The sequence below is a fragment of the Agelaius phoeniceus genome, chromosome 6, assembly GCF_051311805.1.
Source record: "Agelaius phoeniceus isolate bAgePho1 chromosome 6, bAgePho1.hap1, whole genome shotgun sequence".
NCBI lineage: Eukaryota > Metazoa > Chordata > Aves > Passeriformes > Icteridae > Agelaius > Agelaius phoeniceus.
The window spans coordinates 47,689,143-47,795,422 of NC_135270.1; the positions used below are offsets into that span (position 1 = coordinate 47,689,143).

The 106,280-nt window shown below is 40.9% G+C and overlaps 1 protein-coding gene across 3 annotated transcripts; it reads right to left on the reverse strand.

Moving 5' to 3' along the window:
* Positions 1-1,538: 1,538 nt before the first annotated feature.
* CCDC88C (coiled-coil and HOOK domain protein 88C) lies at positions 1,539-98,620 on the reverse strand. Of its 3 annotated transcripts, XM_054635327.2 has the most exons (31): positions 97,958-98,620; positions 97,754-97,854; positions 90,421-90,529; positions 60,210-60,279; positions 50,998-51,056; positions 49,308-49,391; positions 47,893-48,033; positions 47,012-47,196; positions 46,396-46,477; positions 45,773-45,931; positions 39,369-39,515; positions 36,831-36,975; positions 33,974-34,155; positions 30,782-30,919; positions 28,282-29,352; positions 26,139-26,266; positions 25,123-25,264; positions 24,327-24,515; positions 23,780-23,941; positions 22,361-22,638; positions 16,831-16,974; positions 15,320-15,506; positions 14,941-15,086; positions 13,680-13,769; positions 12,664-12,905; positions 8,525-8,710; positions 8,095-8,163; positions 7,249-7,317; positions 6,165-6,466; positions 5,001-5,216; positions 1,539-3,809 (listed from the first exon to the last, which is right to left on the reverse strand). In XM_054635327.2, the coding sequence occupies exons 1-31, from the start codon at positions 98,015-98,017 to the stop codon at positions 2,796-2,798; spliced, it is 6,297 nt and encodes a 2,098-aa protein (XP_054491302.2). In that variant the 5' UTR covers positions 98,018-98,620; the 3' UTR covers positions 1,539-2,795. The 3 variants fall into 3 exon arrangements, with proteins under 3 accessions (XP_054491302.2, XP_077036739.1, XP_077036740.1); XM_077180624.1 differs by lacking the exon at positions 7,249-7,317; XM_077180625.1 differs by lacking the exon at positions 5,001-5,216.
* Between the last annotated feature and the right edge of the window lie 7,660 nt (positions 98,621-106,280).

Below are 106,280 nucleotides of genomic sequence, written 5' to 3' on the forward strand. Positions count from 1 at the left end.
CCTCCTTTAATAAAAACTCCATCTCGAGAATTAACCACTGAACGGCTTGAAGCGTTGAATCCAGAACCATTCGCGGCAGCACTTAGCACACAATTAGCAACCTTCGGAGAGCACACCCTTCCCTCCTGTCAGGAAACCTCAGCAAAGCCAGCGTGCCGCAGCCTGTGGCGCCTGCAGATCCTTTCCCGCTGTCCAAGAGGCGGCGGCGGCCTCAGGCAGCTCGCTGTGCCCCTCCCGCAGCCGGGCCGGGCCGCACAAGCTGCAGACTGAAACTGCTGCCATTGCATCCGCACTTCATGGGAGGCATCGAGCCAGGGTCGCGCAGCTCCGCGCCATCCTTTACCCCCCAGAACACCTCTCCCCACAGTTCCGCCACCTCACGCAAGCTGGTGCCTCACGGCACCTCCACCCGCACAACTCCGGAGGGTTTGCCGATCTGTGTCTCTCTAAACACAATCGCTTTCTCCCCCTCAGGCACCAAAGCGCGTTTTATGCCACTCTGGGCGCCTGAGGAGGCCGAAGCGCAGCAGCCCCGGGGCTGAGGGCAGGCCCGGGAACAGCTGAGCATCGATGAATCGAGCAGATGGCAAAATCACCGCACCTGCCACGGCAGGGCAGGCACCGCTACCAAAACCAACCTCAACGTCCCCAGAGAGGCCCGAGGGCCACAGACAGCACTGTGTGCTTCAACAGCTGTTCCATGGGATAACCTCTGTATTTGGAATTATCCCACATCTGAATGGTACTGCAAAGGTATTCAGTACTTTTTAATTCAAGCTCAGTAGAACTGAGAAATAATTGTAAATAACTCAGAAACTGTCAACTAAGGTGCGCCACTGGGCAGGTATTTATAGCAAAAGCAGATCTACAGTAACTAACACGTCACCGATCACTTCCTCAGCAGGTGTCCTCCAAAAAGGAGCTGAAACAAGGGAGAAACACCAGTCTCAAACCTTTAGTGGTCTGGCCAAGAATCCATTTTGAGGTAAAATTTATAGAAGAATTTCAGTTTACTAAGAACATTCACTATGTTCTAAAATTGCCATATAGCACCCATTAATTTTAAATTTGTTGCAAAACTATAGTTTGCAATTAAAATAGTAGAGAAGGCAGAAAGGGGTTTTTGCCATTCTCTCCATGTTGAAAGATGAATAATTTCTCATTTTCATATGGCATCCTGAGAGTTAAGTACCAAACAGACTATATAAGATGCAAGCTTGGTCAAAATTGACAGCATGTTTGCCCTTGTCCAAAGTGGTTGGAGAAGCATAAAAATCAAACAGTCCAATTCTAGAGTGAATTGTAACTCACTTATTATTGTATGTTCAACCCTCCTGTAGTCTTCAGTAAGAAGGTGACAATCAAACAAAAAGACTCCTGGTACACCTTGTATGTTATATAAACAAACCCAACTTCACCACATAGACATGAAAATCAATACTAAGGCTTGTGAAGAGCTGTTGCAGACAGACCTCCAGCACAGTCAATCACATTTTTGGGGGTTTTTATTTTTCCAAGGACAAAAAGTAGAACATCAATCTGTTTTATTTTAGTCTTTATTATAAACAATTCTGTAGTTTTCAGAATGGGATTGCTACATATTAGATAACAAAAACATCAAATGAATCAGTTTTATCTTTTACTAAATTAAATCAGAATCAGCAAAAGAAGTATTTTTTTAAGGATTTAGTCTATTGCAAGAACAGCTTTACAAACATGGAATTAAAGATACACATTTGATCATATATACATAAGCAGCTGATGACACTCTGGACAGAAACATACAAAGAACTTCTTTGCACATAAATAGATTTTTTAAAGAATATTTCTTTCACATGTGTACAAAATTATTTTGCTTCTATACTGAGAAAAGTTCTTGGAGACAAACAAGGACTTCTAAGAGACAAAAGCCCACACAGGATGTGGGCTGTCATGCACAAAAGAATGTAATAATACAATTTACACAGCATTCTTATACAGTACTTGAGCTTCTTATATACATACTTACAAGACACTTTTGTACATGAGATGCCACCTTTGCAATTGGAATGGCACCTCCCCTGAAAGGCTGCATTAGTTCCAGTGTTTGTATAAAAGATAAAACAAGTTTCAAAAGGCAGCACCACTCTGCAGAGTAAAGGATCCACTGAGCTGCAGCTATAGTGAAGGCAGTGGGTTAATTCTGCTGGCTTCTGTGTTTACACAGCCCAAGTGGGAAAGGTTGAGATATGACCCTTGAAGTATATACAATACCTTCTACAAAATGTGTCTGTGGCTAGAAAAACAGATTTTACCAGATCCATGGCTAAAGCCACACACTTTTGCTCTTCATCTGTTCTATGCTACTTAAGTAGCTTCTATCTTTGGGGGAGAAGTCTGGCTTTCATATGATCTTTTCAGTATGGTTATTTATCAATGGTGGGGCTGAGTTTAGCACACACAGGACCTGTGAAACTTTTCTTTAATGCATGCAGAAAGGGTGCACAGTGCAGCAATGACATGAGACCCTGCTAAGTTTCTGCTGGACTGGGGAATGCTTAGAACCTGTGAGAATCAGGTGCCAAGTTTGCTGTGAGATTAGGTCAGGCTTCCACTTTGTTTTAGGCACAACAGTGTCAGAAGGATGGCGGTTTTGCTCCTTGATTCTCTTCATCACACTTTGTCCAACCAGGAAACAGTACCCAGAGAAAACTCAGAGCAACCTACAGGTGATGCCTTTTAAGACCTGACTGTCTAGATAAATGGTACCTGGACATCAGCCATACCAAACACACACTTTACAGCTACACTGTGGCTCACACACAGCCATACTCATACCAAACTGTCTGCTGATCCCCCTGGGGGTCAGGAGACCCAGGAGTGCTGTTGGAGCTGTTTCCTCTCACAGGCTCCTCCACAGCCCCAGAGCTGCTTTCCAACAGCTTACCCCGGCACTTGGTAAGTAGGGCATCACCCTGGCCTTGTCCTGGGGAAGTATTTGCCTCAGTGCTGCTGCAAACAGCTCTGGCAGGGGCCACTGTGGCCACCTCCTCAGTACAAGGTGCTGACTTGGGTTTGACTTTGGAGGGAGTATGGGATGCAGAGGAGTAGTGTTGCCCAGCGTTCACACGCTCTTGCTGCTGGACATTCAGACTGCTGCTGGATGCAGTGGGTGAGGCAGAGAACTGATGGAAGGAGAGTGGCCTCTCATCTTTTGGTGGGAGCAGGGAAAGGCGCCTCGCTTCGAGCTGCCGACAGCGGGAATCGACAGCTTGCACGGAACCTGCCACCTTTGCGGACTGCGGCCTCTCCCTTAGGGGTGCCTGGGAGCTCGTTGGCACAGAGGCCCTGGTGCTCTGGCAGACAGTGTCCTTGCCCCCGTGCATCTCTGCTCCTGACTTCTGAGGGCTCTCCTGCCTGTAGGCCTCTGGGCCAGCAGCCCTGAGGAGGTCTGCAGAGGCCAAGCTGAATGCCCTGTTCAGTGACGTGCTCCTCCTGCTGGCGGTTCCAGGCTGCTGAGGCTGTGCCATTTGCCGCACCCCGCTGGCACACTGCTGATGCGCCGGGTGAGGGAGCTTAAGGGACCCTTGGGGGTTTGCCAGAGCATCAGGTTCAACTTGTCTGAGGTTTGGCTTCATGTAATTGTCAGGCTTAGCCGCTCTTCCTTCTTCACCAGCCACAGCCATCTTCACAGTTGGAGCAACAAGACTAGTGGGCATCTTAGCAGCCTCCTTTCTGGATGGCTGAACCAGCAAGTTTCCAGCAGCTGAAGGCTCATTTGCTTTCCTAAAATAATCACCAAGCAAGTCATCTCTGTTTGTGGAGGTGTCCTGGTGTGAGAAAATATGCATGTCACATTAAAAACAACACATTTTGTTTAAAGAATCATGCAGAACACTGTATTCACAAAATCTTCCTTCCCACTTAATTTAAACCAAACACAATAATAAATTTTTACACAGTGGAAACAGAAGAATGTTTAAAATGGGTATAAATCTAACTCAAGGAATAATGTGCTTATTGTAATTAGATTGTGACAACTTGCTTGCCAGGTTAATTGTCATAATTTTAAAATAATTTTGGTTGCAACCTGGACAGCAGCTCTTTTGCTTCCTTTCACATCAGCCACTGTCACTTTAACATCAATATCATATTGATGACATCAGACATTGGTATCAGCAGATATCAATTATATCTGTCATATTCCAGAATACAGTTCATCTGGATAACTCTACTGTAACTTCAGGAATGTAACAGAAGTCAATACCTTGGGGAGATGTGCTAGCATTACAAAAAAATTTCATTCCTTCTTCATTGATTCTCTTCTCCTCTCCCATTCAATATACAATGTATGTTAAGAGCTGCATGTACCATACAATGAAATAAACAAAAATCATTACAAAAATTGTTTGCCTACAATGAACTTACAAATTTCAAGTCAGACAATTAACCTGGCAGTAAAAGAGTATTTCATGGGGATGGTCCATGCAATCAAAAAATGGTGATGTTTGAACAGCTGCCACTGTACTATTAGTAAAAGACATGCTCAGAACAGTTAAGGGACATGCTCTCATTACAAACAACAATGATAAACAAGCTAATGAAATTTACTTCTTTACTCTTCTCTAGGGAGCATGTTTAAAGCTTAATACACTCATTTCACTAGTGTTCCAAATATTTCTTCCAGTCAAAAAACTCATTTTCCATAAGCAAATACCATCAATGGCAATAGTGCAGTGTGAAAATTTCTAAGCTCAACTAAGTGTTAAAGTGTTAAAGTTATTTTTAACTTTATTTAAACAGCTGTTACGGACATTAGCATTGCAGAATGACGAGTCCTCCGAAAGCACGCATGTGTAAGAACAAACGCTGCAAATACTTCATGAGCAATTAATGCAAGTGAACTGGCAGCCTTTAAAGTAACAACTAGGAGTTACAGTATGCTTCTGTAGGTATTAATATGCTAGCAAAAGCTGTGGTAAGTCAGGAGCTGTTGCCTTCATAATAAGAACAATGGATACCCTGGGGATATAGAATGAAGCAGATCTCCTATTTCCCCTGCCTGTTCTGTGCCTCATGCTGCTGGGATATGAAACACTGAGGACCGATTCGAGAGACTGCGAATGTTCCTGATGAATGGAAGGACATAGGGAGTAGCAAGAGGGATACAGTGCATCAGCTTCTAACAGAAACTGGTGTAATGAAATCATTTCACTCTCATTTAAACTGCGCCGATGCTGGAAAGGAACAGGATGACAGAAAGAATGAAAATGGACATGGTCAGGTAGTTACAGACACACAAAAGTAATAATTTTAAACATCTCTACAAGCTAAGAATTGTACTTAGGGTAATGAGGGAGTAGGAGGTATATTTCAACATTACTGTGAAAATTCAAGGACCAGAATTTACTGATGCCACAAAATGGCACAGCTCTGCTGATTTCAATTCTTTTTACCAAGGCATTCATAAACCAGAAATCTCCATTCACTTACACTATCAATGAACTGTTTTTAAGATACTAACCTGTTCAATAGTGCACTGCCTCACTATTGTACAGCATGTCTGAGTAGTGAAAGACAAATGCCATCTTGAAAACAAACATTTAGTTCTTGAAAAAAGCACTTCAATGAGTGACAAATTCTTGCAGTCATTGAACCAACAGGGCAGTGTCAGTCAACACACAAACATGGTGAAAGTATCAAAAACTTCCTTCTGCTAGAAGAGCCCTTCTCAAACACACTGATATTTTCAGATTATGAGATGGTTTTAACAACTGCGTATTTCGCACTTTAACTGAAAATTATTCTAGGTTTCATTCCCAATTTTAGATTTAGCAGCTGAAAATTACACAGAAAACGTACCAGTTTATAAATAAAGATACCTGGAGCTGAGAACTGATGATACGAGACTTGACCACAATTATTTGCTAGCAAAAGTACTTGCAGAGAATTATCTGATTTGCCATAGCTGATAAACAAAAATAAATTAGCAGAGTGCTATATGAAAGCTAATTTTACCTTAGTTATTGAAACTGTCTCATTTGTTTTGCAAGATTTGATAGTACTTATGTATATGAACAAGGATCATCTTGTCTCTCTCTGTTTCCCTATGCCCTCATCCTCCTAAATCAGCTTTGAACAGTTTTTTGACATCTGAAATGGGCTATCGAGCTCTATTTACTTACAGTTGGTAGAGACAGCCTGTTGCTCTCTTCCAAGAACTCTTCCAAAGTTACCATCTCACTGCCAGGCGAGGCAGATCGCTGCCTGCCTGTGTGAGACTGGGATGGATTGCTCCTCTGTGGTGTATCACAGGACATCAAACCATTCCTGTGGGAGGAGGACTCATGCCTGCTGCCAGGGCTTAAGAAAGCAGCAGCAGAGTGAAGGGAATACGTATCTCGGAGCAAGACTGGTGCCTCTCTGCTTGGCACCATATCTTCACTGCTGAGGCTCTCAGTTCTACCATGGATATGGTCTAAGGAACCTGAGGAGAAGCATAAATACCATTAATGACACTGCTCTGACATAATTTCAGTAGATTTCACACTCAGGTGGGAACTTATCATCCAGGGCTGTTTCCACACAGACTGGGTAGCATTTTTTACCTTCATTTTTTCTCCTACAGAAGCTCAAAGCAATCAGAGCTTTGAAAAATCCAGGACTACTAAATATCTTACAGCACCTTAAACAAGCACAATTACTTCACCAGAAAATAAAAATAGCACTGGGAATAGAATAAAAGCCTATTAGTAAGATAATGTTGGGGTGCCTCTTTACAAGCTGTGTGTCATTGAACCATCTCTCAGTCTTGGCTGTGTGATCTGAGAGTTAGAACCTGACAGTGGAAAAGCAGAAAGCGGATTTTTCCCCAGTATCAGGTCTCTTGGCATCCTTGAAGGATGCCCAGTTTGCAAAAGCAAATCTCGAGAGCACCCTGATTCCATGCACAAGCTGTGTGCAGAGTAAGAACCACAGAGATCTCTTGTTAGAGTCTAAGAGTGGCCTGATATTTCCCACAATATGATGCCAGTCAGACTGAAGCAAAACTCGACTGTCTGCCTTAAAAGCCACCCCTTGCCAGAATCAATCTTAGAAAAGCACTTCTTGCCAGCAGTTTTGATTCCCAAGACAGCCATGTCCAGACTGCATAATCATTACCATTTCAAAACAAGTCTTCAAAATTAATTGGAAGGAAAATGGCATTTTACACACAGTTTCATGGAATTTCACTTCCTGTTTGTCACAACTCAGCTGTAAAAGCTTTACCTTTCAAATTGAGAGGTGAACTACTGCTGGAAGCGTTCCTACTGCTCTCTAAACTGTTTGGCCTGGACACTGAAAAACACAAATCAAGCATTGAACAAACAGATCTTAAGTTCCTTTGATTCTCTAAAAGACTTGGCTACAGTCTCCCTTCTGAAAATAGGACCTGTGCAACTAAGTCACTTTGAAAACATTAACAACATAATAAACACAGGATGCCAAGATCAGGACAGAGTAGAAAACATCTTCATTTTTCAAGTTGTTTAGGATCCATCTTGTTTATCTCATTTTTTGCACAAAGAAACACATTCTGGGTTTTTACAGTAACTATAAATAATGCAGATATTGAAGAAGTTCAACATTAAGTTGCTGTCTCTTTTTCAGTTTTCTTTGGAAGGAGCTGGTGGCCAGCTTGCAAATTCAGTTTTCTGCAAATTCAGTTTTCTCTAAGCAGGCAGTGCTGTTGCTTCAACAGCATTCCCACTGTGCATCCACAAGCCCCACACCAAATTTCTCTTACTGCTGATTCACTCCCTTAAGGAATTAAACATTCTCCAGAAAAATCAACAACTAACCTGTAGGACATGCATTAAAAAGTCTGTTGGTGGTGGAAGGCAACTTGCCTCAATGCCAGCATTGCTTTGAAAATTCATTTTGGCAGAATATCCACAAAAAGCTTCAACAGAAAACCAGAAGCAGTTAGAATCCCATTCCCAAAATGGTGCTGAATTACTACACCTCCTTCTGTAATATAAATGCAACTAAACCACTCCAGGACAGCTCATGTGGATGCAATGAAACAAGTCTTAATGCAGATGTTTGGAGCACTCACACATGTTACAAGCTTACCGTGCCGTCTGGTGCTTGCAAACTCCACCTCTGGGGACTGCTCACACAGGTTATCTTCTGAATTATAGCCTGGAAAAGAACATAAAACTTAAAAGGCCAATTGAACATAGATAGGTTAATCCTTCAGGTCTGTCCCAACACATTCTAGCTGTGTAGAAGACTGAGGTGATCAAGAGGGTTTTATAGGCCCATCTTCTAAGCACCATGCAGGGAACCACTGAAGAACTGACTCTCAAATATGCTCTGCCAAGTTGATGACACTACAGGAGTGAGTAAACCCCACACCTCATCAATTAAACCATTCAGCAGATAAAGCAGGAGTGAAAATATCAGTGCTCTGCTCTTGTACTTGAATGCCACTAGTAGCCTGGCAGGAGCTGTGAAGCAGCCTGCCTGGCACTACCAGCTGCTGTACCAAATGCACACACACCTTTTGGCCTGCTCTGGAGCCGGGAGATGGGGGTGGAAGTGTGCACATGAATGGCTGAGGTTGAGTAAGTCCTGGCACCCATTTCCACACAGCTGGCTTTTGCTGCAGAGTCTGCTGATATTTCTGCAGCATTATCATTGCTGCCTCCATGATGGGAATTCCTTTTTTGCTTTAGGTCCATTAGCACTGGTGGGAAGAGAAGTAAATGAATAAGACTCAATGAAAAATAGCATTAGGGGATTTGTATTTATCTGCCCATACAAACATGACAAACAGGCACAAAGAAACTGCACAACAAAGGCGCTAATTTGGCAAGCTTTTCCATAAACAGTGCAATAGTGGATAGGAAATTTCTGCCACCAGCTTGTCAATCATGTGTGCTCTCTGTAAAGTGTGGGAGTGACAAGGGCTGCTTAGTGCCAGTGGGAGGGTTGATATTATACATGCAACAATTACTGTGAAAGGAGGAAGAAAAGGAGTAAAGACATGAATTCAGAAAAGATAAGTGAGGTGTGAAATTCCCATAACATTATTTCTCGTAGGTGCATTTCATAAGAACTTACTTCAGTAATAAAATAGAATAGGGAAAGAATGACAGTAGTCATGCTCTTACTCAAAGAAAAATAATGCTGATTTGAAAATTATCTATCATGATCCGAGCACTAAGCTAACTGCTTTCAGGTTTATATCTTTGCTGTGGATAAGAGCTCAGTCTTTACAAGGTTGAAACTGCTCTTACAATGTCCTGGTGAAATGATTTTTAAGTGAAGTTCCTGGGATCTTAGCAGGAGAACAAAAAAAACTCTGCTAGAATATCATTTAGATTAAGAATCTGAAAAATTATTTTCTACTGATAAAGCAGGGTAATTAATTTCTTGTAATGTCAATGTAATGCTTCAAGGCACACACAGAACAAAATTTAAAACGATTTACTGCAGAAAACACACCTAATGAGATCCAAGATTCTAGATTTTATACATTTCTATGGAATACTTGATTAAATAAGAGAAACTAAATGTTGAAAATGCAGCAGAGTGCAGCAGTCAAAATAAGCAACTTGCAGAGACAATGGACAGACAGTTCAAAGCACAGAGCAACTGTGAAGTGGTATTAGAGAAATGGACCAATGTGCTGTCATCTTAGGGGGCCCCTGGAAGCTGACTTCATTCAGGAACAGTATTTTCTCCGTAGGTCTGTATGGGCTCCACAGACTGGGCCAGCACTTGCTCTCAGAATTGAAACATATGCCAGGCCTGCAGGGGCAACTACTGGCTAAAGGTTCACATGCAGATCTGTATTTCTATTTGACTTCCTAGATACACTTAACACCTTTCATGGATGCCAAAAAAATTAATTGCCCTGGAGACTAAGATTCTCCACAAATCCCCAGATGGGCAACAAAAACCAGGCTGCTCTGCCAGAGTCCCTGATTGTGCCACTGGGGACAGTTCTCAGAGTGAGAAGGGAAACAAGATCTTCTGGCCTCTCTGCTGAGCCCCCAGTAGCACACTGCCCGTGCTGCATCCAATTCTCTAACAGGTGGGGACTGGACCTGCACATTCATTTCAGAAGCCACTAGGTCATGAATATTAGGCAACAAGAATTCTGGGCAATGGATTAATGAAGGTTATTCCCAGCCTTAAGAGAACAAATCTACATTCTTCCAAAAAAATCTGTTGAAACTGAAGCAGAAGAAACTGAAACGTCAGCTCAATTTAAGATGAATTTTCTGAATTAGAAGTACAAAACCTTGCTAAATATCAGGTCTGAATGTGAGCATCAAGACACTTGGCTGAGAATAATTTTTCCAGTAGCTTCCATTCAAAGCTAGACTACTCAAAAGCAGAAAAAGGTGTTACAAAACCTTCCTTTTTAAAATAATTTAGTAGCACAGACTATTGGAAAAATCTCTGGAGCTTGAGACTGTATTTTCATTTTAGTAGGACTACCACACTATAGAAAGCATAGCAACAGCAAACCAGTTCAACACTTTAACTGGACACAATGCAAGTACACGACTGCAAGAAAATACTGAAGCGAAGAGCAACTTCACTTACTGACAACATGCACCACAGCCAATATACATACGCAAACTGCATGCCATGGGGTCCCCTAAAGTGTGCTGCATTGAAGAAATGATCCACAGTGTGCAATAGTGATTCATCTTCTACAGGAAAAATTAAGTCCATGTTCACTAATCTTTGCTTGTATTTAGAGTATTGTATAGACATGCTGAGTGTCTCTATCAATGTGCGTGTTCTTTTATGGCATGTGGGATTTTTTTTTAATTTTTTTTTTTTTAAATATTTGTCAGAAATAAATGAAGATAAATGTCACAGAGAAGGTGTTAGAAAACTCCCAGTTCCGGGAAAGAAAGAATTTCATTAGGAGAGGATGGGATGTCGGAAGAAGACCAGAACCGGAGCCGATTAGAGAAAGACTGATGATTCGATGGAGACTTAGGAGACTTTTCTTTATCCTTGCTTTTGCTTCTCAAAAAGGCAATCTTTTTGCGCTGTGCAGCTAAATTGTTATCACCCAGGTATCCCGAAAAGAAGAAGAAAAAAAAAAAGTAAAAAAAAAAAGCCTTATAAATAAAACTTAAAATGACTTAACACAGATTAAAGACTACACAACCAGTAAAAACAGAAAAGGCTAAAACAATGACTAGCACCTATAATGGAGGACTGATGAATGCATGAATGCATAGCTAAACACATCTAATCTGACTCAGATTAATGTATAGATTAACACATACACATAATATTTAAGCAAGTCCACTGAGAAATTACTGTTAGATCATTCAAAATGTTTTTGCTTTGTAATATAAAATTAAATTGGTGTACATGTTACTCAGTGATAACACTCTCAAATTTCCTATATGTCTCCTAGGCTTTAGTACTGGTGAGCCTCATCTCCACTTAAGTGTGTTTCATGTATCATGAAAATGAATGAAGCCCCAGAGACCTTCTGTTGTCTCTAGCACTCTACAAGGGCCTTGTTCCGTGGCAACCCAAGCCCAACTTCCCATGCTGAACTTGGCATGCATGTTTAACACCTAGAACCATATGGATAATCTTATTCCACAAAACATCTCTTTTTACTTTAAGTGAATAAATGACCTCAAAGAATTAGAGTAGAGAAAGGGTTTTACTCAATCAAAACAAAAGCTTCAGACAGACAGATACTTGCAGTAGTTTATAAGAGTTCTTTTCTCAGCTACTCCCCTTCTGTCTCCCACCCCTCACAGGTGGAAGACAGGAATTATTATTCAAATTTCAATTTCAAGATTGCTTCTTGGAAAGTATTTCTGGAGTATAAAAATCTATATATAGAAGCTGACAGAAATTATCTCAATGGAATAAACAGATCTTGGGACATAATATATTACCTTTAATAAGGGTGAAGAGTATTTATTTTGAGAAACTTTCGTTTAAATTTCCCTTAATTAGGAACATCTGATTTACTGTATAAACTAACTTAACAGAAAATCATTCCATCTTCCTTACATATTCCTTAGTGTTAAAAAAATAATTTCATCATTTTACATGAAAAAATTCCTAGTTTAATTCTAAATCAAAACATCGTATTGTCTCCATAATTACCACATTATGATGAATTGGTTATTTACAATAAATGGGTTATTTGTTCTGCACGTGCACCACCTGCTGGCAGTGGCTGTCAGCCAGCTCATACCCCTCAAAGAGTCTGAACCACACACTATTCCATAATCCAGCTTTAAACGCTTTGCTGCAAAACCCCAGTAAATGAGGTATTAGAACAAACTTATTCAGTAACAATGTATTATGCAATACATCTGGGCAAACAGAGGCTGAAGGGGAGAAGTAGTAGATAAAAGGAAGAAAGCAAACTAAAACAAAAACAAACCTATGATCTTCTAGAAATTTACTCAAATTTCTAGCTTAGGGTATTATGCATACTAAAACTTCTATTGTACTAAAAAAAAATCCAAACAAACAACCCGAAACCAACTAACCAAGAAAAAAACCACCAAAAAAACCCTAAAACAAACAAAAAAAGGACATGAAATATAATGTGATTGGGCATTAACATATCCTATATATTAAATATTTTTTTTAAAAAATTCAGCTCATGAATTTAGGCTGGACATTCCTTACCTTTGTTTGAAGAACACCCAGGGCTCTCTCTCTCTTCTACAGGGTTTGACCCTTGAGAGGTATTATCCTGAGCCTCATGTTGATGTTTCAATTTTTGGGAGGCAGATGGAGAGTTTACCATCTCTGGAGATTCAGAATGCCATGTGGAGCTTTCTGCTGCTGGTTTCAACCGCTCCCTTGGGGTCTCCTTCTTTGGCTTGATAAATTTGACTAAGGCTCTGGCTCCAATCCAGGGGTTTTTCCTGATAAAACAGGTTTTGTGAATGGATTTCAGAAACTGCTACAAGAAATACTCCCCTAAGAAATTTACAGCTGTGCTAAAGCCATCAAGCCATCCTACATTTTTTGTTTACTGTCATGAACTGGTTCAAAAAATGCACCATGAATTTCACAGCACTTGAGATCCATTTCCCTACTGAAGTCAAAATTACTTTTACAGAAATATTTCTTCAGCATGAGAAATGTGAGAAAGACAACTGTTCTCTCTGCTAGAAATCTAAACTACACAGATGGGCCACATAAGACATTCTTACAGCGTGACAAACTCCACTACAGGAACAGACTGAAGAAGAAAAATGAAAGCTGCTTTGAAGCCTCTTTGCTAAGGTTATCAGTCAGAACTATGTATAGTGGAATTAATTTGGCTCTTTTTTGTTGTTTTTAGTATAATTTTTAAGTCCTTCTGTCTAACAGACTGGTTATCCCTTGCTTTGAAAGAGCAGCTCTGAAAGCTCCTAGTGCTGATTAGTCACCATACTGGGAGCAAAGTGGTTCTTTCCCAATTATTTTGGGAGTTTCAGATTCTTGTATTAATACAGAGGGCCCCACATGAGGCCCTGTACTCTACATTAACTAACCTGCTGCTTCAGGGAGTATCTTGCAGAGTGAGAGGGAAGAGACAAGTGGAGATGACACCATCCATAATTCAGATGAATTTTCTGTTATCCCCAGTTATGGAAAGCCCTTTCTTGCCCTAACTGATCTGTGCAGCAGAACTGAATCCATGTGGAACTTACTTTTTTGGAGCAGGATCATAGAACTTGTACTGGTCCATTATCTTCTCTTCAAGTTTTTCCTTATGTCTTCTTAAGGCATTCAATTTATCACTGCGAGGGGGGAAAACATATTCTGAGTCATCTGTATGAAATTAAGCATAATGGAAAAACTGAAGACCAGAAGCCACCAAGAGAAGGAGACTGAAATATATTCCTATCCTGAACCTTCAGGATTCACAGTCTGTTTGGAGAGGGCCAATGCAAAAGCCTACCAACCATGCTGATGGGTGATTTTTGTGCAATAAAGCATGAAAGGTGAAAGAACAACAGTAGATGGTGGTACAAGATTAACTAATATCTCAGGCAGATTTTGTTTGGTGGGTGTTAAGACTAACTGTGGTTTTTATTGAGTGTTTTGTTACCCTACACAGGGAAATTGGCAAATCTTATTTTCATTCAAGTAGTAAGGCAAATGCGCCTCCATCATAGAACAGGCAGACACCAGGATAAACTGATCAGAGAACATCTGAACTGTATTCAACCTATTTCAGCAATTTCTAACACTTCAACCATATAAGCCAGTACTGCTATAAAACTCAACTCAGTAACTCCCACATCATCCTCATGTGTCTAAACTAAAATTCTTGGGATTAAGAACATTTTTCTTCCTTCTTTCATACCTATAAGAGGAATTCACTGCAGTGAAAACAGGATTCTTTGTAAACACATAGTATCTTTAAACAGGGTATTTCACTTCAATGTGTCAACCTGGGCATGAAGGATACAGCAATGTATGTTGATGTCTGTATCCTTAAAAACAACATCAAAGCAGGTATTTCTTGAAATGCAAATGAAAAAAGCAAGAGGAGTATGAATATTTACTATTCTTCAGGAACCTAAACACAAAATAACTCTCATAAGACTATATTTTTGTTGCAACTTGGCTGTTTTCCAAAACCTTAAAACCCTTTCCCAACCTCCTCTTCTTTGAGAAGTACCACTGGGTTTAGCATTCCATCTTTTCTGACTGTATTCTCCACATAGGTTCATCTGTATTATTTGAAAAGAGCTGTGTTCGCCCAGGTGTTTTGTGAACAACCCTTTGCAGTAAGGCAATGTAGAAACATTTTGTGCTTTCTCCTATTACACTTATCCCCTACCAAACAGCTATCAACAAGAATTATCATTTCACTGCCTGCTCTTCTAGTCCTGATGGATTATTTGTATTCTGCATTTGTCTAGATTACTTAAGGTTTCACAATTCAAATCTCTTTTTTCTTACATGTACTGTTTCTGTTCTTCATGATACTGCTCCTTGCTCTCCATGTTCTGCTCCAATAACATCTGATTCTGCTGGCTCAGCATCTGAATCTGGCTCAGGAGATGATGGTTTTCTTCTTCCAGATTTCCCTTTAGACGGGACAGGAGCTATTAAACAAGACAAATTAATCTTTCCTCTTCATCTGGCTTCTCTGGAGTGCACCATAATCAAGATAACACAACAGCATGGTAACCTAAGATAAAAACTATACACTTCAAACTATGTGGGGGTGTTGTTTCATAGTTTAACCTTCTATATACAGCATGTCCAAAGCTTCACACCATGTATGGCAGCTCTCTAACCCAAAAGCAGCAGTAGCTGGGTATTCACAGCTACTCACCTCACAGTGGTTATCCAGCTTGGTCAGAGAGATATCCATGGATTGGTGCTGTTCTTTCAGCTCATCATAGCGAGCTTGCCAACGATTCAACTCCAGCTGAGAGTTGTTCAAGGAAGTTTTCAGCTCTTTAGTGTGTGAATGGAGCCCTTCATACTCTGCCTTTAGCTGGTTGTGCAAGAAATTCACCCTAAACAGGAAGAAGAGAGCATGCTTATGACAGACACTTCACAGAAAGGACCTCACATTAAAAGACCACACCATCAGTTCACAGCTCTCACTAAATCAAACATAGTTCCAAAGAGTAACTCCTAAGGACATTTTTATTCTAAGCATTTCATAGAATTTTAAGAAGCAGTGGTAATATTACAAAAAATTTCAAATTATAAAATAACTGAAAGGAAAATACATGAAAAATAAAACTGCTATTTCTTCAATACGTAAGAAACACACCACAAATTTCTGAGGCACAATGTATTTAAGAGCATTGGGATATAAAGGCAGATCTATTTGGCACAAATAAAGAAAACTCACATGTTGTTTTTTTATCCTAATGCATGAAATATGAACATTTAAGTGTGAAACACTGTGGTGTTTTAAGAAGATACTGTGGCATTCTTTTACACTTTTAGGTAAATCCAAAAATGTCTACAAATCAGGAAGGCACAACATTAAATAACTAGATGAACAGATTAAGTTCTGTATCTGCTGACAGATAACCCTGGTTCTGCCAGCCCTGCAATCAACATTATGCAACATCTTTGCCCCTAAGAAAATGAATTAGGAACAGCAAACTTGAGAAAACCTCTCAAGAGCTCTGTACTGCTCTAAAGTACACTCATACAATTGTAGCTCAACTTAAAATGTGATTTTTAAATATGATTCAACCTGACATTGCTTTAACTTGATGTGGTCTTGGCCCGTCATTTGCACCAAACAGATTCTCAGAACACCTTTGTAGTATGAACAAGGCTACAGGGAGGTTTGTGGCTCTCAAAAGGGGCTCTGCCCTAAGTTAACAGCTACCCACTGATCAACAGTCTCTAAGACTGCTTCTAATAACAGGAATGGCAATCTTCTCTGGGCAGCAGAAAATAAACAGTGGTAACTCCTAGAGCTAAAATCATATTATATAAAAACCACAGATCAGTACTCCTCAAGGGGAAAAAAGCCAGTATAATTTGGGGCCTTGGCATTTGTAGTTCTGCCTAAAGGCAAGTGCTTGGAAACAATTCATTGCAGAAAATGCTTTTGAACTGAACCAACCACATGTGGACGTTTATCTTCTATGAGCAAAGCTCCCAGGGCTGAAGCACCAAATAACAGTATCAGTTGACAGTATTCATGAAGCTGACAATCTTTAACAAGTAAAAATTACCAAATTAACAATACAAAATAGAGAAAAAAGAACAGACACATTATATGAAGGTACTTCAGAGCTAAAGCAACACATCCATGTTTTGCCTAATTGACTTTTAATTGATATATTTAACAATTTAGCAAAGGAACCATACCTATCCAGTTCCTCCCTCAGCTTCTGATTTTCCCCAGTGGTTATTGCATTTGATCTTCTCTCTTGTTGCAGAACCTCTCTCTCATTTTTTAAAACTAATTCCAACTCTTCCAATTCTGCTTTGTGTTTCGTTAAACTATTGTATCTGCAAAAGGAAGAATAGCATACACTCAGCTTTCATTGAAACATTTTTCTTCCTCTGGGTTAATATTTTTAATAGGTAATACCACAACGATTAGAAAGCATTTTTTTCTGGCTTTATTTCTTTCATCCACATTTATGTGGTTGAACTTCTACCAAAGCTGAAAAATTCAACACTATGCATGAAAATTCAACTTAGTATACAAGTCAGCAGAGAAGACTTTAGGAAAAGAGAAAGAAAAAGCAAAACATTTTTTAAGGAAACAGGAACACAACTGCCAGGATTTTACTTCAATTTCAGATTCTGGTCATTTAGTAAAAGCATGAGATTCTGCAGAATGAGTGGAAACTGCACCACTAAACCGGAATCCCAGTCACAAATAATTGAGAGTGGCAAGAGTTAAAAACCTGACTAGAAAGTAGCTCCCAAAAAGCAAAAGAAAAACAATGCAATGAGGAAGAGTTTGTTAGGGAGCCACCTAATCCATATTAAGTTATATGCATAGGTAATAGCATCCTGCACATCTACTAATCTCCTGCATATTCCAGACAGATGATGAGGTATCAGTGAAATAGCAAAACACCTTTAAGCAGAGGCTGACTCACCTGCTTGAGTTTTCATCAGTGAAAAAACCAAGAGCAAAACCAGTGTAGTATATGGTAGAGATAATTCCTGCTATATATGTGTATAAAATATTGTAGAATCTAAGATATGTCTGTGACCACCCTGGCTGGGAGCAGAGTCTTATGTTTATTCAATTAGTTCCTGGACAACATTGAGATAATATCAAGTCTGTTAACATATGAAAGAAACCTTCCTGGGCCATGACTGTCAGTTTCCTTGGAATGTCTAAATCACTCACGGGGACCTGCACCTGGGAAGATTGCATCTACCACTGGGGGACCTGCACCTGGGAAGACTGCATCTACCGTTCTCAAGAACCTCAAGAACCGGTATCACTCTGCTACATACAAATACAGACTCTGCCATCACTCTGCTACATACAAATACAGACTCTGCCATCACTCTGCTACATACAAATACAGACTCTGCCGTGCTCAGACATCCCATCCGTCTGGACACCTGGACCTACCTTTGTCTATTCCTGCACATGTATGGCCCCAGTTCTACATGTGAAGAGACACAAAGGAACGTGCCGATCATCCCTGCCTCAGGCAGAATAAACTGTACATAAGCTGACTGCTTGAGGCATTCGGGGTGAGCCACTGGGGAAACGCTGGCACTTTGTCAGTCGGGGATGTTGGTTCACCCAGCGCCTGCACCCAGGGCTGACGCTGTCTTGGCTGTGGTGGTTTTTCGAAATTCTATTTTTTGTTATTGATCTAATAAATCTTTGTTAAATTTTTATTATAAATTTGGCTGCCGATTTGATCATTTATAACACCAGTGTTCACATCCAGGCTTCCACTATTATTTGGTTTGTATAATTTGTGCATAAACCATTCAGGGCAGGGAGATGGGGAGAGAGAGAGGGCTGACGGCATCTCTTTAATTTTGATCTCTGGAATGCTAAAGTAACCGAGGTGTGGAACAACTTCCCTGATATTTGGCACATGGATTAGGCAGGCTCAGCCTCCCTGAGGTGCTACACCACCTGCATCCAGAAAACTGAGAAGAACGGGGTGGACTGACATCACTTCACAAGGCAGCAAGCTGTTCCCAGATCTTTTTTCCCCTCTGGTGGATTCTGTCAGAATCTGTGGCCACACAACACCAGCAGAGGCCACTGGGGCCATTGGTGCAGTCAATGTCAAAAGTCATCAGCACAATTTTGGTCACTGTAATAAAAGGGTATTGCCCCAAACTATCACATACATCTGTGTCAAAAATGGAGAAACACTCTTCCAAGCACTTTTAAAAGAGAATCTAAGTGGAAGATGCAGCATTGCTTAAAAAGCCAAAGAGAACAAGCATCTTTCTGTGACTCTCATGCCAGCAGAGATGAATGCAGAGCACAGTTACTCTGCAGTCATGAAAACTTCAAAACAAAACCAAAACCAGCAGACAGCACCAAAGAGTGACTCCTGCCAACTTGTTTTTCTTTCAGGCTACCATTCCATTCATCCCAGGGTCAAATTACAGCCTGTCCCAAATTCCAGTCCATTGAAGGGCCACACAGGAAAGTACCTGTCTCCCAGACAAAAGCTGCTTTATACTACTCATTCCCAGTAACAGCAGTAGAGTTTAATTAACCTTATTTATTTGTTTTCTTGCTCCATTCAGCTCTGGGACATTTCAAATTCAATGTCCATACAACAAATGGAAGAACCTGAAAGCAGAGGAAGGTTTCACATCTAGCTCCAAGAAGCATTTTAGACAAACTGTGTGCCAATGCAGAGTCTGAGAACACAAACTCCAGTCAGTCCTTTGGCTGTCTCTGCAGAAATTGCACTGTAAATTCTTTTGCTGTCTCCGCATGATAGGGCTACTCTGTTCATTTTTATCCATGCCCTCTATGTTTTAAAGAGGGCTCCTTAAAAGAGAAGCAGGATACTGGTCCAGCATTACCAGCCAGGCACAGCACCACAGGCTGCCACATTGAGCCTGAGGCAGGCCACAGCTGCTCCCCTAGTTGTTAGGTGAAAGGTAAGAAAGAGGAGAGAGACTGTCTGCAAAAATGGAAATGATTGTTCATGTCCGGAGCCCTAATGAAATCCTCAGGCAAAATCTTCTTGTAGTAGAGATTCAGCCTGGAGTCTACAATTTGAGCACAATCTGTGCAACCTGACAAGCTCTACCACCAGGGACCAGGTTACCCTTCCTGGAGACTATTCAACACTCATGTTCATTTCACTTTTTAAAGCATCAGGCTCTTAGAAGAGTTTCAAAAAGATTTTCTCATACGTGCATATAGAATTCATTTTGGCTCTGACATAATCTATTCCTGGGACTGAGTAAATGTAGTCCTCTTTACTCCTTTTGGCTTTTATTCTTTTATTCTTTCTGCTGCTTTTTGAGGAGAAATACTATGGGTAGATATTTGTGAATGAGACAATTTTGAAAACGCTCAGCTATGATAAAAAGTGTGACAAAAGGAACCCAGAAAAATAACTACCAGGCAGCACTGGTAACATAATAATACAACTGCCTGCTATATGTAACCCTACAAAGCAGGGATTCTTTTCCCAGTGTCTCTGCAGGATTAGACTTCTCCAACCTAAGCCACAAAGAAATGCTCAGGAATCTGTTAATCATCTGTAGCTACAAAATTATTACCTTCCCTTAGTAATATGCAATATGTAAAGCAGTTTCAAAAATACAGAAGAAGCCAGCCTGTGTGTTCACTAAGACCATCAGACAGACACCTCAAAGTCAAAAAACTGCTATTAATGGTCAATGACCCTAACATATTAATTCTCTTCTCGCTGAGCCAAACCCACACAACTGTGGTTTCCTGGGCTATGACAGGCCATTTCACTGCAGTTACAAACAACCCATTATTAAATCCCCACTGCAGTGTTAATATGTGCAGAAAGAACCAAAAGCGGTTTAATTAAGTTTGCTTAGGTGCAGAAAATATCCTGTGGTTAGAATGCTGCAGAGTGAACTACACAAACCTTTGGGACCATGGCTGTACATGTTGTTGGATGTGCACAAGCTAACTGAAGTTGCTGTGGATCTTCCTAGACCAGCTGCAATCATAGGTTTGTGTGGAAGTGTAATCCTGCCTTAAGCAACAGAATTCTGATTACAGTGCTGCCAACAGCTGAGGAAAACCAATCACCTTGGAGTTGTGACATGCAAAGCCCATCTCCTAAACACCACAAAGAAAACTTCTTGGTTGCACTGAGCTGCTCTGGGGAAAACTTAGCAGGTGGTGCATTCTAGCTGAACTTGAAAGTGAAATATCCCATCTTAGCAGTCACAGACCTTAGTTAATAAGAAGAGGTGTAAGAAAACTCTTTTTATGCTACTCTTTCTCCCTTCTGCTCCCTTAGCAGCACATGATGGAGGGAGAACAAAATATGCACTAAAAAAGTAGCTTGTGGCTTTTTTCCTGACAGCCAAATGGAGTCCTTGGACAAATCACCTTGATAAGTATCTTTTAAGACTGATCTGCTGAGGAGGATACTGCACACTTAGTACTGCCAAACTCAACTTGTTTTGAGTATAGAGAAGGCCACCATCTGCTCCCCTGCAACACCTCTCACTGGGAGTCACATCTCAGAAAGAGTCCAAACTGTTAATGATTACAGTGGTGACCCTCTATAGATAACCTATTCTTTGAAAAACACTTTTTCCTTAGGCTAGAGCTGCTTAGTGTTTGGTACTCATCAAGCAAAGAAAGAACACAGCAAATTGCCTTAACACACTGCAGTGTAGTAATCTCAAGCAAAGCCTGAATCAATGAGAGCCATTAATCAGTCTGAGAAAGACTTGGTAAGCAGGAACAGTGTCTGTGTAATCACTTACAGCTCATTTAGTTGATAGCCAAGCAGCTGTCCTGTCACACAGCCCCAGTGGATATTTTAATCACAATAGTTTACTCCTGTACTTCATAAAAATCTACCCCACATTGTATTTGCCAGCTCCTTAGTCTTTTGGGAAGAAAAGTTTAGCACCAGTTTGCAGTCCACCATCAAGGATCACCACTAAGCTGCTCTGAACCCAACTCATGATCTTGCACAGAAATTAAATCTAAATAAAAGTATTTTGAGGAAAATCTCTGAAAAATATAAGAGACGTCTGAGAGGTAGGCAGAGCAGCATTTTTGTAGTAGTACATTATGTGTATTGTTGAATCCATGCACAATTGTCAGAAAATGACAGTGACTGAAGACTAAACAATTAACATTTTACTGATTTCCTAATTCAACTGAAGGGCCTGAAGCAAAAACTTTAGATCATGAGAACTACAAGAAAATTATTAATACATCATTATCTTATAGTTAGGTCAATATAGCTTCCTTCAGAGAGTCTCCTTTGACATGACACAGATGCCACAAGGTTCAATGATTGAAATTTCTCAAGATACACACTACTCATATATAGGTGACCTGCAGACTTTATGGTTTGAAAAGAGCTCCGCACAGTAGAATTGGAGAATGTTTTTAAGGCTGGATGATGTTATACCACAAATCCTTAAATGCAGTAGAAGCATTTAAGTTACATCTGACAAAGCATCCAAGATCCAAGCCTATGTTTGCTGAGTATCACCAGAGTCACCTCTGTTCTGCCACCTTTAGAGATCTAAAATCTAGAGCTTTGCAAATATTTTCATCTAATGTCCCAATGACAATAGGAATGACTAGGCACTTTTTCAGGGCAACAACTTTGTAATTTCTGTTTGTAATTGGAGACAACACTTGAAGCTAAAATTGTAACATAGACACATTCTCACTACACAATACCCCGAGCAGTGAGCGTACCTCTCACGCAGACCTTTGTGCTCCAGATCCAGGGTTTTGTGTAATGTTTTCAGGCAGCTGTGCTGATTTATCAGCCTTTCATACTCTGCAGACTGTCGATCATGCAGTGAAGCAAGGTGTTCATGGTCCTGAAGCAATGACTCATATTCAGCTTTCAGCTGCTCCTTCTGTTTCAGTAGATTTTCATTCTCGTTCTCCTTGGCTGTCTGCTGATTTTGCAGTAAAGCATTCTGGGCTGTCAGTGAAGCACTCTGGGAGCTGAGAGTTGAATTTTCTACCTAAAGTTTTGCAAGTAAAAAGTAAATATTACTTATCCACATCTACTGGTACATACAACAACATTTTGTAGCAGCTTACATCCATATAAAGTTAGTCAAGAATGCCTACGCTTCCTTGTTGACTTAAGACATCTATGTACAATTTGGCATCATTTTGGGATTACTGCTGGCAGTATGCATCACATAAAGCTATGCTGTCAGCAGTAAGAAAACTATCACAATAACCTCTAAACTGAAAATACACTGCTCTACCAGAAGCTCTCATCAAAGACCAAGATGATCTGGAACACTCACAACTCAACTGCATCTCTGACAATCATGATCAGAGTTAAAAGTTACCCTGTATTTGTGTATAAGTAATGAAACTCAAGTTCACCAAAACTCAGAAACATTAACTGCACCAGTGTATGTGAACAACACTCCTAACACTGTGTATGTGAGCAGTTCTCCTAACAAGTCTGGTTTCAGTAGAGGATGGTGCACTGATTTTATGTAAATCAATTAGGGATGGGAAACAATTAATGAGAACAAAGAAACCCATCTCTCCATCTCAGAACATGCAAGAGGAAGACCTTGAAAAGCAAAAGTCAAGAAAAATAGAGTTAATCCAATGTTGTCCTTTGAAACTGGCCTTCTTCTCAAAGTAAGTTTTTTTTTTAAATCAAGTAATTTTTAAGAGTATCTTTTCCACTGGCAACTTTGACATTTTGTCTGAAAGTCTGAAAGCTGTGATTGGAGCTCATTGCTACAACATCTAAGGGAAGCTGACTTGTGTCCTCTTTCCATTTCTGCTGAGCTCTTTCACAGGCACAGCATTAACACAAAAAAGAAAAGCTTTTTTTTATTTCAGAAGTGTAGCTTCTGGAATAACACATCTGGATTTTGCTGTATTAATTTTAATTTATTCTTTCTAAATAACCACCTTATTGCTGAAGGTAGCTACCAGACATTAGCTACAGACCCAATTTCCCTTCTAGCTTGGAGAAATTCAGACCCCAAACGAAGCTCCACCTCCTAGGCTTCATCTTTCCATCATTACATCAGCCTATCAACACAAACGTTTCATTATTGGCTGTCATCTCCTCCACAGTACTGTAATCAAATCCAACCTCCTGGCACAGAGGCAGAAGGATGTTCTGACCTGGAGTTTGGCTGTCTGTGTCTGCAGGGCAGTGTTATGCTCTTGAAGGAAGACATTTTGCTTCTGTAGTGTCAGGATCTGATTGTTGAAGGAGACATTCTGTGTTTCCAAATGCTTTAGCTGTTCCTTAAGCAGCTGCTTCTCAGTATGCAGGGCTGCATTCTGAAAGAGAGATGGCATTGAAGGGTTGACAGGAAGAAAAGAAACAGCTGTCCCAATTATCTGGAGTCTGATCACAGATGAGAACCAATTAGTGATGATCATTCTGCAACAAAGGCATAAAAGAAACCTCTTTGCAGCATTAAACGAAGGTAGGACAGATGTTAACACACAGGATCAATCCCTGCAAAGATGGGACAAGATGGACACAAGACACATGAAGCACTTAAGTCCCACACAGTCCTAAGAGACACCCAAGGAATCTGGTAGACTTGGGTGCCCCAGAAAACCTATCAGATTCCTTTAAGCTCAAAAATCCAGTTTCCACCAACCCACTCAAGAGCACAAGAGAAGTCTATGAGCTAAGAGGAAACAGGAGAAGGCTTACATTCCTTTCCAGTTCAATGGCCCTGTCCTTCAGTTTCAGCAGCTCTGTGGTGGCCTCTTGGTGCCCTGCTTCCAATTTCTCATTCATTTGCTGGTTGGCAATGAGCTTCTCTGCTGAATTCCTCAGTGACTTCTGAGCATACTGCCCATCCTGCTGAGTCTGCTTGAGTGCATCAAAGTCCTTCTTCACCTACACAATCAACAAGCAACAATCCTTCAACACTGAAGGAACTGGAATAATGCATTAATAATGATGGGATATGTCACTCCTCTCTTGCACTGACTTTCAGAGATTCAACAACCATTACCCCACTTCACAGACAGGGAAGCTGAGACACAGACAGGTGGAAGAATCCACATCTCTTGCCCTCATGTCAGGTGCCTTTATACTCAAGCTCACTGTCACCTAACAAACAGGCTATTCTTGGGGGATATGTTTCAACTGCAGTTTTCCTCAGCCCATGTTTCCACTAAACAAGGCAGAAAAACACAGCTATGCTAATGAAAAAAACCATGGGAAAACAGATCTACAAAGAGCAGTTATCCAAGAAAACCCCTCCTGATGTGCTCCTAGCCCAAATTTTTTTTATTAATTTTGTGTCATTACAAAGGGAAAAAAAAAGGCAGTCTAGTGAAAAAAAGGTTTCTTAGAAAGGATGTGTATAGGAAGGGGCAACGAGAAGAACAAACCTGCTCTTCAATAAAAAAAAAAAATCTAACCTCAAACCAAAAAATCCCCAAACATGTGAATGTGCAGAACTGCAATGTGAAAAATTAAAACTCACTTAAGGTCTTACCATATTTAGATCATTCTGTAACTGCTGGTTCAAGTTCAGAAAGTCTTTCACTTGAGCTTCCAGCATTGCAATCTTCTCCTCTTTCACAGCTAGAGTTGATTTTAGTGCTGATTCAGTTTTGCTTTCCAGAACCTTGTATTTTCTGAAAAATATGGTAATAGCTTTCTGATGTCTGCCACTAGGATGTGAGCCACCATCTAAACAGCAGACTTCACCTTCACCTGTTCCCAATCTCACTACATCTTAAATTATACATGCCTGCTTCTTCAGGAAAATTATTTCCTCTACTGCTGCAGATTACTACTGATATATTATAGCTAGGGAATTCACTTGTGGAAAATCCAATCAATTTTAATAGAGATTAACTCCAGCATGGTTCTACAGAAATATCAAAGAGTTACATAACTTGAAAGAAAATAAGTTTCTCTCTTTTCCCCAATAATTACACTACAGAAAACTCTTCATATGGCTCTTTTGTAGATTTTTAACAAGGAGGAAGATCCACAGTTTAAAGATTCCTACAAGATGGGGAGGTTTCTCTAAGTAGGTCTAACCAAGAAGCCAATATACACACAGGTTGTTGGGATTGTCTGCTCATTACTATAGGACTCACAAAGGAAATCCTTGCCATCAGATATTTCTTAGGCAACATCTATGTTTATATAAACAGGTATCTAGACCACCAATTACATGAAGTAATGACAGACACTGTTTAACAGACATTCTACATGAAGAGAAATACACACTGAAATAGCTACTCAGCTACTCTGCTGGGGAGTACAGAGGAACTGCAGTAACACTGCTAGCATGGGGACAAAGTAGCATTTCTTCCTTCCACCCAAGAAAATGTTTTGCAAAACTTACAGTATCCTGCCAAGCTTGCCTCATAAAAATGTGGTTTATGTCCAAAACTGTTAAGGGTAATGGCAAGGAGGCAGATGAGAACCAAAAAGAAAGGCAAAGGGCTTCAGTTAGGCTGAGTCAAAAGAAGGACTGGAAGAGCTCAGTTTCCTTACGTGTCATCATTGCCATTATCATCCTCCAGCAGCAGCTCTTTGCTCAATCCCATCTTTTCCAGTTCCTGGCTCAGTTTGTCCAGCTCACTAGACAACTTTTGACTCTTCAGCTTCTCCAGGACCAAATCCTGAAACAGCATTAACACAATTACTTGCTATGCAAAGGGTGGTGGTAATTATCCAGCGCTATACATGTTTTTAAGTGTACTGAAAAATTCATTGGATAAAATCCTAGTTTCAGGTAGGTCAGTTAAAATTTTTCCTCAGTGACAGCTGAGTGCAGAATTAAACTGATTGGTTTTATTTATAGGTCACTTGAAATAAATCTGCAGAATGCTTCTTTTGGCCTTTGTTTCACTCACTGTACTGAACTACTTCTGCCAACACTGGCTTTGTGCCTGCCTGCTGAAGGAGGGGATGTGCAGGCCAGGAGACACCACCCCGTCTGTGTGCCACACAAGGATTGTGCAGGGCAGGGGACACCAGCAGGGGGAGTTTCCATCTCTCAGCTAGGACAAAAAGCCCTGCCAGCACTGGTACACACTCAGGAGCAACAGGACTTTAGTATGGGAGCCTCCTGAGGTATTGTAGCTATGTTATTACCAAGGGACTTGGTAATAGGGTCAGCAGTGAATAGTGCACTGAGTTTCTCACATACGGTAAATGCTTTGCTGTTGTGCCAGTGAAGTGGTCTGTGTGGAAATGGCCTGGGTAGATGTAGTGCCACCTGCACTTCTAAAAATGACAGATTATTTTTGGTGCATAGCTAAGTGTGAAGATCCCTACCATTCAAAATTCTCTGAAATACAAATGCACCATAGAGATCTACATTGCTTGTGTTTCTGCTAAAAGTTTTCTTAAACAACACATGAAGAAAGAACAAAAAAGCTACTGAAGAACTTTAAATTAAGAAAAATTATCCTGAATGTCAAACAGAACCAAGAATAAAATTTTATAAAAATACTTTGTCAAACTGTAGGTATTCAATAGTCCTCTGACATCACAAATTTAGCCATGAATTCATTCACACGGCAAGGTAAAAATATGGTTAAGGTCAGTGCCAGTCCAGTGATCTGTAAAGAGGTCCCTTTAACATCCATTAACTCCTTCTGCAGGATCTATGGAAAATACTAAAGAAAAGAAGATGGGCTATTATATGGGTGTGCACCACTGGAAATCTGCAAAATCTGAGAATGGAAAGATTATAGAGGAGCCTTCTCAGAAATTATATTGTTTTAATAATTTTTAAGGAAAGTTGGATAGAAACATAACTTGGGACTGTGTCAAGTGTTTCTGACAGACTTTATTTCTCCTCCTCAAAATTACTCTAATGCTTCAAAATTGAAATAAAACTAAACCTTGAAGTAAGCAATTGCTTACTATATTAATCTTGCTAAACTTATCTATTTCACTGAGCTACTGCAGCACAACCCTTTTTCATTTTAATAGTCCTTCACAGGAAACCTGGTGCTGGCAGGACAACAGCAGCCAGGACAGGCAATGAAAGCAAGATGCAATAATCTGAATCTGCTCATAGGCCACTTGTAAGAATGTCAGGCTATAGCACACACATCCTCAGATTGCCCATGTCCTAATGCCTGGCACAGGGAGAGATCGCCGCTGCTTAGCACGCTCTCATCCAGCAGGGAAACATTTGGGGAAAGATGCTGTAAAGCAAGATCTTGGTGCAGCTGGTTTAGGTTGCTCATTTGGGATGGTTTTGTCTCAGAAGAGGGATGTCTATGTGTCCTCAACAAGTGCTAGACATTTCTAAGCCTGAGAGTCAATCTCCCCCACTGGAGCTCTCAAGTTAGCAAAAAATTTTGTAGCCACGGTTAGAGGAAAGTATCAAAGTCTTTGGTTAACAGGCACCACATAAGAGCTGTTGTAAAATTTTATTCTGCATGAAAAAAAGATGTAATTTAGAGACTGTATTGTGGACACAAAGTGGACACTGCACAACTGCACCAAGTGCAGTTCTTGGCCTGTTCCACTTTCCAAGGCAACACTTTCAAATGACTGTGAAGGCTGCGTTAAGGCTGTGAAGATCTCCTGTGGGACAGAGATATATCCCTTTAGTAGTTCACTGAGCTGAGAAAACAAAAAATAGAAGCATAGAACCCAGTAGAATTAACTTGCTTACCTCTCTCAGTGTAGCTAGTGTTCTCTTATCAATTGTAACTTGCTTTAGGAGGTCTTTATTGTCCTTTTCAAACTCTTTCAGTTTACAAGATGACTCTCTGAATCGAGCAATTTCCTTTTCTAGTGTCTTGTTTTCCTTCTCAGCGACTGCTAGCTTTACTGTACTGTCATCCAAAATAGCATCTTTCAGCTCCACTTGCTGCCAAAGCCGTTTGGTTTCTTTCTCTAGCATTTTTTTGTCTTTTTCTAGCTGAGACATTCCTTGTTCTAGGGCTTTATTTTCCTTTTCTAAGCTCTCTAGCCGTTTGGCAGAAACCTTTAGCTCTTCAAGGTTCCTCTGGAGGACCTGATTTTCACTCTCCATTCCTTGAATTTCTTTTTCTAATTCCTGGATCTTTTTACTGCTGTTCTCCACAATTTGCTGAAGTCTCTGGTTTTCAGAACTGATACTCTGATAGCTTAGCTCCAGCCTCTCTGATTTCTTGTTCATTGCTTTTAACATTTCCACATTCTTTCTTAAGTCCTCTTTCTCCCTCTCCAAATCTTTATTTTCTGCTTCTATTTGTGCCATTTTTGTGCTAGTAAATCTCATGGTCTCTACCACTCTTCTAAGCTCCAGATTTTCTTCATCCAATTGCTTGTTGTCCCTTTCCAGGTCACTAAGACGGATGGAAATATTTTGTAATGTGTCCAAGGATTTTCTTAATTTCCTATTTTCCACTTCCAGATCACCATTCTCTTGCTCAAGAACTTCCACTTTTTCTGTCACTATTTTCATCACTGCTGCCTTTTTTGTGAGCTGTTCATTTTCCCTCTCCAGCCGGTGGAGCTCTTTTTCCATTTCTTCCACTCTTTCCACTTTTTCTCTAACCTGGTCAAAATCTTTTTGCAATTGTTTCTTCTCAAATTCCAGCTTGCTCAGTTTGCTACTTGTCTCAGTTACTGTTTCATGAAGGATTTTGTTCTCTTTTTCAATATCTTTCACTCTTGCCTCACTGCTCACTTGTGATCTTTGTCTCAGGGATAGGACAACTTGATTAAGGTGATCATTTTCTTGTTTAAGGTCCTTTATCTACATAAACAGTTGTGCAAATGTTATTCATCTACTTACAAGTGCGGTACAAATTAGTCCTAAAGCAGAGAGATGACTGTTAACAAATCATATCATATCAAAATCAATTTAATCCAAGACAAATTTCTCAGCAAATTATTGACTTGGTAACCAAGAACCCAAACTCTTAAAAAATTTATTTTAATAAATTAAAAACTGTGCTACATTCCTGCTACCATCCAAGAAGGCAGGGGCAGAAGGAGAAAGCAGACAGAGAACCTTCAGACAACACCTTGGAGAATATGCTTTGTTACAAATCATTCTTAATAGAGGGTATCTTTCAATCTAGGTTTACCTTCATCTTGGGGACCTGATGACTGAAATTATCTCTGGTAATGTGCCAGGAACCTCACAATACTTGAAAATGTAGAGCAGTTACAGATGTCATTAAAGACACACTTCCTGTAAGGACAGTACACTTACCCCACTGGTCAAATTTCAGCTGATGCAATTGTAATTTAGACTGCAATTTGCATTTGATTTTTATACTAGACAACATGCACACAAATCAGGCCTAGACCTGAAAAAACCACAAACGACTCTTTTTTAACAACTGGGAATATTTCCGGTTTCACTTCCTGCCCTACTTTCAAACCATCTATTAATTCCTGCCACAAAGAGTCTGTATTTGTTCTAACTAAAATATAAGACTTTGTTGGTAAAGTGCATTTTCCTAGGGAGAAGTCTGGGTAAAAATTCTTCAAGATGAAAAGAACTACACAAATTAGACATTTTGCTATTTAATTTTCACCTCACAAAAACTTAAGAGTAGATTTTAATACAGATTGAGAATATTCAGACCAGTCTCTAATGATCTGTGTCTGTATTTTTTTAATTTGTCAAATCAGTGCAGATGATACTTGCACAAACCTGTAATAGGAGAGTTTTCAAGCATTGCACATGAACTGCAGCACAGTGGTTAAAGCTGAAGGGCAACTAAAACGTCAATCCAGAAAATATAAATACTTTCTCAGCATCTCTTTTAAATAGAGCAAAAAGGCTGAGTGGCTAAATAACCTCAACCAAACCAATCATGCCATACAGGTGGTAGAAGATCAACCTTCAGCAACAAAATGGGGATTTATTTGCACATCCTAAAACCAGTTGGTATTCCATTTAGTAAGAGCCAAGGGCTTTTTTCACTCAAGGGGGAATGTCTGTTCATATAATAGCCTAAAGATCCCCTTATGGTAACAAGAGCAGGAATCAGCAGAGCATGCTGGGCTTTTACACTTGCAGAAGATTTTAACCTAGATTTGAACAAGTTCAACCTGCACTTAATAGCTCTCAAATTGCCTTATCTCCCTGAGAGAACCAGAGGCTGTACATGGCATCACTGAATTACCATTACTGAGCACATGTTGTTATATTACATTTGAGAAATTCGCACCTGTCTGTCTTTGTCAGCTTTTAGAGTCTCCATGACAACTTGCAGCTGCTCTTTATCTTTTATCAGCTCTTCACTCAAGGTTTCCAAATCTTGATTGCTTTGCTTCTCTTTTTCAATTTGATTTTGCAACTTCTCAATCTGTGTGAAGAGAACACACCAAAACACGTCAACCACAGCTGGACACAAGGACTGTCTGCACTTTAAGTCATTTTGAAGACCTGAGAGAAATGAGATGGGGACTATGGCTAAAAGATTAAATCCCTCTCTCCTGCAGTTACCAGTCTCAGAGGAGAAAATGGACTGTTTTCTCTTGTCTTGTTTTTCTCACAGTGCTAAGAATCTTCTTCATGCCTTTAAAGATCAGAGCATATAAGGCACGGCAGTAAGAAATGTTTAGTTCACCTGCCCACTGAATGCCCTGTTGTGCCCCTGTCAACAGGAATTAAGTTTCTGGTGTTCCCCTTCCTGAGGAACTTGCCTCCTCCCAGCCTCTCCATCACTGATGGTCTTACTCTACCAGTTAATGCAGGCAGTTATTAAGACACTTCAGTGAGCAACAGCACTAAAAGACCAAAACTCCAACCTAAAACAGGAAGAGAGGAAAAACACTAAAGCACTGGGGTGACCAAGTTCATGCTCCCACTCCCTGTGTTCTGTTCTGTGTTCCCTCTTCCCCAGCAGGTGAAAATACTCCATTTGAAAGATTTGTGAATAAGGCTCCAGTCCTACAACAAACAAAGTTTTCTTATTATTCATTTTGAAAGCTGTACTTGTAATGCATGAGAAGCAGAAAAGCAGTAGCTCTTCAGTACTTAGAACCAAGAGGTTCTGGGAACTGTACTCCCCAAGCCAGGAAATAATTCCTTTTTAAACTTGCAAAGTACTGTGAGCACCTACAGCTCTGCACAAGTATCAGCTCATTTTTGTTTTGGTATTATCAACTCTGCCAACAGTGAAAATGTCAATGAAAGGGGTATTAAACCTAATTCTTCCAAGTGGGAAATAGCTGGAGGCTGGGCTCTGCCTATGTCAACATGCCCCTCATTACAGGAAGTGTTTAAACAAGCAGGGGCTGCCCAGATTGGAGATAAGGAGGGCTCAGCAGCCAGAAATGTAACCATGTGGAGGTTCATTGGTCTGAAAGGAGCTGTTCACAGAAAGCTGCAACAAACTCAGTAGCTCAGCAATAGCTGATCTTCATCTGCACTTCCCAGAAAACTGGAGGCAAGTAAGACATTACAATTTACAGCTCTTTTCAGTAAGTCAGAAAGGCAGAGACAAAAGACAGGTACTTTGACTGCTAATACTTGAGTGTGCCTGAAAGGAGGGTTTTCTACTACCAGCTCCTCTAAAAACCTTGTAAAAAAAGGAAAAAAAATGTACATAACTACTTTTTATAGCATCTCCTCTGGTACTACTAGAATAATCTTGTTTCAGCTACATGATCCCACCAACCACTAGATCAGCAGATAAACAAGCATAATCAAACAACAATTTTTGAAAGTCTCAGACAGTGGATGAAATCTCAGCTCAGTTAAACAACTTTAGGGAGACAGGATTTTACTATGGATATCTCAGGAAATTTACCAAAAGAACCCCAAAGACATAAAACATTTGAGAAAAATTCTTCTTCATCTCTTGCCCTCTGACTTACACATGCTTGACTTTAACACTCCTCCAGAGCTCTTGCACTCTCCCCTGCCCATTGTAGCAAACATTTTGCAACAAATCTGAGACTTGGCCTATTATTTCCCCTGGCACACCTCACTGTATTCTAATTGAAGGGAATCACAACTGTTGGCACCAATACAGTGCCATAACAGGAGGTGCCCACAGGAATTTGCCTGGGACAAAGCCAGAGGCTGATCACAGTTGTTCAAGTGATTTAAATTGCAGTACACCACAGGTATCTGCTGAGTGCTTTCTATGCCTCCATCTCCAGTTTTAGGCATGTAAATTAGAGCTGGATTGAATTACTCATACAGAACAGGTCATAAATAAAAGTGTGGAAGGAAAATTAGAGTAAACAGAATCTTTGCAGTATTCCTTTTCCACAAAAGAAAGAAAAAACCAGAACCAATCTCAGCTTAGAAAATGCATCTCTGCAAAAGATGGAATGATCCAGTGCTGGAAAGTGCTCTCCCTAGCAGAGAAATGGGCTTGTTACAATCTAGGAATCCACAAGCAGTATTTCATATGTAGGTGCTTCCCTCCCTTGTTCTTTAAGGGATTCAGCTAGCTCACAGGCAAGCCAAACAGAATTGAAATCATTGCTTCAATGTCTCACACACACAGGTTACAGAAGTAATGGAAAAAGGAGAAATGAGCCTTATATTGTGGATAATTTATGAATGGTAGGAATGTGGAAAAATCCAACATGAAAATGTTTTATACTGTAGAGTAGGAAGCATCCTTTTTTTCCCAGCAGCATTTGGCTCAATTCATCAGAACTGAGGAATCAAGTAACTAGTCAGACAAAAATAAGGCTGGTAGTTGGAGGTGAACTGGAGCAGTGTATTTCACAAGGACAAGGACTGAGGTGGCATTTGACCTAAATGTAATCAAAGTTAATAACAGAGTGCAACACATGTACATGTAAGTAAAATTAAAAAATGATGACCTACATGCTTGTTACAAAGATGGAAAGAGCTGAGGTCTTTACAGACAGAGAGAAACACTAACGAATTTGTAACAGCTAAGAGGACAAGAAAAAGAAAAAGCAGGCCCAGGACTCTGGACAGCAAGAAAGACATTTAAAATATACTAACCTGAATTCACCTGTATAATTGATTTGATTTACAGGTAAAAATTATTTAACTTTGAAAAAACAAAAATAGTTCAATGTGACCATGGCTTCCTTTCTGTGAGACAACAGAGAGGGACACAATCAACAGTACAATCTGACAGGGGCAAACAGGCACTAAAAACCAGTTTTTATTTAACAGGAACAGTCACTTTTTCTTACTATGACACACATAAGCAGGCAGTGAAGTAGAAGGCATTAAATAAAATTATTAGAATTTAATTGCATTAGAATGCAATTAAATAGACAGGACCAAAATCATGGTCAGTCTTATGGGGATCACGAGTGAACTCCCTGAAAACTCTCATCATTCAGGAATGCTGCACAGCCCTTTGTGCACTGTGTTTAAAAAAATCTGAGAGCTCCATTTGCTCCTGTGAGCAAATTACCTTTTTGCTAAGCTGCTGATTTTCCTTTTCCAGTTCCACAAACTTTAGGCTGCTCTCTCTGGAGGTCAAGGAGGCATCTCTCAACTCTTGGATTGTGTTCTGCAAGCTCTGATTATCTTTCTCCAGCTTCAGTATTCGACTTGAAGCACATTCATTCAACTCAAACACAAAGGACTTTCTGGCTGTTGAAACATGAGAAGCAGAAGGTGGCACTAATCAATTCACCAATGTCTCCTTCTGAGGTGCACAAGATCCACTTGGATGAAGATTATTGCTGTCAGTCTTACAATTTCAGCTTGACTGCTAAGTAAATACTTGGTTAAAAACAGAACTCATTTTCACAGACAATCATTAACAACTTCAATAAATAGAGTACTATCTGAACAGCCAGCCATCTAAAAAGTTGCTTACTTTCTTAATTCATCTTAAATTTGCTTTAGTCATGTAGGGAGCATGTCTAATATTAGTAACAAAATATACTGTGCTACTATCTCATACTTTCATCATAGAAATAAATTGAGGCAGAAAGTAAACCCCTGCTAAGTTTTTGCTAAAATAGCAAGGTGGTGCACTTACAAGAGCTAGTGAAAACTCAGGTATTCAATCACATTCAGTTATAGAAAAGATTCTTACAAAAGAGAATTCCAGTGCTTATCTTTATAGCTTCTTCATCAAGAGTATGCTGAAGCACAGAGAATAATTTACTACTAGGTATCCAGGCACGGGATACCCATCATAATGCTGATCTGAGAAGTGTCTGAAGTTGAAATCTCAGAACTAAATGTATTCAAGTCTTACAACAGAGTTGTTGTTTTACTCAATGCTTGTAGATCAAAAGTCTCACTACCTCTCAGCCTCAAATCCACCACCTGAGCCTCACTGCTCTCTTAATTTCTCTGCCCAGCATTTGAATAATTATAAGAGCAACCTTCTTGTACACATGAAATAATTGCTACCCATCACCTCAAAATCACATTTCATATGAAATTGACTTAAACACTGTCTTTAAACAAAAGAAAATTAGTAACTCCTTCTAAATAAGCACTACAGCATACTGAGTACTTTAAGCTGGCAACTTTCTGAGATTGGTAAAATTCTGTTTGTCTCTTTTGCAGAGCATCACCTGGAAAGCTTTGGTCAAGTGAAGACTCAAATACTTAACATTTACTAACTAAATACTCCAGTTGAGTTCTGTTCTGAAGTCCACCTAAATTACTTTTTCTCATGCTTATTTTTAAAATTATTTTTAATAAAAAATACCAAACTAGCTGGTAAAATCTTCTATCCGCCACCTTTGCAGACTCTACTTGATAGCCAGGAATGGGAGATTTTCCAGAAGAGTTTTGCAGTCTGACTCTATTTGTACAAAAAAGCTGCATTCAGAACAGCAACATGGATTGAAATAAAACTTCTTACAGATAATTATTGTAAAGTCAGAACAGCACTTCCATTAAATAAAAGTCCAAATTTACATGTTCTTAAAAGAAAAAAAAATCCACTTCCTTCACCATTTTATTTTCCTACTGAATACAAATTTATGGATGTTCTCAGTTCCTCATTCTTTTTCTTTGGTTAATCAGAGAGCTTCTGAAGCTCCAGTGCTAAAATGCTACACATCAATGCAGTGCTAAATCACTCAAGCAAATTTTTAAAGTTATGTTTGATAGAAATTAGTTAATAAGAGGTAACTAGCATTCCTCCTTTGATTACATCAACAGTGAAAGCAAATCAGGAAGGGAACAAAACTTGGTATTTTAAACGGGCCATAAAATTTAGATATTTTTCTATTTTCCTGAAATACTCTTGATCAAAAGTTTTAAGTTTGGAGAGAACTGTGTTTTTCCCCCCACTAACACAATGAGCAATGTTGTTGATTACACAGAAGGAGTAATAGAGTGACATTCATTTCTCATGCTAACATAACCTGCTTTGCAAGATTATTATTTAGAAGTAACAATTAACTAGTCATTAATCTTAGTGAAGAGAACTCAGATCTTAGGCAGCAAGAAGATTTCACAATTGGTGTAAGCCACACACGCAGCTGTTTTACAAAACAAAGCTATTCTAGATAGTTTCACTGAAAACTTAACATCTGCTCACTCTAATTTCTTCCTTTGTTTTCAAGTTCAACTGTTCCTGGCTCACAAAGCCAAATATGCAAATCTTAGCAAAATAAGGTGAATACTCAATACTCAAAGCTGCATGTTGAATTAAAAGAAATAGCTTATATTTCCCAAGTTCCACTTAGAATTGTTATTTAGGCTGCTGTAATAGACAGAAGAAATGCTAAACACAGGAACCAATGCTAAAACCTGTCCAGTGAAGAAAGAATAAGCTATGTTTGTGATAGCTACGGAAATCAAATCAACCACTCCAAGAAAAAAAATCAGCCAGTTATTTTAACTGCACACATTTTTCAGTATCTTGTAAAAATAAATGACTTCAGCATACATTACTTCCTGGGACTTAAAAGACCACATAACTGTCTGTATTAACTGTACTAAAGAATACTAAAGATCACAGACTTCACCCAACCATTCAGTTAGAAATATTCAATGTGACATTTCTGCTGTGTCGTTTGCAAAGCTTTCTTTATTTTTTAATTTTTATTTAAGTGTAATACTTAAAAGTCATTCTCTCAGTGATGAACATAACAAAAGGAAAACATTTTGATGCTTTCAAAAGAGAGTGAAAGGAAGAGGAATACATTTTAGAAGTTCAAAAAAAGGAAGGTCAAAGTCAAGTGGATGAATGAGAGAAGCTTTCCAATCTTGGATTCAACTTCTGTTACCAGTGAACCAATCTGTTTATTCTGAAACAGATCACAAACACCACAGCTACCACAGGTGGTACTCACTATCTGCAAGATCAGTGCTTTTTGACAGCTGTTCTAGTTCCCAGCCTAGGTGTGCAGACTCGTTCATGCTCTGTTTCTGTGCAATCTCCAAGACCATGTTCTCCTCCAGCAGCTCCTCAATTCTCTTCTTGTCTGTGTCCCGGTCCTGTGCAAGACACATGTGAATGAAAGTGAGATCTCTAACACTGCAGGCTGAGCTGCTGCAAGCACAGTGTATGCTGAGGGTAGAAGAATCTCCTTAAACACTGGGGTTTTATCATGAAATACATCTTCAGCACTACATGTCTGCAGTGGGCTACCTGTATGAGCCACAGAAAGCAAAGCCCAACTGGCCCTGTTTAGCACCAGCTCTGGTCCATGATACACTTGGAGAGAGGGGAATGGCAGTGAGAACTCACTGGGTGATGACAGGGCCACTGCAAGCCAGGACTAGTATGGCAGACCGGATTCAGGATGTCTCCAGAGCTAAGCTCCTCAAAAACATGCATCATCATGCTCTGACACACTGAAGTTCTTCAGATAGAACCTTGAATTCTGCAGAGCTTCAACTCATCACATCAAACTTGGACACAGTCATATGGATAAGCAAGTAACACCTGCCTCATAATTTGAATCCTAACTCCTGAAAACAGACCTGGAGAATGAATCTACTGTTGCTTCTTGTGACTATTTGGGCCATTTGCTTTTGTGGGAACTGAAATGCTGCCTCAGTGGTTCTCAGCTTTTCAGAAACCAAAACTCAAAAATTCATCAAGTCACCAGAAAAGTATGCAAAATCTCCAGCGACTTTGGAGAAGCTGAGCATTACATGATCTTTATAATATCCTGAATCATAGAATCATAAAATGGTTTGGGATGGAAGGGACACTAAAGGTCATGCAGTTCTTACCAAGGGAAGGGACACTTCCCACTAGATCAGGTTGTTCAAAGCCCCATCCAACCTGGCCTTTAACACTTCTAGAAATGAAGCACCCACAACTTCTCCGGGAAACCTCTTTCAGTGCCTCAACACCCTCAGTAAAGAATTTCTTCTTCCTATTATCTAATCTAAACCTACTCTCTCTTAGTTTGAAGCCATTCTCTCTTGTCCTATCACCACATGCCCCTGTAAAATGTCTTCCACCATCCTGCTTTTAGGCTCCTTCCAGGAGCCTTGCAAGGCAGCAATTAGGTCACCCTGGAGCCCCCTCTTCTCCAGGCTGCAAAATCCCAATTCTCTCCGCCTTTCCTCACAGGACAGGTGCCCCATCCCTCTGATCATCTTGGAGACCCTCCTCTGGACTTGTTCCAATAGGTCCATGTCCTTCCTGTGCTGGGACCCCAGAGCTGGATGCAGCACTCCAGGTGGAGTCTCAACAGAGCAGAATGGAGGGGCAGAATCCCCTCCCTCACCCTGCTGATCATGCTGCTTTGGATGCAGCCCAGGACACATTTGGCTCTTTGGGCTGCGAGTGCCCATGGCTGGGTCATGACCAACCTCTCACCCAGCAGCACCCCCAAGTCCTTATCAGCAGAGCTGTTCCAATCTGTTCATCCCCCAGCCTGTGTTGATACCGGGGGTTTCCAGATCCAGGTGCTGCACCTTGAACTAGATCTTGTTCAACCAACCACATGAGATCCCCACAGGCCCACTGCTTGAGCTTGTCCAGGTCCCTCTGGATGGCCATCCCATCCTTCAGGTGTGTCAACCACACCACTCTGCTTGGTGTCACCTGCAAATCCACTGACAGTGCACTTGACCGCTTTGACAATGTCATAAATGACAGAGATATTAGGTAACACTGGTCCCAGTATGGATCCCTGAGGGACACCCCTTGTCACTGATGTACATCAAGATTTAGTCATCCCATATGGCATCCTCCACATTTTTATTTCCAACAGAACCAGTTGAAAATCCTCTACAGATAAACTACAAGAATTCAAATCATGATGGGATAAGAGGAGGACTGTTAAGTAAAATACAAGAGATAAAAGAGTACTTATTATTTCTAGTGGGTTATGAAGTCCAATGTTGCTTTTTGTTTGTAGGCAACAGTCTCCCACTTACTACCTTTCCTTATTTATGAAGCAATAAAACGTATCTCTGATTTACACATAAAGCAATTCTAGAATTTTGTGTCTTTTACACTGGTAATGGATTCTTAAAGACTCTGCAGTGGCTGGGGATTTTGTTTCCAACAAGAAAGACTATTAACTAGAGTAGATATAATTTCCTAATCTAAGAGACTTCTACTTAAACAGATTTTAATATCTCCACTGGCAAAATGTGTGAAAGCAGACCTTACTATAAAATTGTGATATACCTTCTGCATAAAAAACCTTCAGTCTCATACAATGTAGCATTGGCAATAACTACACTGTTAACATTGCACTATTTCAAGAATTCATGTGCAGAAAGTTCAATCTAAAAACCTCTTCAAAAGCACTATTGATTTATTTGCCTGCATCTACCAGTTTCTGTGACTTGATTTTGTAATGGTTTTGTAATGATAAAAACGGAAGTTTAAAAATTAGCATAATGAAAAAGAAAGTGCATACCAGCTCTACATCATGAAGTTTGGATTTCAACTGCAGATTTTCCTTCTCTAATTCATGCAGCTTATCACCACGAGCTCTTGCCATGGTTAGCTGTTCTTCTAGCATGGCTTTTGTTTCAATTAATACAATGTTGTCTTCTCTTAATTCCTAGGGAAAAAAGTAGCATTATTAATTTCTTACTGACTTTTCATAGACCAAGTGATTTTAATGAAGTGACATTGCAAAAAAACAAGAAGGAAATCTGACATGTTTGTTTCGTAGAAAGACTTTTACTTAATATTTTAATGAGAGATGATAGTATTTTTTATTACCTTTGAGTCACTATACAAGTAAATCTAATATTTCTTAGAGTTTTTTCCTGAATTTTACAAGCTTGACAGTTTCTTTGCTTTATATGAGGCTAGATCAAAAGGTGCACAGAAAAGAGAAACTGTTCAATTCCACTGTTATAATTCCTTTGCCAATTCATCATAGTTCCTTGTTTTCCCAGCTTCAAAACAGATTATTTACTTTCAAGGGATGGGGTACAGTATCCATCAATACATTCAAGATCCACATTCCTGTTTCAGTACACTCATGTGCAAATGTCTGCTAAATAAAGTTTATCTCTCTCTCTCATGAACAGAATTTTAATTCACTTGAACAGCAGAAGTTGTTTATACTTAACACTTTATCACTTAACACTCCCTGCCACTTCTCCACTAAACACATGAGCATGAACTGCACAAGCCATGTCACTTACTCATTACAGCTTCTGGATCTGGTTTTACTGAGTAGAAGTTTAATTTATTCTTTTGTTGTAGCCACAGCATTAGAAACAGGTGAATTATACTGCACTTCAACTGCTCCTTGCAAACAGCAAATCAAATGAAACTCTGCTCATTCAAGTATCTTATTCTGGAAACATGAAATATCCAAAGCACGAAATCTGGCCATGAAATGTTGGTCAAGTTTTAAACACATTTATCAAAAATGTCTCATTTTAAGCTATAATACCTCACTGCTAGCTTTTACTTTAGTTGATCCCCAGATAAGTCTTGAGTCCAAGACCTATGTTCTATGGCAGGAATTCATCAGCATTTCAAGATTAAATGGATATGGTAAGGAATTTTCCCCAGATGAGTTACAACTGGGCATGAAGCAGACTGAATCTCTACAGAAACTTCATCATTCTCTCCCCATCCACTCTGCTGTTCCAATGAAATATACAAAACCAGAAAATGTGCAAACAGGACAAACTGCTAGACAAGTTTATTCCTGGATAACTGACTTCAAATGTGATGTCTCTGCTGACACAGTGTTCATGTCTGGTCTCTCAGACCACAAACATCCAAACCAAGTAGATTCCTGAAAGATCACGAGGCATGAGCAAATCACTTTCACAACTTAATCAGTTACTATCTTCTCATTTTCGGGGTGTAATCAGCCTTAAGAAGCCTTATATAAGCTCTTTTATTTAAAAAGCAAACAGAAAAGAAGGAAAAAAAGACAGACAGATGTAAAGAATGAGTTAAGAGTGTCTGATGACAGCCACTCCCCCTGCCTTTTGGTACTACAGGGGGCCATCATTTAAAGACCTTTCATAATCATAGTTGTTTGTTGCAGCTTGACTCTATATGGCATAATATGGAAAGTCTACCTTATGCAGTACCATACTGCCCTTGATGTCTCAGTGGGTCAAGCTACCAACTTGCAAATCATGAGAGAAAAAATTTCCCTACTATAGTAGCATTAAAAGGACAAGTATGTCAGTGTTTGTGAAGAGGTTCATCTTCAATTAAAATGTCTGAGTATGCTAGTAACTAAAATAACAATACTGAAACACTGAGGTTACAGAACCTGCATTTTGGGCCAAGTCTGATCTAACAGGGTCACTTCAGGGTGGGCAAACTTAAAAGGTTGACACTGAACAGATGACAGACCAGAAGAAGTACATGGCACAAAAACTGCTGGGTGTTATGGAAGCTGCCAGAATATCTGTAATGAAACAGCAATGTGCCAAGAGTTTACTTTGCTAGATCACCACACTCAATCTGGACCACAGCCCTAAGAACTGAAGTGGTGTCTGACCTCAAAGACATGACCTCACAACTATCCTTAAAATTGCCTACCAAGCAAGAACTAGTTATTTTAGTGTCTCATCAAGAGCCAAACTACGTGCCAAGCGCATACACATATGCAGGCTCTGGTACAAACCACAAACCAGTGGAAGCTGCACTATATGGAAAACTGAAGCACTTTCCATTGAGCACCCAGGATGGGCAGTCATGCCAGTTCAAAGTAGTTCTGATGAAATATTAAATTAATAACCAGGTGGAAATGCCTGCTGTGATGAGGTAGACATTGCTCACTCTCAGATCTGAGGTTGTCTTAATACTGAAAAGTTCATATAATTTAAGTAATTAGTCCATGGAAGCTTTCCATGGGAAGAAAAGCTGTCCTAACTAACACATGTCAGCACTAACATCTCCCAGAAGTTGCTGGAATAACACAGCTGACCTAAAAATCTAACTGGCCACAAATCACACTTGTTAGACAGTCAGCAGGTGGTGGTCATGGGGTGGTGCTGCTTCCACTGGAACTGAAGGTCATTTTTAATCAAATTAACAAATTCAAATACAAAAATAACCAAATATATAATTCAAATATAAAAAACAACCAACATTATTTTAAAACTATAAGGTTAATTTAAAATCAGCAACAAAAACATTTGGCTGTGGATTTTTTTTTTGTTGAATACACTGGGTATAATTCAGCTTTTGCACTTTCTAAAATGAATTACATATTGTGGTCTGATGCCCTATCAACTGTAACTTGAAATAGCTTTAACAATGTGCACTGTGCATTCAGATGGTTACAATTAACTCTGCAGATAAGTGATTGCACGATCAGGGTGTGTTGTCACTGGGAAACATTTTCAGAAACTAAATTAGCAATGAGATTGTTTAAATCTGAAAAAAAAAAGAATTTTCACATGCATCTGGCCCAATTCAAACCCTTGCCTTCAGGCAGTTCAGAAGCTGTTGCTGCTGAGCCATAACAGTTAACATCTTGTGACAATCAAACATTGAACACTTATATGACAACATACAAGACACAAGACATGCTTTTGCCTTTTTTTTTTTTTTTAATTGACAAGAGACTTCTCCCATCATCCTGCATAGAAATTTGATTATGATGAGAAGAAGAAAAACTGGGCAAGGCATACTGCTTGGCCGTAGAAAATAATCTCATCTCGTGGAACAACAAAAGGTTCAGTGGAGATGATCCTGGAAGGGAGCTCTGCACTGCAGAGAAGCAACTCCATGGAGGAAACCCAGCACTGAGCTGCTCCTTCACATTCACAGTTGTGACCTCGTTAAGCAACCCCAGCAGGAAGGCTCCAGAGGACATTCATGTTCCTTGAATGATTGTTCAATTAAAATGTCACTCCTGAATAATTTGCCAAGACATAGAGAGAAGGAGAACACCACACAAGCCTTAAATGTGTTACATTGGCATACAGATTTCAACCTTTTGCACTCCTCCTGCAATAGCAGGAAGGAAAAGATTTTTAAGGGCTCATTTAATAGCTTTCTGCATTGATGCACAACATTAAATCCTCTTTTTCTTCTCACCTACCAATCTGGCACTGCTTATTAACAACCCTGCCAAGACCCTATGAGCCCTAAGGTATCACATTACCACAGAAAAGCAGCTGATGCTGAACACACCTACATTTTCACTGTGTGCTCTGGATGATTTGTTCAGGTCTTAAGGGTTAGAGCTTAGCAAGCCATTGGCAACCAGTAAATGCCATGAAATGAATAATCACTGTACTGTCTAGAGGTAAAAATCTCTACCATGTTATATCCCTGAACAAATCTAAGCTGAGACTATACTGACCCCAGATATTAATTGTTCTTTCAGAGGGGCAGAGGACTTGAGTCAGATTTGACAGAAAACTGAGGCCCCGTGGAAAGCTGGATACTGGCTAGTATGAACAGTCTTTATGCTAGTCTGTGACCATAAAAATACACAACAGGACCCTGTGGAATCCTCTGAATGCACCAGCCTGAGACCAGTGGAGTTTGCCTGCTGCTCAATGCTGTCAGTCCATGGTTGGATTCAAAACTTGATCAATGATGCCAGAGGGAGTGGTGAGAATGTGAAACTTGATGTCTATTCTAAACCACACAGCACCCTGCACACAACTGTGCAATCCCGTTGCCTGTTAGAAAAGCTCAGCTCCTACAAAAGTGACTTTTGCTAAAGGCCACACTGTGGCTCCAAATTAGACATGTGCTGGATCAATGGGAAATACTCCTGGTCTCACTACTGTATTTGTGCTGGTTTTGGCTGGGGTAGGCCAAATGGCAACTATGGGGCTGTGTTTTACATTTGGCTGAAGACAGTGTTAATTGAGATGTTTTTGTCATTGCTGAGTAGAGCTCACACAGAGCAAAGGCCTCTTTTGCTTTCTGTGCTGCCATGATGGCAAGGCAGTTGGGGGTGCATGGGAAACTGGGAGGAGACACAGCCAGGACAGGTGACTCAAACTGACCAAAGGGATATTCCAGACCATATGGCATCATGCATCAGTATATGAAGTGGGAAGAAGGAAGGGGAGGACATTTGGAGTAATTGTGTTTCACTTTCCAAGTCACCATTACATGTGATCGGGCTCTGCTCTCCTGGAGATGGCTGAACACTTGTCTGCCCGTGGGAAGCAGTGAATTAATTCCTTGGTGTGCTTTTTGCTTTCCCTACCAAACCATCTTTATCTAAACCCATGAGTTCTCCAGCATTTACCCTTCCAAGTCACCCTCTGATCTCACTGGTGGGGAGTGAGTTAGTGGCTGCAAGGGGCTTGGCTGCTGGCTGGCATTAAACCATGACAGTAATGCAGGGAGGTACGTATCCCTGGAAAGCCAGCACTAATCTCTGACATTCTGCAGTTCCACCAAAAACTGACAGGATGGAAGAGAGAGCAAGGAGAGTTAGAAGAAATTTGAAACTAATGTGAAGGTCTCTTAACTGAATGCTATGTTAAGCAAGATTAGCAGTGCAGGACATGAACACGGCAGTCCAGGAAACTGCTGGCTCTGGGACAATCAGGAAAGCTACTCCCTTGATCTCAAATGAGGGGACACAACATCTCCTGTCCGAGCTCCAGGTAAATGATCTGAGCAGCAGGCACAGCTAAGCACCTCCAGTGCACAGCCAGAAGGGGAACACCAGGATGGCTCACTGATAGCCAGTGTGCCAGGGCAGAGCATGACTGATTTGCCAGCCTGAGGGAGGAAAACAGAGAGAGGCAGAGCTTCACTCTTCCTAATGCAAACTGGGAATTACTGAGAGGCAGGACAGGCTTTTGTAGTCTATTACTACATTTAATAACCATCCATTTTAGTGAACCTATTCATAAGAAGCAGCAGCTAGTTGCCCCCTTAGGTTAAAGAAGGGGAAAAAAATAACCTACAAAGTAGAGTATATAGAGCAGAAAAATAAGGTCTGTGCTCTCAGCCAGAGGCCTGGCAACATCACTCTTTACCTCAGACATGGAATTTTATCTAATTATGGTGAGGCTGTCAATTACTGAACCTCCATTTGGTTCAGCAGCCTGGACATTTATTTGACCTTGGTTGAAGTGTTTTGTATGTGGATTACTGGGAGTGTTGGTGTGAATTCCTCAAAGAACTGAAAGAACAGAAAGTAAGAGCAATCCTACCTAAATTTAACATCAGCCATGCTGAGCCAATGAGTTTGGCCAGATGATCTCCAAGGTCTTTTGCAACCTAATTCAATTAATAATTCCAGGATGGGCATAGCTGCAGGTGACTAAGCAACTGACATTACTACTGGAACAAAACCACACACTTCTCATTGACATACCCCACTTATGACACTAAGGAGGATCCAAATTTTTTCTCCTTTCTACTACAAGTAACAGTTGCAAAAAGGGGTTGCTAGAATTTGTCATCTGAGGTCATCCTTAAAAATCTTAACAGTTGCATCTGCTCCAAAACCCTAAGGAAAAACACCCAGACATTCACTTAACTAACTTAGAAATGCTATTTAAAATGTTTGTCCAAGGAACAACTTTGAAACAGAGAGAATTTACCTAGAGCTAAACTAAAGATCTGGACTCCAGAAAAGGTCTGTCCTGTTTAGCCACATAATGCTGAACTAAGCAGAGTTCTTTAAAACTAAGGGCATTTATTTTGTGTGCACCAAGTACTTCCTCTACTGAAAGAAGTTTTAATAATGCTCAGTCAATAGCTACAACGTGTGTTAAGAAACTTCTACTTGCTCTGATGTTCTGCTACAGTCAGCTCAATGACAAATGACACATGAACCAGTAAGACAACAAAAACCAAACATTAAGGATTACTCCGCAAATCTTTCTCCGAATTTTCACTTGCCTCCATACGGGCTTTGTAGAACTCCACATCGTGAAGTTTCTCTTTGCACCGAACCAGCTCCATCTCCAGTCTCTCCACACGGTTTGCCCTCTCTCTCAGGGAATCCAGCTCATCCCTGTAGGCTCGGGCAGAGCGAGCATCTGAGGCAAGGTGCATGTTCTGGGAGGGATAAGCAGGGAGAAAAATCTAAATACTTTTAAGCGTGTACTTGGAACGTTATTTTTTGTATTTACTTACTGATTGTAAGCATAAACAAATAGTATTCCTCTGGTTAAGGAGTAAGAATTCTCCTAGTAGCCAGTAAATTCTTTACAAGACAGAGAGGTTCTTCAGCATGTTGGACCTCTGACATTACTATGCCTGATGCAGCATGCCTGATGCTGCATAAGCTTCAGGCACTACTAGGCTATTTGCAAGCTGAACAGATGAGACTGCTCTCACCAGTTAAGTGGGAAGCATAGCACTGCTATGCCACAACCATACTCTTTAAACAGCTTGCTGGACTAAGTTGATTTCCTCATTACAAAACAGGCATAGTAGTTAGTAATTTTAGCCTCACATTGAAACAGGCTTTTTTTTTTTTAAATAGGGAAAATTGTCACAATAAAAAGAGCCCATCTCACCTCTTGCTTTATTTTTTGCAGCTCTAGGGTGAGCTGCTCAACTTCATGTTTAGAATCTGCAAGCTGCTCAGACTTCTCTTCCCTGAAAAGGATTAGAAAAATCTTAGTAATTTTTTTTTCTTTCCTAAAACAATATTGATTATATGGACACTGCCAGGAATCTGTAAAGGAAGAGAAAAATCTCCCAGCATATTCTTTGTTATGACAGCTTCATCATTTTCTCATGATACTATACACATATCATGGATCCGAATTTGCAACCCTGTTTTTAGACTAAGTTTCTGTGTTCAAATCTCATTGGTACACAGGCTGTCATAGATAGCTTCCACTTCAAGTTAAAAAGCAGAGCTAGCAGCTGGTATTTTGAAGGGGGGAAGAGAGAGATGAGACACAAAAAGAAGAATGGAAATAGCCTTTGCTCTACATTTAAAGACCAATTATGAAAGAAGAAAAGATGGAACACACTACTAGTTTCCTACTGCTCTGATTTGAAAGGTGTGATTCTGAGAGCTCCTATGGAAGCCAGTGTATTGGAGCCAACAAGCTCCTGCACTTTCAGGATATACAAGATTTAATATGCAAGTCTCTCTAGAAGCACAAAATAATGGTGACTTACAGCTCCTGACGGATTCTTCTCAATTTAGCCTTTGTGTCTGCCAGCTCAACTGCAAGGTGCTGCTTTTCTTCATTAGAAAGAGGGTTTGCAGGGTTTGGTGAAGAATCTGGACTTGGTACTTTCAGAGGGCTTGGTGGTTGCTGAGACTGCAGATAATCTCTTTCTTGAGTGAGATCTACAATGACCTGGAAATACAGAAGACTATGTTGTTCCAAGAGATAAATGGTGTATTTATACATTGTTTTAAAAATACCTAAAAATTATTTGGGAAATTACTCATCTGGCATGATACAGAATTCAAGAGACAGCCAGGAGTAAAGGTTTCACAGAAGAGGAAAGGAATCTCCACTATGCTCCAACCACTAAAACATTCCCCTTCCAATGCTCAAAATAAGTAGTCTGTTTCCCTTGAAGAATTCATACAAACCTGTAACAACTAACAGTTTTAACTAACACAATTGCAGTCAAAAGCATGACAGAAGATTAACAGCCTAAAGAAGAGGAGAAGGTTTCTCCAGAGATCTGAAGGGAAAGGAATTGATGAATCACAAAACCTAGAGAAGACAATGGAGCCCAATGGCTAGATGCCAATGGAGAGACTAGCAAGCACTGCCTGAATGACTGGACAGACATGCAGAGACATTTGGTCTCCACTTCATGGAGACACTGCTCAACTGCTCTTTACCAATCATTTCACCACATCTTAGTGCTTACACAACAATCAATGGAAAAGTCAAAATCTTTCTGCAAATTTTCAGAGGTGTAGTAGAAAGGTCCAGAAGAAATAGAAACCTAGTGCACAAACAAGACACAAGAGAAGGAATGGAGCCCACAACTGTTGCTTCTCATGAGCTCTATATGGGAGAGATATGTCCTCATACTTCTGTGCATTCATCTCTCTCATCAATGAGCCTCCTGAGGTGGAAAACCATATTCCTGGAGAGAGACTCTAGTTCTTCTGGGGCCATATCTGGGAGCTCCAGCCACTGCAAGTCAAAGACATTCTCCTGATTGTGAGTCACCTAGGAGTAGGAACAAAAAAGTATGTCTTTCCACTGGTTGAGTTGAAAATTTGTTCACCGTATCTGCATCATCCCCCCATTTCTTCTACCCATAAATTGAAAAACATATTCATTTTACCAAATCCAGGCTGCAAATAATAAATGCAACTACTGTAACTCTAGCACTACCCAGAAATTTTTGGTATTTGCATTTTTTATAATTATTATGTCTGATTTTTGAAAGATAAATATTATGATCAATAGTATGTGCACTCACATATTAGAAGTGTGCAGCTGTCTTACTGACCCAGAGGTGATTTCCACACAGAGGGGACTAATCCCACACTGAGCATTACCGAGAAGAACCCCTGATATCAATGAATTTGCAATTTGCAGCTGACACAGCTGGGAGGAGCTATATCAGCTGCAGAAAAACCTCTGGTTGCTGCCAGCAGTGTATCTTTCAACTGCTACCCTACCTAAATTGATTTAATCTGAATCGTTTAGCAGAAACATCAGGCACATCTCTCAAGCTCAGTTAATGACTGTTCCAGCTTTTGTTACAACCATGTGCTTAACTCATCACGATTTTTTTTCTTTCCTAAAAAATGAACTATTTTTTAAATGTTAAGAAAAAAGTTCCTGTCTTAAGACTTTCCCTATTTGTTCCTCAAATTTGAGTGTACCAGGCTTTCTACACCTGCATGCACTGACACCTGGGAACAGTCAGCATACATTCCCAGTGAGGGGCACTTCCACTTGGTTCACCAAAATAAGAAACTTTCTGTATTCTTTAGTAAGTCATTCCTTCCTCTGAAGCCTTGGAAACCCAAGAATGTTTGTCATTGGATCAAACACCTTTTTAAACAGAGCATATGTCCAATTTCACCTCTTCAAGACCATCTAGCTCAGAGGCCACTGTCTGAAGCAAGTCACTAGGCAGGCTGTGTCACCTCCCACAGAGCTTGGGGAATGTGCAGCTTTCTAAGACACACATAGATTTTGTCACTATTGCACATGGATCCTTACAACAACTCCTTCTGCATAACCTATAAGTAGCAAGCAAGGCATTTACCACTGCATCTCTTTAAAAAACCACTGAGCCAAGCAATGATCCCAACACTAATAATTTTCATCTTACAGTTTGAGTGCAGCAGCATATTTAATTTTCTTTTTTGGGAAGTTTATGTATCCATTGTGAAACTCCAAGTATTAACATTTTATAGCAAAAAAATCCTGTTAAGTCAAGGGAGAGAGAGATACAATACCAAAATAGACAATACTAAGAATCCTACCTCTTGAATGTGTGACACAATGGCAGCTTGGGTTTCAATATCCAGTTGTTTTATTCTGTCAATAAACTCTTCTTTTCTTTCACACTGTTAAAAGAAAGCATACCCTGAAAAAAGCTACATACCCTAAAACTTACTGCTTCATTTTTCATTTAAATTTTAAAAAAACACCGAACTCAAAACAACCTACACTGCCAATAAAAAACTGTTCAAGATCTACACTTTGTCACACTAGAAGGTATAACACTTCACTGCTCCATATGGAACATGAACCAAATTATGCATTAAATTATTTAAACTTTTTAGTCAGTACAAGCAAGGCTATGTTAAATGGCTGATTTTGCTCTTAAAAACAAGTTCAACATGCCATGTGATCAAGAGGTGGGGAAACAGCCAGAGGAAATCATCACAGCTTCATTAATGGAGCTGCACAAATGTAAACCTTCATTTACACTGCATCATTTAACCTGTCTGCCTTGTTGTTTGCATTTTGTTTGATTTTGGCAATGAAAAGAGATGCATCACTTTAGATACTATTTACATCAACATTCAGCTTTGTTTGTTGGAATAAATTAACATATGCTTTAGATAAACAACAAGAAACATTCTGGGTAAAAATGAGTGACATTTCAGACAAACAGATTTTAGTAAATCTTTTACTTAAGGCTTTAGAAGAGGCAGACATCTGCTATCTCTCTATCTGTGATTGTGCACTAAGAACGTTATTGCCTCCTAGTAACAACACTGCACTGTGAAGAACTTAAGCAGTATTTTAAAGGGTGTTTTTAAACTCATTTACAGTGTCCTTCTGGGCCTGCTTCTGAGACTCAACCATTTATTTCCTTGGGAAGAACCTCAGACCAGCAAATGAGGACTGAGGATGCTCAGCAGCCAAAACAATTCTTTGTGCTGCAATGCAACACTAACATAGTTCAGAGCAGCAAGACATAGACAGCTTTACCCTGACATAATTGAGCTGACATAGCTGAGCAGGGTAAGTGTCCCAAGGCAGGGCAAACCCACAAGGCAGATCTACAAACAAGGTCAATTATCAGCAAAGGCCTGCCTGCAACAAGGCCATTGTTTACTGCCTCAGAGGTTTGGTGGGCAGAACACTGATTTCTTTATCTGGTAACTGCTGTGCATTTCTCCGGAGTTTGCCATATACATTGTCTCTCTATTTATTTAAACAAATGTCACATCAAGATCCCCACACTAATATACAAAGTATCTATTAATCTGGTATTTTCAACACTTAATATTAAATCAAAATATTGTGCAAATAAAATTATGATTCATTAAACAAATGTTTAGACTTGTTAAACTATTTGTTTGGCATTAACATGTACTGTTCCACTTTATATTTTAAAAGAGTAAGAAAATAAACCAACAATAATCTTGATATCAAGAACACTGTTCAAAATTTATCTCGTCCCACTGTGCTATGGAAGTTTAAAAGTACACATCCTGTGTCTGATTAAGCACTGGCAACAAATTGAGGCTACTGCTATCACACAATGTGCTTCCTCTCCCCTGCACTTCTTTCCTTCACATACTGTGTTTCTCACAATTTAGCTCATGAGCTGCCTTGAGCTCAAGATTTGTTCATACAGCACTGATCTTTGGGCAGATTTTCTCATTCCAGGAAAAAAAAAACAGATTCAAAAAAATCTTCATTTCCATGAATTATCACCTGCACAGCACATCCCAGAACCAACAACAGTAGCTTCTTTATTTCATCCATACTTTTACCTGGAGAGGAAAAAAAGTCATCAGTACATATGTATAACAGATAAGTACTTGCAAGTGATCCTCTCCAAAATATGTGCCTAAAACAAAAAGACCTTTGAACAAGTGCCTGAACTATATATATATATATATATATATATATATATATATAAATGTGCCTGTTATAAAGTTACCATATTTTCTATTCAACAGTACAGTCATAGATTAGTTTAAAATCCCAAATCCAGCAAGACATTTTTTCACTTGATATGCTATCCTAACCCATAATTTTCTAGGGCTTTTCTGATCAATACATCACAAAAAATTACTTTAAATAGTTCAGTGCATATGACCAGTACTTGTCTCTTGTGTTGTGATTAATAAGGGTGCAAAAAACACCAGCAAACCACCAACAGCTCTCCCCCCTCCAAAAAACCCCATTAAAATAAAACAAAAACATCATGGGCGAGGCAAAGAAGGGTTACTCACAAAGAACTTGCCCTAAATTCTTCTGTAAAACAGTTGCCAGTCAGACTTCCCAAAGCTGAATACCATTCTGTGCATATGAATTCTCTCTGAGAGATAGATGTTGCAGCAAATAAGTTCTGCCTGTTGTGCATCAAAGCCTGTTCACACTTTGAAGCTAAACCCCATGTGGTAAGAGGGCAGAGAATGAGGGATGGCTGAGGGACACTGACCATATGCTGGGAGCCCTGGGGAGAGGAGACACAGCCCTGCTGCTGCTGCAGGGAATCCTGCTGTGAGCAGCAGCCCTGCCTGCCATTCCCCACTGATGGCAGAGGGAAAGCCTCAAGTTCCTCAAGGGGAACGGGTGCAGCTTAGAACCAGCTTGTTTCAACAAAATTTATGTGGATCGTTGGGTGGTGAAGGAAATTATCTATGTCAAGGTTAGAGAAAGGGCAAGACAAAGAGGGCAAAAGGAAGGCAAGGAGTTTCAATGAGAAAATAAAACATCTTTACAGAGCTAGGTTCAGGAAAAGCCTGTCCTCATCCATACTGGGGGAAGATGAGGAAAGAGAAACAAAGAAACAAAACCGGCCACATACACATTTCTCTCATCCCTACATATTTGCATTCTTTTTGAGTGTGTAATTGTGGGACTAACACTGTCATTTTATACCCTGATTTAATTGGGTACTCAATTGCTCCTATCACTAAATAGATACTAATTTCTGAGTGCAACTGTGCTCTTCCACCAACACCATGCCCTTGTGAGGCTGCCCTGGCAGAAAGTCAGAGGCATGTGCAGGACCCAAGGCCAGGGAAGGGGATTTAATCTGACTCATCAATTAAGCTGCCACAGCCCCACAGCTGCACAAAGGCACTGACCTAAATTACCACAGGGGCTCTGCTATTCCCACAACCTTGCAAGCCAGCACAGCCACGTGCAGGCAGCTTAGGAAGTAACTTGTTTCCTGATTTCCGGGCACACAAACGTCCTAAACCAGTCTTTAAACATACCTACAAAATTTTTAACAACTTTTACATATGTTCATCTTTATAATGTCTCAAGAATGCTCTACAAAAATCATCAGTAGACTGTATGCATGAACACTACAATATCCAGGTCCTGCATTAGTAACCATTAAGATTTTGCAAGCAGAAATTCTTCTCCTCAACAGAAACAGCCATCTTTAAGACATGCTAGCTCACACATCACCCTGCAAATATGAGCTTATTCCCCTGCAGAATATTTGAAAACTGGTTTTGAAAGATATACAATCATTCTTACTCTTCTCCCCGTATGCGGCAGCACACAAGGCCTCCTCTTTCCTGAGAAGTTACAATTTAATTTACAAATTCCATTTCAGTCTGTGAAAGTCTGATTGTTCTGTACGAATCTCAATAACAGAATCTTAAGCATAGACAATGACACAAATCCTTCACCAACAGCAAAAAAAAAAAAAAAATCTGTTACTTCATGAACAATTCCTTTGAGGGCCCTACTGGGAGACTACTAGTTTGGTCAGAAGGTATTTTTTAAAGAAATTGAGTTCTCAGTAATTTCAGCACTGAGTTTCATTCTATATCAGCTTTGAAGCAAAGAAGACCAGGTACTAAATGCAGAGCATGCCTGTGGGACACAAAATCAAGTCATTAAGATATGGAGACCAAGCGATGTGAGCATGTCTCTCATTGACCTAAACTTACTCAGGCAGAACATCTCCATGGAGAGATTGAAGGAGTCAGACTGCTTGCTCTGGATCATTGCAGACACAAGATCTAACCCTTGTGCACTCTGGGCACCTTCATCTGTCAACCATAAATTCCAATGTGTGCACCACAGCATCCCAATTCTCCTTGGGGTGAGCACAATGACATGAAATCACTCTTTTTAGGAAACACCAGGGCAACTTCCCAACTGTGACAGCACCTATACCATCCTAAAGACAAGTGAGCTACTTAAAGCCATTCAAACCACATCCTACTTCTCTGCACCAAGGCTCTGCTATTTTCTCAGTGAGGTAAAGATGGGCATTGGTGTTGCTGCATGACCCTGTGAGGTGAAACACCTTTGGCTATTACAGCAAAGTAACTTGCCAAGGTCAACCCTGGTACCCCAACAGGGACTGACCTTGCCTGGAAATAGTGAAGTCACTTTGAGTGAGACCTTACCCCACTCCAGTCCTCCCATGAGGAAGTGAAGCGGAGGCAGACATGGCAATCCATGGCAGGGATGGACAATCTGGAAAGCTTGGACAAGCTCTTTTATAGAAAAGAGTGAGAAGTTAAGACTTGAGATTATCGTTAATTACTAGTTTCTTAATGCTTTAAACATAGCATTTGGCAGTCTGCTCTCTCCCTTGGCAGCTTGCAGAGAAAATTTAGCAGCCAGGATTATTCCAAGGTCTCCTTTTCAATAAATTTTTCTAGGCTTGCAGACAAGCTACATCATGTAATAAAAGTGAGTCTGTACTACCCACTAGAAGCACTTCTAAGGCCACACAAGTGTTTCAGAAGATCATGTGTGATTGAAAGTTCCATTCCTTGGGCTTTCATTCAGAAGTTGTTTCCCATGGGGAGGAGACAGTTTGTTGACATAAAGGCACTCCCAGATCACTCATTCTCAAGCTAGGTTTGAAGGACATTTTAAAGCCTTGTAGAATAACACTATTTACAGAAGATTGTTAGCAAAAACAGGGTACGAGTATGAAAAACCTCTCTACCAACCTAAAGTGCTTCAGAGAGAGTTTTCAATTAAACTTCAAAACAAGCCAGGAAGGGATTAATTACCCCTCTGCCCTTTCATCTCACCCACAGGAGAGCTGAGCTACCACACACTTGAGTGGAATGCCCAGGTTGACAAAGTGAGTCAGAAGTACTTCTAGGAGTACTACAGAGTGCTGGAGTGAAGTTCTACATTCCAGACAGTGCCTCTGTCCTGCAATGAATGCTAAAGAAAGGCAAGTGACCTTCATCCCTGATTCAATCATGCCTTCTAAACAGTTCTCATATTTTTCAAAAAGCTTGATTTGTGCCCATTTATAAGATGGTAAAGTTCCTTGTGCAATCTCATAAGCAGGAATGTGCTGTCTCCCCTGTGCTGGCTCGCTGGGATGCCACAAATCCTTCCCAGACAGCTGGGAAGAAAGTCTGCTGAGTGTCCTCATGCTTATCAGCTGATCTTACCAAGACACTGTCCTCCTGAGACCTGGGACACAAACATTTCAGTCTAGGGTAGTTCCTTGCGGAGAGGTACCCACAAGAAAAATGGACAAGAGTCAAACTATCTCTTAAACAGAAAAGTGCTAATTAAGAAATAAACATTTTTTTTTTTATTATTCCTTTTCTTAAAATTCCAGGGCAGATCTCTCAGGCCCCGTGTCTGTGCTGCAAGGGAGGCAGCCAGGCACCTGGAGCATTTGCAGAAAGCCCATCTGCTCCCAGCCGTGAGAGAGGGCCAGCAGGTTTCCTGGAAAATAAAGGCAGGGAAAGCCCAGACACCACTTGTGCAGCCTGGGAGCCTCCCTATGCCAGAGCCAGAAGATCCCTCTGCTCTCATGGGGCTGGAGGCTGGGAAACAGATGGCAGCACTCAGGGAGAAGGCGGGCACAGGGATTAGGAGATGCTACAACAAAAAAAGGAGGATCAAGGTACAGAGAGAACACAAACAATGATAAAAATGGGGGGGATAGGAAGATAATCAGAGGAAATAGGAACAAGAGGGTCTGAGTAAGTGCAATTTTGGGCATGTGCTTCCAGTTTCTCCATATTTCTACTCTGATGTTACTCCATCCAGCACAGGAGAGGGAGTGCCACACATACAGCTGGAGGGTGTGCAGAGAATGTGGGGAGGGTGAAACATGCAAGTGCTGTTTTTCCCCACTCCAGCAAGATCCTCAGTGAGAAAAGTTTGAATGCTAAATTTACACTATTGAGGCAGTGTTTTGTTATAAACGTGGTATTTTATGAACTGTTGTGCTTCTGGAGGACTGTGAAACAAAATGAGGAAGGAAACCATACATGAAACATACCCAAGTGAGAGTAGACTTTTACAATTTTAATGAAAACTAGATTTCTATAGGCACTTGTTAGCAGGGACTTTGGGGTCCTCTCATTCACAAACTTAACATGGGATTTGAAAAGCGTATATAAATAGCAAAGTTGTCTGAAGGGACAGAAATGAGACTATTTTAGGCAAGTAAAACCTCATTTCCATCCTTGATCTTAAACAAGCTAAAATCTCTCTCCCCTCATGATTATGTCTGTTCCAGAAGATTAACTGCCATACATTTCCAAGTACACTCACTAGCTGTATAAAACTAAGAATGCCTAGAAATGGAGAAATTTTAAAATGCATCTAAATGGAGGTTCCCAACCATTACTGATATTCCCCATGTGGACACATGAATGAATGGCCATTTATAAGACATGCTAAAACCAGACATAATATGAAAAAGTGATTACAGTAATGTCATAGATAATAAGTAGACTGATGATTCTCTTATTGAACACAGGGGGATTTGTGGTGCAGTAATGAATTGAAAAAGCTGTTCAGCAAGAAAAAGAATTGAGAAGAGACAGAAACTAAGAGGAAATTTAATGGTAATAGCTGTCTACCACACAGTGCAGTGAAGAGAATAAATCCTCTGACATCAGCTGCATCATTCTGCAAGTCAAATTCCTGGGAAAATTTTTTAAATCCTTTAATTAAACTTTCAAGTTTATTTTTAGCTCCCTATATTCTAGAGTCAAGCCTTCATCTTCTAACAAATATTTCTGCTATTTTTATGCTCTTAGACAAATAAAGTAGGCAAATTTGCCATGACCTGGAACTGTTTAGAGGACATGAAAGCAAGTAAATAAAGCTCATAAACCCAGCAGACATGTACCTTTTCCTATGCAAAAGCCCAAGTGCTACTGCATTTTTTGTGATGGTAGTTCTGTTTTTCCAATAATCTCATGTTCAAAGCAGAGCTGCAGAAGCCCTCAGCAGTCCCAACTGGTGAGTGCCAAATGGAAGCTAAATAGTAAGAGCAGCATTCACAGCCTCAGAGCTGTTCAGTTGATCATTTAATGCCTGTAACACCCTTTTGGCTGTATTTTAGAAGGCAAAAGTAAAATTCCTGAAAAGCATGCATAACAAAACATCACATGGGCTTGTTACAAGAAAAAAGTCACTGAAATTGTGCACAGTGCATCACATCTAATGGCTCTCTGGTCTTGGACCTGTGGAGACAATACAGTCACTAAGAGCCTTCCCAGCTGAAACAGTACAAAGCAAACTGGATTTGTTCCAGGAATGTGACCGTGGGATTGATTCTTCTTCCTCTGATCAAGAGGGACCTTTCAGTGAGATAACTTAGCTACAGGATGAGGAAGGCAAAACTGGGGTTTCATCACTGCCTCACTAAGAGAGAGAGAATATCTTTGTTTTGCTTGCTTTTCCCCTCCCAAGTGTTCCTGCCTTCCTCTGACTCCTCTCTGCACAGACAGTAAACCAAGACATCATCACCTGGTGATCACTCACACTGCTCATCACAGCCTATTCCTCCATTCAGCTTTTTGCATCAGCTTTACTGCCTCTGCCTCAGCCATCTCATTCCTGTTCCCCCTTTCTGAGCTTCCCATCAACTCTCAGCCAGGTTCTTCCTGGGGGAAGTTCCAGTTCTCCACTTCTCTAACCATTTCCCCTGCACATCTTACCAGTGAATGCCTGACCAACACTAAGATTAAGATGAGCTTTTCAGACACTCTCCTCCTTAAGTACATTCTTTAAAGCACATAGATCTGGAGTCTTCCTTTGCTCACCACCTAGTCTGTTGTGTCTAAGCTGGGACTGGTTCTCCACAATTGTTATATAATATGACAAGAAATTTGGGGTTTTTTGGTACACATATACCCTACCAGTTTTAGACATTACAATCCAGAAGTTACACTTTTATATTTTTTAATCCTTTCTTCTCATGTTCTGTCCAAATAATGCCAGTGGTAAGTCAGCAATGGGGAAAATAAATTTTGAAAGATCACATTAAAAATAAAACCAAACACACCCCCCTAAAACAAACAAACAAAAAAAACCAACCAAACCACCACTCTTTAAAAGATCTCAGAAAGAGAAGAAGCGTTTTTGGTTGCAATTAAAGGATCTAGGAGACAACACATGTATGACCAAGTGTCTTTCCTACAAGAGACACAGGTACTTTCCTCAAAGAGAGATCTGAGGTGCTGACAAAAGCCAGCAGGCCAATGATAGCAAATTATAGCTGAATACAGGACAGCTTTCAAATGTGCATTTTCCCAGGAACCAAAACTGTATTTACCACATTATGAGTCTCCTGCCAGCTGTCACTCAGGAATGGCTGTGACAAGAAACCAGCCAGCCTTTCCCACTGACATTAGCCAGCAGAGATACTGCCTTGCTGGCCCAGACACTTTATTCAGAAGCACTTCTGGTGCTAAGGAGCCCAGTGCCCTTATGATGGACAAGAACAAAGCTCTTGTCCTTTGACTTTCTTCCTTCCCCATAACAGTAGCCTGTACAGCCCAATTAACTCTTGCTGAAGAAGTGGATTTCTTACTCTCAGTTTGATTTTAACACAGAAGTGCCAAGACTATGAGATTCAGTGATTCAACATTGGCTAATATTCTTTTCTGACAAATGCTTTTTTGTACATATGCACTCTACAGCTCCTAAGAGCAGCAAAATAGAATCTTCTGCCAAGGTTTCTGCCATTTGTTTATTCTGGAGATGCTGATTAGCATGTGATTCCCCATCAGTGCTGACAGGGTTCATTCAGTTTACCTTCTTTGGTAAAAACAAATACAATGTCCTTGGCACTAGCACTGGGCTTAGGGAGAGATAGAATGGGCATGGAAAAAGAAAAAAAAAAAAGTAAGAAACACAGCAACAAAACTTTCCATTTCAGATAAGTGTTTCAAAGAAGTCAACTCAATTTTCAGGTTAAATGGCTTTCTTTTGTCTCACCAAAAGCACTGGACTCTGGACATGAACTTACTGGCTTCCACCTTACTTCTGATGTGATGCTTTGTGCAACAGATATCACTGTCTAAACAACATGGTCAGACAAAAATGTTTTTCTTTTTGTCCATTCTCTTCCTCACTTCTTCCTGGTTTTTTCATGTATGTATTTTTCTTTCCATTCTCATTTATATTTCTTCTCACATGTCATTCGCAACAGTTCCTTCACACCTTATGGCAATTCTGCAAGACTCTGGTGTGTGCATATAGCAAGAACTAAACTCATTATACAGGCACATAGAACACCTAGAGGACAGCACATCTTTGTGCTACAGCAGACTGCATCCTGGGCCACTTGCAGTAAGGGGTGAAGAGACACAACTTCCAAACAAACAAACAGCTGCTCTTCTGGCTTTGGCAAGAACTCACTCATCACACATACATATGCATCATGCAAATGCACATGTATATTTAAATGCACAGCTATATAAACACCTCAGTGTTACATCCTAGATACATAAAGTTGTGAGATTCAGAGATGCTCAAATACTTGTAGTTTGCCTACAAATACATACAGTTTACTAAAAATCATGTTTGCATTATGGCCTGCTTAGGAGACTGGTTGCCAGAGTCCCTTAGGAGCAACTCTCAGTCCAAAAAATTAAATTCAGCTGGTGGCCAATCACAAGTGGGATTCTCCAGTGCCCAGTATTGAGGCCAGTCCTGTTTAATGTCTTTATCAATGATCTGGACAAGGGAATCAAGGCCACCATCAGTCAGTTTGCAGATGGCACCAAATTGGGTGGGAGTGTTGATCTGCTGGAGGGCAGGAAGGCTCTGCAGAGGGATCTGGACAGGCTGGATCCATGGGCTGAGGCCAGTGGTATGAGGTTCCAAGCAGTAAAGGTCCTGCCCTTGGATCAACAGCAATCCCAGGCATTGCTACAGGATGGGGACAGAGTGGTTAGAAAGTGGCCCTTGTGCAAAAGGACCTGGGGGTGCCCTCTGACAGCAGCTGAACATGAGCCAGCTGTGCCCAGGTGGCCAAGAAGGCCAATGGCATCCTGGCCTGTGTCAGCAATGGTGTGGCCAGCAGGACCAGGGCAGGGATTGTCCCCCTGTACTTGTACACCACCTTGGCCCTGCTGAGGCCACACCTCAAATCCTGTGTTCAGTTCAGTTCCCTCACCACAAGAAAGACATTGAGGGGCTGAAGTGTGTCCAGACAAGGGCAATGGAGCTGGGGACGGGTCTGGAGCATTAGTCTGACACAGAGCTGCTGAGGGAGCTGGGGGTGTTTAGCCTGGAGAAAAGGAAGCTCTGAGGGACATTATTGCTCTCTACAACTACCTGAAAGGATGTTGTAGCAAGGTGGGGGTTGGTTTCTTCTCCCATATAACAACCAATAGGTCAAGAGGAAATGGCCTCAAGTTGCACCAGGGGAGGCTTAAGAATACTCTTATGGATACTAGGAAAAATTCCTAACTGAAACAGTGGTCAAGGATTGGAACAGGATGCCTGGGGAAGTGGTTGAGTCACCACCACTGGAAGTATTTGAAAGACACATTTGTGGTGCTTAGGGACATAGTTTAGTGTTAAGGGCTGGACTCTTTAAAGCGTTTTCCTACTAAATTAGAACAGAATTACAGAATTGTTTAGGAAGACAAAAAAAAAATACAGACTTTATTTAGTATTACAGAGGAGGCGGATGGAGAACCCAATGAACTACTCACCAGAAAGAGGATCTTTGCCAATCATTAAAACATTTGGTAAATTCATTACAATCAGCTGCTGAAGGACCTCCTAAACAAAAGAGAACAACAGACAAACTTCAGTGTGAAGGAATCCAAATCAATCCCACCACAAAGAATACAAAGCTCCATCAGTTACAAAGCTTTTAACATACTGCTAGGTCAGAGGTCACAAAAGGAAGCCCCACTTGAGAGAAGAATCACTATTTGAAGATAGCATCAGGTTGCACAGCTAACATACACTAATCACTTCTTTTAACAATGGCTAATATGGAACTTAAAGGGTCCCATGGCACTAATCAGGATAAATGCATGACCATGCCAGGCACACCAATCATTCATGCCTCTACCCCAGGCATGACCTGTATTCATCTGATGTGCAGCATACAGCTGCTGCCATGGTTCAGGGCATACAAATGCAGCTGGTTCAAACATACCTAAGCCACTCTGTGAAGTCTGAGTAACTCAAATAATTGCTGAAATTATTTCATGGGTCTGAAAATTTAAGGATGGGCTGGGGAAGTGGGTGTAGGGAAAAGCACTTGACCAGGCATCTGGCACTGCCCAGAGAAGCTGGATATAAAGTTCTAGATTTATTTGCATTGTTTCTAATCAGGAGTAAAACAGAATTAAATTATGTTCATTACATACTTAAGGGTCATTTTATTTTGGGGCAGATGACAGAAAGGGGACGTACATCAGGTTCAACATTTTAATGATCATCTGTCTGAAGCTGCTCTGAAATCTCAGAATGGCTTAAAGAGGGAAGAAAGGCTACAAGCCCTGGGGCAGGCAAAATGTTTGAAGTTGTTCAAATAAATACATTGCAAAGGGGATTCTGTACAGTAATACAATCAGCCATGCAGCCCAGAAACAAAGAGGAGGAGCAGTACAGTTGTTAGCTTTGACTTGCAGTTTCCAGCACCCCCACTTGTGATGATCTGGATAAAACATTTTGCAGGTGGGTTTTTATTTCACATAAAAAGATGGGGAGGAAAACAGTTGTATTACTGAAACACTGTGCTGGGATTCAGGAAACAAAAGCTCACAGATACAACTCAACCAAATGTTTGGCAGGTGCCTTTTTCCGGCTTGTCTCCACTTCCCAGACTACCCCCGGGCCACTGGAAGGGCACATGCATTGATACTTGCAAAGCATTCAGACCAGGGGGAAAAGCACCACAGCGCAGCAAAGTAACACACTTCCTGAAACAATCACCCATTCACCCAGACACTTCCCCTCCCAGCTACCTATTGTTATTTCTCTGCTTTTAAAGTTATACCACAGCAGGAAAATTAAGCCTGATTGAAGGAGGAAATAATTCAGAGAGCCTGCAGCCTTTGATAAGCAATCAGAGTGCATATTTTAAAAAATGTTTTGGACAGAACACATTTCATTTTTTTCTTCTGATCCATACCAAAACACACTCCTTGTTGGAAAAAGTAGAAATATCTGTGTCACAGCTAATAGGATTTCTGGAGCTGTTAAGGAAAAAGATTCTATAGTCCTTTATGTAATGTGAAGCTTGGCTACCGCAGACCAAACATTCGCTGAGTCATTAGCCAAATGCATTTTCTATTTTGGGCATTTGAGACACATTAAACAAAGTTTGTTTACTGTAACAGGTGCAAAATCTATTGGATGTAAGAGCACATGGCTGGACTGCAACATGTGCTATGACAACACAGCATGGCACTGAGGCTTTAAACAAAAAAAAAAAAATCAGACTTTGCATATACTGAAGTATTGAGCTTTAACCAGCAATTTCCATGGCAAAAAAGAGGAGAAAGAATTCTGCTTCCAGTCACCCAGCACGTGGAGCAGCACTGAGGCAGGAATGCATAAGGAATTTGCATTGTCTTTGTGTAACCATCAGATCGCTAGCTTTTTAACTGGCAGACACTAAAGACATTACTGCTAACCTTTATGCTGTTAACATTCCCATGAGCTCCTCCTGCAAAATCATTTGAGTATACCACCCAACACAACCATGACTGAACTCTCTCATAATTGTCTGAGCTCAGTATCTTCTGGCAAGAATCTGACAGTCACTGAATAGAAGCTGAAATGGCCCCAAGCCTGGAAGAGTGATTTGTTAATTCAGATTGAAAGATTCTGATTGTTGCAAGAGGTGATACTCTGACCTGTTTATTTTTAAAGTAAAATATTTAAACAGATAATTATCTGTATTACTCTAAAAGCTTTTGCCTTCAGATTAGGGCCTGTGATGATAACACCTAACTTACAGTGCAGCTCACCAGCAGAGCTCAACACTTTATAAAGGAAGGTCAATGCCCCTGCTCTTCATTTTCAAGCTCAGGAAAGCAAGTCAGAAAAACAGAGTTACTTGAGTTTAATAAACTATCATCTGTGAACCAATCATCCATTCACACAACCACAAGCATAAGATAAAACATGTCAAGGGAAAGCTCCACACTGATGAATTTAGTTCAGATTTTGTCCAGACTGAAATCCCAGAAAGCTAGTGAAGCTCAGCTGATACTCAGTGACTGACAGGGATAATGTGACCATGTGTCAGATTGATTGCCCAAAATCCCACATCTGGAAATAGAACTAACATCGTCCTCACCTAAAAGCAAATCAGGATTTCTTCAACTTCTATAATTTATCAATGTTTTCTTGTTTTCCTTCTCTGAAGCAGCAATAACACAGATTATTACACAATAAAAACATTTTACACAAGTAAAATGCTGTGCTTCAGCCTGGCCTCTCAGCTCCCCTCAGATCTTATCATTCCTCCTTGAAGACCACAGGAAGCCAAACTGGCTTCAGGCAGGGAGCTGGGCTGTTTCCAGCCTGTGAGCTGGCACTAAGAGTCAAAGGGCCCCGTGGACCCAAACATCTCCCAGGATACAGCTACTCTGGGCATTGGCTTAACCTGGACAAAAAAAGAAATAGTAGATAAAATGACCCATTTCCCCACAGGGGCAGCAAGCTGCATTATTGTATGACATATAAATGTTATGCTTGAAATCAAACACAGCTGTAAGACTCGGCAGCAGAGGCAGACATGGTGTGTGCATATCCTTCTGCCTCAGGCAACCAGCATGGCTAGGGGCAACACAACCAGGCAGGAGCTGCTGGAGAGGGAAGCAGGGTTTTCAAACTTTTTAAATAGCCCACAGCAACCCAGAGTACCCTGGAGAGCAACTGTACAAGCAAAAAGTCTAATTCCTCCAGTGAGAAGCCTTTGAATCATTTTTACAGCACAACTAAAGCTTGGTTAAAACAGTAAAGGTTATGACAACAACACATGGTAAAAATTTCCCAGATTATTAAAACCATTAGAAACTGAGTTGCCAGATTTACAGCTTAACCAAGTCAGAAGCCAGCTACTGCAAGTCAGCAACCCCTTCCCTCAGACTACGGTTTGTGAAAAAATAATGTTGGCATCAGAAGTGTTATTTAAGGAATCAAAACAAAGCCCTGTCAGTGCTCAGTGCAGTGCCTGTAGGTTTCTGAAATGCTCCTCACCCAAAGATCAGGATATTTTAAGCTTGAGGAGGTTTGTCCAATGTCTTTTGACAGCAGTAACAGTTGCAAAACTGGAGACTTCTAGGTAGTACATCCAACACCATGATCACAAAATATAAGGATCAGCAGCCAAGTCCCAGACTCCTTGAGCCAGGCACCCAAACTCAGTAGATAAAGACCACAAAGGTTTGAGTAAGCAGTTACATGACCCTGTATTTTTTCATAAATGTATTTTTCTCTCCATTCTCATGGGCTTTTCAAGTGAAGGTCACACTGGGTGTTCAGACCTTGACTGCTGTGCTTGCTCACACAGATGTGGAGCCTGAAGCTGGCTGGGACAATCGTGGTGCCCCAGCAACAAGAGGGACACTGTCAAGTCAGAGGTAAGCTTTGCTGAAAGCACCAAGGGCTGGTACACCAAGAAATATCAGTGAGTTACCTAGAAATCCTAAGGTAAACATAAATATAAATGCTCTGTTTCTCTCAGCAGCCTTCTGGTGTCTAAGCCACTGCTATGAACTTGCTTGACATTTGCAAGCTCTTTGCAATCACTTTTTTAAAAAGAAGCTTAAGACAAAATAAAGCCAAAATTCCTCCACATTGATTCAGACAGTCAAGGGCCTTAGGAAAAATCAAGACCCATACAAGATTAAGGATAAAATTCTAAGCACCAAATTAAGCATTTAGGCTTACTAAATGCATGAATAAACACATTCATTCCCTCCATCTGAAAGTTTCTAATCATTCTTGGAGTGCTGAGGCATATTCTACATCCTCTTTTTATCCCTCCAAGATCACCCACACCGGATGTTTGCTCTTTGCCTCAGATCCTCAGCAGAGATGCAGCAGAAGCTCTGCCTCAATCTCCATGGTCACATATTAACATTCTATTTACCTGTAACAGGGTAGAGTGGGCCTCTTGTAATTTTGTAGGAACAAAGTCTCCTTGGTCCATACTATACTTCAATACGTATTTGCTTCTTAAAAATACACATGCAACAACAGCATGGAATAAAATGGTCTTAAGGTATTATTCTTGGATGCACTTTTTTAGTCCCAATTTAAGTGTGCCAACAGCTCTTGCAATGAATGAATTGCTAGGAAAGGAGTAGGTAAAATTATCCTTCTCATGGCTGAGAGACCCAGCAAACACAAGCTTTACACAAAAAACCTTTCCCTGCATTACCATACAGCACAGCATTAATGTAGAGTAACTACTAGTTTCTCATGCAGAATTAAATTAACCTCTGCCTGAATCCTAAACAAGAAGGGAGTACTAAATAAATTATGTAAGGAGAGAGGCAGTCTAACAGTCATTGTAATTCAATGCTCAAGCCAAGCAATTCCATTTAAGTATATTGCTTAGCTATAAAATGCTAATTGCCCAGCTGACTGGGAGCCAAATGGTGCTTTCCTACTTAAAATGCCCATGAGGAAAAACCATCATCAGCTTTATTTATACCAGCAAAAGCAAACAGTACCTAGCCAGGGAATTTGGCTTACATTTTATCTGCAAGTCAGGCCAACAAAGGAGGAAAGAAGAGTCCTATCTGTGCAGCACAGGCAACACCTTACTCTGATAACCTCAGTATGGATCTGATCTCACAAACATTTGGTGAAACACTGAATCCTTAGACATGGTCTCAGCAGGAGTCAGTGGCCACCTGCACCAGCCCAACACCTCCCAGCAGCAGGATGGGGTGCCAGCTTTGCCCCTACACATTTTAAGGGCCCTTTGGGATGCTGCCACAAAGACAGGCTGGGAGCTGCATTTCCCAGGCCAAGTGCACTCCAAGGGACAATCAAACCTAAATTTTTCTGGAATCAGAATTCAAAGGAAGAGCAAACACGCTAATGTACAAGCTTTAAAATAAAACACATTTTAAACAGCAATTTGTGACACAGGGATTGTTTTTTTAAGTATTTTCTTTCAAAGTTCCCAGTTTTGTATTAAAATAATGAGAAGCCTCTTTTGCAGCCTACAAAGAGGTTATATTTTAGATAAAAAATATATTTGTCTTCCAGTAGATATAAACTTCATAAAGGTTGGGGGGTTGCTGTAATTATCTGAGGATTTATTAATGGTGACAGAGAAATCACAGCAAGATTCTGTGAGCTGTATGGCAGGGTCTTACAGAAGATTAGACAAGATGAAACAAGTTGTTGCCAGAAATTACAAGGAAGTGAAACACAAATGGTTTCTTGACATGTTTTTCATGTACATCTTACCATGCAAGCACGCCTGATGACACCATGTATGTGACTCAGTACTGTTTCCCTGCCAACACATTATATACATGACAAAATTTGATTAAGAACTTTGCTCATCTCTGCAACAATTGCACTCGTTATGTGATGGACTAGAGGATTAGCTGTCTTTAAATGGATTTTTTTTCCTTCTGAAAACCAGCAAATTACAAAGCACATTTCTAAAGACCCTTCAAGTGGAAACCCAAAAGCCACTAAAATAACTGTGGCCTCATCTGCTGAAAATAATCCGTTCTGACAATTGTAGACTGGAATCTCAGTGGGAAGGGATGTGAAGGAATCATACCTAGTCTTAATTGTGCTCAGTCTGTGCAAGGTGCAGACAACCAAATAAATGACAAAACTGTTATCAGTGTGTAAGTACACCATGTAAGAACAGATTTTATTTTAAAAAATTACACATATGAGATTTGGATGGCATATAATAGACTATAATATAAAACCTCTCAAAATACCCAGAAGGACCCAGGCATAACCATCCACCCAATTCATTGCTCAGGTTTTGTTATTTGTATTCAAGTAGTGCAGAGGTCTCATCCAGGAACAAAATCTGATTCACTGGAGCTGTAGAAACAGTGAGGCATCCCTGGAACAAAGAACTTTTTATATATACCCAAGTATCAGTAAACTACTAACAAAGGGGGGGGGGGGAAGTAACAAGCAATGGAGGAAGGAAATGAAAATAAGATTCTGTGGCTATAATATGATTGGCCATGTACATTCTCACTGCTTTATGAACTGGCTGGAGGGAACTACATCTCTCCAAATATCAGAGGGTATGGGAACCAAAACAAGTCCTGATAAACGCATTTTGCTTTAAGATGAAATTGTTCACAATGCACATTGTTCACATCACAAAAAAAACCTATGTGGACTTAAATAAAGGTACTTTTATAGCACACAATTAGTTTTACTTCTAGTTTAGTGGAATAAATAATGGAGAAGCTGACACATCAGTCACACAAATTTTATTTTTTAATCAATCTATATACAAAAGTGTACATTTACTTCTGAACAATGACATGTATAGCAGTGGATTTTTTATCCTAGCTTCACTAACTCCAGGTTGAATCATCTCTGTTAATAAAACATACAGCCCTACGGTTGTGGCTAGTGGCAATATTGATTTGACCCAGAGAGTAGAAAATTTAATTGTGGAGTGCTGTTTTTTCCTGCTTTTATTGCCAACAGCACCTTTGACTAATTTATCTACTTTTGCTGCAAATAAACAGCCTATTTGATTTATCCTCAACTTCTCTTTTCAGATCATGTGCAAGTGACTACACATGTTTGTAATAGTGTCCTGACAAATTACTCTTGACTTGTATTTTATTTCATCTTAGATTTGTCCTGAGGTGGTTTATGCAGTAACTGGGAGTATGCAATGTTCTGTGTTAAAGGCTTGTCACTTGACATTACAAATCTAACCAGCTAAAATGCAACCCATCTGTTGAACACACTCCCAGCTAATCTACAGTGGTCTCTAAGGACCAAATTCACCTTAACACAGTAAAAAAAACACCACAGGCCATCAGAATAGACTTAAAGCACCACTGAATTCCCTGAAACTCAGCACCAAGCACACTCACTTGTTTTAAAAGGAAGTCAGTTTTTCCCATACACTGGGCATATTTTACTGGCATAATCAAAAAATTTCACATCAAACTCTAAAACTGAGCAACTGTATTTAAGCTTAACACTGAAGCCTGATACCAAAACACATTAGCCATGCAGAGCTCCGAGGTACAAACTCTGCTCCACTGCCCTTGATCACTGGAGTGAAAACAATTATATTAAAATACAGCTTGTTATCAAGCAACAAACACCAACACAATAAAAGCTTCTCTAAGGAAGACTATGTGCAAGATCTGTTTTTTACCATTTCTCATATTACAATCACTTCTAAAACTTGGGGGGCTTATGTGTTTATATGAAACATACACAGCAAACACCTAACTGGGCACATGATACCAGTCCACATAAAATACACTGAATTTCTTAACACGATTGCTGGATGTCATGAAGAAGACCAAACTTCATTAACCCAAGGCAAGTGCATGGCAAGTTGTAAGGCTTACTTATAGAGGTTCAGAACTTAAGATCTGTATTGCAACTCCAACATTGCAGTGGGGGTCCAGGCTCTGACAATGTGCTAAGACTCTTAAGAAGCAGGAGACCACCAGACTGACAATTATGACACAATTCCTGAAAAAGCAGCAGCCAAAAGTAGAGGAAAAAAGGAGTCAAAGATGGGAAGAGATAGGAATACTAGCTACACATTATAGCAATACTGCTTTCCCAAAGATGAATAATGAGCAGGAGCTAGGAAGCACAAATGCATACTTTTTGTAATTTATTAGTACAAATATTGCTTTAAAAAGAATGTGTTTTCTTGGGGAAAACTCTAAAACCATTAGCCCTGTGAGGGCAAAGGGGCATGTGCAACAGGAATAATTTTGAGGTTTCTCTAGTACAAATACTGAAAAGCCAAATCAAAGCTGAAGTTTAAGTATGAAAACAAATCTGTCAAACTAGAAAAAATTAATAAAGCAGAGAGGGGACAAAAAAAGGGATAATTTCATGATTTCTAGAATTATGAAAAATATTTTAGCAAACAGAAGGCCTAACAGATGCAAATACTTTAATGTGAATGCATGAGTCAAATTTCATCAGTGACTAAGGGTAATAGAAGTAAAACAAACATCAAAGTTGACTGTTACCAATCTGATACTCTTATGTCCTGGTTGAAGCAGGAACTCATGACAACCTTTGATCTACCTCTCAGTCACCAAACAAAACAAGCTGCTTTACCCTGCCACTCTTACTAATGCTGAGTAACATCCTACTGTCTCAGCCATCTTGACTGCCATGGGGTCAGAGCTCACAGAGAAAAATATTTCTCATTAGCAAAAGGCTCCATGCTTTGCCTTCACTACACCCAAACATCCTCAGAGCTGCTCAAATATAAGGCAGTTAAAGGCTCAGAAACAAGCACAAACATGCTTGGTCTTCCCAGGATAATGCTTCCTGAACAAATAAGATTTAATTAACGTTACAATGGTAAACCATTTTCAGAGATCCAAATGGGTAGTGCTGGAGCAACACAGAAAATGACACCTAGAAACTGACAAACTGTAAATACATAGACACTATTCACAAAGTGATGACCAACAGGAATTTTATGGGATAAATATTTAGGTTATTGTTAAGATCACTTTGAAATGCATGAAAATCTTTGTCTCCAACTCAGGAAACTCAGTGTTTCTAGAACAATTTTTTTCTTCCAGTGAAGAAAACAGTTGTGACAGTGCTTGAAGAATACCTGTTAGAGAACTGAGCAACTGGTGTGTCAGCACTTGTCCTACTTTTTCCACCCAGCATGTTTATAAATATGAAGGGAAAAAAATCAATTAAGTTTAAATTAAACCGACTAATTTCCAAAAGCTAATTTAAAGATTTTTAACCATGAGTCTCCACACAAGCTTGAAACTTGTGCTTGGGCAGCTTACATGCAACCTAGTATTGGACAACAAATTAATGTTTCAGGAAGCATGCACACAGTCACTGTGCCATCAGCTTATTATCTAACTGCAACCGAGAATGCAGCTGGGCAAGAGGGGTCCTTGAGGCATTTGCAGATGACCATGCAAAAACCCATGTTGGATTTACAGAAGAGGAAAGTTTCCAACTGGTCTGGAGAGGGTACAGGGAGCAAGCTGTTCTACCCTACGAGGATGCCTGATCCAACAGTGCAGTGCTATGGGACAAATGAGGTGATTGGGGAAGTTTTTTTTGGGAAGGTCTGTAAGTTGAAACAAAAGAGTCCATACTTGCTAAACATTTGATTGTGTTAGGTGCTTTCTGCTACAACCACCTGATGGTCTCTTGTAGGCAAACTCCCATTACCAACCAGTTACCAAGGGCACTAAAAACTTAAGTACCATTAATGCAGAGAGAGAGAGTCCTTGCAGTTCAGGCATGCCCCTCTCAAATACTCCTAAAAAACCTCTAACAGGTATTATTGCAGGTTAATGTTATAAGCTTTCCAACTACTCTGAAACAGAATTTATATCCAACACACCATTACTTCAGTGTATTACTGCATTATCACTATCATTTAATTTACCCAATATTAACAAGTTCAACAAACACCCACACATCCCTTGCCAGGTGCTTTGCCACTGCAGCAACAGTCTCAATTTTTTTCTTAAGTTAAGGGAGAAGCTTCAAGGCAGATCAGATGGGTCTCCCATGCACAAACGTACAGTGGTGTTTCTCTTTAGAGCTAGCAGATTGCCCCAGGCAGGGAACACGCAGAGAATTTTCAAGACCGTCAACACTTCTTGCACTGTACAGGCGGAGAAGCTGCAATAAATTTCACGGGACTTTCTCAAGGTAACCCAAGCAACCTTTGGAAGGAAAACACTCCCAGCATCTACTGTGATAATCATCGGTTTTACCATTAGCACTGAATTGCAGTTACAATAGAAGAAATAAAGGAGAAAAATAAAGATGACCACCACGGAATCTAGCAGTGAATAAAATGAGAGGGAAGGAAAAGGAAGCCATGTCCTCAAAACAGCCTCTGGGCTATTCGTTCCCTTTCTAGATTTTCTCTGTTTATTTGTTTTCAAAGGCAAACAACCTTTCCATCTGGAAAGTTACTCCGTCCCTCTCGGAGGGGGGTACGGGTACCTACGGAGAGGAAACACAGTTATTTGCAGTTGACGCTGGGTATTCACAGAGTTTACTGCCAGCAATTTGCACCTCGGCAAAGCCAGGTCAGGCGCAAAACGGAGGCAACCGCCGGGTCAAGCTGCCGAGCACAGCCTCCCTGACTGACCCGACGTGCTGCCAGCGGGGAGGTGACACGGGGGTTCGTCCTCAGTCCCAGCCCACGGAGATCCCTCGCTGGCATCTGATCCCTTCGTAAGCTCCCCCAGCCTGGGGCTGCCAGGGCAAAAAGCGATGGCGCTTCACGATGCTGAGTGCTCCGCACCCACCCGAAGCAAGCGGGTCCAGGAGGGGACCTGGGGCGGGTCCAGGACATCCATCCCAGGACACTGGGGGACTTGCCCTCTCCCGTGCCATCCCCATCTCACGGAAGTTCACTTGCTGTCCCTGCCCTCTGGGCACCCCAGAGTAACAGAAATACCGTCCTCTAAATATACATATATATATATCTGTATACATGTAGACATACTGAGTTTTGTGTATATACGTTTCTGCTATTTGTCCCACCGACTACTCCGGTATTATTCTAACTGCTCAGACCAGTAACAGGCAAAATCCTTCTGGAAGCCCCATGGGATTTGTTGTATGCAAGAGTGTCCCCCACATTCAATCATTTGGAGTCCCCACAGCTCAACAGCAAGAGCATCAGGAGTCTTACCCCACACCACACAGCAGCAACAAGGTGGCTTCCTAAACACAGCACTAAAAAGGCTGCTAAAAGGCTGAAAAAACACTCTGTGACACGTTGTCTACTTGATAAAATTTAACGTCGGTCTTTCATGGTCAGGTCAGTTATCCAACTTACCTCAAGTCTGAGAATTTACACCAAAAATAGTTGCTTTAACACTTGCTTTAAAAAATGAACACATAAACACTTTGAACAAATATGAAAAATCATAGCACAAGGTGCTGTGGTACATCAAGACTTTATATCTGCAATTATCAAAGTCGTCTTTATGAGGAATTCACCCCCTACACACTTACAAACCCCACTCACCTTCCACATTCTATTCCACAGATGTGGAAGAGAAAACCATCAAAAGTTAATGCTGAAAAGCCATGAAGCCACACTGAGTCCACAACTCAAAGAGCAGTTAGTATCACAGGATAGCAAAGATCTCCTTAGTGCACAGCAGGGGAAATACTTCACAAAAAGAGAGTTATGACCAAAAATAGGTAAAAGGAAAAGGTCCCTTCCAACAGCTGCCACAATTTCGCCTATACACAGAACAGGAAATAGCCAATATCCCTCGGTGGTAGCTGCTAGGCAAAATTTACTTATCAATGGTAATCCAGACTATGCATTCACACACATATGCATACTTGCTCATGCAAACATTCTCTCAAGAAGAACTTTCAGTCTTGCCAGAGCTTAACAGTGCTCCTTTAAGTATCTGAAAGGACTGATTAACCCTGCTTAATACAATCTGTGTAATCTACTGTGAATCTTGCAGATAACTCATAACTGTTAACATTAATTAACTCAGCAGAGCTTTACCCTTCTTGCTCCCCCACCAGCCTCATAGCACAGAGCTCAATTTAAGCATTCTTTCACTACAGCCCTAGCAGGCAGCTTCTGTATCAGAAAACTCAGTAAAGTAATGACACTGGTTTAAGAGAAGACTTCTCCCCACATTTTATAATACTTCTTCATTACTGATCAGTAGTTACAGCTCACACTCAAAGCATACAACACCGTGGAAATACCCATGATAAAAGAAAAAATGTAAAGGATACTGCTGCATCCAGAAAATCCTATCTTTATGCTATCTGTGACAGAAATAGACAAAAGCTGTGTCACTGTGTTATTACTAACATTTCAGATAAAGTAATTTCTAACACCACTATGCCAGTTTTTAGGCTTCTGACCACTGATTTTTTTTTCAACAAAATACAGTTTCCTTCTAAGCTGTGATGTTTAGCATTTTCCTGAGAGAGGATGTCAATCTATCATACGTTCATACAAAAGCCTCATTTATAGCTGAAAGAAAAAGCAACTTTCAAGACCTTGTATTTACAGAGGAAAACCTTAAAAAATGGTCACAAAAGATTTGAAGTCAGCAAGGGCCCCCAAACACAAGGAGATGCCTTGGCTATAGGTAGAAAAAGCAGAACTATGCATACTACCAACCCCTTTCTTTATTTCTAGCATAATTTTTTAAATCATGCTACTTAATTTTCAGTGTCCTTGAAGGGCACACAAAGGTGGCAGGCATGTATGGTTCTCAGCAATTTCCAAGCTGCCTCACACGTGGCTCATATCCCTTACCTCCACCAGCAGAGCTCAGGTTTATTATTTAAGCAACATAATGGAGGGAAACCCAATATGAAGTATCAAGTGACTTGGAGCTCCCTATCAACCAGATCACAAAACAACAGCAGTGCAACCTTATGAGCTGGAAGCAGAGGAGGGGACAGTAACTCCCCAAAAAAATTGCTCCAGGCAAGAGAAATTCAAGCCTCAGGCTGCAAAGAACAGCAACACCTCCCATCCAGCACATCTGGGCTGCACTGCTCTGTAGAAATAAAGATTATTAGTATTTCAGAAGATATAGGTTATAAAAATGTTTATATTGTTGTTGCATCTACTGAGTACCAGATCTAAGCCTAGCAGCACTCAAAGCATGCTGAAACATCCTCAGTGGTCTGGAAGAAGTCTGTTCCCTAGAAGTAGCTTCCAATGAAATTTTCAGGGACACTACAATCAGAAAAATGCAGCACAAGCAGTATTTTAGCTACAAAGACAGTGTTTACACCCTTCACCTCAGTAAAGTACAAGACCTTGGCAAGGAGTTCCACTATAAAACTTAAAAAGGAGCCATGCAAGCTCCACTGCAAACTCTGGAATGACAATGATGTTAAGTGCTGGAATAAGGACTATCTTCCCCTGGTTTAGTAGCAGCTTTTCAAAAAACTTATTAAAATGGCTCTGCATCATTGTTTAAACATACTTCGGTGGAGGCATCGAATTACTCTGACAAACCAGTTTGTCTCAGAGTACCGTGAATTAGTTCAGTGATGAATGGCCCATCAGAAACTGGAGCCCTATGGGAACTGGCGCAGTCACTCACCAAAAGAATGTTACAGTAAAACAAATTCAAACCTATAGTAATGGTCTGCATTTTGAAGCTGGGCATCCAAACTAATGGTCTTACTTCACACTGCTCAGAAAACATGCAGCTCCCACAAATTATAAAGGGATAAATAGATGCTTACTTCCTGGAGGAAGCAATTAGAGAAATCCAGCAGTTATAATACAGTACCTTAACACAAGTCTAGGTACTCTGGCACCTCAGTTGCAGTACCCAAATCCACTGTTCCTTTAAATCTCAGAAAACACAGTTTGTATTTTCACAACATTGAGATACCCAGTAAATACAGGGTGCTAAAATCAGGCATTTTAGTTTGAACCTCCAAACGAGGCAATTTGTTTTGACAGTGGAAATATGCAGATGATCTGCTAAATTGAAGATTAACACACTGTAGTAAAGACCAGAATTTCCCCCAAATTAAATTTGTATTCACTGATGTTACTTTTTAAGCAGCAATACAAAAACAGGCACAACTGAAACTAAAAAGAGCATTTGCTGCATTTCAGACTAGTAGATACATGATTCCTTGTGAATTTTGACTGGAAGTCATTCTCACGAGGTAGAGGGAACAGGCCCTTTGAAATTGGCCCAGCACAATGCAGGCAGGAACTAAGCAAACTTCTTCAAACAGCTCTGCCAACACCATTCAGCTCCAAGCTGCAAAACTCCTGCTGTTTCAAACTTAGGGCCTCCTGTGAGCAGACTGCTGATTACACCAGGTTGTATGGCAGGTTTTTGATATGTGCTCAGGACAGAAGAATAAGAATGAAACCTGCCCACTAGTCATGTTAAATACAAGATTTCACACCAGACTGAAAGAAAAGGACACTTTGCCATCTATTCATTCCCTTGCCCTCCATTTAAAGGAAAATTCACTGTAGTACACTGTACACATGCCCTGTTCAGAGTGCATAACTCATGCAAGCATTACTGGACACACTGCTATCACAAAAGATAAGTGGGAGACAGCACCATGCCAACATCTTATCTCCAAACAGAGGAGATATGCACAGTCAATATAGCCAGAGTGCTGAAATGCAGGGCTGCAGCACATTTAATGGGGCTCTTTATCCCCAGTTATGCTTGCACATTACAGAACATTTGGAGTGGACAAGGAAAAGGAACTATAACAATTCCACAGGCATCTTTCATATTGGTTTTTATGACACCAATCCAGAGGAATCAAACTTGTACAGGTTTCTGTGAAATTTTTCCCGGGGAGACCCTTGGGTATCACCCCAGGCAAGGAAAGAGCAAAGGCTGCCATAGCAAGCAGCAGCCAGGTCATTGCACACCTCGCTGCACACACCCCACCCCCCAGCCATGTGTGCCTGGTGCCATGGGGAAACAGCAAGGGAAGAGGAAGACATAGGATCTGTAAAAAGCTCTCCCTTGTTCCCATCATACTTGGTTTTTATTTATGAATTTAAGCAAAGAGGCATTTTCTGTCTAATCAAGTGCAACCCCCTTGCTGCCTTGTAGTATCACAGCTGTGAGTCTCCTAATTGCATCTTTAGTATGCAAAAGGTAAGAAATGCTCATGAAAAGATGACAGGAAAGGCTTGGCTGGTTGGCCATAAACATGGACACGAGGGTTTTTCCTTAGGGAATGGCCAGTACAGAAATCAGATGTTCAGAATATATTTCTGGCCATATGGTTCAAAGCGATGAATAATGTGCTTCAGAAAAGAAGGATGACAAAAATAATACAGCATTGCAGTAAAGCACCAAATTAAACAAATAACAGGTGGTGACTAAAAGTGCATTTTTAATGAGCAGCTCTTTATGAATGCACACAATGCAAAGTGCTTTCCACTGTTTTGTAACACACCACTCCTCATTATGGATTAAAAATATCTCAGTTATAGAGAGCCAGATGCATAAACTCTTACTATTTGGACATTTCATAGAATTTATTTTTGCGAGATTTGACAGCCAAGCAACAAGAACTTGAAATTCTGAACTCTTAATACTCACAAATTCTTTAATTAACACTAACTTTTTTCACTAGGCAATTTTTTTATTAAATGTTGATGTGTGTTTTAATAAACTTTGATGTGTTTCCAGTGCATCTGCCTCATCAAGTGTTCTGCTCTTCACATGTAATTGAGGAAGACAGCAATCCAGTGGTTAATACAGAAGACAGTGTTTGAATTCCTGAGTCCAGACAGACATGGAACACAGATCCACAGCAGTTCTTCAAAGTGAATTACTGCCTTCCCAAGCTCTTCCCAAACCAGTCTGCATGAAATCCAGTGGCCAAGAATGAGATGCTACTCCATACCAGGAGGTACTGCTATACCATGGGGTATTAAAACATCTTAAGAACCAGGGTTACTTATCCAACTGAGAGAAAGCTAGAGAAAACATTGCAGAGACCAGTTACCCAAGAAAGCAAGACTAGTTTAAATGGCCTATTTCTGCAATGGAGGAAGTCTCAGAAAGAATGCCAGGCAGTTAATGCAGTCAGGAAATGAGAGTTTGTGGTGCTAGAGCTACAGTGTAACGAAGTATGTGCAGCTAAATCTGTAGCCTGCTTTGTCTCACCAGAAGAGCAATATTATCTCAAGGATTGTGGCAGCAGTTTCAGTGGTTACTCAAGCCTGAATCTTCCTGCATGAAGGAAGGTCAGTGTTACAGAACATGAAAACAAATGTGTTCCTCCTCTCAAGTGCAGCTGTCTTGTTAATCTCAAAGATGACATATTCCTCATGTATCAGTCACCACTTTAAAGCCCTGATTCATACAGACAGACTTAGGAGCACATGGCAGGTTACTATTTCAGCAGGTTGCTTAAATCTGCAATGCATAATACTCCTTGTAATTCTTAATTGCTTTACTCCTCAAGGGCATACAGCCTATGTTTTGGGAACTGGAACAGACTTGCTCTGAATATCAAAGAAAAATTAATGACTTGTCATTAAAAAGGTGAGAGGTAGTAGTTAAACACTACCCTCTTCTAGCTGGTTCCTTGGAAGGACAAAAATTAAAAAAAATATTTTTCCCTTTTAATAGTTGTTTTCATGATATGCTAAAAAAATAAACAAAAAAGGCTTGCCCCCACTCTGCAAACAAATTATTTTAGGTGCCTGTGTATTTAATATTGTATTACATTACCCAGTATGGTTGCTCTGTTAAGCACAAACTTTGATGGCTTCCCAAGTGCCAGGAAACCAGTTCACTTAATTCATAATTTCTCTGATACAGCAGCAGTGTGTGCCAAATATGTGGAACCCAAAAGGGCCTGTATCACACAGAGAAAAAGATGATTAAACAAACTGGAAGTGCTTAAACTGACTAACAGTGCAAAAACCTTCCTCTCCCCCAGCAAGAGCAGTGAGCTGATCTCAGTTAACGCTAAGAGCCAAATTCTAACTTTTTATTAACACACAGCTTCCCTAAGGCCTTAAGATTTGCATCTCATCTTACAAAAATTTTTAAATCCTTTCCTAATTTAAGACTAGCAGAAGGAGTCCAGAATATGCTTCTAGGAGGCTCCTTGGAACACCAAGCAAAAAGCACTGCACTACCATCTATCATGACATTTGAATGCTGCTTCACATGGCCAGGGAGTAATAAAATTACATGCCTTATGCCAGCCAGCCTGATACCAAAGGGACAGATTATTCTGAGATAAACAAATTGAGGCTTATGAGTGTTTGTGGGGAGGAGATGCCTTGTTGAAGCAGCTGTCCATGGCTGCAATTCTCAACCATTGTACTTGGGGGGGGGAAAAATCTATTCAGTGAGAACTTCCTTTTGTATTGCAAGATGGCAAAGCTGTGGTTTCTAGAGGTATGTGGGTGTCAGCACTCCAAGGGAACACACACAAACTGAGCTCCCTGTACCTCACTGGTACCTCTGCTTCCAGGCACGGTCCCTGTGCCTGAGGTCTTGTCCCCTACCCCACATGAGCCCAGCTGGAAAGGCTTTCTGCCCACCACACTCACAACACACCCAACAGACAGAAAACCAGTCCTTAGAACATGGCATTTATCTGACAGAAGACTTGTGCTGCACAGTCTCAGAACGTGGGAAGCTGTACCTTCAGTCTGTACAGATTCATGCTTTAAGGAAGTCAAAATCACCACCAACACCAGCACATCTACCTGGTAACAAAGCAAAGATTTCAAAGTTCAAATCCAACAAATGGCATTGTATCTCAGATGCCCCCCTTCTCCCAGGTAAATCTAGCAATATCTAGAGTGCAGATATTCTGGGGTCTTCTCCTCTGACCACTGCTCCATTTAATTTATTTCACATTCTTAACTTCTCACCTGAGTCACACGGAGGTACTTTAATACCCATTTTTCTCATTTTGTGAAACTACCTCTTTTCTTACAAGCAGCCTGAAATCTTTTATTTGGGGCAAGTTAAACTTTCATCTGATGGCTACAAAGTAGGAAAGGGTTTTTTTTAAATAAAAGACAGAACCCTAGTTGAAAGTGAAGTAAGACAACAATGAAAACAAGATTATTACACTGCATGAAAATAGTTTTAAAATCCATCCTATGTACTCATACATTATTTTTGTTGCTGTAGAATGAAAGATGTTTGAAATACTAAACAAGTGTTACATTTAACACCTCAAACACATCTGAACTGACCAGTATGAAATTTCAAACAGTACATTTTTGCAGTTTAACCTCCCTTTATTACATTCAAGCACCCTTCCTTGTAACTCTCAGACTAACTTGACAGTACCAGAAAACTCCATTTCTGGAGAGAAAGGAGTTCCAGGTATGTCTCTTCAGACCTGTACACTTGTCCCTTTCACAATTTGTTGGTACCAGGTTAGGCAGGACCCATTCCTTATCATCTCAGCAAAGGAAAGACAAAGGTTGCACACATCCCAACAAAAGGACACTGTGGCAAACACTCCCCACCACAGGCACCAAGAGGATAAACAGGGAGCCAACTGCAAGGTCACAGCACATACCAGCAGTGTGCATTGACATTGACTCTTTCTTAAGAAAAAAGCCAACTACCCCAAAAACTACACACACAAATGCACAATTCAGAAAGCTAGTCTTTGTTGTAAATTTATGGGCAGGGAGGAGTGTGTGTGAGAGATTTCATTTTCAATATGGCTTCATTTTGGGGATGATAAACAAGAACTGAATATTTCCCAGCCTCTGCCTATGCAGATATATCTTTCAGCACCTCTTTACCAGTTACACAAACTACTCAAACTGCAACACTATATATCAAAAACAAAGCAAACAGACAAACATCCCACACAGAACAAAAACAAAAACCCCACACACAGAACAGAAAACGCCCACCACTATAATGACTTAAATCTAGTGTTGACCTGGTAACCTCCTTTGGCACACTAGTCAGACAGCTGCTTTAAAATCCCAGATTCACTGATTCAAAATTATCACACATAGAAAAGCTTATTTAAAATAAATGTGCTGAAGGCCAATCTGCTTCTCACCTCCTTTGCATATTAAACATTGCTGGTAGAAGTGACTGAAGTATTTTACTTGAGTTACTGCTCAAGTTTTGAGCTGGGAATTATATGCTACCTATTACAGAAAAAGCAACTGTTCAGGAACTTTGTGTTTTAAGCACCATTCAGAGGCATTTAATCAACTAAAAATAAATCACTCTTCACCATTAACTTACTTAACTTACAAAATACTTAGGGGAATTAAGATTAATGCACCCTGAAGGGAGAGACTTGCATGAGTATCAGTAAGATCAAAGTGGCTTGTGGGTTTGGGCTTTTTTTTGTTGTTGAAGTTTTTAATGTATTTGGTATTTAAGGTTATTCCTTTACAATCTCAAGAGTTATAACTAAGTAGATATAGAGTTATTGGTAATATTTTCTACTTCTTTAAAAGCCTACTGAAAAGAAGCTTTAAATAAGTTGTCCTTTACAAATGGGTGACAGTACAAGCCTGACTGCAAGGGCTGTGTGCTAGAAGAGCACAGCAATTTACTGGGTTATAAAAACAACTGCTTTTTACTCTCTCATGCCAACTCAGCACTCCCATCTCAGTGTGTCTCTCTTACAGCAGGTTTGGCAGAGCATTCAAAGCCTCTAAAATGAGGTGTCCTGCTAAGCTCAAGACTGGGAAAGCAAGGCAGTGTATCTTCTTTGGATACTCAAGCAGCTGCCTTAAACACTACAAAACCTCTAAGTGCTGATCAAGTGTGATATGTACCTCAACACTGGTAAAAGCTGCAATATGTCAAGAAGAACCAAAACAAATAATGACCTGGCAGACAGCACAATATCCAAGGGTTTCAAAACAAAACTGTTTGAAGGCCCTACTATGCAAGATGCTCAGCACCTCTAGTCCATCAAGTCAGTGTCACTTAAAATCAGGTCGTATGCCATACAAAGAAAGGACAATTGCAAGTTAACTGAAATGCTTTAGGAAACAAAAGGCCAAACTGCAGCTGCATCTAAGGGAAGACAAATCTTCAAGCAACAGCAAATGATTTGAAATCTGAATCCCTCAATTGCACAGAATTTGGACCTAGCAATTCATAAAAAGAGAATGGGCTAAGTGAAAAAAGGGGCTTGAAAATCACCTCTGCAATCAAGATTTTGGCTCAGGCTACAAAGAAAATGCATACTGGAAGAAATGTGAGACAGCTCTACCAAGTTTGAGAATTAGAGCACTCTGGTTTAGTTCCTTCTGCATGACTGGAAGCCGGGAGCTAGCTTAAGTGCCAGAGCACTGAAGTGTAAGCAAGGCTTCTAATAATGGCAGCTTTTGTGGTCCTCTACTACAGATCATTCCTTCTGCATGTAAAACTGTAAAAATACATCCACATGCTGTTCAGATAAGCATTTGCCACAAACTCAGAAAACAAAGAGAAAGCTTTCAATACTGACACACAGCTTTTGAATATTCAGGAAAACACAGAACAAACACACAGAGAGTGGGGCTTTTCTGGTTTGGTTGTTGGGGGTTTCTTTCACTTTTTAAAATATCAACAATGAAGAACTGGCCTTAAGACACTTACTACCTTAAAAGGGCAGCTCCTTGTAGATGAATTGTTTTGCTTTGAAGTAACTACACAGTCTTGAGAGACTCCAACTAACTCCAACCTCAAACAGGTTACTAGTCAAACTAGAAGAGCTTTGACCCTAGGGGTTTTTTGGTGACCGCAGTTTTTGATGGATTTTTTTGTTGTTGTTGTTGGTTTTTGGTTGGTTGGTTTTGCTTGGGGTTCTTTATAATTTTTGATTTTTTTTTTTTTTTTTAATGCTTGCTTGGCTTAGGTTTTTTTTAAGTGAAATGTATTTTACTTTTAGAGTAACTGCTTCTTGGGACTGACACTGTTTCTTCAGAAACTTCATCTTGACAAATGACCATTTTAACAGACTTAGTAGCTCTGCCCATAGTATCAAAAAATTCTGAAAGAAATTTACCTCCTTCCAGTTTCTATGAGTAAATGTCCATGCCTTCCTTGGGACCCCAGTAATTTAGCTTTACTGTAACACAGCTGCTCCAAAATCAACCAGGCATTAAACTCAGCACCAACCTCCCCTCCCCTATAACACACACTGCACACCTAACGGGTCTTATTGTGATATAATTTTGATGCTCCACTCCCTTGCAAATACTGTTCCAGTGGATATATTACAATAGGAGCACCATCAAAAAACCAAAAAAAAAACAAAAAAAAAAACCACCAAAAAAAAACCAAAGCAAGACACCCAAGAACCTAAGGTTCCAAAAGGAACTTTTCTTTTTTTTGCTTCTTAAACATACAGCAAACAACTTAAACAAACTGATTTCAAAAATGTCTATGTAAGGTAAATAAAAGCAAGTTCTTTAGAGAAGAAGCATCACCTACTGTAGTTTAAAAATATTAATAACCCACTAAATAAATATCTTCCTGTCCTGTGAAAATGGATACAAATACAGTACTTTTCCTTTGTGCCAAGACAAGTCTTTCCTACGAGCTCCCAAAGGAGCAGATGTCTATCACTGTTATCTTGATAACCTAACACACACAAAATGATGTCATTTTAAGTCTAAAAAACAAATTAAATAAACATCTAGAGACTTTTAATAGTGCTAATTATGAAAGAGAACAGACAGTGGCAACTCCACAGGGGCCATTTCTGTCTGCTGAGCAGCTTTTTATTTAGGCACTTTTACTGGCCATATGAGGACCCAGCAGAATTTAAACACTTCAACTCCATCTCTTAATCATAATGGAAAACAGAGAGGCACAAGCTCACACAGCTTATATTCAAACAGCCCATCAGAACAGCTATTTCAAAAAGTCATTCTGCTTACTCAAAGTACAATGTGCACACACTTTAATTTTCTGCTTTATTTGCTCCTTCGAGTTTGCTCATTTTATAAATCCTTCTCTTCAAAAACCAACATGTGCAAATGGGAGATGCATGCATGCATGAGGAAGTGACAGCATTTCAATTTCTGTGCATTCATGAGCAGGTGCCTTTCTTAACTTGCATTGATTGGTGTAAAGTCCATGCACCATGTAAAGTAGGAAATATACCCCTCCCTGTGAGCTATCTTTAGCAAAGAAATTAGCACACTAAAACTCCCTCCTGTCCCCAGGTCTGTGACTTTCTCTGGTTCAGCAACCTGCTCAGCAGGATAAATCCCATCATTCTTAGCCAGGGTAGGTGTCTCCACAACTTTCACACCATTTCTTGGCCCAAGAGCACTCACATTTGCCAAAACACTGGAGGGTCAACATAAACTCAAGCAGACCTCTACAACACAAACCACAAAAGCTTTCAGAAGTAAATAAAACTCTGCTTTAGATCCATGATCCCCCACACAGTTCTGAAACCCAATACTCCTTCAAAAGGACAGCAAAGCATTGCTTAAAAGACACCTCAAATACCTGTCTGAGATGGGAATGAACTGTGGAAGAATTGCTTACAGGTCTAATAAGCCACTAAAAAGAACAGTGTACAGAAAGGTGGAAGTTCATTCCAGAGCTTCGTATCAACAGCTGAACTGGGATGCTGTTGAGTGGAAAGCCAAGGCCAGCTGAGTTTCAGGCACAGAGACACCTTTGCTTGCTCCACAGATCACTGCTTGGAACAAGCCTGGACACCAAACCTTAATCTGGAGCCAGAGTTCTGTGAAATCAAAGCTGTGGACTGAACCCTGTGTATCACAATACAGAATGTGACAATAACCTCAATGAAAGTGACACTGGAATAAATAACACTTTTACAGGCAGAGCATGCCAATAAAATTAGAATATAAATAATTTCCTTTATTACCTGCCATTAAAAAGAAGAAGTTATTTGCTTTGGGAACTGGTATGCAACTAGGGGACTGTTTGGAAATCATACTTTATACATTTGTGGAATTCATCTTCTCTCTTTAAAGACTTTTTAATGAAAAGTTTTTTAATTATATGGAGCTCATTACAGAAACAGGCAATAAAGTTATCTTTAGCTTTTATTTTTTATTTCAAAAAATGAACCTCAAAGCTATTTGCAGCTGTAAGTAGCACACAGGCTGTTTTCTAACTTACCCAAAATTGGTAGGCTCTACGAAACTTAATTCACCCCTTAGCAAAATTTCAGCTAACAAAAATAGAACACTTGCCCAAAGTTGAGGCAGCAGGAGTGAACATGGCTGTCTGAACAGCAACTTACATCTCAAACCTAATATCCAAAAATACATAAGTGGTAGAGGACTGAAATACTCTGTGGCTTTAGCATTGGTAATAACAGCAACAGTCAAGGAGATTAACATCAGGCCTTGGCTTTGGTTAAGGAAAGTCACACACTCTCACATAACTCTTTTTAAGCCATATAAAGGACACTGTGGGTGTGTTCTGCAGTTCAGACATCCCAAGAATTGCTCTCAATTAACATGTCAGAGGTTAAGTAAATGCTGCTGTGTGGGAACCAAACAGCTATTCCATACTGTAAAATTTTACAGGTCTCCTCCATCTGCCACTGTATGTTAGGACACTGCTCCTCTCTTAGCTCACTTTCTTCATTTGTCTGCACAATGCATTCACACCCCTCTAGCCTATTAAGCAAAACAAAGACATGATTGCAGACATATGTCAGGTTATTCTGCCCTTTCCCCTATTCTAGCTCCAGGAGAAAAGTAGTTTAAAAGTCAAACCATTCTCTTCCATCTGTTTGAGGTCACTATTTTATTCTGCATTCAAATGCACATAGAGCCTCAAGGAAAAAAAACAGGTCTCTAAAATCAGTCCTCCCTTGAACTTCCAGATAGAACTCAATCTATCAGCCAAAATGCATCCTGGAATCAAACCCAGTAATCTCAATCAGGTGTCCAACAGCATGCTACTAAGTCACTTGGAATGTACCTCTCACTAGCCTGGGAACACTTTTAAAACTGACCTCTGCAGAAACTTATTTCAACTCTGAAGCAGCAATGTTTGTTTAGTTCTTCTGGAAATGATCAAGACCATTTTCACTAACAAAGCATCAGACAGTCTGGCTGCTAGTGATGAGTCACTTGTCTGTCTCTTTCCCACTGAAATATATGAAAATCATATACAAAATGATCATGATTTTTGTGATTCTTGTGTTTGTTCCACTGCAGCAGAGTGGGTACCCATTTTCAGCTGAAGAACTAAAACAGAGACTAACATCACTGGTTCAGCATTTCCCAAATGGCAGCACCAAGGTCAGTCACTCCCTTGCCCTGCACACAGCACTACAGTAAGTGAATGTCTTCACAATTCACTGTGGACAATACCAGTCTTACATGCAACCTCCATGTCTCATGATCATGCTCCTGCAGAAGAGAAAGCCTAACTCAAAACATTTTTGTCACTGCAGAACGAAGACAGCTTCATTAAGCTAAGTACTGCATAAATACATGTAGGCAGTCTGTGCCTGTAGCAAGTTTAAACTAGCTAAAAGTCAAATGAACAGAAGCAGAAGCAAACACACAGCTAATAAGGTTCTACTCCAGGTCATGCCAGTGGCAGAATCTCAAGTCCTGAAAGGCCCACTGCCTTACTGAAACACAGGCCATCCCTACAACAGCACCTTACAAATCATTATTTCTCACAGGAGTTGGTTTATTTATTGTAGAGTTGTGAAAAACAGAGGCTTCATGGCTGCTCCCTGTTGTTGCTTTGTGCAGCTGGAACTTCAGGCCACAAGAACATGCACACTGCCTCTGGTAAGTGGAGTAGCACAACTCCCAGTGCAGAAAATATTGGAGACTCTATGAACACAGCCCACTCAGCTGTACAGAAAAGGGAGAGAACTGCACTTAGGAGTGCATGACATCAGCAAAGCATTTGAATCAAAAAGTTTCTGTTGGAGCTTTGGATACCTTTGTATGGATATCTTTGTTCATGAGAAAGTTGACACTCTGTTAATAATTTTGGAATTTAAAGCTCAAGATGAAGAAAGGTTGGCCTTAAGCCAAAACAGTTCCTTAGGGAACAGGAAAGGAAAGCAGTCACTCAGGCACAGTATAGCTTAACCCATCAATCTGACAAAGCTAGCAAAAAGAAATTCAGTTTTACCCCATTTCAGCAGGCCACTGCAGGTACAAATTTTCCCCTAAGAACAGAAAAATACTTTTTTGGCTCCAGGGTGTGTGCATTTCTAACGTTTTGCTGTTTACTTTGCTAAGGACTAGATCACTAGCCCACTAGAAGTAGCCTGCCTAGTGGGGAAAGATGCCAGCTCAGAAAAAAGGACACTGCTACTTCCAGAACTTTATTTATAGCTTGAGTACAGTTGCCAGTCCCTAAGCTGTGCCCAAATCTGGAGCTCCAAGTTGGAATTTCTCTTTGCAGTTCAGTTAAGAGCTCTAAACCTGACTCAGTGCTTCAACTACAGAAGTGGGAGTTGTTTACTGATCTGGAAGCTATTGGTATTGCAAGACCTTCACTGATCCACAGGGAAAAACTGCATTTGCCTCAGCCTGAAAACAAAGTCCTATCAATTCCAAAGGTTAGAAATAGATTCAGCAACTCATGGGCAGCTAACATCCTTCAACACACCTGATAAAAACTCTGCTGCTTGCCACCTGTTTTACACAAGTATGGAGCAGTGAAGCAAAAGGAGGACACATGTCTGAAGAAATATGCCTTAAAAGTAAGGTATCCTTGCCCTCCATGATCTCTGGGCCCAGCTAAGTGATTTAGGTGGGGACAGGAGGATTTGTGGTAACATAGTCTCTAAAATGCAGTGAATTGCTTCCCTTTACCCATCCTCCTCACTTTAATGAGAACACTTAGGGTTTTTATGAGTTTCTTACTAAAGTTGTACATGCCACACAGTCACAACTTTTGTCAGAATTGTGCCTCAGTACAACTTATTTAATTAAGAGATATTTCCAACCTTTTAGAAACACGAGGTAATCTGTCAGGTATTTAGTAGCCACAACTGCAGGGAATAGAGGCAACAAAAATACAGCCATGACCACACTAGCATTTCTTCCAACAGCATTTCTCATCCACATACTCCAGATGTGACCATAATACCCATCCAGGCACAACCAAGGGATGATCACATTCTTTTCTTTGTCAGCTTCAAGTTTTTCATGTAAATGCAAGGAATTTTTGCTTGAGAGAGCATTATATACTGCTGGGGCAATTACTGCATTTTTGAAGGTTAGGAAGCTAGATGTTTTCAAAACAGACCCTTTCATAAAACTGTTTTATTTACTGGTATCAAAGTGATTTTTTGTTCCTTAGAAAAAACACTAAACCAAAGATTGACACATGAGCAGAAGAAGTTCAATAAAGCCAGTTCAAGCTTCCCCTGCCAGCCTGCCTTAGGCTTCTTCCAAAACTCCACAGGTATGAGCATATTATCCAAGCACTGCAGAAATCAGGTGCTTCTCTTACATGGAATCTTCAAGTAGCAGCACCTACCTATTTAAATACTCCCTACAACACAGCAAAGGGAGAGGCTAATACCCTTCAGATTTTCTAGCATTCTTCCATCTGCTTTCAGTTTAAAGACAGACAAGCATTAGAATTCAGAGCAAAAAGTCACATAAACTTCGCACTATGAGCAAACTTTCTGCTGTGCTCAGCCTTTTCCAAGATATGGCACCAATTCCAGAAGTTTTATGATCAGCCATTTCTCTAGTGAATCAGTAGTATAACTGTTATTAAATGCAATTAATGACATTCTCTTGAAAGCTCATAAAATCCCACAGAGCAAAATGAGTCACATGCTCTGTTTCAAAAGAGGTGCCCTCTCAAGTCAATAAAACCTGCAAAGGTACAAATGTTGAGGAAGTTGGAAATGCAAAGATGTTGCATGGTACCACTGATAACATGTATTACATAGACAACAAATAAATTTAAAAATCACCAAAGCCAGCAACAACCAGTATTGTCCTCCATTTTAAGAGTCCTGACACTTTCTTAGTAGCCACCAGCAACTGAAACTTCTCATGCAGTTGAAAGCTGCAAGATGGCACCTTTTCAGAAAATTGCAAATGAACAAATTCAGTTAGCAAATTTCTAAAATAGAGAGGTTATTCAAACAGAAAAAAAGGCCTCTTCATTGCACTAACCCCTCACAAGTTGTGTCTGGTGAAGCACATACAGGGACTGATCTTTAAAGCTTAAATCAAACCCAAATTCCACCAATAACCTGGCTTGCTTATACGTATCTCCAGCAGAAACTCTCAGCTTATGAGATCAGGAAAGTGCTGAAAAAACACTAATATTTGGAATTATGCTTTTGGAACAGACCTGTCCTTGTTTTCTGAAGTAGCATTATCTGTATTAATGAGAATTTTGCTTTAATGAAGAGATCAGCAATACAGCTATACAGAGAAATCTGATATTAGACATAGACAGACTAGACAATTACATGATCTGAAATGTCAACTACCTTCTGAATATCAGCATTAATTTTAGTAGGCACTTATGTCACCTTCCTTAGATACTGTTTACAGTACCATTGAATTTATGTCACACTCTTGGTTGCTCCTGCCCAGTACAGAGAAGGGCAAGTATTCTTTCATACCAATGTCCTTCAAAAAAGGAGGAGGAAAATACCACTTCATTCTAGATGATCTGATCTTCCAAATTCAGCAATTATGCCATAAACTTGACTTTGGTCCATTAAGTGAAGAGGAATGTAAAATGTCAAGTCCAATATCATGTTTTTAGGAGTTTTTGTTTCTCTTGAGCAAGCAGAAAATTTTGTTCCTGTTGTTTGTCAGGAACTTCTCCCTCACAGTCTGCAAACATGTTTCCAGCCAGTAAGACACTACCCTCACTTTAACTTAGGCTAATGTTTTTATACTGCTTCATTAAACAATGCCCATAACTTCAGCCTATTTAAAAAAATCTCTACTATTCAGGAGAGAAGTAGCATAACATTTAATTATTAAGAATATTTAATATCCCAAAGCACCTATGTGGTTGCATGTAATAAAAAACCCTAGTAAAACCTACTTAAATCATGTACTAAATGACAAGAAAACCTCCAAACATCTGACAGAGACATGAGTAGAGCTGCAACATTATACTCCACATCAATCTCACACAGAGGTCAATTACAGCATAGATGGCCTCAGTTACCCCCAGACTGATGGAGAGTTGCAGGCTGCACACACCACATCAAAGGCAATCTCAGATTAGCATCAAGACCTTGGACTTGCCCTGAAGATATGACTGTGTCAAGGAAAAAGAAGTTTCTTATATAATCTTATTGCCACAAAAAAAGTTATTTTTTTGTAAACTTTGTTGTAATTACATTTTCAGGACCAAATACAAAGACTGATGAGCTCTATCTCACAACTGCTTTGTTTACATACTGTATATACAGTCCTCAGGCAGCAAGATTCACAGTATTTAATTTCTGGACTATAATAGGAACATCACTGTCACAGCTGCTAGTGCAAGCCTCAGCTACTGTTTCCATTGAAAATTCTGTGTCTAACCTATTTTACTTGTTACTAGCTTTATTGGATTGGCTCAACAGCTAGGTCAACAAGCAACATAACACATGACTTTGAATCACTTTTCTTTTCTCCTGACTCTGATCTTGCTCCAGGTACTTTTAAAAGAGGTCAGAGTATCAGCTTCAAGAAAGAAGAAAAAAAAAAAAAAGAGAAAAAAGAAAAAAAAGCTAGTGCATGAAAGCTTCAACACCTGAAGGACCAGACTATCAGACAGCAAATCTTGTGGGGGCAAGGAGAAAGAAGGTTAGGACTAGTCTCTCTTGTAGACTCCATATACATTTAAACTATTTACTGAATTACAGAAACAAACAGCAACAAGAAGACAAACCAAAAAACCACCCACTAAACCCCAAATTTCAGCCTCTAGTTATGACCAAATGGAATTTCCCCTTAGAAATCACAAGTCTCAGGAATGACATCACATTGCATCAGCATCTCCAGATCTCAGCAAGAGACACAGATCAGTTATCTTCAGAAATAGATTATATCCTCCCCTACACCATCTCAAACTTGGGTTACTTTGTTTTCCCAGCAGGCTGCTGGAACTTGCACAGATGAGTCACACAGCACATCTGACTCTGTCATTTTTCACATGAGCCTCTCTTTCAGACCTCCCTAGGCAAATCCAGGAGCAGAGTTGTGGCAATGACATGAAAGAGCAGTGGGCAACTTTGGAAGAGAATGGCATGGAAAGGCACTACTCTACATATCTTCTGTATTTTGAAGACAAAACCAACACACAGTCCCTTCTATATATAAAGATGAAGTGTCTTGGGTAAACACACTGGCATAAACTCCTACAGTTTAGCTGGCTTGTTCATTATATGATTGAGACACACAGAAGCATTTTTACAATCCTAAGTGGTTTCAGCCTGGTTTATATACTGTACAACATTCAAATCTGGCAAAAGACATGTAGAAGGAAACAGTAGAACAGTTACCTCCTCACTGAGAAGTCCAAATACACACAACAGTGAGCATACAGAAATCCTATTTAGAGTAACTGAGTTCATGCTATGGCTCTCCAGCAGCAGCCAACATGCTTGTAACCCTGCAGAAGTGCTCAGCTGTCACCAGCCTGGTTTTAGGGGAGCACTGTTACAGTAGAGGAACACTGACAGCTCAAGAATGACATCCAACAAGTGCAGTGTGAGACTCTGCAGTCATTCCTGCACTTGGCTCTCTTAGAGGAGTTCTGAACAACAAACAGCTGCTTGAACACCAAAGTACAGTGTAAGAAGTCTACCTTCAAGCTAAGCAAAAACTTTATTTTTCCTATCAAGATTTATAGTCTAGTGTTAAAAACATTTCTTCATCAATATTCTATTTTCTAGCAGCCTTTTAAGAAATGGTTTCCTGTTTTAAAAAAGTCTTATGCCTAGAAACACTACTTCCATTTCAGCAAACCCCTTCACATACACAACCCTACCACAAAACAGCCCTTTTAGTACATACATCTCTAAATGCTGACAGTCTTTGAGGACAACAACTTCTTCAAAAAAAGATGAAGGCAAGGAAGCAGCCTCTGGCCACGAGGAATAGATGAAGATAACCGTATTGTCATTTGCAGAAGAATAAGCATGGCTGAACGTACTTTACACAAACACAATTTCCTCTCCATTTCCTGTATCAAGCTCCTTTGAGCCCCCAGCCCCTGCACAAGCAGTCACCACAGATTAATGAGCAGAGAGCAGAAATCTCACCTGATAGTAAGTCTTAATGTTTCTGATCAAGATGGTGAGGTTTTGAACCCGAAGATAGGTATCATTATTTACATGCTTGTTGACACGTTGGTTGGTTGGTCGAGGATCTCTATTAAAAAGGAAGAAAATAAAATATTATTAAGCTGGTGTTAAGACTTAACACCTCAATAGCACATTCAAGTTTGTTAATTAAATACACTGAGTTATACAGGGTACATAAGCATTAATTCATGATAGAATAAGCTCATTATCTCTGCACCTATGTGTAAGTTGGAAATATTTCCTGTGAGTCACAAAGTACCCTACTGCAACCCACACAGGATTTCAGGTCAGCTTCCCTTCTTACCCATATTGCCCTGAAAAAAGAGCATATCTAGTTTGTGCAAGCTAGATCAAAGCTGTCTCAGATAAGATGGGGTTTTCCTTATCCAAATAAAGGCAAGTCTAGGAAATACTATCATGGCTTTGGAGTTTTATGACAAGAAAAGGGTATTAATACTTGATTGGTGATCACTGTAAAAACTTCAAAGACCAGATGTATCCTAAACTGAAGGGAAAAAAAAAATACTGCATTTATTACCCCCCATACCATCTTACTAGATCTCTAATATACATGCTATGTTTTTTGTTTGATTTTAAAAACAAATCAAAATTGTACCTGAAGGAATTTTATTTCTAAAATAAAAAGTAAGACAGAAAAAAAGCTGCAAACTCTTTCATACAAATGTGCATCTTCGGATCATCTCAATACACTCACTCTACGAGTCTGGAAAAAAAAGGAACCCAAAAATCTTTATCTGCCAATAGCACAGATCAAAGATTTATGTTTGTCCTCTAATGATGACTCTTATCAGCAGACTCCTACACAATCCAAACACCTGCCTCCCAGAGCTCTGCTCTGGCTGTTAATTAAGCCATTAACAGCTCTTCCAGGGCCAACTATTGAACTCAGGCGTTGACAAGAAAATAAAAGAGGAACTGATCCAATATTTATTTTTAAAATATATCTGCCAACGTTTACATAAGTATATCAAAGAGTTTACATAAATATGTTTACTTTTTTTAAAATGCACGACCAGTCCATAGCACCTCGAGTGAAAGCAGTGCTATGTGAATAAGTATGAAAAAAATACATAGATATTCCAGAGATGAGAGAAAACTGCCTTGACAGCAGGAAACATCTGACATGGTATTTATGTATGTGCATTTAAGCAGACATCCAATATTGGCATAAACTAGCAAGACACTACACAGCCTTTCCAACAGCAAAAGACTTTGTATACACATTTATAATATAATAAATTATGAAAGAAAGAACAAAAAGAGGCAATTGCAACAAGCTTTTAAAGTAAAATCTGTAGTAAGTATTCCATGTTACTGCTGCTCAGACAGAGGAGTGCAGAAGCCATACTGGTAACAGTTTGACAGGATGGGTCCTGGTTGAGGGAGAAGAATAAATGCCACCTGGGCCTGAGCTCAGACAGCAGCCTGCCTTCAGTGCACTCTGAGCAGATGCTGTACCCCAAAGGAAGCTGGACACAGCTTTTTTAGGCAAGGCCATGACAACAAAGTGGGAAGCTAAAAGGGAAGAAGCACTCAGTAAAGAGAAGCTGGCCAAACAGAAGGGTCAAGCTACAGTTTTCATTTCCATGTGAAAGCTCATGGAATTGAGTACACTGCCACGCCACTGGTCACTGTCCGGCAGTGTTCCCAGCTTTGTAGCCAGGAACTGACATCTTTGACTGGTTAGCAGTCACTACTCTACAATCCTTCCCAGACCTGCAAAAAATGGGTCAAAAATGCACAAAACACAGGACACCAGCCACAGGAAAGCAGAGGCTATTTCTTCAACAGCTGCAGCAGTGGAACTGCAGGACTTGGATGATGTTTTCAAAGGCACATAAGAGACAGAACAGCTACTTCCTAGGCAAGACCTGCTCATTCTTCCACAGTGGAGACTGTGTTACAAGAACATAAGCACCAGCAGGATCAGGCCCTCAGGAGCAATTCCAGAGCTTTTATCCTATCATCTTCGTTAAGGGTAATTGATTGCTCCAAGAGCCCTTAATGCCACTGACCTCTGGGTCCTCTTAACCTCCAGCCAAGCTGCAGCACAGCTCTGGCACTCCTCCATCACAAAAAAGTTAAAAGCTTTTCTGAAAATAGAATGTAGCTCAAAAACGTGTTTTCTGAACACATTGAGTAACCAGTTTCACAAAGCACCCCAGCTTACTTCAGAGAGGACCCTCTGACAAGATGTGGAAATCCAGTGCAGCCTACACTTCAAACTGCCACAGCTTATTGTCTTCACAGGAAAATGGAACAATGCCTCCTCAACAAGCCAGATCCCGTTTCTTCTTTCTGTGCTTAAAGACAATCCTACCCTAAAGAAGACAGGGCTGTTGGTACTACACTTTGAACATTATAGCCCTTGCCTGTATGGTGAAATTTGTTCATCAAGAATTTTATAGAAAAAAACTCTAAGGACCACACTGAAAATTAAAGAGAGGGTTTTTTTGTTTGTTTTTGTTGTTGGGTTTTTTTGGCAATACTAATCAGGTAACCCAAACAAATTCATGTTTGGATTTATCTGAAAAAAATCCCCGAACACCACCTCAAGATGCCTTTTCAGTCCTTTGATGTCTGGTCTTCCCCTTACACACAAATATAATGAAAACTACATTTCTTCTTTCTTTTTTTTAAAACCACCTACTTCTCAAGATCAAAAAAGTAACCTAAATAAGACTGAGGCAGCATGGCTGAGGTGTGACTTAGGGAAGTACTCCACAAACCAGTAAAAACCCACCCAAGCCAAATAAACAGAAAAAAGTCTCAAACCTCACTATATACCTGAACATTTTAAAGAAGTTGTCTGGTTTGTACATGCTCAATTCTTCTAGGAACAGAGAGGAAAGAAAGGGTCAGGAGACACAGATCAAGTAACAAGTTCAGCAGGTGTGGGGCCACCAACACAAGTGCACAATAATGCAATCCCTGAAGTCATAAAACTAACCATAAAAAAATAACTAAATTTTAAAATCCAAAATGACAATCCCATTCTTACAATTTCTGACGAGCCATTTTGAGGAGCAAGGGGAAAGCCCTCAAGCCAGGCCCAAGGGTTATGAGAAGCCAGAAGGAACTGAGTGGCCCAGCATCCTGTGGCACTTGACTCTGCAGGCAAGGCACTAACCAAAACTGCACCCACAGCAGGGCTAGTCTAACTCCTTCCTCTGTCAAATGAGACGATGCTACCAAGGCTGGCAGATTCCTAAATTGCCTAGAAAATGGAAAAATGCACCTCTACATAGCATTCTAGAATTTTAAATTAAGCATATGCACATCTCTAACACATCTTCTGGTATTTGTGCCATTTGCTACAGACCACGAGGAGCAGGCACTCACAATGTGGCTGTTCCTGTCACGTGGTCTAAAGTAAAGCCAACAGATCAATGGTACCACAAACCATGACAGCAATTGAAATGGAGAAACCTATTATTGTGCATTGTTATAACAGGATTTTAACACAAATAGCATTATCAGCAGTATTCCTAACACACATTCCTGTTTGCTAAATGTTTTGACAGGAGAGCAGTCTATTTTCAATTAGAATAATTAGAACAAGCCAAAGTGAAAACACTTCTGTGCCTGCCTAAACCTCTATGTAATTTCTTACAGGAAGTTTTATTTGGGAAGTGAGGCAAATATTTGCTTATGCTTGTAGATATTATGCCACAGCTGCAACTGTAACACTGAAGGCAGTCATTGCAGTGCCACCACGTGCTAATTCCATACCAGGAAGTGACACACAGACATCTGAAAAAAGTTCTTTAAAGTATGTCTGCAGAAAATATCATTGACCTGGTACACATAAATCCATCAGCAACACAAGCTTGAAACACAGCATTTCCACTTTGAAGATTAACATTTTTGCATGCATTCAGCCAGTACTGCAAGTCTGCAAAAATCAACGTTGTCCTTCATGCACAATCAGGTTGGGATATACACTTGAGCAGGACACAGGCAAAGGAAACCATTCATTTACAACAGAATTATTTGAAAAACCATTTATCTTGTTTTAAAATCTAATAAACTTGGGGAAATCAAACACTGCTGTCTGACTCTTGCTACTAAATTTACACATTTAACAGCCAGGTGCTCCTACTGGGAAAAAACAACGCTCAGTTTTCTTAGAAACAGTCTTGCTTGTTTTAGAGATCACTATAAGCAAAGGGATCACCAGCCAAGCCCAACAGCTGGTGTCCTACAGACTACAGGCTGCCAAAGCCCAGGCCAGGTTCCCCCCCTCTGCCCTTGTGCCATAGCTACATTTGGCAAGCCTGAGCAGACCCCATTTTATTCTGGGCTGGCATTCCCAGGGGCAGTTCATTTCTGAAGAGGATGAAGTCAAGGAACAGCCCTATTTTCACATCCTGTCACAAAGCCAGCAGGGACCTGGCAGGCTGGAAAAGCAGTATTTAGCTGTCACATATCTCTGGTGACACAGCTGCCTTGCTGAGATGAACCCACCACCGAAAAAACGTTGACACTGCAACACAAAGCAGCTGGGATCTTCTCCACCCAAAGCTGCCAGACAGCATTTTGGAAAAACCTGAAGTATTACAGCAGAAATTAGGGGCTGACTGAACTCCTACAGCCCCCCCACGACTCAAGCAGCTAAAGCCTTACTTTCACTCAGCAATCTCCACTCAACAGGTGTATCTGGATTTCTTCACAGATCCACCTGTCTTTGTCTCCTGAATTAAGATCTGCTTTGCTGCAGGGCAGAAATGTTGTATTTTTAGTAATGAATTTCCCAAGAATCTGACTTTCAAAATCTTCACTGAAAGAAACAGCTTGACTTGCAGCAAAGCACTGCATCACACCTGGTGTTTAGATGCAAGATCACATGCCCCTCTTATTTCTGTTCCCATAATCAGGCAAGCAGGACAAAAAAAAATTCCAAGTGAAACAACACACAAGTAATGAGGCAGCTGCCCACATGAGGAGCCCAGCTCCTTCACCCTGCCTCCCCCTACTCTCTACATGTGTGTGCATGCCTGCATCTGTGCTTTCAAGCAATCAACACTATCATGGCATGGCAAATCCAATTCCAGGTTTATCAAAGGCTCTCATTAAAAGGCTTTTAGCAGGAAGAAATCTCCAGCCAAGCACTGAAAGCCATCTTCAGGAACCAGGATTTAAAAAAACTGATGAGTGAGAATTTTTAAAAACACTTTTTTTCTTTTAATTCTGAAAGCTTTGTGGGGCAGAAACATGCCTTGCAAGACTTGCCTGACTTACATGTAAGCAGTAATTGCATTGCAATTTCAAAAGTTAAAATCAAGGAAAAGTAAAGGTCAGTCAGTGCCTCTCCTGAGCACCTTGCTAGGTCAGGATACACGGACCTGAATAAAACTGCCATCCTTCCTATATTAAACAATCTTGGGGTCTCAGTACAAAGCTTTTGGTTTCAAGCTCTTTAGTCACCATTAGAAGCACTGCTAAAGCTGCCTAGAAGACTCCAACACTTCACTTTCTGAGACAACACTGCCAGAGATGTTTGTTGAGAAAAAATGCAAAGAAAGAAAAACCAAATCCTCACCAACTTATTCACCTGACAGCTTAAAACTCGTGAACATGCCAGGGCACCTCTCACAATCAGAGATTGGACAAAATGCCAACCAGTGTCACTGCACTCAGCCTGTATGCTTCTCTTCCTTATTTCCATGAGATCTTAGAATTGTCTCCTTGTCCCCAGACCATTGTTCAGTTGCTCCCTCGAGTTTAACAAACAAGAGTTTACCAACTCTTAACTCCTTAGACATAGTTCAATGTCCAATTACAAATATTTAAGTTTGCACACACCACCTAATAAAACTCTCCTAATGCCACAGTCATTCAAAAGCCACATCACTTCATAAATTCATTATTAACTACAACTTGGTTAATTTTTCTTGTTTTGAAATAAGATTACTAATGCACATATAATTTTATAAATGTATTAGATAACAGTGCTGTTTAGTTAAACCTGCAGCCAACTCAGCTGCTGTTCTTTGACAGTTAGGTTGGTCATCACTGTGCCAAACACAATGGTCAGGAATCAAAATTTAACTTCTCACATCTTGGAAAGCTACAAGCATGGACCTAAACGTTCATACTTGAGGCTCTAATTTGCAGAAAATAATCTTTTTGAAGTGTAATTATTCCTTTCAAAATTCTAGAAATTATGCCTTCTCTTTACAAGAGGCTTCTATCCCTGCTAGTTTACACCACTAGTTTGTTATGTTATCTCCATGTGCTGGCTGATCTGTATTCTGTTCTGAATCGTGGATTTTCACCAGCTTCACTATTTAAGCTTCAGTTCACAAATTTCACTCCTGGTAACATCAAATCAAAAGAAAATGTTATTACCTTCTCACGTGGAGCAGCCAGGTACCAGAAGGTAACAAAATTTCACAATCTGAGTGGGCGAGGCACTGATTGCCAGATTTAATGTTATTTCTCAAGATTTTAAAGGCTTCTAACAGGAATTCTTCATTTAAATGCTTGGAGTAGCACTAGAAACCACTGGCCGAGCTTCAATTGATTTCAGTCACTTAAGAGAGCACACTGCCAAAACTGAGTGACTTCCAAACTCTCCTCCCCTGAAAGCCAGACACTTGTCCCTACAAACTCTCTCTCAGATGTATTTCAGAATATTTAAAATAAAATACAGTAAAAACAGTCAGGCTCTGCACGCAGCACAGTAGATCAGCAACAGGAAAGGATGTGGTTAAAAACAGCACAAGTCCTAACGACAATTCAATTCGGTGTCAGGGTATTTTCAACACTCCCTCTTTTGACCAGTTTTTAAGTTCCCTCAACACATGGCCTTACAGTGCCGCCGGAAAGAGGTAGCACTAAAAGGTTTTTCCAAATTATGTATTTAGTATCGAAGTTTACACAAGAGCAGACAAAGTTCAGATGAAACCCTCCCAGTAAAGCTTTATTTGATACTGTGCTTTCATTTCCTTCTTTTTACTGCCACACACCTTCCACTGTAACACTGACTAAGATAATTGGGAGGAAAAAAAGGAAAAGAATATGAAAACCACACACATACCACGCAAAAAAAAGATTAGGAAAACAAGTTAAAGAACACTGGACCTGGATTAGTTCGGAGCTTTTTCCCCCCCACTGTTTTCTGTTAATTTCAAAGAGCAAGCACAATGAAAGCGCTCCGGCCCCAGGCCGCCCCCGCGCCTGAGGAAAGCTCTGGGCCGGAGCCCGGCATCCGCGGGAGGGCCAGGGCGCTACCCCCTCACGTCTGCTGCCCCCCGACCCCACTCACATCTGCAACATGATCTTGTTCAGGACCACGCCATCCACCAGGTCCATGTAGACGCCGAGGTTGTCCTGGTCCTCGCTCCCCAGGTCCCCGAAGGTTTTCACCTGCCGGAGGAAGGACAGCAGGGTTGGGGGATGGCGGCCGGACCCAGCCACCCCCGGCAGGACAGGGCTGCCCCCTCTCTCCCCGCCGCCCCGCTCTGCTCACCCATGTCACCAAGGGGCTCTGCAGGAAGAGCTCCAGGAGCTCGGAGACGGTCACGTCCATGTCGCCGGGGCTCGGGCGGCGGCGGGAGGCTGCGGGCGCGGGGCTGGCTCACTCGGGAGACAAAGGCGCGGAGCCCATGGCCCGCCGCCCCGCTGCCCGCCGGGCGCTGCCTACAGGGCAAACAATGCGCGGCTCATCGCTCCCCCGCCCCGCGCCGGGGGCACACGCGGGGCCGCTCGCCGCGGTCCCTCCTCCCGACGGCAACAGGCCGGTCTTCCCCGCCGAGCTCGCTCCGCGGCTGCAGAAGAGGTTCCCCAGGCAAGAGCGAGCCACGCCGGGAGAGAGCTCAACCCAGCCGCCACGGCGAATGCCCGAGGGCCGGGAGCAAAGGCGCGGAGCTCCGACGGGACAGCTCCGAGCGGCCCCGTAGCCGCTCCGCTCCAGCCACCCCGGTACCTGTGGCGGGGCGCGCCCGTGCCCCGGCAATTAGACCCGGGCGGCGGCGGCGGCGTGACGGGCAGCGGCCCCGGCCAATGGGACGGGCGGAGGAGCCCGGCGCCGGCCAATGGGCGGCAGTCCCGGGCGGCCTCGGGGGCGGGCCGTGGTGTGGGGTCGAGGCATCGCCCGCACGCGGCAGCGAGAGCGGCCGCTGCCTCTGCCCGCCCGGCGTGGGCGGCCCCGGGGGTGGCCGCGGCTGCGCCTCATTCCCGCTGTAACCGGGGTGATGCGCGGCCTCGCCTGCAAACTCGCCCGCGGTGCCGCGCCGGGGGCGGCTGTACCTGCCGGGAGCCACCCGGCGCCGCGCCCTCCTCCGCTGGGAACGGCGCCAGCGCCGAGCGGGAGCGCGCGGGTGCGAAGTTTACGCTTTAAAAAGCACGAAATTCCCCACCAAGTAATTCACAGGAGCGCTTCCAGACGTGCCGTGTAAAGCCCTTAGTGCAACTCAAAGAAGTAAGAGGGAAACTCGGAGCAGGGCGAGCGGCACAGCCTGTTGCGCTCCCGCTCGGAAGGAAGCGGCAGCAGGTGCCCGTGAGGGCGCTCCCGCCCGCGCCGGGACAGGAGCCCGGTGAGCCCGGCCAGCAGCCCCGTCCGTCCGTCCGTCTGCCACAGCGCCCACCGGCTGCCAGAAATTTATCCTATCTTTAGTTAGGAAAATAAGCAATGCCAGGTAATCTGGATGATTGCTGCTTTATTTATGGCAGGCTCAGAACTTGAAGAGGAATAATTTAGCCGTGAAGCTGAACAGTGTAAGGCAGGGTGTCACACAGTGGGGCTTGGTTGTGTCAGGGTTTCTGTTTGACAGTTTGCTCTACTTTTCACAAATGTAATCGTTTGTCTCTGGTATTTATCAGTCTGTGCATCAGCCACTTCTTCGTGCATTCTGCCTGTTTCTTGTTCGATCATACTGAACTCACAAAATAAATTTTGGATCTTGCAGAGTCAGGTGAGACATCTGAAGTTCTGGTTATTATTAACCACCTACCTTCAATTCATATTTTTGGTAAGGGGTTGAGTACATGTGTTCTTGTGCATCGACTGAGAGAGAGACATGTGTTGTTGTGCCTGAGGGACCAGAGAAGTTTGCAAGCAAACAATTACTAAATGATAGACACTGGTGTTCATTGCAGAGGCCTGTTTGTGCCACTAAAGATCAGGTTTAATGATCTGCTTCATGCGGATCCTCATTTTAGGCAGCCCTGTAGACAAGGACAGATAACTCCCTCTCCTGTGAATTGCAACTTGTTTTCAGTTTCTTGAGAGGATGTACCAGGAGGGCACAAGTGGTTAAATTAACCCTTTACTATATGAGTCATGTACTCCAGTCATTTCGGGACCTGAAAAGAAGGAAGTTTTGCAAGCAAACCATCTGTTGCAGTTGGATGGAGAAAAAAGTATGCTTTCAAGTGTAACAGCCTTGGAGAGAAAAAGAATGTTGATAGTTTCTCAACACTTCAGAGACATGGACTGCCGTACTTTGATTTCTTGAAGCCTTTTGATTTTCTGTCTTGTGGAAAGATTTTATTAAATAATTTTTCAAAGCATTTACTGCAGTGCTTACGACAGATGTGAGTGTTAATCAATAGAATCAAAAGCAAAACACCTTAGCATTTGAAAACTATGTAGAGCTATTCACAGAAGACAGATGCAAGAATGCTTCCCCACTTTTCACAACTTGGATGCAACTCATTCGTAGGACAGACTCCTGAAAAGAAGCAACAGCTGCATAGTCCGATCCAAGTGTTGCCAATAGTAAGACAATTGAAAGGGAGGGCGCATCATGGAGCACGGTCATAAACCCCAAATTTCTTATCCAGGAAACGTTCCTGGGGATGCTGTTAGCTGCCACATGCTCGCGCGTTATTCAAGGTGACTGCCTGCGTTACAGGAAACATTTGGCCTGGGGCAGTATGGAGGCGGGTGCTGGAGGTGCAGCCGCAGCAGCGGGACGGATGGGGTCGGGAAGGGGGTGGGGAATGGGGTCGGGAATTCTGTCGGGGATGAGGTCCGGAACGGGTCGGGGATGGGTTCGGGAACGGGGTCGGGGACGCGGATGCCGCCGGCTGGGCCGCGGCGGGCGGGGGCCGGGCGCCCTCTGGCGGCAGAAGCGGCTGCGCGCTCCGCTCGGATGCCGAAAGCGAAGCAGCAGCGGGCAGGAACACTTGGCTCGCTTTGAAACGCGCTGGGAGAGCTGACGTAGTCCGGCAAATACTGATAAACTGCTTCAACACGCACGGGGCAAGCGGGATGCGCTGTTGCGAAGGGCTGCAGGCCGCGGGGACGCACGCTGGGAGATGCTGAGTGGCTGCGAGCCTCCCGCACCCCCCGAGCCGCACGGCGCGGGCGGGGAGCGCCGCTGCCCCGGGCACAACAAGCCCAGGCTTGCCCGGAGCTCCGCCGAGAGCAGCCCTGGACGCGGGGTTGCGGAGGGCAAGCTGCCCGCCTTGGGCAAAACACTTACCCTGGCTACGAGCCCCAGAATGCGTGCGGAGGGGTTTCCCCTCGGTAATTCTGCGCCATACCTGTCAGCCCCAGCTGGGTGTGTGCTTCCTCCACGTCCTCTCCAAACTGTGCCTTAGCATTTATAGTGGGAGCACTTTTATTCACCCACCTGTGTTCCACCGGAGATGTATCTTGTTAAACCTCACCCACCTACTACAGGACAAGTTCTCCTTTCTGATGGTACCTGAAGCTGCCGCCTTTCCAGAGCAGATAAAATAAAACAAATACCAATTAATATATCCAAGAAAGTTCAGATCCAGACATGTACAAGCAAGTGCATTTAGAAATCATGCTTCTTACAGTAGAGCAATGATGAAAATTTGTAGTATTTAATTTTAATGTGACTTGCAATAATTTTGATTTGATACCATTTCACATGGTCAGCTTTTAACTAAGAACATAATTATCAAACAATTAAAAAGCACCAGAACTGTGATTTAAGATACCGACATAGGTACAAGCTACTAAAGACACCAGTGTGTTTAATGCCTTCGTCATCATCATGTCTGTTTCTAAAGCAGTTTTCACAGCCACAAAGCACTCGATTTCCAAGGACAGACTACAGAGGGAACTTTCTAAGCTCAAACATTTCCAAATGTTCCTTTAGGCTGACTGTAAATTGCATGATTCACCCCCCTCAGACTGTCCCCTAGCAACGAGTACAACCATCAACAAAGCTCCACCATTCATCTGTTGTCTGAAGTGTAAGTTGCTGAGGGATGGGAATAACAGAATTCATGAGGTTACAATACAGGAGTTAAACTCATGGTAATCAGGAAAGAGCTTTTTCTCCTCCTTTGCTTGGGACTGTCGTTAAGCAGCTTTCTTGTAAATATGACTTGACTGTTCATGAACCAACTTCTCAGCTATGGAGCAAGTTTGCTTTAAGTAGACTCTGGAGCTGTAAAATAATGTGTGCCAGGAGAAAAAGAAGGTGGTCAGAAAGTAGCTTTGGTCCTCACAATATTCGATTCTGAAATGCTGTTTTCAATGTTGTTTGTTTTGTTTAGAGAAAAGCAGTAAAGAAATTTAAATGAGAATAAAAAGACACAAATCTGTATGTGCCACCAAAACACAAATAAAACCCTAGAAGTATTTGCTAATGTGCCTTGGAGCCTTGGATCAATCTGAATGCGGGGGCGGGGGCGGGGGCGGGATTCCAGTGATTTACAGTCTGTGGCTGGTATCTGAGGCATTCAGAGAGAAATTCTCAGAAAAAAACCCCTAGAATTAACCTTCAGCACATGTTTGTTCAGTGCTGAAATATAAGCCAGCTGCTTAGGCTCCTGAAGAGACTAACATAATACAGAATCTAAAATACAAAGAGAGTGAGTTTGGGCAGAATAAATATCTCATAAACTTCTGAGTCCATAGAAAATAAATAGAGACTCAAATACACAAGGCAAACAATAAAGTTAATACAAGCAAAAGATATGGGGAGGAGATGCAGGGGCACCAGCAGTTTATGGCTCTTTGCATGAACTTGAAAGCAAGGTAGGAGTACTCAACATCCCAGGCGAACACAAAATGGTGACATAACCTCCTTGACTTGAACCCTTCAGAGAGGCAATGAGTGTCACAGCCGTGGAGGAATGCCCATGGGCCTGCAAGAAGAGAGAAGAAATGCTTTATTAATATGAAAAATATTTGAAATTATAAGTACCAATTCCTATCAATGATAACTAGCAAATGTCCTTATAAAAACAGAATGTGATTTTGAAGGTCCAGCACTTCTGGGAATTTTAGGTTTTCAGACAGCTGTTTTGCCACTTTAGTTTACAGGAGTGTATCAATATCTGTATTGATGACACTGGGGGTGAGGTAAAAATAATAGGCAAGCACAGCCAAAAGTTTTATAAGCAGCTTTGGGAAATACTTAGGCTGGCTGGAGTTGAAGGAAAGTATAAATTCAAAGGAAGGAAAACACTCCAGGGAGAAGTTAACAAAGCCTCAGCAGGGAGATGGATGGCAGCAGGGCTGGGACCACCACCTCTGATACCTACCAAGGGCAGAGCCATTTCTTGGAGGAGTGAACAATATGGCACGGAGGAAATCTGTGTCCCTGCTGCCTGCTCAAATAGCACTCCAAACACACTTCTGTGTGCAAGAGTCACAGATTTGGGAAAAAGAATTTGAGGAACTAATGAAAGACTCCAGTTTTGAGGGGCTGTGACAGAAGGCACAAAACTAAGGTTGTCCAGTGATAGATATAGTTGTTTGACAAGATTATGGTAAAAATTGGTGGTCAGTACTTTATGTATCATGTGCACTGACTTAATGTGCAGAAATACAGAAGGTGTCTTTAATTCTAGCTGAATTATATAAAAATGTTATTTAGAGAAGGTCAGTGTGGGCAGAAACTGACTTTAAATCACATGGACTTGACTTACTCCCTTAGAAGTGAGACTTTTTTAATTACAGATGCTTTAGAAAATTGTTATTTGCATTGTAACACTGGTATTTCACAGATGCTGGAGTGACTGCAGACTCACTGCAGAGCACACAAGGACTCTCCTGTGGTGACAATACTGTTCAACTCCATTTTTTAACTTGGCTATTCACATCTCCTACTTGTCTTTATACTCTACGTTCTACAGTGCACAGCAAGGCCACGGGTATAGAGATCACTGTAAATCAGTGGCTATTTCAAACATTTGCCAGTAGCATTCTGCTTTTTTAACATTACCCACTGGTTTATATATTATTTTTACATTGTTCATAAATACAATTGGCATACAGAAGATGGCATCTTCCCCCTCCCTTTTTTAATTGCCTTTCTTTTTTTCCAGCAGTCCACAAGGGTTCATTTCAGCTTTCAATTGTTCTATTAATTTATATTAAACCCTCATAAGATTCATACTCCAGAGAATGTGGTTGCAACTAGAGCAGTATCAAATCAAATCTACCAGCTCATCAGGTAGGCAGGCACTGATGAAAATCATAGGAGAGAACCATAGAACAGAACCACAGAATATCACAGGTTGGAAGGGACCCACAAGAGTTGAATCCAGCTTCTGGCTCTGTACAAAACAAACCTAAAGTACAGTAAGTTATGTCTCCCTCACATGGATTAAGACATTCAACTATGGCTCTGACTGAAGGTGGGCATTACAGGCCCTCCCACAGGAGGTTTTCCTTTATCTGCAGCATGCCCACATGCTCCTTTCTGAAATGAACTATGAGCTGTATATTCCTTCATTTCTTCCGGACTCCAAAAAGACAAAGTGGTGGAGAACATGCACATGGACAACTTCTCTTCTTTGAATGTTTGCTCGGTTTTACACGTAGGCTGTGGGTGACCCATCTCATCTCCTGCTTTCACAACTTACCTGGAATGGGAGTTGATGTTCTCAAGGCAGGGGAACTGCAGTGCTGCTCTGGCATCCACAGCACTGCTCCAGGATGCCTCTGCAGCTGTAGAATGGTTGAGAGGGGTAAGGCTGAACTTGGGTGGCCACTCTACAGATGCTAGGAAACATCATTTAGCAAGGCAACCAATGCCATTGTGCTGGGCTGCAAAGGCAGCTGCCTGCCTAACAGCACCACAGCAGCAACATGAGAACAGAGCCCCACCACTGCTCCAATTAAACATCTCTGCAGGGATGCAAAACCACAGGCAAACCTGATCTGAACAGTTCCATCCTCAGCACATTAAAAGGATTGGGCCTACTTGGCACTTCATTCCATGAGAACATGATGCCTCACCTGGGTGGGCTATGACAGGTGGATGAGTGAATAGCCTGATCTTCGTTGCCAAGCAGGCACATTACAGATAGCACATTCTAGAGACAAGTCACTGTTTAGATACACCAGGTTTAAGATCCTTTCACCTTCACGATACAGGAGATCTCTTTTGTGCTGATGTGCACTGTTAACCTGAATGAAGCCACACTCTGCACACATTAGAAGAAAATCTGGAAATATTCCAGATCACCTGGAATTTCTTTCATTAGTGTGTGGCTTCTTTGAGGGACCAGGTAGTTCATATACATTCTGTCTGGTATTCCCAGTAAGTCTAGGCTCAAAGCTTGGAAGTTAACCCAAGGAATCAGCATCAAATCTTTCAGCCACTGAAGGAACAGAGGGGTCTGTATGGATGATTTAAACACCCTGCTCTTGCCTGTAAGTACTGAAGGGTTTGCCCTGTAAACCATACTTCAGGGCACAGTTAAAAAGCAATTAAGATGACTGAGCTATGATTAGTACAATATACATGCAGATCTCTTGGGATTAAGGACAAATGGTTTTAAAAATTAGCCCAAAGAACGATCTAGAACAGGTACTGTTTCCTAACATCATTTCTTCCACCTATAAACTCAAACCCACTCTTAAAAAAATTATCCATCACTTCTTGCAATCCCAGTATGTTTTTTCCCCTAAAATACATTTCAAGATTTCCAGAAATACAAAAGTGAACATCACTGTGCAAGAGTATACCCACCATTCATCTACTTCCAACCTCCATGAATATATTATGTCAGTGCAGACATGTCGGGTCAGGCTATGAGCATTAGATAACTGGGAGGACAACTAACCATCCAACCACAAGTCAGCATTAAAAGATGTGCAGACTAATGTTTTAACAGCCTTTTAGAGCTTCATAAAAATATAAAAATTTCAAAAAGTTCCTGATTTCATTATTATTTTGACCAAGCCCAGTAACTTCAGCATAATACTTCTTTTGTTCAAAGTAATGTTTCAAAATCCAAGATTCCTACAAGTATTATGAAAGTATCTGAAAGTCTGGAAGACTGCAGCATCAAACATCACAAGATTCAAGCACTCAGTTGCTAAAGGAACAGAAAAAGTCTTTAACAAAAGTGCTCCTTTGACCAACTCAGAAGAATGATTTCCTGAGACAGAGCCTGCAAGACTTGCAGGTGACTGTATGGATGTATTTTGAGAGCTTTATGCTCAAGAAAAGTTTGACATCTTGAGCTGGATTTAGGTTCTGACTAATTAAGAAAACCTGCAAAATTGCAGCTTTCCTTGTCACAATGTCTGCTCTGACACCAAAGTTGCAAAAATTAAATTTCAGACAGTTTGTTACAACAGGATGGGGACTCAGCCTGCAGCAACAAATTGTGTTTAATCCTGTAGTGACCATGTGCATAACTCCTCACCTCTGTAAAACTGCTGAGGATTGCCCTATCACAGACATCTCAAATACATGATAAAAACACAACCTCAGAAAGTGATCACAAATGAACTCTTTGAGGAAAAGATGGCTAAAAATTTCTCCCTAATACACACTTTTATTTAAATCCAAACTGGCTGGTATATACTCACAAAGCCCAACCACTGAAGCTTTGCCTTTTGTGGT

What these genes read in the sequence shown, in the direction of transcription:
- CCDC88C (XM_054635327.2), bottom strand. Translation starts at nt 98,017, where the DNA reads ATGGACGTGACCGTCTCCGAGCTCCTGGAGCTCTTCCTGCAGAGCCCC. An exon ending in TTCTGGGATGTGCTGTGCAG is followed by an intron (nt 49,392 to 50,997) that starts GTGATAATTCAT and finishes TTCTTTTAACAG; the next exon opens with TGTGAAAGAAAAGAAGAGTT. An exon ending in TTGTGTCACACATTCAAGAG is followed by an intron (nt 48,034 to 49,307) that starts GTAGGATTCTTA and finishes TCCTACTCCTAG; the next exon opens with GTGACTCACAATCAGGAGAA.